The sequence below is a fragment of the Orcinus orca genome, chromosome 6 (genome assembly GCF_937001465.1).
Source record: "Orcinus orca chromosome 6, mOrcOrc1.1, whole genome shotgun sequence".
In the NCBI taxonomy this organism is placed as follows: Eukaryota; Metazoa; Chordata; class Mammalia; order Artiodactyla; family Delphinidae; genus Orcinus; species Orcinus orca.
This window is the reverse complement of record NC_064564.1, coordinates 29,546,337-29,669,323: the sequence shown is the minus strand read 5'-3', so window position 1 is coordinate 29,669,323 and position 122,987 is coordinate 29,546,337. Positions and strand designations below refer to the sequence as shown.

Genomic DNA, 122,987 nt, shown 5'->3' with positions numbered 1-122,987 from the left:
AGCTTCATCTAATTTCATGTCCATTTTCCCAATAAATCCACTGAAATTTAATAATTATGTTTTTTTATATATATATATATACTCTCTTCTTAATAATGAAAGGATTTATAGCTTTTCATGTTTTCTTTGAGTAAAGGTTTAGTATATTTTATATACTTTGTTATGTTTGGTTCTGTAAGTACTTAATTTCTAAATAGGCATTGTAATTTTGCTTTCTTTCAGAGTAATTAGAGCTATTTAAATGAGTTCTATATTATAATTTGCTACTTGTTATTGTGTTATTAAGCTTATTAATTTCTCAAGTTATTGCACTGAGGCCAGAAACTGTGGTTTTTTTCTATTTTTAATAACTGATTAAAGTTTAGTGCTTTGAGAACATAAATTTTGAACGTTTTTCAGATATTTGGGAGCTCTTTGCATGTCTATTTAGTCTAATTTTAAATTTCAGTATAAACCTATTAATTCAGACTTGTACTTATACTCTTCAAAATCGATATCATTTTTAAAGTTGTCTATGGACTTGCTTAAAATCATTTTGAGAGATGAGTCAAAGATTTCCACTTACATTATAAGACCAATATTAATCATCTTCTCATTATTCTAAAAGTGTTTGCTATTCATATTATTATATATTCTTTGTGGATCATGAATTTGTCCATTTTAATATTGATATTGCCCATCCTCCTTTTTTTTGGTTATTGTTGGCATTTATTTGTTTGCTTTTATCAAGTAAAGAAGGGTCTCTTCACTATTTGCCAGTCAAAATCTCTTCAGAACAGACAAGCTGTACTGGAAAGGAATAAAACCCAGGGTCATAGGCTTATTCCAAGTTTCAGAGAATAGTCATGTTCTCTCCAAGTATTCTTTTCTTTAATTGAAGTATATTTGATTTACAATATTGTGTTTCAGGTGTACAGCAAAGTGATTCGGTTATACATTTGTATGAATAAATTAATATATATTCTTTTTTCTCAGTTCTTTTCCATTATAGGTTATTATATGATACTGAATATATTTCCCTATGCTAGACAGTAAATCCTTGTTGTTTATCTATTTTATATATGGTCTCTCCAAGTATTCATTTAAGCACATGCCTGGCAGCCATGCCCAGTCAGTCTCTCCTTGACCCAGATAGGAGTTTTCCAGATTGACATCACCAACAGGTTTGACTTTATTTATGGCTACGCATACTCAGTGAAAAATGAAAATGCAGTGCTGCTTATTCAAAAATTCTTCAGAATTTCAAGATGGCAACAGTAGAGCATTAAACCAAGTGTGTAGTCCTTCTGTCTGGGTCTGAGTGGATGCACTAGGTGCATGCCCATAAATCTGGCTCTTCTTGTACCTTCTTTTTCAATGGTAATGTTTCCATCTCCTACTTCAGCCCCTTTGGGAGAAACATGGGGAAAAAAACGGGAATTAATTTTTTTCTTGCAATCACTGATTTTCAATTTTAACATAGAATGTAATAAAATCCATGGAGCTAAAGACACAGTTGAAGTTCAACAGTCATAATAAACCACTAAGGTATTATATACTTCTGATTTTATAGTGTATACAGGATTATTTTTTGTAACGCATCTCCAGATTAAGGAATTTAAATAATTTAATAGTCAAAATTATGTTTGGGATTTAAAGAATATATTTAAGAATGCATAAAATTTGCCTTTTATCCTTATCTGTAATTTTATTCTATTTTTACTCTCAATATTAACTTACAAGGTTTTTTCTTAGTTATATAATTTTTTACATTTTAGTAATGTGATATTCCTTATTGTTATTCATTTGAGTTTTATTCCAAAAACTCTGTTGTATTGATGACAATGATGGTGATTGATGATGGGGGAATAAAATGTACTTTATCCATGAATTATTTGTCTTAAGATTATCTATATGTAAACATCAATGACTCTAAGAGTTAGTTATGAAGTTCATAAATTAATCATTTACCGTTTACTCATTATGTTATTTTTGTTGATATAATTCTATTGATAAATGAATCTGTTGCAATTTCAAAGCTAGAAAAAATGTATTGCCACTTCTTCTCAATGTAAGTGTATTACTTCATTTTTAAATCCAAATGCATCATAATTCAAAGTTAATTGCAGAGACTTTTTGTTAAATTATCCCAACTTATCTTGCTCTTTGTATTTATAAGCTCTTTAGTATTGCATGTATTCAAGATATCAAAGTAGCCTTAAAAACTTATTACAAATGATAGCTTTTTTAATTAGATTAATCTGCTACTATGATACAAAGGGTGTTTTATTAAATATTCATTTTCTTCTATCAGCACTGATACTAGTAATTTAAGTTTGGCTATAGAGTAATCAATTAAAGTAAAGCATGCTGTGTGAACACTAAACCTAACACATTAATTTAGTCTATTTTGACTACTCCTGCTGTCTTGCAAATCATTCCTATGGTTACAACACATTTATCAAAGTTTCTAATAGAAAAACATTCCATGATGGCAAGACCTATACTAAATAAATATAAGATTTATGGATAATAAAAATATTTAGATTTAATTTCGTAAATTAAGTGACATTTTCCTAATATCACAGAACACATACAATAAAAATGAGCTAAATACACTAAAATTTTGTTTAAATTATTGTGGAAAAATGACTGTGTAAGGTTAATCATAGAAGGTGTACAAATGATTATACAAGAAGAGCATAAAATTTAATTAACTCTGTGATAAATTAAGGATAGTGAACAGGCAAGTGACATCTTAGAGCTGGCATATAAGTGAAATTGTGTCCAAGTGTCACCTTGGTTGGAGCTTTTTCATATTCCTAGTAAGCAAGTATCATTATTTCAACAGAATAAAAGGACAAGAAACTTTACAATGTTGTCTGAACTTTGGAATCACTATTGCAAATCCTTAAAATGATAGCATAAATGTGACTTTGATAAATGTACTTGTAGGGAATTTAACTTTACCCTAAAGAGGTCTGGCCTTTGCCTTTGCTCTCAGGGAGATATATCCTTTGGAAGGTCATGCCTGACAGGAGCATCTTTGTATAGGGGTCTGACCACACCAGATTAAGGTAGGGGTTGACCAGGATAGAAAGACCAACAATGTGATACAGAGTAGGGCTTTGGGTCATACAATATCACTTGAAATGGAGACTGAGATCAACCAGGGGGCAAGTGGAACCCCAGTAGCGACTGAATACTGAAGCTGAATACTGGGGTGAGCTTCCCTGGTTCATAGTGCTGAAACCTTAGGGTACTGTTGCACAAGGATACCAGGAAAGCAACACCTCCTGATTCCACAGAGAGTCAATCAAGTCCAGGAAGCACAGAGAGTCCAACAGGATACTATCAGAGAAACACGCCAAGACACATATTAATCAAACTATCAAAAATTAAATACAAAGAAAATATATTAAAAGCAGGAAGGGAAAAGCAACAAATAAATACAAGGGAATCCCCAAAAGGTTAACAGCTGATCTTTCAGCAGAAACTCTGCAAGCCAGATGGGAATGGTATGACATTTAAAGTGATGAAAGGGAAAAACATACAACGAAGATTACTCTACCCAGCAAGGATCTCATTCAGATTTGATAGAGAAATTAAAACCTTTACAGACAACCAAAAGCTAAGAGAATTCAGCAACAACAAACCAGCTTTACAAAAAATGCGAAAGGAACTTCTCTAGGCAAGAAACACAAGAGAAGGAAAATACCTACAATAACAAACCCCAAACAATTAAGAAACTGGTAATAGGAACATACATATCGATAACTACCTTAAATGTAAATGGTTTAGATGCTCCAACCAAAAGACTTAGACTGGCTGAATGTACACAAAAACAGGACCCATATATATGCTGTCTGCAAGAGACCCACTTCAGACTGAGGGACACATACAGACTGAAAGTGAGGGGATGGAAAAAGATATTCCATGCAAATGGAAATCAAAAGAAAGCTGGAGTAGCAATTCTCATATCAGACAAAATAGCCTTTAAAATAAAGACTATTACAAGAGAGAAAGAAGGACACTACAAATGAGCAAGGGATGAATCTAACAGGAAGATATAAAAATTGTAAATATTTATGCACCCAACATAGGAGCACCTCAATACATAAGGCAAATGCAAACAGCCATAAAAGGGAAAATCGACAGTAACACAATAGTAGTAGGGCACTTTAACACCCCACTTTTACAAATGGACAGATGATCCAAAAGAAAATAAATAATGAAGGAAACACAAGCCTTAAATGATACATTAAACAAGATGGACTTAACTGATATTTATAGGACATTCCATCCAGAAACCACAGAATACACTTTCTTCTCAAATGCTCATGGAACATTCTCCAGGATAGATTATATCTTGGGTCACAAATCAAGCATTTGTAAATTTAAGAAAATTGAAATCATATCAAGTATCTTTTCTAACCACAATGCTATGAGACTAGATATCAATTACAGGAAAAAAATCTATAAAAAATACAAACACATGGAGGCTAAACAATACACTACTAAATAACCAATAGATCACTGAAGAAATCAAAGAGGAAATCAAAAAATACCTAGAAACAAATGACAATGAACACACGATGACCCAAAACCTATGGGATGTAGCAAAAGCAGCTCTAAGAGGGAAGTATATAGCGATACAATCCTACCACGAGAAAGAATAAACATCTCAAATAAGAAACCTAACCTTACACCTAAAGAAATTAGAGAAAGAACAAAAAAACCCCCAAAGTTAGCAGAAGGAAAGAAATCATAAAGATCAAATCAGAAATAAATGAAAAAAAAAATGAAGGAAACAATAGCAAAGATCAATAAAACGAAAACCTTGTTCTTTGTGAAGATAAACAAAATTGATAAACAATAGCCAGACTCATGAAGAAAAAAAGGGAAAAGATTCAAAATATAGAATTAGAAATGAAAAAGGAGAAGTATCAACTGACACTGCAGAAATATAAAGGATCATGAGAGATTACTAGAAGCTACTCTATGCCAATAAAATGGACAACCTGGAAGAAATGGACAAATTCTTAGAAAAGCACAACCTTCCGAGACTGAACCAGGAAGAAATAGAAAATATAAACAGACCAATCACAAATACTGAAATTGAAATTGTGATTAAAAATCTTCCAACAAACAAAAGCCCAAGACCAGATGGCTTCAGAGGCGAATTCTATCAAACATTTAGAGAAGAATTAACACCCGTCTTTCTCAAACTCTTCCAAAATATAGCAGAAGGAGGAACACTCCTAAACTCACTCTATGAGGCCACCATCACCCTGATACCAAAACCAGACAAAGATTTCACAAAAAAAGAAAACTACAGGCCAATACCACTAAGAAATTTAGATGCAAAAATCCTCAACAAAATACTAGCAATCAGAATCCAACAGCATATTAAAAGGATCATAAAGCATGATCGAGTGGGGTGCAAGGATTCTTCAATATACGCAAATCAATCAATGTGATAAATCATATTAACAAAATGAAGGAGAAAAACTGTAGGATCATCTCAATAGATGCAGAAAAGCCTTTGACAAAATTCAACACCCGTTTATGAAAAAAACCCTGCAGAAAGTAGGCACAGAGGGAACTTACCTCAACATAATAAAGGCCATATATGAAAAACCCACAGCCAACATCGTTCTCAATGGTGAAAAACTGAAATCATTTCCACTAAGATCAGGAAAAAGACAAGGTTGCCCACTCTCACCACTATTATTCAACATAGTTTTGGAAGTTTTAACCAGAGCAATCTAAGAAGAAAAAGAACTAAAAGGAATCCAAATTGGAAAAGAAGGAGTAAAACTGTCACTGTTTGCAGATGACATTATACTATACACAGAGAATCCTAAAGATGCTACCAGAAAACTACTAGAGCTAATCAATGAATTTGGTAAAGTAGCAGGATACAAAATTAATGCTCAGAAATCTCTTGCATTCCTATACACTAATGATATAAAATCTGAAAGTGAAATGAAGGAAACACTCCCATTTACCACTGCAACAAAAAGAAAAAAATACCTAGGAAAAAACCTACCTAAGGAAACAAAAGAGTTGTATGCAGAAAACTATAAGACACTGATGAAAGAAATTAAAGATGATACAAACTGTTGGAGAGATAAACCATGTTCTTAGATTGGAAGAATCAACATTGCGAAAATGACTCTACTACCCAAAGCAATCTACAGATTCAATGCAATCCCTATCAAACTACCAATGGTATTTTTCACAGAACTAGAACAAAAAATTTCACAATTTATATGGAAACACAAAAGACCCCAAATAGCCAAAGCAACCTTGAGAAAGAAAAATGGAGCTGGAGGAATCAGGCTCCCTTCTTCAGACTACACTCAAAGTTACAGTAGTCAAGACAGTATGGTACTGGCACAAAAACAGAAATCAAGATCAATGGAACAGGATAGAAAGCCCAGAGGTGACCCACGCACATATGGTCACCTTATTTCTGATAAAGGAGGCAAGGATATACAATGGAGAAAAGACAGCCTCTTCAATAAGTAGTGCTGGGAATACTGGACAGCTACATGTAAAAGAATGAAATTAGAAAACTACCTTAAACCATACACAAAAATAAACTCAAAATGGATTAAAGACCTAAATGTAAGGCCAGACACTATAAAACCCTTAGAGGTAAACATAGGGAGAACAGTCTATGACATAAATCACAGCAAGATCCTTTTAGACCCACCTCCTAGAGAAATGGAAATAAAAAGAAAAATAAACAAATGGGACCTAATGAAACTTAAAATATTTTGCACAGCAAAAGAAACCATAAAGAAGATGAAAAGACAACCCTGAGAATGGGAGAAAATATGTGCAATTGAAGCAACTGACAAAGGAGTAATCTCCAAAATTTACAAGCAGCTCATGCAGCTCAATACCAATTAAACAAACAACCCAACCCCAAAATGGGCAGAAGACCTAAAGAGACATTTCTCCAAAGAAAATATACAGATGTCCAATAAACATATGAAAGGATGCTCAACATCACTAATCATTAGAGAAATGCAAATCAAAACTACAATGAGGTATCACTTCACACTGGTCAGAATGGCCATCATCAAAAAATCTACAAACAATAAATGCTGGAGAGGGTGTGGAGAAAAGGGAACCCTCTTGCACTGTTGGTGGGAATGTAAATTGATACAGCCACTATGGGGAACAATATGGAGCTTCCTTAAAAAAGTAAAAATGGAACTACCATACGACCCAGCAATCCCACTACTGGGCATATACCCTGAGAAAACCATAATTCAGAAAGAGTCATGTACCACAATGTTCACTGCATCTCTATTTACAATAGCCAGGACATGGAAGCAACCTAAGTGTCCATCGACAGATGAATGGATAAAGAAGATGTGGCACATATATACAATGGAATATTACTCAGCCATAAAAAGAAACAAAATTGAGTTATTTGTAGTGAGGTGGATGGACCTAGAGACTGTCATACAGAGTGAAGTAAGTCAGAAAGAGAAAAACAAATACCATATGCTAACACATTTATATGGAATCTAAAAAAAAATATGGTTCTGAAGAACTTAGGGGCAGGACAGGAATAAAGACGCAAACGTAGATAATGGACTTGAGGACATGGGGAGGGGGAAAGGGTAAGCTGGGACGAAGTGAGAGTGGCATGGACATATATACACCACCAAATATAAAATAGATAGCTAGTGGGGAAAGCAGCTGCATAGCACAGGGACATCAGCTCGGTGCTTTGTGTCCACCTAGAGGGCTGGGATAGGGAGGGTGGGAAGGAGACTCAAGGAGGAGGAGATATGGGGATAAATGTATATGTATAGCTGATTCACTTTGTTATAAAGGAGAAACTAACACACCTTTGTAAGCAATTATACTCCAATAAAGGTGTTAAAAAGAAAGAAAGAAACAAACAAAAGAAACATCCTCACAGATACACCCAGAGTAATGTTTGACCAAATATCTGGCCACCCTGTGGCCCAGTCAAGTTGAGGCATAAAATAAACCATCACACCTTCCATAAAACTCATTTCTTTGAAAAAACAATTAGCAGAACAGGAATATTTTTGAAACCCATATACACTGGCAGAAATATATAATAATAATTTATTCTAGTGACAAGACCAGTGATATTCTCAGGATGGAAGCTATTCAAAATAGTTAACTTGCTACCAGGTAGATAGTAAATCTCAAAAAATTATGTCATTTTGGAGCTTGGTTTTGGTCTCTTTTTCTTACAGGTTGGACATTTGGCAGTAGCAGTAGCTAGATTAGCCTTAGTTAGTGAGAATCCATGCTGTTGGCCTCTCTCTCTGCCATCATGACCACTCCATCCTCTAAACAGTGTCTCATGAAGGCCTTCATAGTACTAACTATTTGAAGAGATTAACATGCTATCCTGAAAGCAATGGATTCATGTGCTGCGCTCTGCAATGTTTAGATAGTCCGAGATTCCTTTGGACTACATTATAGCAGAGGAAAAGGAATTACAGCTCAACAGCAAAATTTGCAAGTGTTTATTACACATTTGAAGTGAGCAAAAACTCTCCCTGATCCTCTTTTCTTACTGAAATAGAAAAGAATGCATATGCCAAAACAATGTCCATATACCAGAACCTGAGGCTCTATCTGTTCTAACAAAGTTACCACATCCATCATGGCAACTTCAATCAGGGCAACTACTGGGTTGAGCTTGCAGCGGTCTACAGTCACCTTCCAGGATCCATCTGGTTTTTGCAAGATCATTGCTAGGTAACTTAACTGGGGATGTGATAAGGACCACCATCCTTGCTTCTGTTAGAAACTCATAGCTGATATAAATCTCCTAAACTCTATATAATACATATATGATACAATTTTTATTTATATATTTTTACTTACTTTCTCATGACAGGAACAGTTTCAGAGGCTTCCATGTGGCTTTCCCTATTTTGGTAGTTATCTACAACCAAGGACCCAATCTGGAAGTTGTACTAACTTCCAAGTATGTTAATACCAATTAAACATTCAGGGTCCAGGGAAATGACCATCAGGTGGTCTATGTAAGTGATTTATTACCTGTCTCCCATATGCCCCCATACATATAGGAAGGCCACAATAATGTTTCAAAGTATTCGTAGTTCAGTATCACAGAAACCCTATAACCTATACCAATAGTGCTAAAAATATGAGTAATCCCCATCTCCCAATTTATAGTCAAGTGAGTAAATGGCCATAATTTTCTTGAGGAAAAATGCAGCAAATCATTGCTTTGTATACATGCTATGGTATTGCAATTGTTCCACTTGGAACCACTGTTTAGTGGGCTCTGATTCTGAACAATGGTCCCCAGTCTGAAACCTATGCAAGGGATCATGACATATTTATTAGGGTGGCTATCCTCAGACGCCCAATCACCAAACCTTGATTTCTTCTGCTGGTTCAAGCTGAGTAGTGACTTTGTCAGACACCAATCTATTTTGCCCCTAGGGAGGTCATATTCTATTAACCATCCTTGTAAGTCCCTGTGTATCTGGTTCCCAGGACTATTACTTTGCTAGTGATCACTTTGCTAGTGATCACAACATATGTGGTTAAGTACCACCTGGTTACTGACAGTTAACTGCTGCCACCTAGACGCTACTATTTTAAAGTCCATTCATGGACATTGTTTTCAGCTAGATAAATTCTGTAACAGTATTTTCTATCTCCAGCCCTAAAATGAAAAGTAGAGACACTACTGAATTTTTTTTTTTTTTTTTCCTGTACACGGGCCTCTCACTGTTGTGGCCTCTCCCGTTGCGGAGCACAGGCTCTGGACGCACAGGCCCAGCGGCCATGGCTCACGGGCCCAGCTGCTCCGCGGCATGTGGGATCCTCCCGGACCGGGGCACGAACCCGCGTCCCCTGCGTCGGCAGGCGGACTCTCAACCACTGTGCCACCAGGGAAGCCCCTGAACTTTTTAATGATGCTGCTTCCTGTCTCACCAGGCCATTCATATGGCCTTGATAAATTTTGTGTCCTTGGGCCTTCCCAAGGAACATAACCATCATGCTTATCTTCTGACTGTACATATTACATCCATTCTAGCATGTCTACTTCTCTGAACTTTTTAATTTCTTTATCCATCATCTGACATTGCAGTTCATGCATTTCAGTTTTGCTCAGCTTGGCCACTGTGTGTACCATGCCATGTACTGGGAGCCACCTTATTAGTTTGTACAATCTCCTGAGGTTCTTTCCAGGACACTAAATCCTTTATCTCCAAAGAATACTCTCAGGTAAATAAATTCTTCCCTTTCCAATTCTATGTTCCAGTCCCTTTGATAAAGAATCTTCTAACACAGTGCCACTCATACATCCCAGATGGCTACTGATACATGTCAGATAGATTTGCAGCATCTTTAAATTACAGTACTTTGTTTATGAAGCCAAGTGCATCCTCAGTTGCTTGATATTGTGACTTAAAACCTAGGTATAAGCCAAGTGGCCAGGAGGGAAAGTGAGGGCAGATCTTGAGTGGTATATCTGCTGCCTCTCAGGATTATTGAGATGACTGCTCTTAGCAAAAAGGAATGGAACACTTCTGCAGGCTTAGAAGAGTCAGAGGAATCAAAAGAATCAAAATCTTCAGAAGCAATCATCCGCATGTCTAGATTCTGTGTGTTAAAGCTTCAGATTTTCCCAATGGGGGCAATGCCCTTGGTATAACAAATCTGCCAAGTTTAACCTCCTTTGAAGTTAGTCGCACAGACTAATAAATCTCAGGCCTCATGTTTGGCTTTCTCTGCACTCCTGCTGCAAAACGAGGGCTTCTTTGCCTCTACCAAGGAGTCCCTTTGGCTTTCACATCTCATTTTTAATTCATTCTTATTTTCTTTATCATTCTATTATCATTCTGTAGAGAAATTATAGCCCATAAGAGTGTGACAGAGAGGGGACTGGAATTATAGAAATTGAGGAAGGTATTAATGGTCTCCTTGCTCCTGGATGAATTCATGTCCATGTTCATAAGAGTGCACTCTCACTTGTGAATCCCATCATATCACTTCCTTTCCCAAATCTCTTCAGGATAAACCATATATATATATATATATATATATATATATATATATATATATATATATAAAACAAGACTGTATTATCTATTCCCCACCGAAATAGTAAACTCATTTCCTGTTGCTCCCTTTTGTGGTATTTTAAATTCTCAAAAAATATGTAAATATAGAGAAGATCAATAATTATCAACATATGTCCAATCGTGTTTTGGCTCTGCCCCAAACACGATTACTTTAAGGTTACTTTAGGATTACTTCAGAGTTACTTTAACCCCTGAATAGTATAGATGAAAATCCTAAACATAACATTTCATTGGGGAAAAAATAGCATAAGGACTAAAAAAATACAAAGTAAGACAAAAGCTTTTCCAGCTATCCACCCACAAATTTAACAATAAACCCTTAATATTAAAAAATCTAGTCAGTGTATATATCTGCATGATGTATCATAATTTATTTCCAAAGTTGTTTTATTGAAATCAGAATCCCAACAGGGCTCAGAATATTGATAGCTTGGTTGATTATTCTCTTGTCTTTAAATCTATAGGTTGTCCCTCTCTCTTTTTTCCATGACGTTTATTCTTCCTTGTGGGTGGTCATTTGCCTTGTAGAGTTAACAAAATTTTGCATTTTTCTGTGTGTATTCCTGTTTTATTTTTAACATATTTCTCCGACTTTCATGTTTTCCTTTTTTAACAAATTAGTGATTGGGAACTACAGTTTTGATTCAGATTTGATTGGTAAGAGTTCTTCATAGTTGATGTGCTACACTTCTTATTTCTTCACATTAGGGAGCACATAATATCTGGTTGTCTCAAGTTTTATGTTCTTAAAATTAATCACTAGGTTCATTCACTTAAAATCCCCCTCGATGTGTTATGATTCTTAAACACTAATACATTTAGATGTACTGTTTTCTCTATGGTTTTGAGTGCCCACAGCATACTTTACTTATATAGCATTATAAGAATTATTTTAAAGAAATAAAGCAATTAACAAGGATTAATGTGCAAGAATGCTTTCATAGAATGTTTGGGGACAGAAACACATTTAATATCAAGTAATAAAGGCACAGATAAATTATGTGGTACTTGCATAAGATGGAATGTTTTGTAGGTATTAACATGCTTTCAAAAAATATTTAATAACATGGAAAATGTTCTTAATGTAATGCTACATCAAAAAGTGCTGAAGACACAGATTGTTCCTTAAGAAAATACAAAAGCTTATCAAATGTAATTTCAAGAGCAAAGAAATAATATGTAATTTTAACTTCCTAGTGTTTCTGAGCGTCTGTAAATATACTAAATTTTAATTTAGGATAATGGATAATAAGAACCAATATTACTAAATATCAACAAACTGATTTGTAATTATATATGGCTGAATAAAGTTGTTTCTTTTGCCCTTTACTCAGTAATTTGGTGCCAACAACAAAAGTAAAAATTAATGAAAAATATTTTAAGTGCATCTTCAGTAAGAATAAAAAATATTTTTTTACCTCTCAAAAGAAGATTTTGTTAGCATAAGGAAATATGACCAAACTGAGGAAGAACCGTGAGATCATAGGATTAACAATACAGATCTCAATAACACAAAACAAAGTTCTAAAATTAGGTGACTATCCTTGTGTTTCCTGAATTAAAGTTTGGGAAAAGGAGCAGGTTTCTTCAGGAGAATTAATGAGTGCTAAGAAAACACATCGAAACCAAATTGTATGGATAAGGTTTTCTCGTATAGAATTGCTGGCATAGCAACCAAGTGAGGACAACTTGAAATCCCCATAAGAATGGCAAATAAATTATGAAGAATCCAGAATATGTGCTATGAAGGTATTTTGAAAAAGTTATAAATCTATAAACAGACATGAAAAAGTCTCTAAATCTTACCATCAAATAGAAAGCAAAATCCAAAACAATACAGAATATTAGTCCAATGTTTATATTTCCATCAATTTGAATAGTTTACATTTAACAAATTTCATGAATTAAACGTATAGACAAAACATTCATATTATTTTTATTTTAAATTTTGTTTTGTTGAACACTGGTTAGTTTGAGCATTTCATTGTATTTATCACATTTTTTACATTTCCTTTCCTGAATTTCTTCTTCCTGGCATTTATTCAATATAATATTTACCTTTATTTTTTAATGAAATCTCTTGCCCCTATATTGATTATTTTGCATTGCAGAAGTTATTTCTCTATTTTGAGATTTGTCTAAACTTTTTGAAGCTTTTGGTGTTTAACCAAATCATTATGTCTGCTTTTATTGTGTAGCTCAGAGTTTGTTATCTCCTGTATTATTTCAGTAATTTTATGCTCTATATATTTAAGTCCTTATTCCAACTGAATTTTATTTTGATTTGTATTTTAAAATCTATATAAGGAGACAAACCATCTGCTAACTAAAATGTACATATGTATTTTGCATTATCATATCATGATATTTGTGCCCTACAGAAATCTCTGGATAAAGCATACTACTGTAGTTGAAGGGACGTGCGGGGGGACAGCGTGTCCTTAAAGAGAATAACTTACCATCAAGAGAAGAGTAGGTCCTTCGAGAGAAAACAGAAACCTAACAGAAAATGTTAACTTGCTGGACAAGAGAAAACACATTTCAAGTTTCTCCTTAACCACTATTCTACAGAATGCCAAGCACTTGAGTGTATTCACTTTTGACAGTAGGGGATAGAGTGTATTAAATAATTTTGATACTCACTAGCTGACCCCATGAAGATGGGCTGCTGCTTCGGTTGCTTTGGAAAACCATAAATATCTATTTAAAACTCAGTTTGTGAACATCTGTGGTTAAGTTAATCAAATATTTTATCAACGTTTCTTCATGCATTCTCAGTTCCATGAGGTGAAAACGTGCTTCATTTTTCCCCCCTCAGTCCACCAATCACCAGAGGAAAGTTCTCCTTCGTTTGCAGCATTATGTTTTTATCAGATCAAATATTGGGCAATTATCAGCTTCATCTTGACTTGTGTCTTCAGAAATGTTGAAAGGAATCTGAAACTAGTAACTGATAAATAACTATGTCACTTTCTGGATTAAAAAAAAATCTTGTAATTTGTAAAAGTGACTGTTTCATGAAGTTACAATTTTCTGTAGATTGGATTTTATTTTCCACCTTCTTTCACTTAACTATTTTCTCATCACACCTAGTTTCTATTATTTTCTTCTGAATTCTGAGAAAAATTGAGTATGTATGTATGCCGAGTATGTATTTCATTGCATTGATTTTCTAAGGAATATAACTTGCTGCTTACTGCTATCACAATGATTTTAAATTTGATAATTCTGTTTTTAATCAGGAATAATAATTTCTTTATAATCTCTAGAATAATAAAGAGGCAATGATAGCTTTGAATCAGGTCGAAAATGGAGTGGTGGCTACACTCTGGGTTTCTGGGGTTCTAGGTATGTCCCAACCACATCTGGGGCTTCCCATGTCTAGAGGTGCCTCAAGGCCCCTATTTACTTTGTCATGTTCCCCAGGGTGGGAGTCAGCTTGCTGAATGCCTTCCTGTTTGCACCAGAGAAAACATAAGAACCCAAGTTTTTGTCTATCCCCATCTCTGCGTCAGGTCCAAGCCCTTTTCCTAGAGATATGGTAACCATTCTTTATTCCATAACCCTCATTTGAAGCCACTTCTGACCTGCAATGAAGATGAATAAAGAAAACCTGGACCATTGTTCTACATCATGGACCACAGCTCAGATTTGGACTATTCTTGCACATGGACCAGTAAAATGTATAGGACCTTAAGCCCATGTTCTTTATTTGCATCAAATGATGACCAGTAGACTGATTTTCCATCACTTTTCTTGTAGCAGGAGATGAATTAAATAAATAACTTAGGTAAAAAAAGAAAAGGAGAGGAAAAAAGGTAAAGTTAAGAGGAAGACCATGTATCACTCCCCCTTTTCTTGTTGCCCTAGATTCCATCCTTCCAAGCAAGGAATCATAACGTTTTTATATATATATACATATATATATATATACACACACACACACACACACACTAACACATATATATAACATATACATGCACATATATATACACACGTTATTTATGTTTTGTGCAAATAAACATTCTGCACACTATGTAAAAGACAAAAATTGATCAGTTACAATTAAAGTTCCCACTACTCAGCACTGCGCAAAGAGAAAATTGGAAAAATCAGTTCGAGATTAGTTCTCACTTTGATGCAATGGTCTCAGCAGAGGTGGATCTAGAGGAAGTGTAAGGTGGCAGGTCTTCTATGATGAATGGCTTATTAGAGGAGAGTATGAATTGGTAATAAAAAACATGGGATTTCAGTTCACAATACTGATATAATTTGTGAGGTGAAAATAGCTAAGAATTTTTCAAAAATAATGACAGACACCAAACCATAGATCAAGGACTCAGAGGAGTCCAAGTGGGATAAATAATAAAAAAACTTTCACCTGGCATGTTGTGTTCAAACTACAGAAAATCAAAGAAAAAATCTTGAAACACACACACAGAAAAACAACACCTTACCTACGAAGAAAGAAGTATAAGATTTATAGCAGACTTCTTGTCATCAACAATGCAAGCAAAAAGAGAGTGGAGAGAAATATTTAAAATGTTGAAATAAAGGAATCACCAAGCTAGAATTCTGTATTAAGGAAAATTGTTCCTCAAAAATGAAGGAGAAATAAAGACTTTCTCAAATGAACAAAAATGAGGAATTTTTCACCAGTAGATCTGCCTTTCAAAAAATGTTTAAAGAAGTTTAATTTTTTTAAAGTTTAGAGAAAGAAAATGATGCAGGTTAGAAACTGAGATCTATGTAAAGAAATGAAGGGCATTAGAGAAGGAACACATAAAGGTAAAATAAACCCTTTTATTTTTCTTTTTCTTACTTGATTTAATATAAGTGTTCAAACTAACAACAGCAACAATATATTGGATGAGTATAGCTTATTGATAAGTGAAATGAGTGACATCAATGTTAGAAGGGATGAATACGAAATATTTTAAGGTACCTACACACTCATAAAATAATATAGACTTATTTAGAAGTGAACTTGTAAATACATGTTGTAAATTCATGTTGCCATCCTTAGGGCAACCACTAAAATCATTTTTTAAAAAGAAGTATAACTGATTTGTTAAGAAATGAGAGAAAACAGAATCATATAAAATGCCTAATTAAACCAGATAAGGCAGAAAAGGGTAGAATATTAAAAAATAAGAAGTGCAATGAATAGAGAACAGTACAGAAAGGGGAGAGATTAATCCAACTATACACATAATCCCTTTAAATGTGAATGGATTAAATGCAACTATAAAAATTAAAAACAGAAAATGACAGAGGGGATAAAAAAAAACAACTGGCTATATGTTGTCTGCAAGAAACCCACTTTAAAAAGAAAGACATAGATTATAAGTAAAGTGATGAAGAAAACTATACCACACCAACACTAATGAAGGGAAAGCTGGAGTAGCTATATTAATGTCAGGCAAAGCAGACTTCAAACAAGGAAAATTATCAGGGATAGAGAGAGGCATTACATAACGATAAGGGGGTCAATTTTCTAAGAAGACTTAATCCTTAATGTGTATGTGCATAACAGCAAAGTACCAAAATAAGTGAGGCAAAAACAGACAGAATGGCAAGATGAAATAAACAGCTCTATTATTATAGTTGGAGATCTCAACAGACCTCTATCAGTAATTGACAGATTCTGCTTACAGAAAATCAGTGAGCATACAGTTGAACTGAACCACCATCATTATCAACTGTATCTAATTGACATTTATAAAGTACTTATCCAACAGCAGAAGATTACAGTCATCCCTTGGTATCTGAGGGGGATTGGTCCCAGGAGCCCCTGCATATACCAAAATCTGCTGATGCTCAAGTCCCTCATATAAAATGTAGTAGTAAAATGAATGGAAATTTCAATCCAAGTTGATTGAATCCACAGATGCGAAACCCAAGAATTTGAAGGGCTAATTAAAATCACAATAAATACATTAAACGTAAGATTTAATTTAGCTAAACAGACAATTATTATTATTTATTTATGACATACCCAATTTAACAGGACATAGAAAGTCTGAAGTATAAGTGACAGAAAGAATCTAAGGGGAGAATACTGATCAAAAAGAAATGGATTTAGTTATAATAATATCAGAAAAAGAAGTCAAAAATACTATCAGGGATTAAAAGATATTTACTATGATAAAATGTATGAATCATTAAGACCTAGTAACTCCAGCTTCTCAAGCTTCTATAAATATAGCAACTCAGTCTTCACAAGGGAAAATTGAAAATCCACAAACTGGGAAATGTTCTCACACTTCTTTCACATAATGCTATGTCAAAAAATATTTATAGATATAGACAGGTAGATGACAGATAGATGAATGAATGGATGTGTGTGTGTGTGTGTGTGTGCACATGCGCATGCATATGTGTATCTTATAAGAGTCTTGAATCAGCAACAGAATTATTGAATCTGACACTGACCTGGGGTAACATTCAGACACTTCAAAAACATCTAGATAAGTGGTCTGAAGTATCAATAACATCTATTAAACAGAAATGATACCCTCTCAAGTTGTTAGCATGAGAGATATGGAGGTCAGGTGATAAGCTGAGTTCTGACCCAAGCCCAACTCACAGTGTGCTCACTGGTTCATAATGAAATTTGTGGATATTTATCCCGTTCCTGATATATAAGTGGAAAAAACACAGTTATTGATAGAACACCCCTTGTCTTGCTTTTCAAATTTGTGTAGGAAAGCCAAATGAAACTGAACTGAACTTGTCTCCCATTCCAACAAGCTTGAAATCAACAGCAATACTGCATTTCTGGAATTATTGAAGAGATGTGTATTACTGTCAAAGATATGAAAAATGTAGTAGTTGTGACTCCTAGATATCCCCATTTAATTTGCTTACATGGCTTTAGCACAACAGTGATGGATCATGGCACATAAACATGGACTCCTGTATATTTAACAGGTGGTAGCCTGATTTTGAATTGAAACTGCTATGTCTACATATGATACCCTGACTAAAAAAGCTTATCATAGACATTACCATTGGAGATTTAGGTGTGCATCTATTGGTTTGGAAAATAATAAATAAGTAAATTTTCAATCTCCATTAAGTGTGTGTGTGTGTCTGTGTGTGTGTGTTTATATGGTAAGGACGAAGGACGATAGTTCCACCTTCACGGTTTTATATAAGTATTATATCAACTCTCTTGCTTTCTACATAATACTGTATATAGGGCATTTATGATCTCAATAATCCATAGAAGATACCAGTAATTTGCTATATTGATTACATCAGAGTGCTCATTTAACCCCTTTGGGCCCCCACGGGAGTGGAGGAAGACTGGACAGAGAGGGAGAAAGGGCCATTGAAGGTACAGTATTTACTATGGGATTTAACTCCTCAAAGGCCTCCCAGTAGCTTCAGATCTGCTCAAGAATCCTTCATGTCCTGCTGGTTTGCAGCGAGTGGCTCACAGCTTCAAGGCCTCCTCTGCCAGATGGAGAACTATTTCAAACATCCTGCCTCTATTTTGTACTGTAGCAATGCAGACAGGAGACCTGACCCCATTTTCAGGTTCTAAAGAGAAATTCTAAGTACCTGAAAGACTGAGGAACATGGTGGCTTTTATTTAAGATGTGGAGATAGAGAGCACATACCTGGACTTGGGCCTGCAGCAGCACCAAATTGCACCAAGAGTTCCCTTTATTTTCTCTCGCATCTCTGTTTCTCCTTTTCTCTCTGCTGGATTAGCCACGGGGACTCCAAGTTCTTCATTGTGTGGTCCTGGTACCAAGATTCTCCTGGGAATTATAAAGCTATTCACCTTCTACATCGAGCACTTCTTATTTTTTCCCCAGCAACATAAGTCATCCTTAAGAGGGGTCAGGGTGCTAGGTCTTAAATATATTTTAGTCATCCCTTTGTACATTAAATTCTCTTTCTTGGAGACTGCTCCTGACATGGTGTTCACCGTGCTCTCAGCTGGCCTCCTGAAGTTCTGTCCTGCCTTCCCCACCAGGTACAGTTCAGGAGCTGCCTACCTCAGGGTGATAGGTTATCTTCTAGTTGCTTTATTCCTTTCCGTTTTACATTTAGAGAGTATAACTGCAATACATAAACTTCTCTGTGACCACAGCTTTATTTGCAACCCACAGGTTTTGTTATGGCATATTTTCATTATCATTCAATTAATAAAATTCTAATTCCCATTGCGACTTTATCTTTGACCTACATAATGATCAGAAGTATGTTTTTAATATCTAACTATTTGGTAAAATATTCGTTATATAGGTTTAAATTTCTTGCTTATGCAGAGCCTTGTTTTATAACCAGAATATAGTCAATTTTATAAATGTGCCATGTGCATCTAAAAATTTATGCATAATATATATATATTCCATCATTGTTGGTGCAGTGTTTTATGTAAATTTAGGCCAAAGTTTTTAATGATGGTATTCAGATCTTCTATAATCTGCTGATTTGTTGTTGTGGTCCTATGTTACTGATCTAGGTAATTTAGATTTTTCTATTTCTACTTAGATTTTTGGAATTTCCCTTCATATATTGCATTGAAGTTTAGACTTATAATATATTCCTTGTAAAGTAACAGTGGGTTTTATTATCCTGCCTTAACGCCAGTGATACTTTTTGCTTTCAAATCTATGTTAACGTTAAAAAATCTTCTTCAATTTTACTTATTGTTGTTATGACATAATTTTTGAATCCTTTCATTTTCAATCTGACTCTTGTCTCTTGTAGGTGGCATAGAATTAGGTTTTTGGTTTGTTTCAATAATCCTTGTCCTTTAATTTCAGTATTTACAGTTAATGTATTTTCTTATAGACCGTTTACTCCTTGTTTACTATTAGTCCCACCTTGTTATGTTCCTTTTGCTCTTCTTTCTTCCTTTGAGATTTCTTCAAATTCCATTTTCCCTTGTATTAGCTTGTTATTTTTACATAAGTAGCAGTTACACATGTACCATGACTTATTAGCTCTTTTACTTCTTCTCAAGCAATGCTGAGATCTTAAATTTCTTTTACTACTTTTTCCTCTTCCTTTTGTTTAAATGCATTCTAATGTTTGATATATTATATTATTACTCTTTTTTGCTGTTAGATTTTATTTAGGTTTATCCACTTATTTATCCTTTCTGTTATACATAATTCTTTATAAAGTCCTTATTTTCATCTGTGATAATCTTCCTTCTGCCTGCAGGTCTCCCTTTAGAATTTAATTCAGTCAGTTCTGATGAGAACATATTTTCTAAATTTTGTTTGTCTGCAAATTTCCTTATTTCATCTTTCCTTCCAAACAACATTTTCTCTGCCTCTAGAATTCCCAATGCGCAGTTCTTTTTTTTAGCACTTAAAAATGTTATTCCATTATTTTCTAGTATCCAGTCAGTTTCGCTGAGAAGTAAGCTGTAATCTTAATCCTATTGTTCCTTTGAAAGTAATCTCTCTCTTTTTCCTCGGGCTACTTTTAAGATGTCATGTTTTTCTTTGCTGTTCATGAATTGTACTGTGGTGATCTTAGGTGTGGTTTTCTTTGTATTTGTTCTTGTTGCTTTTTTTTTAGTGCTTGTTGAATTTAAGGCTCCATATATTCTTTTTAGTTTTAGAGAACTCTCAGCTGTTAATATTGTTTTCATACCAATCTCTCTCTCCTTTTTTCTTTGGACTCCAGTTTACACATATGATAAAAATGTTTATTGTGGCCCATATGTCTCAAATGAGCTTTTGTGTACTTTTTATTCTTTTCGTTTCCCATGCTTTAGTCTTAATATTGTTACTACTCTATCTTCCAGTTCACTTACCTCTCTTTACCTGTGTCCAATCCACTACCGAGTTTTAAATTTCGTATAATTTTTAATTCTATCAGTTCAACTTCAATCAGTTTATAGTTTCTAGTTGTCAAGTTAAATTCTTCACCTTGTCATCTATTTTCTTGAACTTGATAATATTTACCAAAATATGTATGAACTTGAACGTTTAGGTCATCTATGATTCTGATTCTTTTTTGTTTTTTATTCTAATTCTCCTTTTCTTGGTAGTCTTGGTGGTTCTTCAGTGAATACCAGACTTGGGATATGACAAGTTGTAGAGAATTTGAATGACATTACAGTTGTCCTTTGAACAACCTGGGTTTGAACTGCACAGATCCACTTATGCATGGATTTTTTTTCAATAAGTAATACAGTACTACACGATCTGTGGTTGGTTGAATCCTCAGATTCAGAACCACAGATAAGAAGGGCCGACCATAAAGTTATATGGGGATTTTTGACTGCACAGGGAGTCAGCGTCTCTAACCCCTACATTGTTCCAGGGTCAACTATTTTCTTGAGGAGAGAATTTCCTATTCTTAGGTAGGGAGCAGAGGGGAAGATCACCTCAGTCACTGGACCAACTTCATACTCATTTTCCTTCTTTATAAGGTTCAATGTAGATGTTGCATCAACCTTCCTAACACATAGACACACAGACACACACACACAGACACACACAGACACACACATGTAGAGACTTCCAATGTCCTAATTCATATCATTAGTTTTCCACTGGGCCACAAATCTTTCATAGGTTCTGAACCCCAATTTTGTCTCTTCAGCATTATGAGCCAACTAAGTCTTTGCTTTGACTTCAGTTAGCTTTTGTTTGACTTCTTAGCATCTTGTCTTGTCTACCTATTATACATGGAAAATACTGCAAGGGAACACTGTTGCTGAATCCAGCTCCGTTCTCTGAATCTTTACTCTCTCTGTGATTTTGGTCCTTAAAATTCTAGCTGCCTTGTTATTTCTCAATTCCAACTCTGGTTTCCTTAGTCCTATGACATTGTCCTAAGATCTACTGGCTTTTCTACCTCTTAGGAGCCACATTTGGTTTCTCAGACTTTTGCTCTTCATCAGTAGTTTCTAAATGACTGGGCTAGAAACGCATGTGCAGAATATTGTTCTCACTTCAGTGAGTTTCTTTCTCTATTTTACTTTTCTAGGTCACGGCTACCTCAGTAGCTTTCTAACACTCACAGTCAAATGTTTCTTATGATTTATCTGGCCTTTCTAGTCCTGGGGTAAACATTTTCATACCTTCCAATCCAATTTAAGTAATGTATTGTTTTTACAGTGCATTAGTGGAAATTAAATGGTAAATTCAGTCAGTCATTTCATACATCAAAAAGGAAAATCAGTCAACACAACTGTCTGACTGAAATGAATGAAGAAAACAATTCAAGGTAAACAACTGTCCCAGTAGACTTGTATAAATACAGTAGTGGTGTCATGTGCAGAATTAACCTTTCCTCACCCTTAACTGCAGAACACTCTGCCAGCCAATTCAGTCACTCAAATGATACTGAATTATAAGATTCCAGTTTCATTTACTCTCAGTTACTGGTGACTGCCCTTCCTTCTCCTTCATCTGTCCATCAGTGGAGAATGTCAGAGCAGGAGAATAGTAATATTGGCATATTGTAACGCACTGTCTTGAATTCTACAGCTTCAAAATTCTTAGGCTAACTCAATGATCTTAAAGAGCCTGGTGCAGAAAGGATATGTGAATTAAATCCCAGACCACTGGCTGACCCTTCCAGCACTAACATCCCTTATTCCTGGTTCTAATATATCACAGAATACTCAAGAGGGAAGTTTTGAGTGGTCAGCAGAAATATGGCTCCAAAGCAGGCACATGGAAAAGAAATGTTGTCATCTGTGAACCACTTGAAAGTTGACTTGTCTTTTACTCATAAACCAGATTCAGTGTGAATTCTGTTCTGCTAACTGTTAGAGAGTCTGTTGGAGGAGTGTGGGCAATTCTTCTGAATTTTTTACTATCTTTTTGGTTTTTTAACATCTTTATTGGAGTATAATTGCTTTACGGTGCTGTGTTAGTTTCTGCTTACAACAAAGTGAATCAGCTATACATACACATATATCCCCATATCTCTTCCCTCTTGCGTCTCCCTCCCTCCCACCCTCCCTACCCCACCCCTCTAGGTGGTCACAGAGCACGGAGCTGATCTCCCTGTGCTATGTGGCTGCTTCCCACTAGTATCTATTTTACATTTGGTAGTGTATATATGTCCAAGCCACTCTGTCACTTCATCCCAGCTTACCCTTCCCCCTCCCCGTGTCCTCAAGTCCATTCTCTATGTCTGCGTCTTTATTCCTGTCCTGCCCCTAGGTACTTCAGAACAATGTTTTTTTTTTTAGATTCCATATATCTGTGTTAGCGTACGGTATTTGTTTTTCTCTTTCTGACTTACTTCACTCTGTATGACAGTCTCTAGGCCCATCCACCTCACTGCAAATAACTCAATTTCATTTCTTTTTATGGCTGAGTAATATTCCATTGTATATATGTGCCACATCTTCTTCATCATTCATCTGTCGATGGACACTTAGGTTGCTTCCATGTCCTGGCGATTGTAAATAGTGCTGCAGTGAACATGGTGGTACATGTCTCTTTTCGAATTATGGTTTTTTTAGGGTATATGCCCAGTAGTGGGATTGCTGGGTCGTATGGTAGTTTTATTTTTAGTTTTTTAGGGAACCTCCATACTGTACTCCATAGTGGCTGTATCAATGTACATTCCCACCAACAGTGCAAAAGGGTTCCCTTTTCTCCACACCCTCTCCAGCATTTATTGTTTGTAGATTTTTTAATGATGGCCATTCTGACTGGTCACACAAAAAACTTTGGCATGGTGTTCATCATCTAGCTAATCCTAACATGCAGACATTTATGAGAGTAAAGTCAGGTCTTTGCCAGAGTGGGTTGCGTATTTGGGCAACTGGGTCAAATCAAGAAGGGCAAATGTAGGCTGCCAGAGTAAATAAGGAGAGGAAAAACAAAAAGAGCGAGACATATCATTCATCAGTGATTTCCCCCCCAATATTCTTAGCCTCCACCTATCTCCATCTTACTGGTAACACAGGAAATAGACTGAAGAATCAGGTAAAAGGTCTCTACAGAAACTGAGGTAATATAGAAAATAAAAAAATAAAACATAAAATTGTAAATTTTCTTCCTAGGGATAATTGAGATGATACTTCAATAATAACATAAGATCAGGTGAAGTCTAAAGAAAGTTTAGAAAACCCGGATAAAGTAAGAAAACATCTCTTCGCCAGCATCCGAATGTTAGAGAGACACCGAGACATGTGGGCCAAGTTCTGGAGAGAAGGGAAACACAGACGCAAGCTTGACATTTGGTGCAGCTTTTCTCCTTGGGGCATTTGCTGATTCAACTCATACAGCCTAGGAGCTGAAAAGCCAAGGAGTTCAAAAGACTCTAACCACAGAAGCCAAACGGCAAGAGCTCAAGCTAAAGGCAACAACTAATGGAATGACAAGCTACACGTATCCTTAGTCTCACAGGGCTGGGGGAACCATTACATTTAAAGCCTAACAAATACAAGGGTAGTTGGGAATAGGGAGAATCTAAACGTTCACATGGTAATCCCAAAGGGCAACACCCGTAGAGGAAGGACAAGACAGAAATAGAGCAACCTTCACACAGAGTGAAAAACGGCTTTGAATGAGCTCAAACTGAGAATGGACTAAGATTTCCAGTCCCTATAGTAACTGTCTGCCATGGGCAAAAGGAAATCTTTTCAAGAGAACGATAACAACATCCTGAATGTGGAGGTATCTTTATAGTTTCCTAAAATAAGTTAAGCCCAATTTTAATATAAAAATAATTGGACATACCAGGAAAAAGACTAAATGACCAAAAGATCAAAAAAACAAAAAAAAGAAAGAAAGAAAGAAGGAAAAAAGAAAATATAAATAGACACAGGAGGACAAGAGTTAGTAGGCCTTGGTTAAGAAACAAAACAACTATGATTAAACAAAGAAAATAGACACACGGCAAATAAGCATATGAAAAGATGCTACACATTCCATGTCATCAGGGAATTTTAAATTAGAACAATAATGAGATACCACTACACACCTATTCAAATGTCTAAAATCCAAATACTGAAATACCAAAGTTGTTGACGATGCAGAACAACTGGAATTCTCATTTGTTGCTAGGAGGATACTTGGCAGTTTCTTACAAAACTAAACATACTTTTACCATACAGTGATCTAGTAATCATGCTATTTGGTATTTACCCATAGGAACTGAAAAGTTACATCCACATAAAAACCTGCACGTGGATGTTTATAAGAGCTTCTTTCATAATTGCCAAAACTTGAAATCAACCAAGATGTTTTTCAACAGGTGAATGGATAAACGAACTATGGTATATCGGTACAAAGGAATAGCGGTCAGCAATAAAGAGAAAAGGCTATGTAGCCATGAAAAGACATGGAAGAAGCTTAAATGCATATTGCTAAGTGAAAAAAAGCCAATCTGCAAAGGCTACATGCATATTATATGATTGCAGCTATATGAAATTTAGGAAAAGGCAAAAGCGTGGAGACAGTCAAAAGATCAGTGGTTGCCAGAGGTTGTGGGGAGGGAGAAAAGGATGGGTGAAGCCCGGAATTTTAAAGGCAGAGAAACTCCTGTGTATGGTTCTGTAATGGTGGATACAGGCTATTGCACATTTGTCAAAAATCATATAATGTACAAAACAAAGAGTGAAGTCTAAAGTAAACCATGGACATTAGTTAGTAATAATGTGTCAATATTGGTTCATTAACTATAACAAATGTATTACGCTAATGTAAGATATTAGTAATAGGGGAAACTGGGTAGAGAGGTAAGGAGGTATAAGAACTCTGTCCTTTCTGCTTAATTTTTCTGTAAACCAGAAACGGCTCCGAAATAGTCTGTTAATTTAAAAAACAAATCTAGACCTGCATACAAAACTTGCACGTAAATCCAACCACAGCAGCATTATTCATAAGAGCCCCAAAGTGGAAATACCCCAAATGGCCATTTACTGTGAATGGATAGATGAAACATAGTAATATCTACACCATGGACTATTATTCAGCCATAAAAAGAAATCAAGTACTGATGCATGCTACAACATTGATGAACCTTGAAAACATGCTAAGTAATTGTATGATTCCATTTGTATGCAATGTCCAGTCTAGACAAATCCGTAGAGACAAAGTATATTAGTGGCTGCCTAGGGTTTGGAGAAATGGGGGAGTGAGTGACCTATAATAGATTCTTTTTCTTTTGGGGGGTGGATGAAAGTTCTAAAATTGATTGTGGTGGTAGATGCATAACACATTAAATTGTACACTTTAAATAATATGGAAAGTAAATTATATCTCAATGAAACTATTATTTAAAATTATGATTAATGTATTAAAAAAAGGACAACATGTACAATTTAAGCAAAAATTGTCTGTGAAATGCAACCAAAAGAAACTTCTAGAATTAAAAATGCTGAAATTAAGCACTCAGAAGATCGGTTGAACAGTACTTTAGTCAAACAAAAGAAAGGATTACAAATGGCAATTAAAAAATAACTACACTAAAATGTGGAGGGAAAATGACGGAAAACAGAGAAATAAGTACTTAAGACATATAGAGTATATATAAAACACTGTGTCTAGCCAGCCCCAAGTCACACAGCCTAGGGAGGAGACACACAGCCTACCTGAATCACAAGGACTGCTCCAAAGGAAAAATGAGGTTCTGATGCCAGAAGTGGATGGAATGAATTGCAAAGAAAAAGAACAATGGTAAAGTATAATCTAGATATACATCGGTAAATACATAGGTTCCCTGGGGTTGTGATCTGGTACAAACAAACAAACAAAAAAAGATAAGACTCATAGTAGAGGCTGCTAGATTCTGCTGAGGAAAATGTCCAGGGAGGGAAGTGTTGATTTATTTCATTATTTTTTTAGAGTCCACATATAAGTGACATCATGCACTATTTGTCTTTGTCTTATTTCACTTAGCATAGTGTCCTCCAGTTTTATCCATGTTGACTTAAATGATAGGATTTTCTTCTTTTTTAAGGTTGAATAATATTCCATTGTGTATATATATACCATATTTCCTTTATCCATTAATCTACTATGGACACTTATGTTGTTTCCATACCTTGGCTCTTGTGAATAATGCTACAATGAACATGGGAGTACAGATATCTCTTCTAATAATGACGATGTTTCCTTTGGATATATACTCAGAAGTGGGAGTGAGGAAGAACTTATGACACAAATCGACCATGTGTAAAAGATGTTGTAGGAATGAAAAAGTCTGAACATCTAGGAAGAGTGTGGAGTATTTGGAAAGGTCATTGTTCAAGGTCATACATAGTTTAAAATTATGACATTTCAGTGAGCCTGTGTGCATGAAGGCTTGCTTATATTCTGGGATTTGAATATAGTGCAAAGAAGTGTTGCTAAATTTTCGATCAACATCAAAAACGGTGGAAATGTTTTTTCTTTTATTATGAAACTGCAGGAAAGGCAAGCCTAGAATTCTAGGCCCACTAGAATCTTCCCTGATGATAGTGCTAATTTAGGAGAAGAAGAAGGATCCAAGGCCATAGAACAATTCTGAAAGCAAAATAAGACTGCTGAGTCTTCACCCAGTGTATGAGATTAAGTTTTAATGGCATATGATGAAGTGGCCATGACACAGCCGGCAGAGCTCGTTGAGTTGTTGAAAATGGCTCTTGAAGCTACAGGAAATGAACAGTAGACATAGAAAAAGAACAAGGTAAATCCCAAAGAGTGGAAGGACAAAATTAATCAAGAGAAAAGTCAAAAATAGAGAAGAAAAGCAGTAAACTTGACAAATAAAACCAAAAGCTTGTTCTTTAGAAAGACCAATAAAATAAGCAATATTTGGCAAATATGATAGTGATGGGACTAGCTATAAAGCAGAGAGTTTTTTTTTTAATTACAAAAGAATACCATGGTAGCTTTATACCAACACATTTGAAACTCTGGACAAAATGGCTGATTATTGATTAGTTATGTGCAGCCATTATTTACTCCTGTTTTGAGTAGAGAATACAAGTAGCTTTATGAAAATAGAAAATATAATCAAAGATATACACCTTAGAAAGACATCAGTTATTTTCCAATGTATTAAAAAATTAGAAGAGTCCTAATACAAAAATCAGATATGGAAAATTTACCCAAAAGTAACTAGAAGCACATTCCTTTTAAGATCTTAAGTTCTACCTCACATTAGCAAATAGATTCCAGCAACGTATTTTTAAAAAGTCATTATGATCAAGAGGGATTTATCACCATAAAGCAGATTTTTTCCCTAATTGGGATTCGGGCAGATGAGCTATGGGACTTTTCCAATCTCCAAAAATAATGACAAGAATAGTGACAGAAAAATAGGAGGCTGCAAGCAAAAACATTCAGGGAATGAGGAGAAATGAATGAGATTTAATAGATGATTATGACAGCCAGGATAGTACAGTTTGTTGGCACATACTTCATACAAGCTGAGGCTTTGGTTTTTTTGTTGTTGTTTTGTTTTTGGTTTTTTTAATTAGGAGAAATGTCTTAGAAGCAGCACTGTGGGGGGGAAGAGAATGACAATCTAGTCTCTAAGCTCTACAACAGAGAGTTGTCCTTCTCTGAGGAGACAGTAAGGAAAGCTGTGTCATCAGGGGAAGTCAGTTTTTTTTTTTTTTTTTTTTGCGGTACGCGGGCCTCTCACTGTTGTGGCCTCTCCCGTTGCGGAGCACAGGCTCCGGACGCGCAGGCTCAGCGGCCATGGCTCACGGGCCCAGCCGCTCCGCGGCATGTGGGATCTTCCCGGACCAGGGCACGAACCCGTGTCCCCTGCATCGGCAGGTGGACTCTCAATCACTGCGCCACCAGGGAAGGCCGGAAATCAGTTTTTTATTCAAGTCAGAAGATAAAGGAAACATTAAAGGAAAATACTGAAGATTGGGAATTTTGGTAATGACAGACTATATATTCTAAAGGATACACAGAAACTAGTTGGGGAGTGAGGGATTGGAAAGAGACGGGAGATTAGATCAGATCAAGAGATGTAAGAGGTTACGGGGATAAAAATTAGTATTTAAATATCTTGAATGCTTGGACTTTTGGTAGTTACAGAGTAAAATGGGAATAAAAGCATGATGAGATTAATCCTGCTGGTCTTCTGGGGGAAGGTAAGTGGTGAAAACAGAGATATGGAGACACGCTGACTGCACTGGTGGGGAGTACTGGTTATACACCATACTGGTGGGCTTTCAAAATGCTAAATGGAGGTGGGGTTCTGGCTAGGGAAGGGGAAGTCTATATCGACTTGGATAACAGAATTTGGGGGGGGGTGGCGATTTATTAAATCCAAGAGAGTAAAATATATCAAAAACAGTGGAGGTCGGGAATCAGACAATGTGAAGAAGTTGGGGAGAGAGGAGGAATTGATTGGGGGTGGGCTGTCCCTGAGTCATTACCTGGTAGTGAGCACTCCTTAAAAGACAGAGCTGGGGAGTAGAGGTTTACCTAATGCAGCGCTGGAATTAATTAGTTGAGGTAAAATATGTTTAGGAACATAGGAGTCTATCACTCACAAGTGTGGAAAAAAATTTCATCTCCCAGTAGAGACACTGCATTTTACACTTGCCATAAGGAAGATGAGTGTTGATGGGGGTCTGTATGATCATGGGCTGATGATCCATAACACATATAGTCATAAAGATAAATGGGTTCTAAGTGGATCTGGTGATAGATTCTATTCACACTTCTGGTACTTCTTATTAAAATGACTACAAACTCATTTCAGGGATATATGTTCTTTGCAATTAAAGATGAAAACCAGGCCCCTTAATGAGCCCGTATAGGGTAATACATTGTCTAGTATTAGCATCATGCTATTGCCACTTTTCAGGAAGCACTGTTCGCTAGAGTCTTTTCGTAATTTTACAGATAATCATGAAGTGTAATGTAATCACGGGAAAGCATTTACAGGAAAACTTCATTTATTTGGCATGATTGGGAAATAATGTTCCTACCTTATTATTTTAGATAACTCAAACATCCCCCTGGAGAATCCAAAATTTAAAGAAAAAAATCTGTTTTCAATGAACTTCTTTTACAATTTTGTTGTTTCTTTAAATACGGTAAAAGAACATAATTTAATCCTTTCTTGACTACTTAGACTAAGCAGGCTAGAGTCATATCTGAAAGCTAGGTAGCCAAGGCCAAGATATTTAACTTCTCTCAACTTTCCTTTTCTCTTCTATAAAGTCAATACCAATTTTATAGGGTCATTATGAGAATTTAATGAGATAATGCAAAGAGAGCTTAGCTCCATTTCTGTCACACAGAACACAATCAAGGGTACCTATGATTATCAGTAGCCTCATCAGATCAGCACCTTAATTAGTAACATCAAAATCTGCCTCCACTCCAATCAAATGATGGCATCAGATCATATGACCCTCGACAAAATGACCCTAGACTACTGAGGTTTTGAATTACAGTTCCGTGTTTTTCAGTATCTTCACTCTTTGCTGCAGTGTGTGTGCCTATACACAACTGCATTAATTTTTCTCTTCAACCACTGGATTTTCTGTTTCTAATATATTCTGGTATAACAAACTTGATACCTGAATTTACTAGGACTGTGTAGACTAAGTATAAAATTAATTTTGAATGACAGCCAGAGGGCCTCTGTCATAAGCAAAGTCATGGATATTAGTGTATGAAATTGGTGACATCCACGTTGGTTATTGAGAAACATTTCTTGAATTCATCTCAACTTTTCAAATATTTGTCAGGCATCTGTTATATAAAGTCTAGATCACTGTCGTAGACTCTTATTTCATGATCAAATGCATTAGAGCACTTAGTATGTTCAAGATGTGCTGCTGTACTAGGTATTAGGAATGCACAAGTGATGAGCTAGGCCCTACTTGTAATTAGGGAGGCTGACCAGAATCTTCGCCATTGTAATATCTTAAGATTGGTATGGAGGATCAGGCTTAAGTTATTTTACCTAGACCTGAGTTTTCTAGGGGCAATGATATTTAACTTGGTTAAGTAAGAGTCAGACAAATAAGTGAAGAGAAAGGCAGGGACATTGGAAGTGTAAAAGTCCAGAGGTAATAAAGAACTTGGAAAAGTTGATGACCTGAATAAAGCTCACTGTAGGCGGAACCGGAGGATAATACTGAGTTGTAACGCTGAGTACGTACATTAAGCAGGGACACGGATATGCAGACTGTGTAAACCATGGTAAAGATTTTGGGCTTTTCTCCAAGGATTATGAAGGGCTGTTTAAAGGTTTAATCTGTGAAGTGATATACTCAGGCTTATGCTGAGTATATCATGTTTCAAAGGTCATTTTATGTTAACCACAGATAATGGATGGAGAGTACAAGTCAAGGGATGGGGGACGGTGAGCATGCTGCCCAGTGGTCCGGGGGGGGAGACTGCAGTGACCCACACTAGAGCGTGGGCAGTACAAATGGTAGGGATTTTCACGAGGGAAAAACGGTAGGACTTGAAGACCAATAGAATAAAGGGAATGAAAGAGAGGTAGGTGTCAAGGCTGACTTTGTGTTGCCCAACTTCACAGATGGTGGTACAATTTACTGAACAAAGGAATACTGACAAGGGACCACACTTGAAAAAGAAGGTCGAGAACTGAGACTCAAAACTTGGCAAATTTGAGGTACCTTTGAAGTATATACTTATCCCCTGGGAAGGGACCAAAAGGTGCCCATTACTGTGTGTACTCCAACCTCTTCTGCTGTTCCATCAGTCAAAAGTCCTGATAGTATGTCCCAGCAAGGCCACTTCTAAATTTTTACCAAGAGGAAATGAAAGTATATCATCCACACAAAGACTTGTAGACAAATATTCCTAACAGATTTAGTTATAAAAGACAAGACTGGAAACAACCCAAATGCCCATCAGGGAGTGCAAAGTTAAATTGTGGTATATTCTTGTAGTGGAACACTATTCAGCCATAAATAAGTAAGTGAATAAATGGAGTAAGCTATTGATATGTTCAACGACATGAATGAATCTCAAAATCATTATGCTGAGTAAAATAACCCAGACCAAGAAAAAAAGCATAATGCCATTTTTATAAAATTCTAGAAAATGTAAACTAATATATAGCGAGTAAAGCACAGAGAGAAGAATGCTGCACAAGAAAACACTGGGAATTATAACATATTTGGTATTTTGATTGGGATGATGGGTTTGTGGGTCTACGCATATATTAAAACTCACAGTATTTAGTATACTTTAAATATGAACAATGTATTGTGTGTAAATTGTACCTCAATAAAGTTATTAAAAAGTCAACCCCCTGATCACCTGCTTCCAACCAGGTGAGCTCTCATTCCCTGTTCTATGTCCCATCATAACAACCTGTTTGATAATTAGCAGCATACCTGTTTGCTCCTTCTCTCCCTGTGGATTTCCAGCTGGGCGCCAAAAGAGACTAAGCCCCTTTTGTTCCATGTGTCTCTTACAAACCTAACACAGTGAATGAGAGGATGAAGCATTGGTAGTGTCACTCATGCTGGTAAATATCTGAGAATGAACACCTTTTCCTATCAAATCAGGTCCTACGAGGACAGGGCAATAGGGGATGGATCAATGGTCGATACTAGGAAAGGTGTCTGCTTACGGTGCTCTCATATGCAAGTGAGGGACAGGAGGGTAAACAGGAGAGGGAGTGAGATAGTTAGGAAACAGTGCTTTAACTTGAGACACATGTAGAAACCAGTAAAGAAAAAACTACGTGGAGGTGGAACGCAATATAAAAACTATCCCATTTAATTTATGCTACCTATGAGACACCAAAGAACAATGCTTACATTTTAGGAATGGTGTTGGAAGTGCAAATCGAGAGGGAGATCTTGTGCATATGTTAGATGCAGCCGTCAGGGAACACCCATTCTGGAATGAAGCGATGTCACGTCACTTTGGGGTTTCACTGTCATTCAGCTTCACTCTGAGCTCACTGCCCTCAGGAAGCTAGCAGGTTAGACGCTTTAACTGAGAAGGGAAAGCTTTGAGTCCTGGGAGATATTCCTGTAGCTGAGAGTTTAATTTTAACTAAATGGAAACGGCTCATGAAATAAAAGCAAGATTGAGCCTTTAAGGAACATTTTAGGATTGTACATGGCGGCAGTCCCAAGATGAAAAACCAGGGTCCAAAGGTAATCTTAAAAAGATGCCTGTAGGGTCACTTAAAGCATCTGAAATGACCTACCATGGAAAATAAAATCCTAATGGGCAAATCCTTGTGCTTTATCTATACATACAAATGGAAAGTTAGATAGTTATCTAGCTGTTTTTAGATATTCAGCTTTATGCAAACGATGTTATTCTTAACGGCATTTTTGTAAGGCCCTCATTGCATACCATTTTAATTAAATTTTTATTTATTTAGCCACTGTGTTCACTGCCACGGAGCTGTAAATTATAATTTAAGATATAATTATTTCCTGATTTCAAGGATTAGCCTCTCCCTGCGCTACGTAAATAATACTTAAATAATATGATAGAAATTCTGTGATTCAACACTCAACTCAAAGATAAGAACAGTGTTTCAAGGGGGTTGGAAGAAGAGAGATCTATGTAAGCAATATGGAACAAGTAACTTTGCAAAGAAGAGATGGGCTTTGAGGCTACTCTTGAAGGATTCTTGAACTGGGGAAGTGATATAAGATAGAGAAGGGCATCCACATAGGAGAACAGGAGGAGTACAAGAGAGATACCACAGAAAGCTCTCAGGTTTCCCTCCTTGTTAAAGAAAAAAAAATCTTATGGTGTCTGAGTTTGTTCAAAGTCTAAGAAAAATACTAGCATAGGCAGGGCTTCTCTATAATGGTGTAATGATCGAACCTGAAATAGAAACCACCTCAGGACAGAGGGAGGGTAAAAAGGAGTCAATTTCTCATTGTCTCCCATCAACACCCACTGTACTACACATAGTTCATAGATTAAAATCTTTTTTGACTGTGGACCTCAGATTGGACTGCCTGGGAATACGGTGTTCCACAGCACAGGCTAGTTTTATCTGTTTCTGGATTTATTTTAATGCTTATTTTAAACTTCTGTAGTGAGAGATACTCTAGCAGGGTACTAAATATCAAAATAGAATTCGTCTTTACTAATGGCTTTAAAGTTAATGTGGGTTAGGGATTATAAAATTATAGATATTAGTATTTCCCTACTGTGTGATGAAAGCAACCCATGCTATACCATGCATTTAAGAAATGTCACCACACAAATCCCAAGATGGTCTTCCTCCACAATTCCAATGGCCAAATCCTTCAGGAACAGAATGCCATCCTCTTCTTAAATAATAATGTTAGATATAGTACTATTTTTAGAGTTGCTTGAGGGTTTGTTTTCTTGTTTTTTTTTTTTTTTGCGGTACGCGGGCCTCTCACTGTCGTGGCCTCTCCCATTGCGGAGCACAGGCTCCGGACGCACAGGCTCAGCGGCCATGGCTCACGGGCCCAGCCGCTCCACGGCATGTGGGATCTTCCCGGACCGGGGCACGAACCCGTGTCCCCTGCATCGGCAGGCAGACTCTCAACCACTGCGCCACCAGGGAAACCCTGGTTTTTTTTTTTTTTGATGTTAACTATAACAGGCCAAGTAGGAGGCATAACCAATATGAGAGGCAGATCAACTTGCCTAGGGCCACAGATACCGCAAATAAAAGAAAATAATTTTAACACGTATTTAATATTTTACAGGTTCTAGGCAATATTCTATGAACTTTCACATACGTTAAAATCACCATAACGACTGTGTGAAGAGAATATTATTAGCCCAATTTTATGGATGAGGAGACCGAGGCTCAGTAAGATTAAAAGCAACAGAACACAGATATAAACTCAGGTCATCTGACCCCAATCCCAATATTCTGTGTAATCATCATGATTAAAGTAACATGTATTAGGTACTTGCTCTATGCCATCTTCTCTGCTAAGTGTTTTATATAAATCATCTCATTCCCAGCATAATGTCCCTAGAAAGGAATATCACTGGCTAACATTCACAGATTCAGAAACAGGTTGATCAAGGTCACACAGCTGATAAGTAACCCAGCTAGAACTTGAAATCTGAGTTTAGAACTAACACTCTTTATTAATATATTTTGCTGCCTCTTAAAGGATAGTGCAATCCTAAAAGTGAATTCAGTTACAGGTATTAGGACCTTATTCAGGCAATATCTATGTGATAAAGTGAGGGAGAAAATCCATTCTCTTGGGGAATCAGACAGCAAGCACACATTGAAATCTCATTAGAAATTAGTTACAGGAAATAATACGTTTAAATGTTTCAGTATATCATCCTCCTCCACAAAAAGGACACTTCCATTTTCGCTTAATATCCTATCCTTAATTAGCAATGACAAGAGCCTCAATTATGGATTGCTTTCTATATGTGCCTAAAGCCATGCTTAGCAATTTATATAAAATATCTCATTTAATCCTCACAACCAGACTATTAAGTCTATGATTTCTTCCTGTGAATCAAGGGAACAGTATACAAAGCTCAAAGAACTCGAACAGGGACTAACCTACCTAGTTAAGGGAAGCAGAGCAATTCTGGCCCACAAACACCTTGGAAGCTAATCATCTCTGCCTTTCACATGGAAGCCACAGTTGTGAGATTACTCAGCAGTCACCTGGTGAGATGTAATGCATTTTATCTGATACGACTGTGGGAAATGTGCTATAAAAATAAACCCAGTGTGCCTTGCTTGTTGTGCCAAAGAAACCTCCCTGGACAGTGTGAGTGGATAAAATATTGAAGAAATATTGCTGCCCATGATTAGAGTTAGAGGGATGGAAAAAAATGAAGCATATATTTGAGAAGGGGATAAACAGCCACAGACTTCCTTACTTTTGTCCAGAGAATGTGAGCAATTCAGCAAAGAGCTCCTAGCCTTCGTCTGTGTAAAACTATTGCTAGACGTTAACTTGCCAGGGCTGCAGGACCCAGCACCTCCTGCATGTATACCCTGTCAATGGAATGTGAGCAAAGGTAATGAATGCCACTTCTGGGATGGAGTGAGTAAGAGCAGAGCCTCTACACCCTTTTCTCCTCTGTCTTCCAACTACATTCCAAAGGCTTTGAGGCCCTAGGAAATAGAGTCAGGACACAGAAGAAGCCTGGGCTCCTAATTCACTTCATGGAGAAAAGATCTCAGCAAATAAAAAATATCATGTTGAATTATGTCCTTAAAAGCACAAACTCTATTAGATAGATTTCCATCTTGGGCAGGTGAATACTCAAATACATAATAAGACTAAATAAAATATTTTTCTCCTGATATTCTGTTCATAAGACTATAATGATACTTGTCCAACTGTACAATAATTATGTGTTAACCTCTATGACTCCCCTCAAGACTGGGAGACCCTCCAAGGTAATGATAATGACTTTTTCACCTTTCCAGCTCAGCACCTAGATCAATACCAGGGATAGTATCCACAGTAACAAATATTTTGTGAATATATGAATGATGTGTAAATAGATGAATACAAGTATGAATAAATGAGTGAAGAGACTGGAGTATACAGAGAATAAAACAATTATTTTCATAACAAGACCACACAAATTACTTTCCATTTGACTTTAGAATGCATTTTGGAACTTATATTTAAATGTGGGTGTGTCCAAATCAATTCAAAATCATTCAAATAATAGAATTAAGTCAAACCATGAGAGGTTAAAAAAAAAGAAAAGAAAAAAGCTCGTCTCTTTTGTTCTTCATCCTCAATTTCTCTCCCTAAACCTTTCTGGCTTAGGCAAAGCACCAACCTAACTTGAATTGTCCTTTTTCATTCAAAGTGTGTTACCTTCCTGCTGAGTGTCTTAAGTAAAAGATAAAGAATAAATATGTTCTCAGCTCCTGTGAGGCTGCAGGTTTAGTCTAGGTAAAGAAAGGGTAAAATAGAGAAGTTTGCCATTTTTTATATGACTTTCAAAGTTCTTCAAGGCTGTTTTAAGTCACATACCTGAATCAGAGGGTACCAAGCAGTCTGCTTAGGTATACAGTTCTGAATCTAATGTTTGTAAGTGGGACATGAGATAATGATCCCCTCAACCCTTGGGGCTGCCTGGTACAGCCTGGGTTACCCAGAACCCTGCAACTATTCACATTCAGCCACAAAGCCTCTCTAGGGTCTCCCAGGAAGGTTACCCGAGAGAGAGAGAGTCAGACAAAAGGTCAAAAGTGGTCTCGGATGGCAGACACAGTGAGAAACGCCACACCCATGGGTCCATCAAAGTTCTCTCGCCATTCAGCCAGCGGGCATCAACTTGTGCAACAGCCAGCGGCGAGTATGCCAATGCTCATGGTGAACAAGAGATTGCTAGGACTGCTACAAGAACTAATGATCCAGAGCAAAGATACAGCAGGTCAGGGGCGGGAGTCCCAGGAGACCTTGTCAGCGTGGGTTTAGGTGGTTACCTGCCCATCTCTGTCTTCATGTAAAGATGATATGACCGCCTAGTGGATGTGAAGGCTCTACCACAGTCTGTGCCTTCTACCATCATTATTGGGACATACCTTACAAAAGCAACCACCAACTTGGAACGAAATCAGTCTCATACACATCATCAGATGATACTGCAATGAGTTTTTGTGTGCCAAAGAAAGAAGAAACTAGATTCTTTGAAAAACACTGGCTTGAAAATTTTTGATCGTAAAAATGATTAAAATTTTCTTGTCTAATGTGACGATCAAAAATAGATGTTATTAAAACATTGATTAGAATTACAGTCACAACTTCAAGAATAAGACCTGGTAAACAAAACAAAACAAACAAAAAAACCAAAAAACACTTATGTTTGTGGAAGCAACTACAAGTTTCTCAGTAAAAATCCTGAAAAGCATTACTTGAAAATTATGTAAATTAAGTATTTGATATCTTTCCCAATACTTTATACTTTATTATGGCTTGTTATTTTAAATTTTATTTATATTAGTTGTTTTACTTTATCATTGTTTAATATAAAGGCTATACAATTTTTACCAAGCTCCATTTAGATCCCCTCTAGTTTATTCTAGTATAGCATACAAGTATCATTTAATAAGTGTGCCATGAAGTGAAAACAGTAAGCAGTAGTACCTACCTATATAAGCAGCATATTAATATTCACAACTAGACAATGTGTTCTAGAGTCGAAGGGGGCAGAACCCAGAAGATACCCTTAGCCTACTGATTAGGTAAATATTCAATTTAAGATGATATATTCCCTAGACCACACAAAAAATAGATACCAGTGTAATAATAAGATTTGAGGTCTGTAATTTTATCTAGCAATGTAGCCCTTAAGGCAGCAATCGCTGGTGTTTCATGAATTAATTGCCTACCATGGAGCTTTTCAACATAGAATACAAATTAATCCCACACACCTTACTGTTATAAAATTTACTTACATTTTTCATGACACATGCAGAATCTAAAGATTTATAAATATGGAGTAGATAATGCTTTCCATTTAAATTTGGCATCAAGCTATCGCTCTGAGCCCAAAATAACAATGCAGACAACGCTGGTTTAAAAAAAATCCCAGATTTACTTAATTTTGGCTGTTTGTTCCTTTGCCTAAGTGTTTGGTTTTTTCTGTTTTTTTAATCTTACTCTCTAAAGCCAAGCCAAAGTTCTTTCTTCGAAGAATCAGATTTTTTGACTGATGGTGAAGCAGATGGATCACAAAATTAGGAGGTAGGACAACTGGATATTTCTGATTACAACTCTTTTACAGATTTGTTTGCTTGAGTATGGTTTTTTGCTTCTTATTTGAGCTAGAGTTTCCTCATCACTAGAATGAGTTTTCATTAAATATTTCTGAGTGTTCTTTTGAGCATCATGTGAATTTGTGATCCTGTCTAACTTGCTGCAGAAAAAATTTAAATGTATATAATCTTAGAAGTATTTATACTAGTTATAAATTCAAACAAAGTAGGGATTTTAAATGCTGAATTATCCTGATTTTATGCCATGCTGCCACTAATAAACAAACAGCAAGTTCCCTGATAGTGATTCTCTATTATGGGATATTGATATATTTGGGGATTTGGAGGTTGGATTGACCTCCCCCTGTTTACAAGACACAACCTTCTGATTTGCCACCTGCTACGTCTCCTATTCATCTTTTTGTAAGACTTTTTAAACATTAAGCAAAACCCTCATGGTACAGAATTTCCCACAAGTGGCCCACATTTGAACAGTAGGATTCAACTGAGACTTGAAGATGGGCCACACGCAGCACACCCTGCTGACATGTTCCTCTACCCACGTCCCTCCTTTTCTCACTGCCTGGTAATTGAAGTATATTTTTGTCAGTGGTGTCAAAGCCTGTCTCCTAGGCTGTCTGATTATTTTTAAATCCCCGACAAGTCCACCACAGTGACCCAGCTCCTTGCACTTTATAGGTGCTCAAGATCTATTGGCCAAGCCAACCCGTCTCTCTCAGTTTCTCTAGACTTGCAGGTCCTTAACTGCAGACCCTAGGGTGACTGGGAGACACAGCAGCTGGCCTGGAAGAAACTGTGCATAAAGCACAGATTTTTCCTTATGCAGCTTTGTGCATTAATTCTGGATAAGCACATGATAGAATGTCACATGTGTGAATTTTATTTTTCAGGTGTAGTGATGGTGGGAAAGAGGCTGGTAATAGCTATTGTAGACCACACTGCATTACAAAAAATCTGATAAATCCAAGCAATTCAATTCAAAATGGTCAATTAAGGGGAAAAATGCAGTCATTTAACTTGATAATTCTACATGATACATTAAGTCTCTCACAGACTCCACCACAATGAAAGTGAAAAGAGTTGAACGAAGGTAGAGGAAGATTTTCTTTAAGGTCCACTACTTGATTTCTTTTAGCTCCTAAATATGTGGGAAGCAGTAAAGCATGGTGCTCAGGCCATTGTACTCACCTGATCTTGGAGTTGGGCAGTGTAATTTGTGCACTGGCTGAACAGATGGATAACTGATCATAGGCAAATTCTTAACTTTTCTCTTCCTCAGTGTCTTCATCTGTAAAATGGGGATATTATTGGTACTTACTTCTTAAGAGCTTTGTGAGGATTAACTACACTAATCCATGGACAAGAGACACGTTGTCTACATAACAGGTGCCCAATAAGTTACAGTGATTGTGTTGTGTTGTTGATAATGCCCATGACAACAATGATGGCATGTGTCTATTTTTATCATTATAGTGTGATTACACGTCATATATGTTGTATCTCCTTGTTCTGAGATTAACATAGCCACTTTTAGAAACCACCAAAAGGCTCAACAGTATTGGTGAGAAACATCTGTGAGCAACAAACATTCAGACACAAACATTCAATTAAGACGACCGCTTCCAGAAGCAGTCTCTGAAGCATGTCTGATCTAGAAGGGATGCCCCCATGCACTTCCTGCTGGGAGAGAATCTTCTATTGTTGCCAGTCAGGATCATTCCCTGTTGGTTTAAATTAACCCGAAAGATCCTCAGCAGTTTAGGTATGTTTAGCTCAACATCGCAGATTGTTTATACCTGTGATGCAGGCACGTCAAAAAAACAACCACTGAGCCACTGGCTTAGGGTTTCCAGCTGAAGCTACAGCGGTTCTTTTCTGTAAGCACAGGAAATCAGCCAAGCTCAGTTTGCTTAAGACATTCAGGTAAACCGTTTGCTTTGTCAGAGCACTCTCTCCCAGGAACCACCAAGATATTCTGAATCATTTACTTCTTTCCCATCTGCCATTCTTTTCATGAGGTGGATTCCCCAATCGTAAACACAAAGAAAGTGTTTAATCAGAAGCAGCCAGAAGTGATTGGTGATAACTGGGATTTAATGGCTCAATCTCAAATCTAGTTTCAGTTGTGTTTCACCAGAGATTTTTTCAGATTCTTGCTATGAGAGTTTGGCAGAAGACAATAAAAATCATGATTTCCTCATTTTTTTCTGATGTTTTGCTATGGCACTAAATAATATGTTCAGTATTCCCCTGGATATATATAAAGCACTTTACGTGGTGTGTTCATCATTTGCCTCTGACTAAAATGTCCAAATGACTGAGAATTAATGAAAATCATTACGGATAGGAGCAAAGGATGTGTACCAAGATGTTCACTAAAGCATTGTCTACAATTGTGAAAATGAAAACATATATTATAAACTGTATAACAATAGGCATGAAGTATTTACTACTACATGGACTACTATGAAACCATTAAAATAATGATGTAGAAACAAAAAAATGTGAAAAATGGGTTTTAAAATAAAACAATAACACACTAATATTAGATTATTTAGTTATTATTCTGGGTCCAACCAGAAGAAAAACAAACAGTAATTTGAGCACGGAAAGTGTAATGAAAAAACTATTAATTATGAAAGAGGATTAGAGTAAGGAAGGAATGGCCAGCGACAAGTAAAGAGAACGCCAAAACACACAGTTAGCAGAAATAAGGAGAGCTGCTAACCCTCCAGTTGAAAAGAAGACCTCCTCCTCCCTGCCCACAGGACCGAGGTCCAGACCCGGTTGAAAAGAGCATGACTGTGGCTCACTGGATGGTAAAGAAGCTGCTGTGATGTCTCATGGTGGAACTTTCTGGAAATATGCCCTCTGTAAGTTGCTGGAAATCCACATTCTAGGGTTCCAGTAAAACTATGCACGGGGAGATTTCTCACCTGAGGTGCTACTCCAAAACTGCTTGATAGAAGATGCTGACGGAAGCTGTCGTCCACTGCTCTCTCTACGCACTGCTGAAGCCGACTACCGGAGAAACTGTGAGCCCCGGGAGCAGGGCTGACGACGCCCTCGGAGCTGCAGGAGTGAGTGGGTGCTGAAGACGCCACCAAGAGCCTTCCCAGCAAGCACCGGGGCATCACGAAGCAACACCTTCCTCAGGTGCCATCAATTAGGAAAGCCTAACATCACACGAGCTGGCCAAGGAAAAACTATTTAAAGGACCCATAGCACTTTTCACAGAGCAAGTAACAAAAGAGTGAATTTCGAGCTGAGAGGCGGTAACCAATGTTACCTTAAGAAAAATTAAATTAAAACGGAGTTGTTTTTTTTTTTTTTTTTTGCGGTACACGGGCCTCTCACTGTTGTGGCCTCTCCCGTTGCAGAGCACAGGCTCCGGACGCGCAGGCTCAGCGGCCATGGCTCGCGGGCCCAGCCGCTCCGCGGCGTGTGGGATCTTCCCGGACCGGGGCACGAATCCGCGTCCCCTGCATCGGCAGGCAGACTCTCAACCACTGCGCCACCAGGGAAGCCCTAAAAAGGAGCTTTTATCACATAATCAGTGAAATGCAAATTCAAGCAATAAGATGCCATTTTTGACTAAAAAACAAACTGACACAAAGAGTATAATATTAAAACGTTAACAATGGCTCTCTTTGGGTGGGAAATTACCAGTGAATTTCTCATTTTTCTTGGAGCATTGCCATATTCCTACAATATCAATGTACATAGATTTCCAATGCACAAAAATAAAATACAATTATCAACTCAGCTACCCAATAAACTTAATATTCACTCAATAACTTTTACTCTGTATTTAATTGCAGCATAAAATGTAAGAACAAATGCAATATGGATGCTGCATATTAAAGGGACTCGATCAGTCTTACTCATTTTGTGGAATCAAGGAAAGGACCATTCAAGCGTTTCCATGAGTTTCTCTTCCATTCTACCTAAAACTCCCTCTTGCTGGAGGAATTCTGTCGATCAAATTCTAGTTACCCAAATCAACACATTTAATATATCTTACAGGGGTATTAGTGCTTTGTGTGTGTGGGGGGGAGGGGTGGTGGGTACAGGTGAAATAAGTTTAGGAAATGATCAATGTACCAAAGGGGAACAGGTTTACATATTATTGTTTCTATCTGTGCATACCACACAGGTTTGTACAGAACTGCAATAGTGTTTGGATCTAGCTAGAGCCTGGATATGATTCTGCTTTACCAACCCAACAAGGAACTTCTGTGCACATGACTGAATCAAGGTGAATGAACATGTTTGGGGGAAGTTTTAAAGGCCTACACAAAGCACTACAGCTCTGTCAAGTGATGTAATATAATTATAAAAGTTCTTTAAAAAAAATTTACTGTTGCCTTTCAGTCTACCTTCCTGTATTTTACTACACTCTACCTTATTTTAAATGTGATTTAAGGAAATGTTTTGCTCCATACTTTCTTAGTCTATCCCTCCCTTTCTTCCTCTCTGCCTTATAAAAGAATAAATATATAATCGAGCCAAAAAAAACCCCCTCCAGCTTATTTGTACAAAAAAGCTTCAACTAGCAACCTAAGTGTCCACCGACGGATAAATGGATAAAGATGTGGCACATATATGCAATGGAATATTACTCAGCCATAAAAAGAAATGAAATTACGTTATTTGTAGTGAGGTGGATGGACCTAGAGTCTGTCATACAGAGTGAAGTAAGTCAAAAAGAGAAAAACAAATACTGTATGCTAACACATTTATATGGAATCTAAAAAAAAAAAAAAAAGGCTCTGAAGAACCTAGGGGCAGGACAGGAATAAAGACGCAGATGTAGAGAATGGACTTGAGGACACGGGGAGGGGGAAGGGTAAGCTGGGACACAGTGAGAGAGTGGCATGGACATATATACACTACCAAATGTAAAATAGCTAGCTAGTGGGAAGCAGCTGCATAGCACAGGAAGATCAGCTCGGCGCTTTGTGACCACTTAGAGGGGTGGGATAGGGAGGGTGGGAGGGAGGAAGACGCAAGAGGGAGGAGATATGGGGATATATGTATGTGTATAGCTGATTCACTTTGTTATAAAGCAGAAACTAACACACCATTGTAAAGCAATTATATTCCAATAAAGATGTTAAAAAAAAAATAAAAATAAGCTTTAAAAAAAGCTTCAACTACAAACGGACATGTTACCGCCTGCTACCATCAATATAATACCTAACCATTTATCATTGACGCTGTAAGAAAGTTAGTGGTGTACCTAAAACCATCTTTTATTTTAAATATCCCTTGTTGTGCTAGTAATGATTTTCCTTTATTATCCCCAAGTCATATATTTAAACCTAAAGAGACAAACCCAATTTCACTTCTCTAAATTATTCTACTGTAACCACACGTACCCTAACTGTAGGAGATGCTTGAGCCATTTTCTACTTAAAATTCTGAAAGACTCGTGCTCACATAATCCCCACTGACACTTTTGCAAATGACCAAAAATTTCATCAAGGCCACTGGATCAGAACAATTAGTGGGTACATCAAGTAAAAAGCAATATAAAGGGTTAACACTAAGAATACCTTGAGGGAAAAGCCTAATTGTGTGCCTCTGTAGGTAAGACATCCATGTTTCTTTTAAAATGCTTTTAGGGCAATACTACAGATGCATGTTAATATACCCTGCTTGATTTAAAAAAAAACTTTAATGGTGGAACATATCAAATTCAAATCGCACAAGTTGCAGCGCTTGATTTTTCTTAAAAGGTCCATTTTTACTCCTTACTCTTCAATCTTGACATCACTTTTAGAATGCGTCCCCAACACCTGCCCCCTGATCCAGGCAGGCAGTGATATTTCCTTACGTCTATGTTTCTTTTATCACATTGCATCATAATCATTTACTTAATCAACTTTCTGCTTCACTACAGTATGAGTTCTGTGAAGCCAGGATCCAGGTTTTATTAAGTTTGAATCTCCAAAGTTTAGTGGATTTGCTGTTTCAACAAATATTTATTAAATGTCTACTCTTTCCCAGATGTGTGTGCCGGGTATAAATAAGGTGGCTTGTCAAAAAGAGAGATGCGGTTCTTGGGCTCATGGAATTTAGAGTTCAGTGAGGGAAACAGTAAATTAACAAGAAAACATTCTAACAAATAATTACAAATTCATACAAGTTCTATAGTATAAAAGAGAAAGACGTTGCGACACATATTAACCTGGGGGAATTTCTCGGGATAAACAGGACAAGGCCACCCTTGGAGGCCACTTGGAAGCCACTTGGAAGTATGTGAGGCTCAACATAAGGGAATAGAGTGGGTGAAGTTTCTGAGTCCAGGAGAACTCAGCAGGAATAAATGGAGGAGTGAAGAAATAAATGATTTGGAAATGAACACTGTGGCAACATGATGGAAAGTTGAAACATTACCTGTGTCTCTAAGAAGCTTATAAACAGCAAGGAAATTGAGCCCGAGAATCCCCATCCTTTCCGTCCTGCAAGTCACTCGACCTATTTCTATTCTTTTTTCTTTTAACCAAGGCAGACATTGCTAATCAATCACGGCATTCTTCCCCGCTAAGGCTGGACAGAGCTTAAATTTGTTTCTTAATTCAGTGCTTCTGCCAACCATTACCACTCATTCAAAATGGGCGCTCAAGATGATACCCTTTTGCCCTTCCTGATGTAAGCGGTTAATACCATTTTTACCTAATTAATAAACATTTGATATTGGCTTGAGGGGGACAAGAGGTAGCAAACTGAGCTAATATATATAAAGCAGTGAAGGTTGTAAATGGATAAGCAGCCTGGCTCATTACAGGTGCTGAATTGATAGGAGTGATTATAATGATGCTGGGAAAATATGGGGCATCCAGTAATTGATGGGAGCTAGCATTTGAGGCTACTCCTGAGGGTGAGAGAAATTACCAAGTGGGAAGCACTGAGTCATTGAAGTCACTCTTTCATAACGTCATAGTTTTTAGCTAACATAACGTCATATGTTAGCTTGGGACAGCCAAGCTAATATTTTCTCAAAAATACAGAGAAAAGAATATCTTTACACTCAAGCAAAAAAAAAAAAAAAAAAAGATCATCATCAGAAAGGATATATGCAGTTGGAAACTAGCATCTTGACCTAGTCCTAGTACATTCAGAAATGAAACCTCATCAGCTTTACTGACTTCACCACTTAGCCCGTGTACCAGAACTTCAGCAAGCCAGAGTTAGCCAGTCTAAAACATTCAGTTTTCCCCCACCTGCACTGAGTGAACCATGCATCTTAGGTATAAAATGATAGCATTTATAATTTAGTAAGAGCTAAACCCAGAAGTACTCTAACATATTATTAAGGTTGAAAATTTCTTAGAAACCAAAGAAATACAGAGGTTTAGTTCTTATGATGATATTAATTGGAAATACGTTGCATCTACTACATGTTGAGAATCTCCTTGGATATGAATTGATGCACTGAGACCTAGCCATAGGATATAGCTACCCAATCCACTGCCTACTTGTAAGTTCTTCTGAATAAGATTTTATTATATATTGTTTCACTTTAGAACTGCCTATGTTGGGCAGAGTAGTTTTCCTGAGTTATAGTAATAGTTACCACTTTGAGTGTCTGTTTTATGTCAATGCCGTGCTAGGCCTTTTATATATATTATTTATAATGCATACAATAACCCAGTAAAGACTGACCTGATTCCTACCTCACAGACAAGGCAACTGCAGTTCAGAGAATTTAAGGAACTTGTTTAATTTACGTAACTAAATCAATGATAGGGATGGGATCTGGATGCAGTTCTGTCTCACTCCAGAGCTCATGTCATTTTCACTACCCTTTGTTTGCACGTTAGCTCTATCTCATTCCACAGCCGCACACAGATTAGGGAAAATTAGAGGACCACCCCAGACACCACATTTGTAAGGGCCTGCCTTTAGGAAGGGGGAAAGCGGGCTAGCTTGTCGGGGAGAGAGTTGTTCCCATCTGATGCTAGGGCTTGTATAGCCTCCATCAGCCCCGGAATCTCTCTGACAGCACCTGAGCAATGTATGTGATCAGCACTTTCCACCTTCCTTATGGTTACATATGCTGATTAATTTTTCCTGGTATAGATGCTCATTTTTAACAAGTCACTCGTTGTAGACAGGGCCAGGTGTAGGGCCCATTTCCTGCTCCACCCACTTTATTGAAGCCAAATACTCCATCTATATCCTTCCCGAGTTGTATCTCCCAGTTATAGACAATAGGCACTGTGAGTCTTAAGCATGAATAGATTGACATAAAAGCATTCTCTCTTCACTAAAAGGAAAAAAAAAAAAGTACACTTACTGGGTGATAATATGGCAGGAAGTCTGCTATATATCTTTATAAACAGGGCACCGAGGTATAATTATTCCACTTTAGCTCACAGATGCTTTCACTCGTTTCCTGATTTTCGTTTTGTTTTGTGCGGCTCACGACAGACCAATCCATTTTTGCAGAGGTCAGGCCCTGCAGCTCAGGGCCGACTCTCATAGATACTCTGAATCAAGTACAGAGATGAGCAGCTGGGAAGATGGGGGAGGCGGTCAGGGAGGCAGGGAGACCTGAACAGATGAGTAACGGGGACCAGGAAGGAGGACAGAGGCTCCATACATGATTAAACATGAATATGGGCCCTCTTGCCAAACAGATGCATCATCTTTATGCAACTGGAATGACCCCTTTTCCCACACCTCCCTACGCTACACAGAATGCTTTGACTGATTTTTATTGACAGCTCAGCATGTGCTATAACAGCAGTAGCACACCGAGTAGAACAGGTTGACAGTGTGGCAGATACCGCCATCCCTTTCCAATGTTTGTAGGCTTTCTGAGCAGGCCGTGGGCGTCCTGTGCACCTCACTCCTCTTCTAGCAGAGGCCAAGCGATGCAGACATTAACTATGCACCTAAATGAGACTCCTAATGAGATAGAGCAGGACCCTATGATCCTTTCCCCTAACCATGTCCTCTGCCTGCTTTTTGTCTGTGGAAAAACTTTAGCCCAAAATTAAGTTTAATCAGAGAAGTGAGAAAATGCAGAAGCAAAAAATAAAAGCAGTCAAACAGGACAAAATAATAATTTATCAGTAAGCAAAGTTAAGGACCTTTAGTTCCTCCTCAATGGCTATAGATAATATTCTGAGCCATATCCTGTGAGCTGTGTGAAACCCCACTAGGTGAAGAAGTTAAGTACATGATGACCAGACCGTAGGCATGACATAAGCTGCCACAATTCACAATTCTGAGAACTGGCCTCAAAGAAATGAGAACGAACCGACCCTGGAACTGAAGACTAACTGTACTTAAAACAATCAAGATGACACTGGTCAGACCACCGATGACCAATTTCAAGATGACGGTCAGAGCTGACTGTGCTGTTTCTGCGTGTAGCCCCCCTCCCTCCGTCTATAAAAGCTCTTGCCCCCTCATTGGGTGGGTGCGGGGAGCTGGCCTTCCGACAGGCGTCCTCCCTCCCACACCCCCTGGTCGCCGGCACCCAAAACAAAGTAAACTTTCCTTTCCACCAACCTTGCCTCTTTACTTGCTTTTGAGCGGCGAGCAGCTAGACCCCACCTCCGGTTACACTAACAGGAAAGGCAAAGAGAAAAAATCATTTAAAAACATGATGTAGAGAACACAGATGTAGAGAACAAATGTATGGACACCAAGGGGGGAAAGTGGCGAGGGGAGGGTGGTGGTGGGATGAACTGGGAGATTGGGATTGACATATATACACTAATATGTATAAAATGGATAACTAATGAGAACCTGCTGCATAAAATAATAAATAAAATTAAGTTTAAAAAAAAACATAAGTGGCATTTTATGCACCAGTTCAAATAAGGGGGAACCTAATCATTGTGAATGATAAACCAGTTTGTGAAAAACCCACTGCTTATTAGAACAGCACGCTCCATGTAAAAAGAAATTTTCTAATGGTAAATATAGCAGAAGGCTACAATTACAACCTTTCAATGATTGCAATCCACAGAAAAGCCATTTAGTGATAAATTGGAGAGCAAGAGGAGATTATCACCTGTTTAAGCTTCCACTGGTTCTATCAAGTTGTTTGCCTGGCAGTATCTAGGCTATGATGGAAAAGCTGAGAAAAACTCATTTTTCCCCTATCTAAATATTATTAATTGCAAGCATTCATTTTGAAAGATTTGTGGCTCTTTGGGAGAAAAGGATCTGCTTGACAACTTCTAATTATACTTAATAATAAATAATACTTATCATTTACATAATTATTTTCATATTTAAATCCTTTCACAGATTTTCTTTCCTCATATGGAATATCAGTGCAACTTGACTGCATATACTGTTATGATATTTCTGTGAAACCAGCCCCAAGTAGTAAGCTTTCATAAGAAAATTGGGGCCTTAATCTTATCTATATTAACAAGTGTTAACAAATCATTAGAATTTCCTTTTTCAGCACCTGAAGAGGTGGGCAGTATTGAACAACTATCTGAGGAACACTGAACTGACTTTTTGGCAAAACACCCAGTTAACGCCAAAACTGTGCAAAAATATTTAGAAGAGGCAGAGACATGAGGCAACAAGATCAATGAGAGACGTATTAAATGAAAAGAAATGCCTGTCTCTCTCTCTATCTGCCTACCTATCTATCAACAGGGTGAAAACAAAAGAGCAAAACAAATGAAATCAATAAACTTAATATAGTTGTGAATGTAAAGGTCTGAATATAGATTTTTTAAAAATTGTCTGCACGAGTTGGATATTTGACCTAGTGAGTACATGTGTAGAAATTTATTCTAAGGATTTCACAGAAATCTAGGTACCATGGCATTAACTGGAATACTATTTGTAAAAAAGAAAAACTTGGAAATAATTTGTTTCCAACAATAGGGTATTGTTTAAATAAGTGATATCATATGTTGAAATATTAAATAATTTTTAAATTTTCTAAATGAGGAATATTAGATCATGTGGGAAATTGTCATGATAACATTAGGTGAAAAGGTACTAGAAATAAAAATTATATAAACAGTATATCTTATCCTTATTAAATAATGTATGTATAAAATATATGTAAATATATATGTTTATATAAATATATATGCATATATAAGTGGGAAAGTGCAAAAATGGAAAAGATAATATTTATCTCAGAGTTCTGCAAGTGTATTTATATTTTTCCTTTACATTTTTCTGTATTTTATAATTTTTCTACCATAAAATATTAATTTAATTACTATGTATTTTTGAACAACTCTATTTTTTAAAATTGTTTTTACATATAGAGTGGTCACGTGTTTGCTTAACAGAGTGCAAGTGAAAAATAAAGGCTGTTTTTGTGGTTCTCGTGATGTTTAAAAGACTAAAACAAGTTCTGAGACCTCGAAGTCTACTTTGGCCACACAATTCCACATCTAGTCTGGGAGCTCATCATAAGACTATCAAGCAACTGGGTGAAAAAGATATTTGCTGCAACACTATTTATAATAGGAGAAACAAGGAACCAACATTAAGGTCTACCGAAAGGGGATTTATGAAATGAATGGTGGTATACAACCACTGCCTAGAGCTACAGCTATTAAAATGATCATGTTCCGGGAACACAAATTCACCCAGGAGGGGCTGTTCTGGCACGCTGTTTGCATCAAACAGGAAACGCTGACGATGAAGCTCTCGTTGGAGAACACCTCCCAGGGCATCAGATGTACCTGCGCTTCAACCTCCCCCACATCCAGGTAAGGCTGCACACCAAGTATCACCAGACTGTCCACTTTTCAGGAGAAGCTGCAACATGCCTAGGCTTTTCAGATGTTGTGCAGGCCCGGGGGTGGGACTGGGGGGTGGGAAATAAAATGTCTACGGGCTGAATTTAACTAGTCAGCCAAGAGTTTGCAAACTTTGATGCAGAATTAAATTTATAACTATGTAATAATGTCCAATGCTTACATTAAATTTTAAAACGGGTTTAAAACATTATGTTTTTATTTACGTTAAACTATGTGTATATATTAGTATGTTTGCGTGATGTTCACACAAATGAACATACACACAATATAGGGAGATAAAAAGCAGAGATGAATGGATCTGAAAGTACTTTTCTTTGGGTAATGGGTTATTTTGAATGACTTCAGGGGGTTTTTTCCATACTACTCTATATCTATATTCTATTATATAAAATATTGTATATTTATACTATTCTGTATTTTTATTTTTGAAACAAACACATGCAGATTTTATGATATAAGAATTAGACAATTATACTTAATAGAAATATAGATTTCCTTTTTTGCATATGTTGTCTCATTCTGTCTCAAAAGGACCATGTCAGAAGCACTAGATCCAGTTCTGAGCATTGCCTTTTTGGGAGTATTTTAGAAAACAAAAGCAAGTACAAACATCAATAAACAAGATGGGCAAGGGCCTAGACATACTTTCACAGGATTTTTAGGAAAAAACATTAGATGTTTTCCTGAAGAAAAGTAGACTTCAGTTGTGTGATAATGGACTACAAAGATGTGAAGTGCAAACATGGGTATTTGAAACTCAAATATTTTTCTCTGTAGTGCCATCAGGTCAAGCTAAGACCAATGGGTGACATGCTTCAGGAAGGCAACTATAAGGAAGTACTTTGTAGAAATTATAGCTGTTCGTATGCTGGATGACTTAACTCACCAAGTAGAGCATTCAAGATACGAGGAGTGCTCAAACAGAGGCCAGATTACTAGTACTTTTATAGCATGAATTCTTACGTTGGATGAGGTGATAAAACAGATGACGTCAACTTCTAAAATCGAGATCGTACTTCCCTTTGAGTCCTAACACTATGATAATATAATCTCAGTTATGGTATAAAGCAGGTAACTGATTTGAGAAGGGTACTGAGTTTGAGGACATATTGACTGATTCATTCCACAGATACTTTACTAAGGGACTATGCTAAGGGCCTGGGATCCCATGAAACAAAATGCCAGCAGAAGTGAATCTCTTTAATGAAGCAAAGTATGTGGAAGACAAATCATTAAATGCTTACTTACAGTAAAGCATGCAATGTATCCTGAAATAGGATATATAAATGACTATATGTCCAGGGCTTGCCCCAAGAGCAAGTCTTCTCTAAATGGATTATTTTCTTTTCTCTTTCTTTACCTTGTCTTCCCCACTTATACCTCTACTCTCTGCTTCAGTGAAAGATATTTCTCCTTTCCACTTCTAGCTGAAAAAAAACCAAGTCTCAGGTGTCAATTTACTATGTAACTGTGGGTCCCTCTCTGTATTACAAAACAAGACTCAGGGGACAGTGAGTCCTGATATCATGACCTCCAAAAGGGTCACAAGGGATCTCTGAAAATTTCAATCGTTTTAGAGTCTTTTCTACATCTTTTCCAATGATTCAGGTATGGAGGTTTCTATATCTTGGGCCTAGAATTCCTTCTACTGAGTGGCGAGTCGATGTGGTTTTAGTGCTTATATCCTATAAGTTCTTTTAATTAGTGTCTTATAGCCTCTCAAAGTGTTTATATATATATGACTGGCCACCATTTAAAATGAAAAAAATAATTTACATTGCTACTTATCCTCATTGAGTTGCCCAGTTAAGAAGCAGAACTGCACTGTCAGGGCATCCACTTTTGTAATACCTTAGCCATAGTATTTTAACATATGTAGTAGTTCTCAATATTTACAGTGTATTGGAAGCACCATATTAGTCAGGGTACTCCAGAGAAACAGAACCAATAGGAGATATATAATAAATATTATGTAATGGCTTTAACATATGTAATTGATATTAAACATATTAAATATATTGTATATTAAATATAAGCTGGAAACTAGGAAATCCAGGGGTGTAGTTTTCAGAACTGACGTAAGCCACAGTCAGAGGGCAGGGGATCAGATCAAACACTCAGGCAGAGAGAGCAAATTCTCCTTTCCTCTGACTTTTTATTCTTTTGGGGCCCTCAAGAGATTGGATGAGGCCCACCTACACTGGAGAGGGAAATCTGCTTTACTCCATCTACCAATTCAAATGCTAATCTCATCTGGGAACACCCTCACAGACCCACCCAGAAATAATGTTTAGCAAAATATCTGTGTATCTCAGGATATAGTTGAGAGTTGACACTTAAAATTAACCATTACATTCTGCAAACCTTATAATATACCAATGCCTCAGTCCAACCCCCAGAAATTCATATTTAATTGGTATAAATTACAGGCTGGGCTTTAAGATTATCAAAAGCTCCCCAGGAGATTTCAATGGATCACCAAAAGTTAAGAACCATTAACATCACAGAACATTTCTTTCTTGATGAGAAATCAAAATGCTTCTCACTTTTAGCGTTGATGCCCTGGGAGAGATATTATCTACCTCTGTAAGGTGCCTTCAGAGTATCCCACTGTACCCCATGTAGTCAGTATTTTCAAACAGGCCACTGCAAACATGTGCCTCCAAGTCTGGTCAAAGTCAATCCAAATATTTTTCCCCAATATGGCAGTAGATGGGTAGAATTTCTTTTATGATCACCACGTTGTATGGTAGGCATAATTATTCCCATGTAGAGGGTGAACTGAGATTCAGAGAAAAATAGGGGTGCATATTGCCACAAAGCTAGCAAATGTAAAAAATTAGGAAAAGGTCGAGTTTTCTGATCCGAGTTAAATAAGTAGTAGGTATCATTATTTTATTTATTCCACAGATACTACTGTCAGGGGTGAGTAGAAAAAAAGCAAATGAATAAAAATGTAGTCAGCCTATGAACGGGAAGATTAGCTAGCATCCTTCACACAAAAGACCTGATATGTATTCGGCCACTAGAGAGGTTTAGTCAGCTGTATTTACAGTGCCATAAATGGAAAGAAGCATCATGACAAAAGGAAATGTACTATGTACATTTACACATGTACTATGAATCCAGGAAAAAACACATCAAATTAAATAAATAATTCACGGGCAGAGCAAAGATTACAGAGTTGGCTCTGATAACAAAGTATCTAAAATAAGTGGTGATGTGTTTCTCCAACCACACAGGCTGCCAGTCCAGGTGCAAAGGAAAATAAATAAAACTATTATAGATCTAGTAAGAGTTAAACAGACAATAAAAACCAACAATGGAGATGAATTTTAAGTTGGTGATTCTTTGAACAATCTTCAAAAGATTTCATTTGCTCTGTTAACGCAATGTCAAGTCCCTTTTAGAAATAAAAGAACATTTTTCTGCTTGCTAGAGTTTAGACATAAATCCTCAAACTGTATTAAATCACGATGCTTCTAGAATCATAGCGCTAAAGATCATCAAGGATTATTAAAGAACTATAGTCACTCCCTCATTTTACAGGTGAGAAAACCAAGGTGGTAAATGATTGTGTGATGGGCTTAAAGTCCACATGATTCCCATCAGTGGCCAAAACAAGATTAGAATGCAGGTCTCCCATTTCCTCTTCACTTAATTATTCATCATTCTTTAGTCATTTTGAGCACAACTAGTGCACTGCTGTTTGAAACCTGACCTTTCCAATGGCAGTCAAAATGCCATACCTTAATAGTGCTTCCATTGTCTTTGACCAGAATATTAAATAACTGGCAATCATGTTCTGAGCTTCTTTCCAGATGAATTATATGTCAAGCTCTATTTCAATATTGATTTGTAATATACTTTAAAGCATGTTGATCTTCCTCTGGTCTCTTCTTACAGTTCTGAGCTACATGAATGCTAGAGTTCCTAAAATTTGTCATTTTCTGAACGGCCATCTCTATTATGTCCACCAACCCAACAATAGTCACTGCTTGTTGCTAGACAGAAAAAAAAAAGTTAATAAATTTACAAGTGAAATCCTGTGTTCGTTTTTTTTAATGAAAAACAGAAACCTATTTGATTTAGAATCTAAACCCTAGAAGCATACACAGGGCTTAAAGAAATGTATGATTCTTCTATGGAATATTGGAGAATTCTTGTTTAATCAATGGAAGCACATCATTAGTTTACTCAGGTCCCTAAAAAGGTGGAGGACCTCACTTAAAAGAAACAAGTGACTATCTTAATTAATGTAAATAGAAATGCATTTCCAGCTTATTTATGGTTGTTCATTTCTATACCATACAGTGGTCTGTTTCTCAGGACATCAGTATAAAAGGCAAATTGATAGGTGAGAAGGATAAGTGGTATAATAAAAAAGTTAAAAGCATGGGCTACATGACATGGACAAGTTACTCAGCCTTTCTAATCTTCCATATGCACATCTATAAAACAGGGAATAAAACATATTACAAAGAGATATGCTTCTCCTCCCACCATGCTTCGGCCTTCACATGTTTGGGAGGCATAGGAGATCCAGTGCCTTTCCCCTCCATCCTATTCTTGGAAGAGGAATTGTTAATGTTATTGGTCAGTAACCAGAACATCTATGGAGCAATGGGTAGAATCATTACATTTGAAAGTGACAAACGTGTCACATGGTTCTGTCCCAGTAGCTCAGCTTATGATTCACAGAATAAGGCATGATAGCTTAAGCTTGTCCCATGACCTAGTCATCTGTGATTTGGGGGCAAGAGAAAGAGAGAAGGAAAGCCTCAATTAGAATTCCAAAATGAAGTAACAGCGGCTAGCTCACTAGTAATAAATAATACTTTGGTCTTTTCTGATTATCATTTCTTGTGTATGGATCCCTTGGCAGGAAACTTAGCCACCCACTTCAGAGGTCTGTTATGAAGTCCGATATGGTATAAAAAGTGCACAGTGCAGTGCCTCATATGCAATAAGCTGTCAAAGAATATTATCTAGATGACCTTGGATTTGCACTTAAATGTTTGTTATTAAGTCAGTTTGCATGGGACTAGTATCCAGAGCCTCAGGATAAAGTAGATTCATGTGAGTTAATAAATGAAAAGCTCTCTGAAATTCTAGATGGCAGGTCATGCTAACTCAGGTAAGTGGAAGCTGGTGGCTGGGTGTTCCCTCAGGACACGTGTTTTGATGGAATGAGGACTCAGGGTGTAAAAACCAGCTTGGCAGTGGGTGGTAAACCATTGCCCAGCACATGCTGCCTCCTGTTAAGCAGAAGGCTCTCATGCAAATTGCTTTCTGAATCATTAGCTGTCGGCAACCCTCATCTCTCCTCCTGCAGCTGTTCTTTCTGATTTTGCCTGCAAACTTTTCATATTGGGCAGGCTCCCAAGCCAAACAAGTTGCCCCTCTGCAGGCTTTGCTCCTGGGGGCGAGAAGTGAACCTCACAGATAAGTCAAAGTAAGGATGCACCATGGACTAATACACACTGAAGGAACAGACTCCTGCAAGCTAAGGTGATGAATGCCTTTGAAAGTCATTTTCATGCGGCTTCCTATGAGAATGTCAGCCAGGCTCCAGAAGTTATATGCTGCAATTTAAAAATTATCTGCCTCTGTAGACTTCTAAAGCTTCTATCAGCTAAGAAGTATCTTTTTTAAAAAAGAAAATATTTTTATACAATTTTAAAGACTACTTTCCATTTATTACAAAATATTGGCTATATTCCCCCTGTTGTATAATACATCCTGGAGCCTACTTTACACCAAATAGTTTGTACTTCCCACTTCCCAATTCCAACTCTTAAATTGCCTTTCCCCCCTCCCCCACTGGCAATTACTAGTTTGTTCTCTATATCTGTGAGTCTGCTTCTTTTATGTTATATTCACTAGTTTGTTTTATTTCTTAGATTCCACATATAAGCGATATCATACAGCATTTATCTTTCTCTGTCTGACTTGTTTCTCTTAGAATAATGCCCTCCAAGTCCATCCATGTTGCTGCAAATGACAAAATTAATTGCATTCTTTTTTATGGCTGAGTAGTATTTATATATATATGTATGCAAATATATAAATTTAGATTATATATATATTATATATATACATATATATAATATATATATATAAAATCTTCTTTATCCATTGATCTGTTGATGGACACTCAGGTTGCCTGTTTCCACGTCTTGGCAATCGTAAATAACGCCTCTATGATGCTGCGAACATTGGGGTGCATGTATCTTTTTGAATTATAGTTTTGTCTGGATATATGCCCAGGAGTGGGATTGCTGGATCATATGGTAATTCTATTTTTAGCTTTTGAGGGAACTCCGTACTGTTTTCCACAGTGGCTGTACCAATTTACTACATTCCCACCAGAGGAATGTGTGGGAAATCTCTGTACCTTGTGCTCAATTTTACTGTGAACCTAAAACTTAATTAATTAATTCCCAGCAGCATTAGCAAATAAGACCATGCATTTTTTAAAAATCTTTTTTTAAGGCATAGTAAATATTTGCTGAATAAAATGAGAAACTCTATCTCGATTGGGTGGATTAAATCAGCAGAAACTAAGCTTCACCTGTGATTTTAGCAGCTGAACTGGTTGAGAAATTCAAAGCAGAACAGGCACAAGTCCTCTCTGAACAAGGTAAGGTACAAGAAAAGGAAGGATGGATGTTGTAGGCAAATCATAACACTCTATCATGGCTAAATATAATATCAGGAATTAAATAACTTGAAATCATATAAAAATTTCCTTTACTCGTATGCCCCTTCCCACATAAAGTGGAAGGTGAGCACAAATGTAAATCAAGCAGGCAGAGGCTCCCACTATCTTATATATGAAATCAAAATTTTAAAGTGTTTTCTTCAGAATCCCTTTTGCCTGGGTGCAGAAGAAAAACTAGCTGATCCGTGCACCCAAAGGTAAAATGAAAAATAGTAAAAGAAAGTTTTTCTACATTTTTTAATTTAAAATCTGAAATACATTTCTTTAACACTCTTCTTATTTATACCCATGTACCTTAAAAACCAAAATTAAAATTAAATTGTATTAGAGCAGAGGAGCAAAAATTTCCAGCCAATCCAAAGGTTAAGTGGTGCCTGATACACTGTTTGAATAAAGTTACGAATCCATATCCAGACTCAGCTAGAAAATTAAAGCGTGCCGTGATCACTCGGTACGAAGAGGGGTCATGGCAATCGATTTTATTTATACACACTTTCATACATAATAATTTATCAAATTTGTCCTATGCCACTTTCGATGCTTATTTAATCCTCATTTAATCTCTACCAAATGAATACTGTGAAACATGTTTAATCATTATTCCCATTTCCAAGATGTGGAAACTGAGGCAGGAAGTATGGTACATCAAAATTCAGAAATTTTGTCACTCCAAATATCTCCAGGTCTAGCTCTTTAACCTGTATAATAGCCTTTTTCTCTTTTCCTTGCCGTGTGAACCTTTCATCTTCGCCCACTGTCAAATTCAAGTGTTAACTCTAACCTCTCTTGACCTCCGCTATCCACTGAAGGATGCCTTCTGGCTTCCTAGAAAAGCTTCACCATTCTTAGCAGAGTACTTGAGATCTAGCAGGTGCTTTGTTAAGTGAATGAGTTAATAAACATATAAGAGAGCATTCCAATTGCCATTTAAGGGATGGAGAAACAGGCTCTGAAAGATTAAGTAACTTCCTTCATGTAAGGGGTCAAGCTGGAATTCAGATTCTGAAGCCCAAGTGATCATCCTCAGAATAATCTAAGTTATCTTCATTGGGATAGAATATGCTCAGTCTATATCCCTCACTAGACTCTAAGGAACAAGAAGGCAGTACTAGGTACCTAATGCACTTCATTTTGGGTAAATTTTTCATTTATGCAAAAATACGTGTGTAAAGATAGACTAAAGCCTTAAGCTTTCCCTGCTGGATTCCCTGCTCAACTGTGAGTACTCCTGTGATGAAAACTCGCCTAACGCACTGAATGACCTTGACCAAGCAGCTTTCCTTTACAGCCTCCATTTTCTTTTCTGTAAAATACTGTTGACAGGACATGTTGCACCTGCCTCATAGAAATGCGTTTATAAAGCACTTTGGAAAGCATGAAGCTTTCTTTCTTTTTTTTTTTTTTTTTCGGTACGTGGGCCTCTCACTGTTGTGGCCTCTCCTGTTGCGGAGCACAGGCTCCGGATGCGCAGGCTCAGCAGCCATGGCTCACGGGCCCAGCTGCTCCACGGCATGTGGGATCTTCCCGGACCGGGGCACGACCCTGTGTCCCCTGCATCGGCAGGCGGACTCTCAACCACTGCACCACCAGGGAAGCCCAAGCATGAAGCTTTCTTCAAAAGCAAGCAAGTATTTTAAATGTCATTATTATAGGACTCCTTAAAAGGAGCCTTTTTATGGTGAAAAGAAACCTTAGCTTATCAATTGTGCAACTCAACCACAGAAAATTTAAGGCAGAACATGCATGACACAATAATAATTCCAAATAAATCCTTCTAATAGTTAAGTAAAGAGAAGTCAAAATTCTTCTCTGGACTATTTTGATTTCATACAAAGGGCATCCCTTCAGAAGTTATGGAAGTTCAGATACAGAGCCTCAAACTCTAGATTGCAATGCGACATTTGTTTCTGAACTTCTGCTGCCAGTCTTGCTAACAGTTCACTTGCAATGTAATATATTACTGCATTTCATTTCTAGGCAAGAACATTATTTACTCACAGGAGAAATACTTTCCTGAGGAAAGACTGTCTTTGGAAACTTTCAAGGACATTTGAGAAATGCTTCAGCCCAAGCCACAAAATTATGAGCATGCTTTTGTGCCTCTCTGTTCCCAGGGCACCATTTAAAAAAATCTTTCATTTAAGTTTATTGCAAGCATCCATCTTCCCTTTCCAGAAAAAATAGCAGTTAACACAACTTCATTGATTTCCAGTTTTCCTAGGTGTCATTTCATAATGCATATATTGTAAACAGTTCACATCATCATTTTCATCACTTTCAACATTTTCCATGTTGTCTCCCTATCTGAATTGTGACTTTTTGTATGGAAAGTTTTATTTATCACTTGCATCTTACTTTGAATAAATCTGAAATCAACATTCAGTATTATTTAATTATTTTTATTTTCTTCAGTATGTTTCTAACTTAGCAAACTATGGGTAAAAATGCCATGTAACAACAATATGTAATATTTACATAGAGCCCATGTAGTGAACATAGTCCTAAACTCTTACCAAATCCTCACCAGACCCTATAAAGTAGGTACTATTAACCTTGTTATTTGATAGATGAGAAAACTGATGCATAAACTGGTTAAGTAACCTGTCTGAGGTCAGATAGCTAGTGATTACTTTCCCCATCACCGCCACTGTTTAGTTAATGCGTCCTTCCCATCTCAGTTCAAATGGCACTGACACAAAAAAGCCTTTCTTTGACCTCCTGAAAATACTGGGTCTCGTTGCTTTTACAGCATCATATGTTTATTACTCATTTCACATATTTGTGTGATTAATTATATTTGAACGTATTTTTCCTAAGGGTAACTCTAGTCCAGCTGTGCTTTCCAAATTATGAAATCCGGGACTACGTGGGCTATGTCTGTTTTGCTTATTACTGTAGTTTCAGTATTTGGTGCATGGTAAGTATTCAGGAAATGTGCTGGATGGATGAATACAGGACTTTGTAAGAACAAATAAATAAATGACTGGATCAATAAATTTGGTTGATCATAACATAAACAACAGTGCCATGTTAAAATTTTTCTCTGGGTCTGTACACAAACTCTTCTCAGACAGGGTTCCTGTTTGCTGTCTACACCACCAGTTGGAAGAGAAAAAAGCCAATCAAGGTCTGACTGTCATTATGTGTACAGGCTGAAGCTGATGCATTAGGTTGAGAGACAGGGTGATTTAGGAATAATTTTACTTCTGGCTGAACTATATATAGAACCAAGTCTTACGTAATAAAAAAAAATCTACTTTTAATATGTTTGTGTGAAGAATGAAATAGGAGCATCAAGCCCAGTAATTGTGATATTTAATTATATCGTCCCATTTCCACATTCATTTCCATGAATTTGGATGCCTTTAGGTCAAGCTAACCCAAGCATTTACACCACCATGATAAATAGTGAAATATCAATGGATACACAGAAAGAAACTTTCCCAAATTTAGCAGAGAACACATTAGCATGGACTTGTAAATTTAACATTCAAGTTCATTGGCGTGCAGAGAACCAAGTGACTTTTGTTAAAGTAGGAAACTTTATGACTATGTGAGGAGATGAACATTGAGAAAGTGCTCCCTATTTTAAAACCAGGACATTAGAAATATTTTAATGAATTTATTTTTTGCATATCTGCCATCTAGGTGACAGTAAATCTCAATATTTATACATCAGATTTTTAAAACATTGTGCATATATACTGTATACTGCTACAGAATATAAGTTGCCCCAAAATCTCCAAGATACAATATGGGATCAAACAAACAGAATGACAAGAAAAACCAACTGTAATATTTTGACACCTCTTAATTATTAAATAATTATGTTTAGAGAAATAGAAGTTTAAAAATTGTGCTCTGAAGAGTATTTAAAATATGAATGAACCTTCAAGATGGCAGAGGAGTAAGACGTGGAGATCACCTTCCTCTCCACAAACACATCAGAAATACATCTACATGTGGAACAACTACAGAACACCTACTGAACACTGGCAGAAGACCTCAGACTTCCCAAAAGGCAAGAAACTCCCCACATACTTGGGTAGGGCAAAAGAAAAAAGAAAAAACAGAGACAAAAGAATAGGGATGGGACCTGCACCTTTGGGAGGGAGCTGTGAAGGAGGAAACGTTTCCACACACTATGAGGCCCCTTCACTGGTAGAGACAGGGAGCAGTGGGTGGGGGGAAGCTTTGGAGACACGGAGGAGAGCACAGCAACAGGGGTGCGAAAGGCAAAGCGGAGAGCATCCCGCACAGATCGGTGCTGACCAGCACTCACCAGCCTCAGAGGCTTCTCTGCTCACCTGCCAGGGCAGGTGGGGGCTGGGAGCTGAGGCTCGGGCTTCAGAGGTGAGATCCCAGGTAGAGGACTGGGGTTGGCTGCGTGAACAGAGCCTGAAGGGGGCTAGTGTGCCACAGCTAGCTGGGAGGGAGTCCAGGAAAATGTCTGGATCTGCCTAAGAGGCAAGACACCACTGTTTCAGGGTGCACAAGGAGAGGGGATTAATAAAGCACTGCCGAAACGAGCTCCAGAGATGGGCGCGAGCCGCGGCTATCAGCGCAGACCCCAGAAACAGGCATAAGATGCTAAGGCTGCTGCTGCAGCCACCAAGAATCCTGTGTGAAAGCACAAGCCACTGTCCACACTTCCCCTCCCGGGAGCCTTTGCAGCCCGCCATTGCCAGGGTCCCGAATTCCAGGGACAACTTCCTCGGGAGAACGCACGGCGCGCCTCATTCTGGTGCAACATCACGCCGGCCTCTGCTGCAGCAGGCTCGCCCCGCACTCCATACCCCACCCTCCCCCCGGCCTGAGCGAGCCAGAGCCCCCGAAGCAGCTGCTCCTTTAACCCTGTACTGTCTGGGTGAAGAAAAGACGCCCTCAGGTGACCTACACGCAGAGGCGGGGCCAAATCCAAAGCTGAGCCCCAGGAGCTGTGCGAACAAAGAAGAAAAAGGGACATCTATCCCAGCAGTGGAATACCTGAATAGACAATGAATCATCCCCAAATCGAGGCGGTGGACTTTCTGTGATTTTGTCTGTATACCTTTGCTTATACCATTTGTCCTATGGTTCTGTCTGTACGTCTTTTTTTTGCTTTTTAGTATAGTTTATAGGGCTTGTTATCATTGGTGGATTTCTTTTTTGGTTTGGTTGCTCTCTTCTTTCTTTCTTTTTTTAAATTACTTTTTAATTTTTAATATTTTTTTATTTTTTATTTTAATAACTTTATTTTATTTATTTTTTACTTTCTTTCTTTCTTTTTTTCTCCCTTTTGTTCTGAGCCATGTGGCTGACAGGGTCTTGGTGCTCTGAAGGGTGTCAGGCCTGTGCCTCTGAGGTAGGAGAGCCAAGTTCAGGACATTGGTCCACGAGAGACCCCCCCCCGCCCCGGCACCACGTAATATCAAAAGGCGAAAGCTCTCCCAGAGAGCTCCATCTAAACGCTAACACCCAGCTCCACTCAACGACCAGCAAGCTACAGTGCTGGAAACCCTATGCCAAACAACTAGCAAGAGAGGAACATAACCCCACCCATTAGCACACAGGCTGCCTAAAATCATAATAAGGTCACAGACACCCCAAAACACACCACAGGATGCGGTCCTGCCCACCTGAAAGACAAGATGCAGCCTCATCCACCAGAACACAGGCACCACTCCCATCCACCAGGAAGCCTACACAACCCACTGAACCTACCTTAGCCATTGGGGGCAGACACCAAAAACAGCAGGAACTACGAACCTGCAGCCTGCAAAAAGGAGACCCCAAACACAGTAAGTTAAGCAAAATGAGAATACAGAGAAATACACAGCGGATGAAGGAGCAAGGTAAAAACCCACCAGACCAAACAAATGAGGAGGAAATAGGCAGTCCACCTGAAAAAGAACTCAGAGTAATCATAGTAAACATGAGCCAAAAGCTTGGAAATAGAATGGAGAAAATACAATAAACGTTTAACAAGGACCTAGAAGAACTAAGGAGCAAACAAACAATGATGAAGAACACGATAAATGAAATTAAAAATTCTCTGTAAGGAATCAATAGCAGAATAACTGAGGCAGAAGAACAGAAAAGTGACCTGGAAGATAAAATAGTAGAAATAACTACTGCAGAGCAGAATAAAGAAAAAAGAATAAAAAGAATTGAGGACAGTCTCAGAGACCTCTGGGACAACATTAAATACACCAACATTCGAATTATAGGGGTCGCAGAAGAAGAAGAGAAGAAGAAAGGGACTGAGAAAATATTTGAGGAGAATACAGTTGGAAACTTCCCTTATATGGGAAAGGAAATAGGCAATCAAGTCCAGGAAGCGCAGACAGTGCCATACAGGAAATATCCAAGGAGAAACATGCCAAGACACATATTAATCAAACTATCAAAAATTAAATACAAAGAAAAAATATTAAAAGCAGCAAGGGAAAACAACAAATAACATACAAGGGAATCCCCATAAGGTTAACAACTGACCTTTCAGCAGAAACTCTGCAAGCCAGAAGGGAGTGGCAAGACATATTCAAAGTGATGAAAGGGAAAAACCTACAACCAAGATAATTCTACCCAGCAAGGATCTCATTCAGATTTGACGGAGAAATTAAAACCTTTACAGACAAGCCAAGGCTAAGAGAATTCAGCACCACAAAACCAGCTTTACTACAAATGCTAAAGGAAATTCTCTAGATAGGAAACACAAGAGAAGGAAAAAACCTCCAATAACAAACCCAAAAGAATTAAGAAAATGGGAATAGGAACATACATATCAATAACTACCTTAATGTAAATGAATTAAATGCTCCAACCAAAGGACATAGACTGGCTGAATGGACACAAAAACAAGACCCCTGTATATGCTGTCTACAAAGGAACCACTTCAGACACATACTAGGGACACATACAGACTGAAAGTGAGGGGATGGAAAAAGATAGTCCAGGCAAATGGATATCAAAAGAAAGCTGGAATAGCAATTCTCATATCAGACAAAATAGCCTTTAAAATAAAGACTATTACAAGAGACAAAGAAGGACACTACATAATGATCAAGGGATCGATCCAAGAAGAAGATATAACAATTGTAAATATTTACACACCTAAAATAGGAGCACCTCAATACATAAGGCAAATGCTAACAGCCATAGAAGGGGAAATCAACAGTAACACAATCATAGGAGGGGACTTTAACACCCCACTTTCAACAAAGGACAGATCATCCAAAATGAAAATAAATAAGCAAACACAAGCTTTAAATGACACATTAAACAAGATGGACTTAATTGATATTTATAGAACATTCCATCCATAAAGAACAGAATACACTTTCTTCTCAAGTGCTCATGGAACATTCTCCAGGATAGATCATATATTGACTTGTCACAAGTCAAGCCCTGGTAAATGTAAGAAAATTAAAATCGTATCAAGTACCTATTCTGACCATAATGCTACAAGACTAGATATCAATTACAGGAAAAAAACTGTAAAAAATACAAAAACATGGAGGCTAAACAATATGTTACTAAATTACCAAGAGATCACTGAAGAAATCAAAAAATACCTAGAAACGAATGACAATGAAAACACGATGACGCAAAACCTACGGGATGCTGCAAAAGCAGTTGTAAGAGGGCAGTTTATAGCAATACAAGCCTACCTCAAGAAGGAGGAAACAACTCAAATAAACAATCTAACCTTACACTTAAAGCAAATAGGGAAAGAAGAACAAAAAAACCCCCAAAGTTAGCAGAAGGAAAGAAATCATAAAAATCAGATCAGAAATAAATGAAAAACAAATGAAGGAAACGAGAGCAAAAATCAATAAAACTAAAAGCTGGTTCTATGAGAAGATAAACAAAACTGATAAACCATTAGCCAGACTCATTAAGAAAAAAAGGAAGAAGACTCAAATCAATAGAATTAGAAATGAAAAAGGAGAAGTAACAGCAGACACTGCAGAAATACAATGGATCATGAGAGATCACTACAAGCAACTCTATGCCAATAAAATGGACAACCTGGAAGAAACACACAAATTCTTAGAAATGCACAACCTGCTGAGACTGAACCAGGAAGAAACAGAAAATATAAAGACACCAATCAGAAGCACTGAAATAGAGACTGTGATTAAAAATCTTCCAACAAACAAAAGCCCAGGACCAGATGGTTTCACAGGCGAGTTCTAGCAAACATTTAGAGAAGAGCTAACACCTATCCTTCTCAAACTCTTCCAAAATATAGCAGAGGGAGAAACATTCCCAAACTCATTCTACGAGGCCACCATCATCCTGATACCAAAACCAGACAAAGATGTCACAAAGAAAGAAAACTACAGACCAATATCACTGATGAACATAGATGCAAAAATCCTCAACAAAATACTAGCAAACAGAATCCAACAGCACATTAAAAGGATCCTACACCATGATCAAGTGGGGTTTATCCCAGGAATGAAAGCATTCTTCAATATATGCAAATCAATCAATGTGATAAACCATATTAACAAACAGAAGGAGAAAAACCATATGATCATCTCAATAGATGGAGGAAAAGCTTTCCACAAAATTCAACACCCATTTACGATAAAAACCCTCCAGAAAGTAGGCATAGAGGGAACTTGCCTCAACATAATAAAGGCCATGTATGACAAACCCACAGCCAACACCGTTTTCAATGGTGAAAAACTGAAACCATTTCCTCTAAGATGAGGAACAAGACAAGGTTGTTCACTCTCACCACTATTATTCAACATAGTTTTGGAAGTTCTAGCCACAGAAATCAGAGAAGAAAAAGAAATAAAAGGAATCCGAATTGGAAAGGAAGAAGTAAAGCTGTCACTGTTTGCAGATGACATCATACTATACATAGAGAATCCTAAAGATGCTACCAGAACACTACTAGAACTAATAAATGAATTTGGTTATATAGCAGGATACAAAATAAATGAACAGAAATCTCTTGCATTCCTATACACTAATAATGAAAAATCTGAAACACTCCCATTTACCACTGCAACAAAAAGAATAAAATACCTAGGAATAAACCTACCTAAGGAGACAAAAGACCTTTATGCAGAAAACGGTAAGACACTGAGGAAAGAAATTAAACATGATACAAACAGATGGAGAGATATACCATGTTCTTGGATTGGAAGAATCAACATTGTGAAAATGACAGTACTACCCACAGCAATCTACAGATTCAATGCAATACCTATCCAACTACCAACGGCATTTTTCACAGAATTAGAACAAAAAATTTCACAATTTGTACGGAAACACAAAAGACCCTGAATACCAAAAGCAATCCTGAGAAAGAAAAACAGAGCTAGAGGAATTATGCTCCCAGGCTCAGACTATATTACAAAGGTACAGTAACCAAGACAGTACGGTACTGGCACAAAGACAGAAATATACATCAATGGAACAGGATAGAAAGCCCAGAGAGAAACCCACACACATATGGTCACCTTATTTTTCATAAAGGAGGCAAGAATATACAATGGAGAAAAGACAGCCTCTTCAATAATGGTGCTGGGAAAACTGGACAGCTACATTTAAAAGAATGAAATTAGAACACTCCCTAACACCATACACAAAAATAAACTCAAAATGGATTAAAGACCTAAATGTAAGACCAGACGCTATAAAACTCTTAGAGGAAAACATAGGCAGAATACTCTATGACATAAATCACGGCAAGATCCTTTTTGACCCACCTCCTAGAGAAATGGAAATAAAAACAAAACTAAACAAATGGGACCTAATGAAACTTCAAAGCTTTTGAACAGCAAAGGAAACCATAAACAAGATGAAAAGACAATCCTGAGAATGGGAGAAAATATTTGCAAATGAAGAAACTGACAATGGATTAATCTCAAAATATACAAGCAGCTCATGCAGCTCAACATCAAAAAAACAAACAAGCCAATCCCAAAATGGGCAGAAGCCCTAAACAGACATTTCTCCAAAGAAAATATACAGATTGACAACAAACCCACGAAAGGATGTTCAACATCACTAATCATTAGAGAAATGCAAATCAAAAGTGCAATGAGGTATCACCTCACACCGGTTAGAATGGCCATCATCAAAAAAATCTACAAACAATAAATGCTGGAGAGGGTGTGGAGAAAAGGGAACACTCTTGTACTGTTGGTGGGAATGTAAATTGATACAGTCACTATGGAGAACCGTATGTCGGGTCCTTAAAAAACTAAAAATAGAACTACCATACGACCCAGTAATCCCACTGCTGGGCATATACCCTGAGAAAATCATCATTCAGAAAGAGACATGTACCAGAATGTTCTTTGAAGCTCTATTTACAATAGCCAGGACATGGAAGCATCCTAAGTGTCCAGCGACAGATGAATGGATAATGAAGATGTGGCACATATATACAATGGAATATTACTCAGCTGTAAAGAGAAACGAAATTGAGTTATTCACAGTGAGGTGGATTGACCTAGAGTCTGTCATACAAAGTGAAGTAAGTCAGAAAGAGAAAAACAAATCCCATATGCTAACACATATATATGGAATCTAAAAAAGAAAGAAAGAAAGAAAGAAAGAAAAGAAAAAATGGTTCTGAAGAACCTAGGGGCAGGACAGGAATAAATACGCAGACATAGAGAATGGACTTGAGGACATAGGAAGGGGGAAGGGTAAGCTGGGACAAAGAGAGAGTGGCATGGACATATACACACTACCAAATGTAAAATAGACAGCTAGTGGGAAGTAGCCACATAGCACAGAGAGATCAGCTCAGTGCTTTGTGACCACCTAGAGGGGTGGGATAGGGAGGGTGGGAGGGAGATGCAAGAGGGAGGAGATGTGGGGATATATGTATATGTATAGCTGATTCACTTTGTTATAAAGCAGAAACTAACACACCACTGTAAAGCAATTATACTCCAATAAAGATATTTAAAAATAATAATAATAAATAAATAAAATGTGAATGACTGTTTTACATGTGATTCATCACAAAATCATAAAAGTGCAATTCTCCATTGTATATGTTTAAAAATATATTCATGATGCTGACTAAGGTCCTCATATGACTGTGGCTTTGGTCTTGAAACATGTAGAAATTTTTTCTTGAATTTCTATCAAACACAACTACCCAGCTGCCATTAACAAGTGATGTGCAAAGTCAGAGAGGGTCAACGCTTGTAGGATTTGGGAAAATTTTCTCCGTTCTGTGAAGTGTCGAAGTCATTTATTGAACACCCACTAAGTGTAAAACAGGGCAGGACACTAAAATACTGAAAAAATGGACAACATATACTTTAAGTCTTCAAAGAGGTGATACTGACAGTAAAATATGTGAGAAAATAACCAACAAAATGAAGAGTGCTATACTATCATTTTAGATAACAAATATGTGAGTTAAAATACATTTCTATGTGATCAACTATAAGCTGTTATTATTAAGGATTGACAACTATATTTGTATTGAGGAGAACTGTATTGAAGCAGCCTATGAACTTATTAATGGTTTACTGATTGATTGACTTATAGATCTTGGAAAGCAAAAATTTTCTTAAGGTCAAGTTGTAAAGGTAGGACAGTAAAGACCATGTAGGATTTAAGATTGTGAAGAAGTTGAAAGACTTCCTAGGCAGATGAAATAGGGATATATTGGAATATAAGGAAAAGAACTTGCACTCCAGATAAGTGAATGCAGTTGGGTGAATGGATATTTGCTGTATGAAAGAAGTGGGGAGAACTACTGGAAGTGGATTTTGGTGGATTAGAGTATGAGTATCTTGAATGCCAAGCTAGGGGATTGAGATTCCATCTGGCAGGCTGTTTTTGAAGGATGGCATGCCCAGGAAGCCAGGGCTGAGTAGTTCATTGCTAGTCCTAGTCAGGGACTCAATCATTCAGCCTGGTTGTCTAATTTTTCTACTGCAGGAAATTCATATGAAGAAAGGTTGGGTGGAAGACTGTGACGGGCTGAAGACCACTTATCCTTACCCTTACTACTAAAATCACTAAAATGCTAAACCTTTAATGCAACAGCCTTCTGGCTTGACTAGGAACACTACTTCACAAATAAAGGATGAAACCAAAAGGTTTATCAAACTCAGACCTAGAAGTGGGGAGAATGGTGGGAAGGCTGCAAATAGTCAATCATTTAATACTGAATGGAGAATTAAGGACTCTAGAACTAACCTTTGGAGAAAAGGAAGAACAGAAAAGATAAGATTTGGAACACTCATTATTATTCCTGTTTTCATATAACAGGGTTTCTTGTCATCCAACTATTCGTTATCTACATCCTAATTTTAAGGTGTCTATAGATTCCAGCCCTTCTAAGTCAGCAAACTGCTCATCCTGTTTCAGAAAATTACTCACTGATGGATTCATAACATAAACATAATACCTACCGTATAATAGAAATAAAATTCAAATCAACTTTAAAGTGAAATTCTGAATTTTAAAGATATAATATCATGAAGCCATTGTAAATAATACCAGAGATCTGCTGGGTTAAACATACAAAGCCACTGATAAATGAGGATGTGTAGTTAACAATTTAAAAAAGAGATACAATAGAAGTAAAAGAAAAAACAATTGAGTATCAAATAATTAAGAGAAGGCCTTGGAAAACTGTTGAATTTTTACCAGAATTAGCCTGTTTGAGCTGCTAACATTGAACATGCAGTGAAGGACAGTTTACTGTCCCATAAACCAGTTTTGCTGAAATAATCACTCGAAACAGAATGTAATTCTTTTTTTTAATTGTAGCACTTGTGCTTAATTAAAATTTAACCTAAATTTTACTGGCTATAAGAGAAAATATACTGGATTCGTTTATATAGTAACATATTTTGACATAAATTTCAAATGAAAATTATTTTCAAATGTATTTTCAATTACTCTTCAGTCACTATTTACAGATGATTTTAAGTATATGGATTTTTTTTTTTTATGTACAAATCATCCTTGAAAAATAAGGATTCTTTTACTTGAGTAGGACTTATCTTAATCCAGAGATCAGATCTAGGTCCAATAGACAAAATTTTAAGCTTAAAATTTTCTAATAGTAAAAGGCACTTAAAAAGTTAAAACCTCCTAACAGACCAGCATTCTGACTATAGAATCAGCTGATTTATGGGTAGTGAGCATTTTGTTATCAAAATACTCATCCACAGCTGAGTGAGCCTATAGCATGGATACATGGTAGATTTCTGTACCAGAAATTGGATGAGCTTGTGTGTGGATCTCCTTCCAAATGCTAAGATTTCAAGGGCTTAACTGAGACCAGAACAGCATTCTCCAAAGTTGCTACAAACAAAGAGTCCTTTAAAATGTTCCACTGACAAAGGGTTGTAGAGCCAAATAAAGTTTAAAAACACTTCAGACAAAACTCTACTTAACAGTGAAATTCACAGAGCACATTATAGCTCATTCCACATCTCAAAAGTCCTCCAGTCACGAAACATGTTTAAATTTACTGAACCCAGGATTTCTCAAGTTTATTTCACTACAAAATCCTTTTTCTCACTTTTTTTTCTTTTTTGTTGACTTCACATTCACTAATGTCCCATGGGAGCATAGGTGCTATTCAAAATATTTAACAAACTTCAAGTGAAGGCACTAAACAATCAGAAGGCTGTCTGACTAATTAGACTGACCATAAAACTAGTGTTCTTTGGATCACTATTTAGAGGAAAAATCTGGTTTAAAACTGAGATCTTAATTGATAATCTAATGCCATCAATCTGCAAAGTTGCCTTAATTAGTAGGGGTTTTTTTTTCTTTTTTTTGGTTACAGTTGCTGGACTTAAAATGTAGCTGATATAACGTAAATCATTTCAAAAAGGTCAAATGTATGATGTCACATGTTCTCTAGCAACAAATCCATTTCACTAAGTCTAAAATAATCTCTTTCAAGAGACGCAATATTTTTTTAACCCTGGAAGGTTCGGTTCTAACCTTAAAATAACTTAAAGACACTTTTCAAAACTAAACTAAAAATTGAAAAAAATAAATAATAAGTAGAAAAAGGCAAGAGCTAAAGTAAGAGACATTTTCACTGGCCATTAAAAAAATTCTCTTCTTAAATCTGATTTTTAAAAATTAATAAAAAAGACTGGCAATTAACTTATTTTCCCTGGTGACTACTGCCTGTTTGGGGTAATACAAACATTTACCTAGATAACTGTGATTTAGAAGTAATAAGAATTATATTTTTGGTCTCTGTCCCAGTTTCTGCCACAGTTTCTAAAACCCTTGGGATTTCCTAAGTGATGAGATGATAATGGTGTCTTTTGTTACGTTAACAAGGTGATCTTTGGAAAGCACCTAAGGATGGAAGCGGGCAGCCTGTGGAACCAACCTTGTGATTAGAGGTTGGAACTTTCAGTCCCACCCCCTTGACCTCAGGGCAGGGAAGAGCCACTCAAGATTGAGCTCAGGGCTTCCCCGGTGGCGTAGTGGTTGGGAGTCCGCCTGCCAATGCAGGGGACACGGGTTCGTGCCCCGGTCCGGGAGGATCTCACATGCCGCGGAGCGGCTGGGCCCGTGAGCCGTGGTCGCTGGGCCTGCGCGTCCGGAGCCTGTGCTCCGCGACGGGAGAGGCCACAGCAGTGAGAGGCTCACGTACCGCAAAAAAAAAAAAAAAAAAAAAAAAAAAAAAAAAATTGAGCTCAATCGCCCACGGTCAATGAGTCATTCAGTCACGGCTGTGTACTGAAGCCTCCATAAACCCCCAACGACAGGGTTCAGGGAGCTTCCCAGTTGGTGAGCACATGGAGATTTGGGGAGAGTGGCCTTCCATGCTTTCTCCCCATACCTCGTCCTATATATGTTTTCCATCTGGCTGTTGCTGAGTTCTACCATTTTATAATACACCGGTTAATCTAGTTAATAGAATATTTCTGTGAGTTCTATGAGTCACTTGAGCAAATTAATTAAAGCTAAGAAGGGGGTCGTTGGAACCTCTGATCTGTGGTACAAGGGTCAGAAGCACAGGTGACAACGTATACTTGGTGACTGGCACCTGAAGTGTGTGTGTGCATTCCTGCTGGACTGAGCCCTTAACATGTGAGATCTGATGCTATCTACAGGTAGATAGTGCCAGAATTGAGTTGAATTATAGGACACCCAGCCATTTGAGCACTGCTATTGGAAATGCAGCACTGCTATTGGAAATGGGGTGCTCAGGACCACTTAATGCTTTCCAGGCTCTGGCTTCTGTGAATTCATGACAACAGTAACCTCTGAAACATACACGTGTACCTTTGCCACAAAAAACTTCTGATAGACACAAAAGAAATGAATAAAAGTTGCTAAGAAAGGGGGTAAGGGACCTAACGTTGGTTGGATGAGGGGGAAAAATATTCCAGAAGGAATTACTACTACTATTTATCTTTTGATAGTATGTGATTTTTAAATATGTGATCTCATTAGATTTTCCAAATACAAATAAACAAGATAATTATCATTTTTTTAAAAAAAGGCTGAAGAAAATGTAGTTTTATATACTTCAGAAAAAAGAAAATTGAGGGAGGATTTGATTATCGTGTTCAGTAGGCCAAGAAATGTGAATAAAGAAAGAATTACTATAAAGGGGCCGGAAAAATGATTTAGGAGACAAGACTTTAGGAGACACTTTCTGATAAGCAGAGCAGTAACTCTTGCCATTGCCTTTGTTTTTGGCCACGAACGGTTAAAGGCTCCTGTGAGAGGGCTACAAGGGGACTAGTGTCCACATCAAGTGGATAGCTTAGATCCCGATACCAACTACTGGAAATTATCCAGGGCCCAGGAAAGAAGTACTGGTAAGCTGCAGTTGCCAGCACGGTGCTTGGTAGATGTAAATATTTGTGGGTCTGCTAAATTAACGGTAAGACTATAATTCATAACATCTTGCACACAAACTAGATTGGTAAGTTTTCAGTGGATGACTTTATTACCATTCAGAACTCAGTTAGATGGAACAGTACTCCTCAATGATTGAGAAATCAATCTTCCTCAATCTTCATGTATCACCATCTGCAAACATTGCTCTCTGTTACAGATTACCTGCCTTCAGCTATGGATGAGACAGTGAGATGCATTTCATTCTCCTCTTCCTGGACACACAGAACAATGACCTTTTCTAACCTCCCTTGGAGCCAGGCAGAAGTCAAGTTTTTGCATTCTTGTTGAAAGGGTATGGGCCTACCACTTTCAGGCCTGGCCAGGAGATACTATGCATGATTGCCCATGTTCCCTTCTGCTGTCATTTAGGTAGTCATGCATTTAAGACAACACCTCAAGGTGGAGGGGGCATGGGTTCCTGATTCACTACTTGAAAGCAATCTGCTAAGAATGAACCACCTAATTCACACTGGTCTCTGACAAGAGAAATAAACATTTATTAAGTTAAGACACTTGGCTTTCAGGAGTGTTTGTTAGACTACCTAGCATCAATTACCTTGAGTAAATTCATTGCTAAACTGGTACACTGGTAATAACCACGGACTAGTGATGAGTCTTCTTAATTCCAATCCTCTCCATTTCTCATTGCTGATTTACTCTATACTCACCAGAAATTATTTTTCATAGGACTTCTTGATGACCATGTCAGTCTAGAATTACCCATAGTACCTCTATGTCTATCTCTTCCTCCAATTCAACTTCCCAGTAGGGGACCTGGCATTACCCCTCTGTGTAGATACAACCATGGAGGATCAGGTCCTAATGAGATCGTATCTAGAAGGGCCCTGTTCTGCAAGGTTTATGGTTTATTTTGCTATACCTTGGTTTCATATGTTGGTTTAAAATAAAAAGTGACATGATTTTTGAAGGTTGAAGCTGAGTGGCTGAACCAAATTTCTATAATCAAGTTAACATATATTTTCCCCCTGAGTCTGTACTAGGTCATTTCTTAAAAATTATTTTTTCTATCCTATGAATCTATATGTTTACATAAGCATTAGCTATTATTCCCAACATCTATGTTATGGATGGAAAATAGGATTCTTCTCGTGTCCCAACTCAAATCAAACAGTGAAGCACTGTTTACATTATACAAGGTTTACATTGCACAGGACTGTTTATATTCTACAAGCATCCTGAGGTCATGTCTAGACCCAATGGGAAAAAATGTCATAATAGATTAGTAAGGACTGTAATGAAGATGGAAGGGGAAAGTGGTGGCATATGTGCTAGGCATTTATTTCCCCAACTGAGGTCATTTCCTTGTCATGTACAGTAAAAAATCACGATGTTACTGTAGTTGCTCATGTGCTGCAATCCACTGCCCACCCATCCACCCATCTAACATTTCTGAGGACTTAATCTGTGCCAAGGACTCTACTCTCTGCCTGAAAGGCAAGTGAAAAATACAACCCAGGTCTTTCCTGAAGGAGCACATAAAGGAAGACTGATCTCTGAATAGTAAGTGACACAAGATAATGGCTGAATGGGTGGTTTCTTTTATCGTGCACTTGCAGGATAGAAAGCTGAGAGAAAAATAGCTCCAAAGAGTTGGACAGTGATATTATCATTGATTTTCGAGTGACCACCAATTAAAGGGCATGTTTAGCAGCTAGAAATGAGGACCTCATTAGATGACTACAAGAGCCAGACACTGTCAAAACGTTCCCCTAAACTCTCAGTTCCATTTTCATTTCATGAAGAGACAGCTTGGGAAGTCGGAGGTCACGCTCTTGTATGTCCACAACAGGGATGATTTAAGGCACCGGTAAGCTCCTGCTGAGCTGCCGCCTAAGGTCATATGACTGTGAATCATGGCGAGCTATAATGACTTGGGCAACATTCTTTCCTGCAAATATGTACAAGATGGATGATGAATAGTATTGAAGTATAATATATGGTGCCGATCATGAATTTAAATTCCCTCAGAAATGGAGGAGAAACAATTAGCAAAGGGCATTCTTGACTTCGTTGAGCAGCAATGTCTCTCTGACTCCTGAGACACTCACTTTCAGCAGTCAGGCCACAAGATGTGTCTTCAATTTCTGCAAAATCTAGTTCTAGCTAGATTTTGGGAACTAATGGGAACATGATCTTAATGGATGTCTCATGTTTCTCATGCAGTGTGGCTGTGGAAGTTTATGGGATGGAGTCAATAAAAAAGACAGGTCCTTTTTTACAGCATTCTTTATATCTGTTCAATCTTGTCACTACCATAGTGTCCTACTAAAAGGACGTTTCAGGGATTGTGTGAGGCCTGGTACAGTGTGTTTTTATAGTGAGAGTGGGTCAGCAGATGGAGAATCACATGAGAGAAAACAAGAGGATGAGGTGCTATTCCTGGCTCCGGCTTCACCTCAGAGAATGACCTTGGCAGAAGCACTGAACCTCACTTTGAATCTTTGAACCTCAGTTTTCTCATCTGTGAAATGAGGAAAGAACATCTGCCCCTTTGCTCCCTCTCAGGATTGTTGGAGGATTAAACAGATCAGGGCTATAACCTGAACTACGGTGAACCCATGAGGAAAAAAATTAGACATCACTTAACTATATAATATTCTTTTTAATCATTACTAATTTCCAAAGGTGAAGAAAACCTTGTTAAAAAAAATATGTAAGCTGATTGTTTTTCTGGAAACAAAATAAAGGCTCAACTAGCAACCCTGCATTAAAAAAGAGAACCTGAAATTCACATTCCAAATCTACTTCGAGACAGAAAGACCCCCAAATTCCTTCCAGTTTCCTAAGATTTTTCCACTATAATTTTTTTTAGTTATTGTCTTCTTCATAAAATGTTAGTTATATTTTGGGGTTTTGCTATTGCATAGTTTAGCATATATAAGGAAATCGTCTTTCCAATTCACAAATAAAAAAGGGAGTACAGGAGAGAAGAAGGAAGAGAGGGAAGGAGGAAGGAATAAACAGAGAACAAACCCACGTGGCTAAAAGAAACTGACCTGAGAAGACAAAACAATTCATAATTTAAAATACTATATAATACAAATGAAGTTAAAGATGTGTTTGCCCAGAAGAGGACTGACCTGAAGTAAACTGATATGATTTTCTGGATAACACCCTGTATTTCCCTGCTTTAGTGAAACAGCCAGTCATAGAAGAGCTCTATCTACAGGGAAATTATGAAAGAAATAATCTTCATTTCTCCATGATTCTTTAAAACCAAATTGGACTTTATTCCTTCTTATTTCTCTCGCAAACTCCACTCCTCGACATAGAAAATAGCATTCTGGAATGACTTAGAATTAGAGATCAGTCAATATTCCATGATTTTAAGGTTCTTCATTAGGAACAATGTGAATTCGGGCCCAATAATCCTAATCCTAGCTTTTTCTTTAGTTCTATAGTTCTATTAGGCCATGTTGTTAGAGCACTGTTTACACTTACTGCCAATAGTCTCTGGATTGGAGGTCAAACTGTTACTTACCTTCTTCAGCATACCCTTCAATGATTAAATGCCCCCAAGGACTTTTAAGAATCATTTTCATCTTGTAAATATTTTTTAATTGACATCTTAACTTTATAGTTGCTTCCCCTGTGAGGGAAAGAGACTAGGGTGATGGAGGGTTTTTGCTTCTTACTTTGTATGTTTTCAAGGACTTATTACTTTTTAAATTAAAATCAAGGAACCAGCACAAGAATGCTAGTAAGGTATAAGTGAGATGTAATGCTTGGTGTGCATAAGGGTTCAAGAGTCCACTGTGAGAGTGCAGCCTTTTGAACAACCTCAGCGATAAGTGGGAACCACTTGTCCAAGACTATTTTATTTAAGATGCAATACTCATTTCTATCCCCTTCAATACATTTTAAGTACTCCAAGCTAGAATAATGGGGCTAGAGGTGCAAGAAGAATATTATACCAAACAGGGGCAATATAAAAAAACATTACAATCAAATTTTCCTTATTAAAAATATAAGTCAAAAACCTAAATACAATATTATTCCACAGAGTTTTAAGGTATATGAAAAACATTGTGATAGGATGTTTCAAAAATTATGGTACAATCCCCTTCTGACACCCTCATTCCTGAGTCACCACTTCAGCAGGACTGGGCTTTGGCATACTCAACCCACATGATGAGACAATAGCAGAAGAGCTTGATGGCTCAGTTGCCGAGGACTAGCCCACTAGGTTCTGAAGACAAGTAGACCAGGTGCTCCCACTGTCCATGCCAACCACCAAACCTGTGAGCGAGGCTGTCTCACACCAGCTCTCACTCAGCTGATCCATCAGTTGACTAAAACTGCATGAAGGAGCCCAGATAAAACCAAAAGTAAAACACTACCCAGATGAATCCAGTCCCAAATTGCCAAGTAATTGCTATTTTAAGCCACTAAGTTTTTTGTTGTTGTTGTTTTGTTTTTTATATCTTTATTGGAGTATAATTTCTTTACAATGGTGTGTTAGTTTCTGCTTTATAACAAAGTGAATCAGTTATACATATACATATGTTCCCACATCTCTTCCCTCTTGTGTCTCCCTCCCTCCCACCCTCCCTATCCCACCCCTCTAGGTGGTCACAAAGCACCAAGCTGATCTCCCTAAGCCACTAAGTTTTGAGGTGGTTTGTAATACAGCAAAAGCTAATCTATACTATAATACGATTTGGTCAAGTGGGTTTATCCTTGAGAATGCAAGGTTGGTTCAGTATCAGCCAGTCAAATCATGTGATTCACTGTATTAGTTAAATAAAAGGAGAAAATCATATCATCATTCTTTTTAGATAGAAGAGATAAAAAGCATCCCATGAGGTTCAAAATCTATTGGGTAGGGTAAATTTTATAAAACTAGATCCAAATAATAACTATCTTTCCTTGATAAAGGCTATATACCAAAAATACATGGCACATGTATACACTAACAAAAATTATTATACTACCAATTTTTTAAAAAATTAGCATTTCCTTTAAGGAGAGAATTGAGATAAAGATTTCTAACATTACTGGTCTATTGGAACGGACCTTTTTGGAGCTGTGTCTTGAGAGAAATAGAAAGAGAGAGAAGGTTTAGAAGAATATAGATAAAAATGTCATATTTATAGATTGTTTTGATTATGTATTTCATTGGAAACACAGGAAAATCAATAAGCTATTAAATCTAAGAAAAGAGCTCAACATAGGGGCTGGAAAAAAATTAATACACCAAAATCAATTGTGTTCCTCCATAGCATCAATATCTAGATACAATACAAGATGAATTTACCATAGTAACAAAACCTATAGAGAGTATGGGGTTTCACCTAATAAATTATGCAGACAATCTTCATAATGAAAACTTTATTAGAGGACACACGAGTAAAAGAAATTTATATCACAGGTATGGATGAGATGACTTACTATAATAATATAAATGTCCTTATATTAATCTATAAAATTTAATGCAACTGTAATAAAAGGCCAAGCTCTTTTTTTTTTTTTTTTTTTTTTGAGGGACAGCATAAAAAAGTGATTTTAAAATGTATCTGGGGGACTTCCCTGGTGGCGCAGTGGTTGAGAATCCGCCTGCCAATGGAGGGAACACGGGTTCAATCCCTGGTCCAGGAAGATCCCACATGCCACGGAGCAACTAAGCTGGTGCGCCACAACTGCTGAGCCTGCACTCTAGAGCCCACGAGCCACAACTACTGAAGCCCACGAGCCTGGAGCCTGTGCTCCACAACAAAGGAAGCCACTGCAATGAGAAGCCTGTGCACCACAACAAAGAGTAGCCTCCTGCCCCACCCCTCGCCGCAACTAGACAAAGCTCAAAGCTCACACGCAGCAATGAAGACCCAATGCAGCCAAAAAAAAAAAAAAAAAAGGAAAAAAGAAAAAGAGCACATTGCTCTATCTCCTACAAAAAAATTAAAATAAAATAAAGTAAAACAAAATGTACCTGGAAGAATAAAGTTCTCCATACAGCTAAGGTAGTTTTGAAAAATAAGCTCAAAATGGAGAACGTGCCCTATACATTAAGATATATTGGGAAGTCATGATAGGTAAGAACTGTGTGATGCCCTTGGAAGAAACAGCAAACAAGAAAACAAATCAAACAGGTGGCCTAGAAATAGAGCTGTATACAGATAGAAAGTTGGCACATGAAAGAGATGGAATCATAGTCCAATGGAGGAAGTTGAATTACAGCTTTTGGGGAAACAGTCTCATTTTCAAAAGAGATATGAGACTGGATCTTAACCTAGTGATATCACTTATGTTGTACCCAGTCCTATATAGCTCACCTAATCTTCACAAAAAAATCCACAAGGCATAAACTATTATCCTCATTTTACGGGTGGAGAAACTGAGGTATGAGAGATAAAATGACTAGCCTAAGAAGTACATGGTGGAGCTGGAACTTAAACCCCACAGAAATCATTCTATTAACCATTATGTTATATAATTCCACCTAATGTACAAAACTAAAATACAATAGTTTTAATATTTAAATGTGAAAAATAAAATCTAGAGAGAATAAAAGAAATTGCAAGGTAATATATTTGTGATTTCAGGGTAAGAGATGAAATAGATCTTTGAAAAATAAAGAAGCATACATTGTATGAAGCAAAAGTGATGAATTTAACTATATTAAAATTATAAATTTATTAATATAAAAAATCTGATTTAAAAAAATGGGCAGAAGAGCTGAATAGACATTTTTCCAAAGAAAACATACAGATGGCCAACAGGCACATGAAAAGATGCTCAACATCACTAGCCATCAGGGAAATGCAAATCAAAACAACAATGAGAGATCACCTCACACATGTCAGAATGGCTATCATAAAAAAGAACAAAACTAACAAGCCTTGGCGAGGATGTGGAGAAAAGGGAACCCTGGTACACTGTTGGTGGGAATGTTAACTGATGTAGCCACTAGAGGGGTGGGATAGGGAGGGTGCAAGGGAGACACAAGAGGAAGAAGCTATGGGGACATATGTATATAGTATAGCTGACTCACTTTGTTATAAAGCAGAAACTAACACACCATTGTAAAGCAACTATACTCCAATAAAGATGTTAATAAAAACAAAAACAGGGGCTTCCATGGTGGCGCAGTGGTTGAGAGTCCGCCTGCCGATGCAGGGGACACGGGTTCGTGCCCCGCTCCGGGAGAATCCCACATACCGTGGAGCGGCTGGGCCCGTGAGCCATGGCCGCTGGGCCTGCGCGCCCGGAGCGTGTGCTCCGCAGCGGGAGGGGCCACAACAGTGAGAGGCCCGCGTACCACAAAAAAAAAAAACACAAAAAAACAGAACAACCATATAATGCAGTAATTCCACTCCTGGGTACATATCTGAAGAATACAGAAACACTGATTTGAAAAGATGCATGCACCCACATCCAGTGTTTATAACAGCATTGTTTACAATAGCCAAGATATGGAAGCAACCTAAGTGTCCATCAACAGATGAATGAACAAAGAATACGTGCCATATATACACAATGGAACACTGCTCAGCCATAAAAAATGATTAAATTGTGCCATTTGCAACAACATAGATGGACCTGGAGGGTATTATGCTTAGTGAAATACGTCAGACAAAGACAAATACTGTAATGATATCACTTATAAGTAGAATCTAAAAAATAAGACAAATGAATGGATACAACAAAACAGAAACAGATTCACAGATATAGAAAACAATCTAGTGGTTACCAGTGGGGAGAGGGAAGCAAGAGGGGCAAGATACAGACTGGGAATTAGGAAGTGCAGACAACTACGTATAAAATAAACGAGATACAAGGATATATTGTAGGGCATGGGGAATATAGCCAATATTTTATAATAACTTTCAATGGAGCATAATCTATAAAAATATTGAATCACCATGTTGTACACCTGAAATTAACATAATATTGTAAATCAATTATACTTTAATAAAAAATTAGAATTTTATGTACAATAAAGGATACCAAAGTCAGACTGAAAAACAGTTGATGGGTAGAAGACATATACATTATCTAAAACCCAATAAAGGACTCAACATCTGAATACAAAAACTTCTACATCTCTAAAGACACAGAATACTCAATAGAAAAATGAGCGTAGGTCATGATAGGCAATTCATAGAATGGAAAACATGAATAGCAAGAAAGTATATGAAGACCTAACTTTTCTAGAATCAGAGCAATGCAGAATTAAAACACCTTACTTCCTATGAATCCACACATGCCAAATTTCCAGAAGTTAAAATGCAAATTATGCTGTGGAGCAACTACGCCTGCGCACCACAACTACTGAGCCCGCGTGCCTAGAGCCTGTGCTCCGCAACAAGAGAAGCCACTGCAATGAGAAGCCTGCGCACCGCAACGAAGAGTAGACCCCTCTCGCTGCAACTAGAGAGAGCCTGAGTGTAGCAACGAAGACCCAATGCAGCCAAAAATAAATAAATTAATTAATTTTTAAAAATGCAGATTAACAGCGTGTGGTGACAAAGGATATGGCAAGAGAGAAATTCCAAGTATTGCTGGTGAGGGGAAAATGGTACAGCTATTCTGGGGAGGAATCTGTGAAATAAGGCATATATATGACTTCTACCTCAGCCATTCCATGGCTGCACTGTTACTCTGCACTGTTACTCAAGGGGACATGTGGAAAGAGTGTATTAATGCTTTATGGTGGACATAAAGTGTTGAAAATAGCCTAAGTATGTATCACCAGGGTAATGGATAAGCAAAACATGGTATTAACATATGGTGGAATATTAGACAGTGGCCTGAAGCAATAATTTCTATGGAGCAACACAAATTTTAAAACAATAATTTTGTGTAGAAAAAATAAAAGAATAGGATGTGATTTTTAGTCGATACTACTTTTGCAAAAATTAGAAAATACAAAACAATTCGGTATTTCAAATATACACATGTTTAAAATAACTATGAAAGGTGAGTTGGGAAATTACATATTAAATGGCCCAAATGGTGCTATATAGGGGAAAATAAAGGAAATAAATCTGGCAGAGGAACGTCGGGGCCAAAACCAATCTTAAAAGTATTAGAAAATAGAGTGACCATACACACTGATGACAGAGTAACATGAACTGAGGCATATGGTCCCTTTTGAGTAAATGCCTTAAATACAAACTAAAAAAATAATGTCATAAGATTTACAAGCACTATAAAAATATTTAGCATTATTGCAGTAGATAGTAGAAATATATAACCTTTCAACTTAAATAAAAACAAGACTGATGAAATATCATCTTTGTTCCCATGTCATCCATGCTAAGGAAGAAATAATAAATCAGCTTTTAAGATAGAATTTTTTACAATGAGATAAAAACAAACAAACAAAAAGAAACCCTAACTGTTTATCCCATGAAGGGAGAAAAAAACAATTTGAAAAGTCAGAGTAGAACTCTCTGAGGATAATATTTAACATCAATTTTTTTAAAACAGAATTTTAAGAAGCTGGTTTTGAATTGTTTCTAGAGTTTCTAATTAGCATGCTGAGGAAATACTGGGTCCATCTTAATCCAGAAGCAAGTAAAAAGTTCTGACTCTTAAAATTCTAGGCTCTAGAGTAGGTGCGTGCTGGTGTGCTGGTGTGTATGTGTGTGTGTGTGCACATTTGCTGTGTGTTTTCAATAAACTCAAGAGTACATAAGGGTGTATGTTATTACATTGTAACAATTCTTGAGCAAGTCTAACTGAAGGTCAGTAGCAAACAAGTAGATGCCGCTTGGGTGGCGCCCCAAACTCTCAGGTAATGCGCAGATCTGGCTTGGCAATCATGCTCTGCTTTTAGATATAATGCATTTTTATGTTCTTGTTAGCATTGAAAGACTAACTTGAATATTTTGCAACTGATGAAATGGACAACAGAGCAGTAACCTAGAGTTTACAAGTATTTGGGGCAGTAAAACTTTAGTTCTAGATTTAACTTGGATTTTAGTCCTAATTTAACTAATTTAACTTGGACTTTCTACAACGCATTTTTTTCCTATAAACTGGAGGTATATACCACCATAATCCTAAAAAACCTGTGACTTTGGGCTTCAGGGGTCTAAGCCTTCTCTCTAAGTGACTGAAAGGTACAACTGGATATTAGACCTGTCTAAAAATTGTCCTTTTCTGTCCTCATATACAAGGGTTCAGCTTGATTTTTGGATAGCTGTCATTAAAAAAAAAAAAAAATGTGCAAAGAGCTAATGCCTTTTGCTACAAGACAAACCAATTTCTCCTGGACATGCAGTAATAGGAGGCAATGCCATGTGTTGGAAGCATGCACATATTTTATGATAGATATTAATCTGGAGGTTAACAGCTAGGTGCTCTGGTTGAAGTAGTTTATTTCAAACATACATATAATGTTAACCCACTTTGTAACAAAGCCTTCAACATTTCATATGCAAATTCGTTTTTCTTTCTAGTTTAAGCCCAAGGAAATCCCTATAAGTCTTGTCTCCAAAGAGAAAATATAAAGAATTCATAAGATTAAAGAGTTCTTATCAATTGTATAAAAAACTAGAAATGTACTAACTAGACAAAAATGTAGACGTCTAAGAGAACGTCCAAAAAATAGAAAAGTAGAGGACTGCACTGAGATTGCAATCCTGAGAAAAATACATTATTTCTAAATGGAAAAGTAAAAGGAGATAGTATAAGTTAAAGCCAGAAGAAAAATTTTAAACCTACAAAAATACGAGTCAATACAAAGTTAAAAACCCATTAATTTTACTATATACCCAAAAGATTCACAAAACAGCTCATGAATATCACAAATTAAAATAAAACAAAAGCCAGAAATATTGTTTTCCCCAAACTGTACTACCACCTGCTTATTGCTTCAGTGGTAAGAAGAAAAATTATCTTCAAATAGTTAAATTGTATACCTACTTATATTTTAACTCTTAGGTGGATCTTGTTATATAATATATATGATCTCTAAAGAAAACTTGTTGATTGTTTATTTTGGCATCTGTTAGGAAATTCCTATTTAATTAGATAAATCTCCTTAGATAACTCAAATAAAAATAGATGCAAATATAGTATGTTTCATATCATTCATTTTAGACCTCTAAGAGTTGGAAAAGCTCAACCTGGAGAAGAAACTAGTTTTATTGAGGGAAGAAACGACTTTCCAGTTTAGAAGAGGAGGGATTATCCCATTTCTGTAGAGGAAGCAATCAGGAAGATACAAAAAGAATGGTCCTTGCCTAGTGCTAAGGCCAGAACTACTGTGAATATTGTACCAGATCTTGTAAAAACAGCCACTGTGCTGGCACTCACAGGCCCGGGTCATGGTGTGTTCAACGATAAAGCTTTGTTCCAAAGGATGGAACTCCTTTGGGCCAAAAAGCTTTCACCTGCATTATTCCATTAACCTCACTGTTTTGTTATGGGAAATGTGTTTATTTTTTGAAATGACATTGAAATATATCCTTAAAAGAACACTTTAGGTCTCAACAAGATTCTCTTCTCTTTCAGCCAACATAATGTACCTTTTAGAAATCAACAGTCTACTTCTTTCTTTAAATCATCACATTTCAAAGCTGTAGCAGCTAATAAATGTTAATATAATTTTTCTAAAACTGCAATCTCCCTAAATTTCTATGCTGTCTTCTTTATCCTGTCTTTTGAAGGTAAAGGTATCTTTCCAGTTTTCTTAGCATTATCAGGATTATGGATTTTGTTCATTGTTAAAGTTCGTTATTTATGGACATAAGTTAATGTAAATGCAAAAATATCTTGTATTATTCACAAGCTGGCTGACTTAAATCACTCGCTCTTAAAACAACTTTACTGCTCTCCAATCTGTTCAAATGCACGGAAATATAAATTCAGGATGATGTGGCTTTTCTGCAATGCTTTCTTTTCAGGCTGCAGTCTACATGACAGCGTTATATTTTATCCTTGCTGCTGTTGTTGTTCAATCTATAAAATCTCTCTTGAAGACCCCCAAAACAGCTTGTAATTTACTTTTACTTTTGGTGATTCACTGTTTTCAAATTGCCATCTCTGACCATATCCCCCTTCCAGGGGAATTTATGCAGACTCTTTTTTTTTTTTTTCTTCTACATACTGATTTACGCTAACCTGAGCAATTTACCACTTCTACATCTATGTAGTAGCTCAAATAAAATGAGTTCCTGTGTTAATCCCACGGTAAACCTCGGTAATTCTCACATCACAGGAGTTGTAAACGTCTGTTAACAGAAAAAGAATGTTTTTCCCAAAATAGCTACATAACTCTTAAGACTACTCAAATTCCTAAATAATCCTTTTTACAAGACTCCCGCCAACCTTATTTTGATACATAAAACATGTGAAGCCTATTTTAAAAGGTATTTAACAGTGACTTCATCAAAACAGCTTCCTAGTTGTTCTCATAATGTCTTTTTTCTAAAGTTTTCAAACTGTTTTTAAGCCAACTTGAATAGTGATGAATGTGAGCCGCTATCAAAACGCTTAAGAAGCATTCTGCCAGACAAGATGGGCAAAAATGTTCTAGATCTGCTCAATCTGACATTAGAGGTCATGCAACTTGAAAAAATGAAATAACTATTTCCAACACTCATTGAGCCCTTCATTTTAAAAATAACTTCAGGGCTATTTCCACACTCTACATTTAATAATACAATTTTTTAAAAAGGATGTTAGGCTCGGTGAAATCAGAAACTGATCTGCCACTTAAAGCTGGTGAGTCTATTCTTAATGGGCCTCTGGTAGATTTGGGATACTGACGATAGCAGTTTCATTTAAGAACTTCACTAAAAAGAATGACATCCGAAAAGGACTGCTGGGGAAGACAGGGAAGAGAAGACCGGAGTCTCCTGAGAAGAAAAAGAGAAACGATTTAAATAAAGTCGCTAAGGAGGAAGGAGGTGGTGAGACGCGTAGACAGAAGAGCGAGAAAGAAGATTGAACGAAGAAGTGAAATGGAGCGCAGAGGAAGGCAGAAGCTAATGAGGAAACAAATGGGAAAAGGTAGTGTTTTCAAACAGGCATGCACCAGGAAGGGACGAGTTACGGCCTGGAGTAGCCCTAGTGCTTTCAGGTGAAAGAGATGCTCGCAGAGAACAGGGACAAGCAGTTTACTTCCAGGCTTTGGAGCAAACTAAAATTCCCTGCCCCGAGCCTCTCCCAGCCTCGGCCGAGCGCGGAGGCGGCGGCTGGGGAAGGGGCCTAGCCAGGAGCCAGGCCCGGCGTCCCGCTCCTCTGGGCTCCGCGGCCGAGGGAAAGAGGCGAGGATTAAGCGGGGAGAGGTCCCGGCCGCAGCTCGGCGGCACCCCGAACACGGTCCGGGGCCTCGGCGGTGCCCGCGAGCCGTACCCCCTGCGGCGGGGCGCCCAGCGGCCTTACCTGGGGCGAGGGAGGGAGGCGAGGTCTAGGGCGTCCGCTCGCGCCCGCCGCAGAACCCCTCTGCTGCACTCAGCCCAGGCTTCCAAAGGAGGCGCGACCCTGGCTCAGCCGCCGCTTTCCCCTCGGGGTCTTGGCCACCGCCTCCGCCGCCTCCGGGCCTGTTTACACCGTTGGGCCCGGCACGCCGCCGCCGCTGCCGCCTTCTCTCCACCCCAGCGCCGTTGCCGATTCGGCCGCCGCCACCTCCTCCGCCGCAGCCTCTGCTCTCTGGAGCATCTTCCAGCCACCGAACCCTGAGAAACAGAGACTCCAGCCGCGCCGGCAGGAAACTCCCCCGCAACTGCTAGGGGGACGAAGCGGTCAGAACACCGGCGGCTTTTCCGCCATTGAGCAGCAGCCGCTCCGCTCCTTCTGCCTATGCAGACTCTTAACCCATAATTGCTTTACTCTTTACCTCCATTTCTGGGTTCTTAAATTAACTGTTACATCAGTGTTCTTCATTACTCAAATTATTTTTTCTTAGGAACTTTTCCTGGCAGTAAGTTCATGCTATTTTTGACAAGCAAACATTTGACTTCTGAAAGAATTCTTACAGAAATGGGTTTATATCCCAAATGCACCACCAAAAATCTCTGTGACCTTGCATAAACGTCCCTTACCATTTCAGGTGCTATCTTTGCTTGACTCCAAAGTGAACTGATTTAAAACTATGAGCATCTAGCTGTTATGTACTTTTGTCTCAGTTTGGTCAATGAAACTCTCAAAAATCCATCAGATTTTCATTATTTTTATCATTAGCCTGTTTGTGTAAAATAAGTTACCATTTATGGAGCCAGTGTTCTCCTTTATTCCGGCATCCAATCATTGTAAATATTTCTCATGGACACATTCTTAGAAGGCCTATGAATAACCTGGCCTCTTACTGATTCTCCCTTTTGGAGTCTTACTAGCCAGACTTCCCCAATAACTTTCAGAGAGAGTTTTCCCCCTTTCCGGGTCTTCTTTTTGACTTCTATACGCCATAGAACTTTGAAAAGTCATCACACCAATACTAATATTACCACATACCCTCCAAAAAGCTCCAAGCTGTTTATGCCTATTCATTAAGTTAATACTTTATCAAAACTTGTCCAATTGAGTAGTTTTAGCACAGATATTTTACACATTTTAGCACAGACATGCTCTGTTTAAGGCTGACAGATCCATTAGGAATTAACTTTCTGGTACATTTTCCCTCTGACATTTTCCTCACAACTGCGTTTCCTCATAACTGAGCCATCAGTTATCTCTTGCCTATAGAAAGGCAGATAAGAGAAAAGAAAGCTAAGCGAGAAAAGATATGTAAATAGACTAGCACAATATTGGACATATAATAAGTATTCAATAAATGATAGCAAGTATTCTTACCCTTATCCTCACATTAGTTTATATGTATTAAAAACTGATTACTGGACTCAACTCTTACTTCCATTTCTCATTAGATCCTCACAGAAACCTTGGAGGAAGCGAGGTTTTATCCCCATTTTACAGGTTGGGAGACTGCAGCCTAGAGGGCTTAAGTACCTTAACTGAAGTCATATAGTCAAGAAATAAGCCTATATTTGTCACAATCACTTGCCCATGCTTTGACGTGACACCGCCACCCATCATTTACCCAGCTTCACCAAGGTACTACTAAATTTTTTACTCTTATTCTCCTCTCTTTGCTTCATACTACCATTGCCACCAACCCAGTCAAATTCACTTTTAATTTTCCAATGTTAGTGAAGGGAGTAGAAGGTGGAAATTGAGGTTAAAGGAGGAAACTTTAATGTTATTCAAGGATGACTTCATCTTAACTTCCAGCCTTCGTCTACCCATTCTCTGCTCCAGTCACACGCAGAGTATTTGCTATCTCTTCCGTAAGTCTTGACTTTTCTTGTCTTTATGCCACTTTTCTTTTCTCCATTTGCAATGAATCTCCCTTTCCCTTGGTTCTTCACCATTTCTTACTCCATACTCTCCATTAAAATTCAAATCTACCTTTAAAGCCCAACTCATATACCAGTTCTGTCCTGCAGTCTCCTGGATCTGCCAAGTCAGAACTAACCACTTGCTCCTCCGTGCTCCTGCAATGGCAATGATGTTAGAAGGGCGAGTGATTTTACAGCTCGCTCACCACCTGCGGGAAATACGTCCTATTTGCCCTTCCACATCCTTTCTCCACCCAACTCTATATGGATGGCTTGCACGGCCTGTCTTAGTAAGTGTCCTTGCTCTGGCTTCCGTTTGGCTCACCAATGAAGAGTACCAATAGAAGATTGTAGGGAACGAAGGAGGGGAGTGAAGTTAGGGTATTAATTCTTGCCAAATTGTTGGGAGTTGGCTGCATCCCCCAACTAACATACAGTGCTTCTCTGTGGGGCGTCACAGCATCTTTGGGGAGGACTCTCTCTCCAGCAAGCCTTCCTTTCTCTTTCATCTCCTATAAAGTAGCCACACTTTTACTGAACCCAGGGCACTACACTATCTCTTGATTCTCTACATTGGGCTCAATTTATCCTTATTGATGTACCCCTGATTTCCTGCTGAGGCCCTGTCTGATGAACTTCATAATATGCTCTTCTAAGCTGTTAATTTTACAAACCACATTATTACACTTATTAGAAGAATGTCTTCAGGATGTGTCAGTAAGCTCTGATTGGTGATAACGGTAAACAGCTAGAATTTATGGAACATAAAGCATGCTTTGGTTACTCTCTTGAGTACACCGTGTGCATTATTCTAATTAATTTAAATCACTATTAGCTAAGCAAGGCACACAGATGCTAAGAGGTTCCCAGAAGTAACTTGCTCATGGTCACTCCAGTGTCTCAGTAGTGTTTAGGACTCAGATCTGTCCAAAGCCTAAACCTTAAGTTCTAGGTCTAAGCAGTGGGTCTCAAACTTGAGTATGCATCAGCGTCACCAAGAGAGCTTGCTGAAACAGGTAGTGGGCCCCACCCCCAGAGTGTCCGAGTCTGTAGGTCTGGAGCAGGGCCCAAGACTTTCACTTCTAAAAATTCCTACGTGCAGCTGATGTGCTGGTCTGGGTACCAGACTTTGAGAACCACTGGTCCAGGCATTTTAGGTCCAGAATTTCAGGTGTTAGAATAATTTTCTGGTGATAAATGTCGAAAAAAAAAGCACTGCATTTTCCTGTTTGTAAGGAGGTAATAAGTTCAATCTTAAAGAGTCAATAATGGGGCTAAGTGTTTAAGAAAGAAGAGTTATTCTCCAGGAAGATGGGAGGAGATGGACATTCTAAGGACAGGAATGCCCTTTCAGGAAACTTGCAAAGGGAACAGAAAAATAACATAGTAAGATTCTGCTATCCAGTGTTCACAGAACATGAGTGGGATACTCTTGACTGTAAAATGGGAAGCCAACTTTTGCTCACCATATACATACCTTATTCAGTACAAATGTTTATTAAGAATCTCCAAAAGCTAGACACTAGGCATCAGGGCTACACTGATAGAGCAGATAAAGTGCCTGGCCTCAGGGAGCTTGTGCTTCAGATGATGTACATCAGCTAGACAGACTGAATGATGGATACTATATTGGGTTCACACTTCGTCTCAAGAAAAAAATATATCCATAGACGTGATCCAGGAGTCAAATGGCAAAAGAGCTAGCCTCAAAGTGAGTGTTAATTTCATTAAATGGTAGGTAAAAATTATTTTATATGCCGAGATAGGCTCTGCTTAAAAGACACACTATTCCTCCAAACGTATTATACAAGCCAGCTTATGAACCTGTGACTTTTTCTAGGAGAAATGTTGCCTTCTTTCCCAAGAAGGGAGCGGTAGGGGTCGGGGTGGAAATAGTTTCATCATCAGAGGCACAGTCTCACTGCTACTGCTCAGCTCCAATTCGCAACCTTCTGAATGGTTTCCAGACTAAGTCATTTAGCAAAGTGATGAAGAAAAAATGGCCCATTAATCTTATGATGCGTGTTATAACTTAACTCTGGGTTTAGCATAGGAAAAATATTATTTGCATTGATTAGAAATATGCTTTACCGCTGCATATATTATTCACTCTGAACATTCTAAAATTATTAGCTGGGTTGACATGATGAATTGCACAGGAGTACTTCTAGATGACATCTCAATGTCATCTGTTACTCACATCATATAGGTCTAGGAATCTATGTATTTTACTCAATATGAGACCTTATTCCAAACACCAAAATATGCCTGTTTTTATTCGATGGTTATCATCATGAAACTACCAGCTAAACATCATTTAGAAAATTCAAAGCAAGTAAATTACTGTATTAACTCTCCAACTATGATTATGACTTTCCTCCACTTATAGCTGAACCTAATATAATGATCTGGTCAGTCTGACTAGGAGGATTTATTCATTAATTTACTCAAATGTTCTGAGGTATATTTTGAAGGACTTAAATTATGGTCTGCTTTGTAGGATCCAACAGTAAGGGTGCAGGTTTATCTCTTACAAGCTCTGTGACCTTGCCCAAGTGACTTAGCATCTCTGAGCCTCACTTTCCTAATCTGTAAAATGGAAACAATAATAGAACCCAAGTTGTAAAGCTGAAGGAAAAAAAAGTAATATGGTAATGTATTTTGGCACAAAAGAGCAGTTACGCTGATGGTCATTATTTGTGAATACTGTTGCTAAGATTATTGAAAACCTGTTGCGTGTTAGGTGCTGTTCAAGGACTAGAATTTTAAGACTGTTCTTCACCTTTATCCCAGTTTTACCTGCAAAGTTCTGCCATGCACTGGAAAAACATACTGGTATTTCTAGGGAAGGGGACCACTCAGGTGACATTTTTCTTTCACTAGGTATATAAAGTATACAAAGGTTATAGTGTATCTTTCAAGTCCTTTGGACGTCTAGTTACCTTTCACTAGAATGATTCTAGTAGATCCTGATAGATAACCTGAGACAAGGTCAGGTCAGTGATGTTGGTACCTTTTCTGGCTTAAGAGCATAGGGCAGAAACACAAGAAGAGAGGTCTTCCTTTTCCACTCCTGTTACTAAGAACCCTCTCGAATAATGACAATCTGAAACAGATCACTACATTGTTGCATGTTGTAGAATCAAAGCAGCGTACAAAGCAAAGAGCACTGGCCTCCATTATACTTGCATTTCACTCGAGATTCACTTTTCTAGACCGTGGAGAAAGCAGATGTTCCAACACTTTCCAGGTACTGGAATATTACAATCTGGCAATCTCCACCACTGCATGTTTGATCACACTATTCCCTGCAAATGGAATGCTGTTCCATCAAGGTCAGATTGACCAGTGCAAATACGTGATTTTATCGTACGGTCAGAACCAAATTAACTTACTGAAATTCTGCCCAGCTCAGGGTCTACCTTCTCTGTGAAACCTCCTGTGAGATCCCAAGTTACAAACAACTCTATCTTCTTCAGAAGACATTGTATACTATATAAATAGTAATTTACATATATATATATGTATATGTGTGTGTATTTCTTTGTTACATTAAGTTATAACTGCTGTGGTTTCTCTTCTTAACTAAACTGGACCCCCTTATCATCACAGTGGCCATGTACATCATTGTATCCTCCAAAAAATCCAGATAATAATATCATGGATTCAGTATATAGTTGTTTAATAGAAAACAATTAACTAACCACTGCAGAATACTAGTGTCTCTCAAGGTGTGTTCAGTGGATCATAAATCCTATGAGACAGTCCATGAAGGAAAAGATTTCAAATAAATTTGGGATCTGTTGTCCACTACATCTCCTTATCAGAGACTCATAATTCACAAGACTCGTAAAAAGCTCTGTAGCAAAGAAACTGTTGACTTAGTTTGACCCAGTATTTCTCTTACAAGAGTATCAGTTCTGGAGGTCAAGGACATTTTCCACCTCTAATACAACATCTCTACTGCCTAGTAGAGTGCCTGGCACTTAGTAGACACCTAATAAATATTTGAATAAGTTTCCACATACATTCCCCTTTTAAGCTATAGAAGAAAAACACAGTATATAGTAGATTTTGATTTACTTGGGGAGAATAATAATATGAATAGATAAATTTACACAAATCATTTTAAAGTATATCTATTTGATAATACTTTTTTCCACAAATCTACACAATTGCACATTTAGTGGTGATAGTACACGAACTACATTTGCTTCTGAAAACTTGCTAAGAAGGATGGCTACTAAAAACTACAACTTGAACCCAGAACAATTGATTTAGTTCATTGGTCCCCACTCCTTAGCACTTTTAATATAGAAGAAAATAGACGCATGTATTTCTTTTCTGCCATAATATGACATCACATAAGGAATGCTATGTTATTCGCTAGAAATAAGATTTGCTCTTGTTATTTTAGAACATGTGATCACATAAGAATAATTCTAGATTTTTTCCCCTCCTGTGACTCTCACAGCATCCCCATCTAAAACAGACTGTGGAGATTTAGATCAAATGTCTTATCAATTGTCCTGGACTGCTTACTATGTGCTTTCACTATAGATTTTAATGTCAGTAGAGAAAGGAGAAGGAAAAGTCAGAGGGAAATGAAACAGGTGTATGCAACACCCCTCTCTACTACCGACATTTCTCAGAATTCTGGGGGAAGTTGCATCTATAAGTGGAAAGTTTTTCACCATGGAACTCACGGTGGTTGAACTTCTCATGAAGAATTTTTTTTTCACTACTGAAGAAAAATATGTTTGATTTTACCATAACTGAAAAGTTCTCCTGTTTCTACTTCTGAGGTTTGCCCTCAAGACTACTGTTTACCTAATGGAAGGGACTCCTATGCATGGAGGAAAAAGTGCACCATTTGAAGGAAAAGCTAAAGGAGTGGTATTCAGGTAGCTCCTCATTCCACCAATGAAAACATACACATAGATTTTCCACTTTACACCTCATTTCCCACCTTATTTTCATGATTTTGAAATGAATATGTAGGGTCTGATGAGTTTGCCAATAGTCTATAATTATTAGTGTTATTAAAATAGAATACAAATGATAAGCCATATGTAAAAATGCTGTGAATAAACTGCTATACCCCAAATAATACAAATGAGTGGATGGCAGTAAATGCTAAGAGGGATTAACAACATAAAGGATATTAAAAAAATGATGACCGTATTTCATATTTATGTGTCTTTTTCTCTCTCACTCTTTTTTTTTTTTTTTTTTTGCGGTCCGCGGGCCTCTCACTGTTGTGGCCTCTCCCATTGCGGAGCACAGGCTCCGGACGCGCAAGCTCAGTGGCCATGGCTCACAGGCCCAGCCGCTCCGCGGCATGGGGGATCTTCCCGGCCCGGGGCACGAACCCGCGGCCCCTGCATCGGCAGGCAGAACACTCAACCACTGCGCCACCAGGGAAGCCCTTCTCTCTCACTCTTACTCAACTCCTAAATAACTAAGAGAATATGCTCACAAACGGTAAGCATGTTTTGGATGTTCGATGTGTGTTTGTGGGAAAGAACAAAAAAACCTGCCTCAATTAGGTCAAATATCATACAAGAGATGAATGAGATTAGAGATGGGATTGGGATTTGTGTTAGTGACTCAATAGCTAACCAGTCACAGATGTGACAGTGCAGTGCAATATGCAAATATACTTTAAACAACTTCTCTTAAGTTGTCTACTGTCTGTAAAGACGATCACACTCAACTGCTCTGCACTGAACCCCAGAGCTTCTGAGTTAGAATCTGTTAGAAACAGGTACACGTTTCATTGCTTTGGCAACATTTACGTGGCTCTGCATCAGGCAATACAACTGCTAAGATCACACTCTGGGAATTCAGGAAAGGCTAGTGTCCAGTTCTGGTCGTTCTACCACCCAACTGTGACCTAGGGTAAATTCCTGATGAAAAAAAAAAGAAAAAGAAAAACCCTGAAGATGCTGAAACAGTATTTCCTACTTCACAGGGTCGTCATGGGGATAAAAGGTCATTAGGATAAAGTGCCTCTCACCCAGGAAACACTGATAAATGCTACTGATGCTACCATCATCATCATCATGACTGATCAAGAACATATTGCCACATGGAAATTCAACATTCCCTGGGCCATTCACAACTTTCCTTTAAAGGACTCATATTCTATGTGGGGTCTTAACACCTTCAAATAACAGAAAATACAAGTCGTTACGCCTTTTTTTCTGTAGCTAATTTTGGCATCTTTCACCTCTGTCCACTTAAGTGTTGGTTTAGCATATTCTTGTCACACAAAGAAGCTACTTCCCAAAGAGAGGAACAATGTGTCAAGTGACAAAGACATTGAGTGAAGTCTTTCACATCCTAGATTGTCCACGGTACAGCTCAGCTGGTCTCTGGGTTGGAAGGCCTGGGTCTACTTTGCTCGTCTGTTACAGGGGAAGGGACATGGTCCTTAGCATGTGGTCTGTGAAACAGAGGCAGCTGCGGGTAGAATTATAACACAAGCAGAACTGGCTTCAATTCTTCCTTCTTAGGTCTTTTTCTTCTTGTTCAGCTGTTCAAGGAACTTGCCTGCCCTCTGTCCCTGCCAGGACGATGTTACATCTGCCTGGATAAGTAGGTCACCATTGTATATCAGGAAAGGTCTTATTTGTAATCATCAGGAACCAGATACGGCTAATTTGAGCAGAAAAGGAAACTTTTGGAAGTTTATGGTTAGGTCTCAGTAACTAGAAGCAGACTAAACAACCGAAAGCCAAGGCTATGCTATTGCAATTATAGGATCAGGCCAAAGTGATGTTATAAGTCCTAGCTGGCCTTGCTACCAAGCAGGAACAGGAAACAGGAGGTTGACCCAGCACTGCTGGCCTTGCTTCTTTACATCATTTATTTGTAATTCAAAATCCAAGAGAGGGGTGCAGTTGGCCAACCTGAGGTCGCCCGACTGTTTTCCATCTGTAAGGGAGACTGAGCATGTGAGTGAACAGTGTATCTGACATGTTCAGCTTGTATAACGAGAGGAAGGCTCTGTTTCTCACCAAGACCCACAAAGTGGAAAATTCCCCAAAGAGAAAGGAATTTCAGATCAGATGCTTGGAAAGTTAAAAACAACAACAACAAACAAATGCAGATGTGGAATTAAAGACATGGAGTCATTAAGAACCTATATGTGGAGTGATTCAGACCTGAGTTCACATCTGGAGCAAGCTACTCAATCTTGCTGAGCTTCAATTTTCTTTAAAGGAAACAACGTGGAAGATGATATCCACATGTAACCTGTGGTACACATGAAGGAGGGTAGTACAGTATATGATGCCTGGCACATCCTATGCATTTTCTAAAACTACTAGTAGTACTATTATTATTGTTACTTATTATACAATTTATTGTAGAAATTAACAGGGAGAGTATTAATAAATGTTAATACAGTGCTAAGTGTCACATTATTTGTTGATTCAACAAACATTCCACATATCAGAAAATAACCTGTTAGTATATATACATATATATATATATTTTTTTTTTACAGAAGAAAAGAAACCCTGAGGCTTAGAAAGTGTAAACAATGTACCAAAAGTCATTCATTTAAGAGGTAATGGAATATTATTCAGCCTTAAAAAAAATGAAGGAGATCCTTTCATTTGTGACAATATAGAGGAAACAGGAGTGCATTATGCTGATGAAATAAGCCAGACAGGATAAATACGAATGATATCATTTATATATGGAATCTAAAAAGAAAAAAAGCCACACTCATAGAAACAGAGTAGAAAACTGGTTGCCAGGGGCTGGGGTGTGGGTGGGGAAAAGGGGGGAAGACTGGTAAAAGGGTACAAACTTTCAGCTGCAGGATGTATAAGGTCTGAGGATCTACTGTATAACATAGTTACTACAGTCAATAATACTGTATTGTATAACTAACATTTTCTGAGAGAATAGAACTTAAGTGTTCTCACCAAAAAAAGAAAAAAAGGAAAAAGGTGTCATGAGCTGTTAGATGTATTAATTAACGTGATGGGAAGGATCCTTTTACAACAGATATGTATATCAAATCATCATGATATACTCTTTGACTATCTTACAATTTTGTCAATTATACCTCAATAAAACAGAAAAAAAAAGAGGTAATAAAGATGAGGCTCCAATCCAGGATTATCCAGCTCAAAAAACTACACTCCTAACCATTACAATGTAGTATCCATCCATATGTTGTAACTGTAAAATGCTTAACACAAAGGAAACGTTAAATAAATGGTATTTATTCTAACTCTAATGCTTACTAGATATTAGTTATGTGGTATGCTTTACATCTAACTACAAGGGTATAAGGTGCAAATTCTTGCTACAGAACATAAAAGCCCCTGTGGTACCCTGCAGGATAAACACAGTACCTGTAAATCTCTCATCTCTCAACCCAGAGTCTCCTCAAGTTGGAGGTCTTTACCCCCTTTATAATGTGGGAATAATGCCTTTCCCACATTTGCACTGGGCATGAAAATCCATACTTCCAGGTGTATACTGAACCTCCACTTAGCTCCTCGTCACCTTGGAATCACCAGACCAAAGATCATTTATTCCATTAATATAAATGATGTAGGGATAGAAGTACAGAATATACAGAGAGTGTTGGAGGAATCCAAACAACAAGTCCTCCACTCTCAAAACAAATTTTAGAGTTCCAAAAGTAAAGAGCAATGTTTGGAAATAAAACTAAAAATGAAACTAACATCTACAATTAGCCAAGTATTTATTATGGGCCGGGCTACTTACTAGGCACTTGATAAACATTACAGCTCATCTTCCTGCAGTCCTTCAAAGCATATAATATTGTTTCTATTTCATAGAGAAGAAAATTGTATCTAAGCAGGTTAGTGATTAGCCCAAGACCACAGGGCTAGGCTGTAAGAAAAGAAGGCCAAGTTTCAGTGGTCAAAATGGTGATGGATGTTATAACTAGAAGATTACGGCTAATCAAATAAAAATATTCAAAACGGTCCTAATGTATTATTAGGATTTCTTTAGAATAACTTGGGTGCCTTAGTGAATACAGTAGTGGTAGGCACTACAGTCTCTTTAATTTGCTAATCATACAAATCTACTTTAACATTCTTGGTGACAAGGAGCTAACTACTGACAAGACAGCTTCTTCAGTTTTGGGGCTACTCCAGGGTGAAATGCCGGAACGTCTTACTGCCTGCAATGTTACCTAGTTCTACCAGGGGGAATAAAGCAGAACAAGTAGCCACTGTTCTTGACAAATGGATACAGTTTCAGTTTTTCAAAATATGCGTGTCAGATTCATTCACTGTATCAGATAGATCTGTCAAATGGCTTTGCCCCTTTACTAATGGATGGCACACTGCAGACACACGTTGGGTCAAAGGACTCAATGTCACCTCATTGATACTGTCATCAATATAATTTGTATTGGCATTTTGTCTCACCCTGACTTTAAGGACTATGTGAGGAGATCCAAGTCTCCAGACCATGGACTGATCACCTCTGCCTGACACAGTATTCTCTGCTCATTTCCAGAGGGGACCAAGGATGAGCTCTTGTACTTCTGAGTCTATTCACCCTACCTGGCAACACATACTACCTGGGCTGATTGGATCAAGCAGGAGCCCCAGAGTTTAAATTTCCAGCTGCATTGGAGGAAACAGAGGCTATGCCCCAATCCCATAACCCCTCACTTCTTACTGCTAGCCTATCCTAGGCTGTTCTTGCTGATAGGAGTACTTCATGCTAAAAATTAATTTTGCTTACCTGATGGCAGTCACACAACCTCAAGTGCCATTTTTATAAATAAGGCAACCACCAATGGAGTGTGATTTAGGGTTTTTTCTTCTGTAGACCCTGCCCACCCTATAAAATCTCCCATTACTGCATCATGGAGACTATAATCCCTTTCCGAGGGAAGAGATTCTTTCCAACCATAAGATGAAATAAGAACTTATATTTCTGTACTGCCCAAAAGGAAATAAATTGATTACAAAATGCAGGAGAATGACTGATTTTCCACATTTGTTGTGTTCATTAAAGGGTTTTTGAATAGACTTGACAGTATTAAAGAAGTTCAACACACACAAAATAAAAATTAATAAATGAAGAGAAAAAAATTGCATTTACAACAAACAAAATAAACACATTGATATATAAAAGGTTGTTATACATCGATGAAAAATGGATGTCATAAAGTCACAAACTAAAAAGTATTAACAGCCAATAAAGATATGAAAATATGTTCAACCTTGCTATTATTAATCAAAGAAATACAAATAAAATAATTCAGGTGCCATATTTTACTGACTAGAATGACAAAGTTTTAAAAAACTTGATAATACTGGTATTGTTATTGATAATACTGGTACTGATGAGTGTGTGTAAGAAACCACACTGGATGTTAAATTCTTGGTAGAAATAAAAAGCACGGTAACCTTTCTGGAAGACAATATGTCAGTATGTACCAGAACTGACAACCAGCCATTCAAGTTCTAGAAGTCCATTCTAAGGAAATAAACAAATGCTCAAAGACATATGAACAAGGATGCTTGTCTCATTGTTTAGCAAAGCAAAACAGGAATAATCTAAATGTTGAACAGTAGGGACTGGTTAAATAAATAACAGAATGCTGTTCAACCATTAAAAATGATGCTGCAGATATTTATTAGGTGATGAGTAATCATACTTATATTACTAAATAAAAATGTTATAGAACTGTTTTGTAGTTTGATATAATAATTAAAGGTATTTTATACTTGCATTGTATTTATATGCACCCCATCACAAAAAAGTTTCAAAAGATACCCTCAAAAATGTTACAGAGATGATTTATCAGAAATGGGATTTTGAGTTATTTTTCCTTTTTTCTTTAAATCCTTTCAATTTTGGAGTTTCTGCAGTGAGCCTGTATTATTTTTACAATTAAAAATATTTAAATTTACAACAAAAGGATCTAAATTCCTCCAGTTTTCCATTTATTTTCCACCCTGGCTCAGGGTATTTGTGTAAAAAAAAAAAAAAAAATCAGCTTATTTTCTCTTTTGTATCAATCTAAATTTACTTTTCATAAGTTAACTATTTTCGTCTGGCAAAAGTTTCACACAGGAAAATTGTTAAGGTCTGAGTATTCTATTACCTTTAAAAGCACTGGAAACTTTGAAATTATTTCTTTCAGAATTTTCATATAATACTGAAAGGCGGGGGGGAGGTAGCAAAATGAAGGGAAATAGATAGTAGCAGTCAACTTCAATTAAGAAAAAGCAACAAGAGGCAGTTTGTACTCTTTTGGTACGGCAGAAGCCCCATGTGTCAACTCATGCTAAAAAATGTATATATACACACACATATATATGTTTGTGTGTATTATATGTATATGTGACACACACACATAATTAATCCACAGTCTTAGGCTAATCACTCATTGTGGCAGAAACAACGAGCTGTTGACTACACTTTAATTAGCTCCTCCAGCCTGTAGAGGCATCACTAGGACCAAGATAGGAACAACATTCTCCATCTCCGCTTGCATCTGGGTATGGTTCTATCCCAAAGAATGTGACCAGAGGTGATCTGAAGAGTTTATGTCTGAAGGATAACGAGTTGATAATTGTAGCTTGCAGCTTCCTCTCTCCTTTCCTTTTTAGGACAAACGTAGAGCCACTTGATGAAGGTGGTGGGTCCCTGAATAACTGAGCAGAAAACTGACCCTCAGACCACCAAAGTCCATACTACACTCCTGAGTGAGTGAGAAATGAACTGTCCATGTGTTGCTCCACTGAGGTTTAAGGTTTATTATTTAGTGTTTAACTAACGCAGTTTTTCTTTAAACCTCAGTTGCCTTCTCTGTAAAATAAAGTCTTTGAAAAGGATCCACTGTAAGTTTTTTCCATTGCTTATGTTTTTATCTTAGTTTTTAATTCTCAGAAACATTGCGCGCATTTTACCTTTTAAGTTAGTAAGTCTACTTTTTTTCCCACAAAGACGGGTTCTTCAAGTTATGGAGAAGTCATAGCATACTGTTGCCTCAGTTTAAGATACGCATTCACATATGAGATGAGAAGGGTGAGGACCCAGAGAAACGCCTTTCACCGAGGGGAGTGAGAGCATACTGAAGAATGTTTAGTAATAAAGAATTCAGATGGGAGAAACGGATGGGTTACATCTGACAGATTTGCTCAAAGGAATTCTGGAAAGGCAAATATGTGAAAATGTATAGCAAAGACATGAAATGCCTTTTGGTCCCTAAATGGATTTCATTTCAAAGACGTGCATATTGCAAATACATGTACCATAACACTTCTCTGTCCACTTCTAGAATTTTCTAAAGCCTGATAGAACATCTGCAGAGAGAGGATGTCATTCCAAGATAATCGACTGCAAGTGACTAAATTAAGATAAAAATGTCCTTAACCTTGAACAGTTTTTAAAGAGATTTTAGAAGAAAGGAGCCCTCCAGAGGGTTGTATAACTATATAATTGTACCCTTTCTAAAAGGCTATTTACAGATACATAATGTTTCCCCTCCATTCTTTAAAGTAAAATATAGGATAAAAAAAATAGTTTGAAAAAAAAAAATAGTTTGGGGATATTTGTTTGGGACAGCAGGCACTGCTAATCAGTACCACTCTCTCCTTATTCCTTACTATCAGAGCCCTGGTTTAGGAGACCCCATTATCCTTAAGGCTAAGGTGGCCAGTTTAAAATCCGAGCTGATGAGATCTAAGTGCAAGTCTGCTGACCATCTGTGGTAAAAAATTTGCTCTCTGAGTTAGACACTGCCTTTTTTTTCTTACTTAATTTCTTTTTTTTTTCCTTTTCTTTCTTCCTGCCCAAATTGTTGGAACACTATTGGAGATTCTGGGGTCACTTTGAAGCTATGTGGACATGCTAGAGATGTGGAAGCTGGAAGAGCGAAGCAACCCAGTCCCCTGGTGATGCCCTTCAGCAGCTGGACTAACGCTAGAGGGACTATCTCCAAACTTCCTGCTACCCGTGGAAAGTAAGGTAAATCACTCATTCACTTTCTGTTACCTACTAACTGATCCAGAACTCTAACCTCAGGGTTCTAGAACCCTTCTCAGTATCCCATAGTCATACTCATGTTCCGGACTCCTGATCATCAGACTTGCTTATAGCAGATGTATGGGGAGGGCGGGCTCTTCTGGAAGCCCTCATACTTCCTCCCCTACCCCCACCACACACAAATAATGATCTTTATGTCCACTCATCCTTCTATCTACACTCAGAGGCCAGGGCCCCCAGGAAGGCTTCACTGACAACCCTTTACTCCTCTCTACATGCAGAAAGGGTAGAGGTGTGGGCTCTGGAATCAGACTTCCTAGACTTGAATTCTTAATCTGTTACTTACCAGTTTAGGACGTGGGCAAAGTAGTTACCTTCTCTGGACACCCCTGTAAAAGAGGAACACTAAGTAGCACCTATGTACCTCACTGAAAGGATTAAATGAGCAAATGCAGGTAAAGTTCTTATAATTTTTTCTTGGGTCAATCAATTCTAGCTGCTATTGTTACCTTTGACTAATTTAGGGCAGAGTCCCTTTGCCCTCCTTTCGTTCTCTGGGCCCGTCTCATTCACAACACACACAACCGCATACTGCAGAGTTTTGAAAGGTGGTTCTCAAAATGTGGTCCCTGGGCCAGCAATATCAGCCACACCTGGGAACTGGTTAGAACTCTGGCACTGGAGCCCAGCAATCTGTGTTTTAACAATATTCTCAGGCAAATCTGATGCACACTAAAGGTTGACGACAACTGAGAACATCTGTCTCAGACTCTCCTGGAGGCATTCACCAAAAATAGAGTTACAGGACCTTACACCTGACCAGCTGGAGAAGGGGTCTAGTAATTGCCCTGGTTATCATGCTTGTCATGATTTTTCAGCACATAAATGTTTGAGAATCACTGCCATTTTGAATGTGTGTTTCACTTGTCTGTTTTTCCAGTGGACTTTACTTCCTTGCAAGGAAGGTTTGTGAAGATTTGTTGCTGTTGTTTGCATTATTAGTTTTATTATGCTAATTCTAGAATCTCTGGTGCATAGTGCAATCTCAGGCAGGAAGTGGTGGCTCATTAAAACAGGTATCCCAAAAGTCTTAGTAGAACTTCAAGATTAATTCCTTCAGGAAGAGGTAAGATTGTCATTAGATGCAGATGATACGATACTATATATAGAAAACCCTAAAGACTCTACATGAAAACTACTACAACTGATAAACGAATTCAGCAAGGTAGCAGAATACAAGATTAACATACAGAAATCGGTTGCATTTCTTTATACCAACAATGAAATATCGGAAAGGGAATGTAAAAACACAATGCCTTTTAAAATCACAACCCCAAAAATAAAATACTTAGGAATAAACCTCACCAAGAAGGCAAAAGACTTATACGCTGAGAACTGTAAGACATTAATAAAGGAAAGTGAAGATGATTCAAAGAAATGGAAAGACATCTCATGTTCTTGGGTTGGAGGAATTAATATTGTTAAAATGCTCATACTACCCAAAGCAATCTACAGATTTAATGTGATCCCTATCAAATTATCCATGACATTTTTCACGCAATTAGAACAAATAATCCTAAAATTCATACAGAACCATAAAAGACCCAGAATTGCCAAAGCAATCCTGAAGAAAAAGAACAACGTTGGAGGCATAGCCACCCCAGACTCAGACAGTACTCCAAAGTCACAGTAATCAAAACAGCATGGTATTGGCACAAAAACAGACATATGGATCAATGGAACAGAATACAGAGCCCAGAAATGAACCCACACACCTCAGTTAATCTTTGACAATTAATCTTTGACAAAGGAGGCAAGAATATATAATGGGAAAGAGACAGGCTCTTCCGCAAGTGGTGTTGGTAAAGTTGGACAGCCTTATATAAACCAGTGAAGTTAGAACACATCCTTTCACCATACACGAAAATAAACTCAAAATGTCTTAAAGACTTAAACATAAGACATGACACCATAAAACTTCTAGAAGAGAACACAGGCAAAATATTCTCTGACATAAATCATACCAATGTTTTCTTAGGTCAGTCTCCCAAAACAATAGAAATAAAAATGAAAATAAACAAAGGGGACCGAATCAAACTTACAAGCTTTTGCACAGCAAAGGAAACCATAAACAAAATGAAAAGACAACCTACAGAATGGGAGAAAATATTTGCAACTGATGCGACCAGCAAGGGCTTCATTTCCAAAATATACAAACAGCTCATACAACTTGATGACAATAAAAGCAAACAACCCAATGAAAAAAATAGGCAGAAGACTTAAAGAGACATTTCTCCAAAGAAGAAATACAGATGGCCAATAGGCACATGAAAAGATGCTCAACACTGCCAATTATTAAAGAAATGCAAATCAAAACTACCATGAGGTACCACCTCACACCAGTCAGAATGGCCATCATTAAAAAGTCTACAAATAACATATGCTGGAGAGGGTGTGGAGAAAAGGGAACCCTCCTACAACACTGTTGGTGGGAATGTAAGTTGGTGCAGCCACTGTGGAAAACAGTATGGAGGTTCCTCAGAAAACTAAAAATAGACCTACCATATGATCCAGCAATCCCACTCCTGGGCGTATATCCAGACCAAACTATAATTCAAAAAGACACATTCACCCTGATCTTCACAGCAGCAATATTCACAATAGCCAAGACATGGAAACAACCTAAATGTCCATCAACAGATGAATGGATAAAGACGATGTGGTACATATATACAATGAAATACTACTCAGCCATAAAAAAAGAATGAAATAATGCCATTTGCAGCAGCAACATGGATGCAACTAGAGATTATCATACTAAGCAAAGTAAGTCAGAAAGAGAAAGACAAATACCATGATACCACTTATATGTGGAATCTAAAATATGACACAAATGAACCTATCTATGAAACAGAAACAGAATCAGAGACATAGAGAATAGACTGGTGGCTGCCAAGGGGGAAGCAGGTGGGAGAGGGATGAACTGGGAGTTTGGGATTAGCAGATGCAAACTGGTGTATATAGACTGGCTAAACAACAAGGTCCTACTATATAGCACAGGGAACTATATTCAATATCCTGTGATAAACCATAATGGAAAAGAATATGAAAAAGAATGTATATACATATGTATAACAGAGTCACTTTGCTGTACAGCAGTAATTAACACAACGCTGTAAACCAAGTATACTTCAATAAAAAATAAGTTAATTAAATTTTTAAAAAGATTAATTCCTTCAGAAGAACAAGTACTACACATTCACAAAAAAAGCACCCTTTTAAAGTTTAAATTTTTGAATTTCTTTGCCACTTCCTTAGTTTTGATCATCTTGGACAATATATTTTTAATATTGACTTTTAAAAAGAATTGTGTTTCAGTGTTTGCTATCCTTAGAGAGACAGAAACAGATAAGTACAACTAAATACTTATTTTTCAAAAGTCTCAAAAGTATAAGGGAAATGAAAGTAATTATATCTTCAAATGATTTTGGGGTATGTTTCTAATTCCATACTTCTGATGCGATTAAAGATTAAAACTGTATTAAGACATTTGAGACATGCCGCATTGGTATTAAATGAATTTAATTTTGTGTAAAGTGGTAGAAATATTTTCTTCAGCAAACATACCTGCAGATATAAAATCACAACCATAAATCTACAGAAAAGCAAGCTATTGAATGAAATCTGATTGGTTATTTCCCTGCAGTATGGATCTGCTAATAATTTAATTTGCTAACAGAAGCCAAAATTTAAATATACATATATATATATATGTGTGTGTATATATATAATCTCTTCAATTTTAAATCATTCATACATATGAACAAGTATACATACACATATATAACAATTGTTCATATATATATATATACATATATATATATGTATATATATATATATAAACAATTTAAATTAAAGACAGTACATCTGGTGGCCTATTTTTTCCCCCCCCCGATTTCTAAAGAACACCATATTCTATTCTAGGCAGTGGAATGTCAATCCACCTTAAGGGCTGTTCAATGAGCATATCTGAGAAACCACTGGTTTAGCCAATGATGTACTTATTGAGGGAGGCCCTAGTGCCACTGTCAAGAGCTTATCCACAGGAGAGATAAGAAGGTACTTGTTTGGTTTGTGAAAAGAAGGAGTAGTGAGGAATGGCAGGTAGCTGCAGGCTGATGACACGTGATGTCCATGTATATGTAGAACCAACACACCCATAATTGCACCCATTTTCCATACCCAAATCCAAAGCCTTTATATCATTAATCCCAGGCAAAAATGGTAAGATTCATGTGTGTTACTATCCCACGGCTTCAAGATGCCTATAAACTCATATGAGTATGTCTTAGTTTTATCAGTGGAGGACAAACCAGGCTTCTATCACCAAGCCCCATTCCATAACAGGCAAACCAGTCCAAGACTTCTCTGAGTGCTGCAGGAGAGTCTATGGAAGGGGCGCTCACTCCACTGTGATGCCTAAAATGCCTTTGCACAGAGCAAAATTCAATACATGCTGAGTGCATGAATGAGTGAACTGGTGTCATAAAACAGGCTTATTTCAGGGAAATTCCATTCAACAGGCTGGCATTCCTTCCTACCCATCGTAACTGTTAAGCTTGCCATCAGACAAAAATTTAATTATAAAACGTTAGAGCTGAGGAAATTTTAGAAACTATCTACTCTCCAGAGGTATACAACTTTAATTTAGTGGTAAAAATCACTAGGAGTGACTTAGGAGTCTATCAGACCTGAGTCCAAATTCCACATCTACCATATTTTGGTGAGCAAATAACTACTTCTGAGGCTCTGTTCCATGTATGCATTATGGGATATCATAATAATACATACATTAATTGTATGACTATCAGGGGATGAAATGACACAATCCATTTGCCATGGTCGGCTAAGTAATTTGCACCAAGTAAGCACTCAAGACATTAGCCAATATTAATAGTGGAGAGATGAAAACAAAACTCTGGGACTGATGCCTACCCTAGTGGCCCCAGTGGTCATAATGACTTTCTTCCATTCAGCCTGCTCTCTTCTCACTAAGACTAAGGAAGAGAAGATGAACGAATTAGGAATAACAATTTGAAAATGGTGTTATACTCCCTGAATGAACGGAATTATAATAAAATGATTCATGAGTTCTGCAGAAATATGATGAGACTTTAGATCTTTATGTTAGTTCTCTACAAAACCAATTTATGGCCCTAAGATGTACCTTCCCACCCAGCCCCATCCTTACCAGGATCAAATATCATTGTAAATGGAAAAGTCAACAACACATAATCAATAAGCTAACTTACAAGCCAGTGAAGTCTTGGAGGTTTGATAGAGAAAATTCAGATTTATCATTATATGTAAAAATAAGATGATATGAAGAACTCAATCTAAAAAATATTACCTGGAGATCTATAATCTCTACAATAGTGCTATAAAAAGTAAAGAGCTAGAAATCTATTTAGACGGTTTTCCTTATAAGAAAGCACTTTCTGTATAACTTTTAATGTACTATTGATGAGAACAATTCAACAAAATTCAAATAAATATCTGCAGATGTCCTACAAGAAGAAACGAACAGAGTTAGATGTGACAGGGGATAACTGGACTTCAGGATGAGTAAGACCCTATACTTGACCTCAATAAATTAACGTGAAATACAGTGGATGAGTCACGTACAGAATGTCAGAATTCTAAAAGGCCAAGCTAAGTACCAAAAGGAACATGTGGGGACTCTTAAGAAGGAAATAAAATATTGGTTAGTTGATTATGAAAAGGCAGAAGGGAGTAGGTTCCCTTTGGCTGCTCTTTGAAGAGATCACTTCCTTTCCCCCCTAGTCCTGAGGCTAGGGTGGCATGGGCAATAGAGGAACGTGGGGACTGAGAATCATTTCTACTCTCACCAGAGTGGCTGGAAGCAGATTTTCTTACCAGGATGTAGTAGTATGCTAATATTTAAGGGTTCTTGAGGTCAGAGAGAAGGGTTTGAATACTCCGGCTCCATCTCTTGCTGTGGGTCAAGTTTCTTACCTTTCCAACACCTCGGCGTCTTTATCTGAAAATTGGGGATGATGATAATGTCTCCCACCTGAGTGTGAGAACTATATGATATAGTGCATACGCAGGGCTAAATTTGGTGCCTGGCAAACAGAAAGTGCTCAGTACGGCAGGCCAGTGTAGTGACAATAAAGGCAAAGATGACGGGGGTAGTGCCGGTGTTGCTTCTGCCCCCAGAACAGGCTCTGACTGGGAGAGAGTTAAAGCACCTTTGGGTTCATGGGCGTTTATATATAAGCAACGGTTGATCAATGTGAGCTGGTTGTCCAAATGATTATGTGCAATCTAAGAAAAAAATGGGCCTCGGATCTGCTCAGCTACTTAATAATATTAGCAGCGGTAGTAGTCAAAGAAGCTAAATTTTATTAAGTGTTTATATGCCAAACAACGTGCTGAACGTTTTAAAAGGATTTACTCACTTATTACAACGAGGCGATACGCTAGGTCCTGATAATGTTATTCGTCTCTTTCAGATGTTGACTGAGCCTCAGACGGGTTACAAAAGCACCTAAGATCCCGTTGTCAGTACATGACGGAAATGAGTTCAAATCCAGCCTGTCTGACTTGTTCTTAATCACTGAGGTATGAAATTAAGCATGTTGCCCTTTGCCTGATTCTCCTTCTGAGGCCTGAATACTTCACTTAGCTCTCTGAGTGCAGAAGAGAGAAAATTCTCTCTCCTTGACCCAACTTGGCATCAATATCCAACTCCCCTTCTCAAAATGGGTTGCTTCAACGAGCAGCAATGAATGCCGGGTCGTGGACCAGTCACCTTGATGACTAAGAGTCAGACACTAGGGAAAGAAAATGCTCTGTGACAAACCTACCCTTGTACAGAAACAAGAGGGACAGGGCAGAAGATAATGGAATAAGGCATAGGAAAAATAGCACCTGGCATCGTGATAGTAATAATAATAATAGTAGTAGTAATAGTAATAATAATAGACTTTACTATGCTCTAGGCATTGTATTAAGTGCTTGGTGTAAGTGACTTCATTTTAACATTGAAAACAAGTCTATGGGGATGAAATATTATTAACATCATTTTATAGGCAGGAGTATTGAGGTTCAGGTAATCAGGTAAATTGCCCAAGCTCATATGGTTAGCAAGTGGAAAGCAGAGATTTGAACCAGCACCTACACTCCTAACCATTATGCTATAACCATTATGCTGAAGACATAAGAATTCCAATGGTCTTTCCCCATAACCCACTCCTGCACTCCAGACTTAAACAGTCCAAGATCAAGAGAGAGCAAGCTTGGAGTTGCCACTCTTCAGTGAGTGTCAATCATTTCAAAACAGTGTATTTGCTAACAAGATGCAGTTCCTGTGATAATCTTCTCAACCAGGTATCAAGAAACAGGAAGCAAAGATTCAAGTAACAGTATGTTCCTACTTACGAGGAAGGTGGGACAGCATAGTTGACACTGGGCTTAACTGTTCTGGAAAACATGGTCCCAGTAGGCATACACGCTGGTACATTTTCCCCACCTACCAAATACAAAAGAAGTATTTCATTTCCATGTTGCTCTTCAAAGTTCCACCTCATTCGTTCCTGTCATTCATCCTCTGGCCTCTTCCTGTCTCCATTTCTGTACAGAAAGGTGCTGAGTCTCTGCTCTCGGATACGAAAAGGGTGTGTTAGGAGAGGGAGCCGTGGTACCTCAATGTCTTTTTTTTTTTTCATCTTAATTCTATTATGCCAACTCCACTGAACTTAATTAGAGTGAATACAGAATTACACAATTACCCTCTGTTCTATTCTTCAGATGTTATATTTTGATAAAATTTACGACACGCTGCTCTCCCCTTGAATGCCAGATGAACACTAGAAATGGATGTGTGTTGACATAAAATCTGTTATAATTACAATTAAAGTATAGCTTACATAATGATAGTGTTAACATAAAATTATAGATGTGTAGAGACAACGTGGTCATGCATTTTTTAGTATAAGTACATGCTTAGACCAATATCTGTTAGCGGAATGAAGATGGAAGAGAATTTTGGTTAAGCCACAAAGGCTGTTCAAGGACTTGCAGATAGCTAAGGGGAACTCAAAGACCAGTAAGATAATATTTCTCCTGCCATGTCTGCAAGTGCAAAGTGAAGGGAAGATGTGAAAGTAAGTACCCCTATGGAAATTACAAGACAAGTACATTTTTTTCCTTGAATACCTGGGCAAATGCTTAAATTCTAATGTGTATCAGTGATGCAAATTTTCAACTGAGTTTGATAAATCATAAAATAATAATTATACATATATGTATATAAAACTGCATGGAACTAGACAGTTCAGAATTACTTCTAATTAAAGAGGTACCCTATGACAACGAACTTAAACCTTACAAAATATGGTTCCAAGTACCCTATCAGAGTGAAAAGTAGGAGACTGAAAGGTTTATTGTAAATGTTTGTAGTCATGGTGTCTTAACTAAAACTACTGTGTCACAAATACTATTAAAATAATTGTGACATTTTATTCACTTTTACTGCAAACAACAAAACAAACTATAGGTATTTTTTCATTTCAGGTAATTATTTTAGCTAACAGTTATTAAATGTTTTGAGAAGACAGAGTGCTAATTGCATTACTTCATTTTATCTTTAAAATAGCGCTTCCATGTAATTATTCTTAATATCTCCATTGTATTAAAGTGTATCTCTAGTTTAGACCTTTCTTCAGAACTGCAGACTTGTGTATCCAACTGTGTACTCAGCATCTCTACTTGGACGTCACGAAAACATCTCAAATCTTATACCTCCAAAACTGGTCTTTAATCCCCCAAACATGCTCTACCCCAAACTTTTTCCATCTTAGGTGACAGTAACCACACCTTTCCAGTTCCCCAGGCCCTAAGTCTCGAATTCACCCTTGACCCCCTCTTCCTTTCCATTCTTGCATTCAAGCTACCACGAAATGCTGTCACAACCTTCCCAATGTGCCACTTCTGAGAATTACCAGCCGCTAGCAGCCTGGTGCAGGCCACCAACATAGACCTCGAGGATCCTGTAGTCGCCTCCCGAGATTCTCCCTGACTCCACTCTCTCCCCACATCCTCAAGGCCACAGATGGAGTTATGCTTTTCAAACAAGAGACAGTTCATGCCACACCTCGGCTAAAATCCTGCCCCTGGCTGCCTACATTTAGAGTAAAAGACACAATGCATGTGATGGCCTCCCAGGGCTTACCCAATCCATCCCATCACATATCCGACCTCCAGCCCTCCTGCTGTCTCTTCCTCCCCACTGACTAAGTCAGCCACGGTGGCCTCCTTGATATTCCTCCAAGCTGCCCGGCATATTTCTGCCTTAGAGTTTTGGGACTGGTTATTCTTGCTCCCAGGGAGTGGTCTCCCCATCAGACATTCTGACAACTCCCTCACTTCAAGTCTTTGCTCAAATGTCAACTTATAAAATCCACCCTGACTACCCTATTTAAAATCAGAACCTACCTGTACACTCCTCCAGCACTCCCAACCCAAGCCTCTTCAGTGAACTTCACATCCTTTTCCTTAACCCGTAGCGCCCATCAACTTGTGACAAAGCATAGAATTTATTTATAACATCCGTTTCCACTCGAGAGTGTAAGGAGGGAGAAAGCATGCAAGAAGGAGCACGCAGGCAAAGGCTCTTGTCTAACTTATTCATTGATAGTCCAAGCATAGAGAACAGGAAGATGCTTGATAAATAGTCCTGAAAAAGATACAGATGAGGAAACTAGTAGTAAAGCTCAGAAAGTTTAAGTAACTTCCTCAAGGTTCTAGAGCTAGAAGAGGGTCACAGTAGAATTCACATTTGGGGATGTCTAACTTCAAATCTCTTAGCCTCTCTGCTATCTTTTTTTTTTTTTTTTTTCCTCTCTCTCTTCTTTGCGGTACGCGGGCCTCTCACTGTTGCAGCCTCTCCCGTTGCGGAGCACAGGCTCCGGACGCACAGGCTCAGCAGCCATGGCTCACAGGCCCAGCCGCTCCGCAGCATGTGGGATCTTCCCGGATCGGGTCACGAACTCTCAACCACTGCACCACCAGGGAAGCCCCTCTCTGCTATCTTAAGTCCATGCAATTCAGGATTTGTTTTAATCAGTGCCATGGAAATTCTCACTCCACTGAATAGGATCACTAAAGTGTTCTCTGTCTAGATTTATATATATATTTTCCATTTACACAAAGGAAACAGAAGAGGGGAATTCATCATGGGTTATTGCGGTAGTTTTACAGCAATTTTAGCAATAATGACATTTAAGTAATAGTGATATTTAATGATAGCATAATAATAATAAAATAATAGCTCTTAAATGTATTGAAGACAAATCGCATGCTAAACTCGGTGCTAAAATATTTCCATGTATATTTTGTGCAAAATCCTTATGAATATTCTATCAGATGAGCTTTATGTGTAACTCCACCAGGCATACTTCTCTTATTCCGCTTTCAAAGATAAGGAAATTGATGAGAAGTGTGGTAACTGTTTGATCAAGATGAGACTGGTAATAAGTTGTGAGTATGAATTTAAATTCAGGTCTAACTCCAGAATTTGATTCTCAATCCATACATGAAAATGCTGATAATTCCTTTGATAAGGGTATGTTCTCTCCTGGAAAACATCCCCCATTATGTCTGCCTGTGCTCACACCTTCAGAACACAGTCAAGTTTGAAACATGATAAAAATGTTTAAATAGTGTGCTTTAATAAATGGAAATATCTTCATCTAAACAATAACACAAAAAGGCAGGCTGAGCCCTTTGAAGTGGCTTCGTTGCTATCTTCCATCCAGAACAAGAGAAGGAATCGACAGCTGCAGAGTAAAGAAAGCATGAAACCCAGAGATGGAGGATTCTGTAAATGACCAATTACAAGACTATTAAGCCACACTTTCATAGCAAGAGGCAAAATATTCCATTAAACTGAAAATTCTTCTACCCCTCACTCCAAGGCCCACACAAACATTAATGTTGCATGTATTAGGATCTATTTCCTGTGCTCTATCAACTTGACTTTCAGCAACTGTATTAATACAGTCCTTTCGCTTTGCACATATATCTGAATGATGGATTCCATTACTGGAGTTTTGTAGAAAGAGTGGAGTGAATGAAGTAAAGTTTGGGAAGAGCCATCATAATCCATAATGATGGGCACTGAATCAGGACAAGAAGAAACCTCTCTTCTCATTTATTTGAATGAAAATTCTACTATATATTTATTGCCTCTGTACAGGGCCATCTGTTGAATAGTGGAAAACAAGCATCTTTCATTTGGAGGTAGGATTTGTGTGCTCAAGTTTCTATGGGCCTGCAGAATTAATCTTGTTTTAGAAATGAAATAAAATGTAATTTCTTACTGTAAGCAGATGTGGTTAAGCAACTGGCAACTTTGATGTCTTTAAATCACTGCAGTTTCAGGGTAGGCAAATCTATAATTATTTCAAGCACTTCTTTATTGGTGCAACAATTGAGCAGTGTACATAGTGGTCAACAACCTGGGCATTGTCAGACGACTCTAAGTTTGAATCTAGACTTTGCCACTCACCAGCTATGTGACTTTCAGCTATGAGAAGCACTTTCTTCAGCTTTACAGTGTGGATTATTATATGCCCTTTGCAGAACTACTGTAAGAACTAAATGTATATGGGCACAGGGGCTCATAGTAAGGGCTCAAATTAGTACTGTGGTCACTACTAGTAGTATTGAAAAGAAATTAGAACTTCTATTCTCATAAAGTGGGATATGTGTCCCTTTTCACTGTAATTTCATATCATTTTACTTTTGACCTTATAATTTTAATAGCTTGATCCAAGAAACATTTAGCAGTAAATATAATTGAAAGAAGATTACCTGTCAAACATGAAATACTGTAGCATCAAGTGTGCTGGCACAATACTCTTCTCAGATAATTAACCTGTAAAAATATGTTATTGTCTTCTTTTTAATTAAGCACATTGAACATATATATTTACTGTGCCAATTGGCGAAAGGTCCATTAATTAATCAGTCTAACTATATGTTGCATAAACGTCTTCTAAACATAATCGTATATGTATTTTATTTGTTGGGAAAATGTGTTTGAGATTGTTCTTTTCTGCCTATTTAAAGTAAAAGAGGGTGAGAAGTAGAGTTAGGCTTAATGTACTTTGTACTCGATTATGCCATGAAAATGCTTCTGTGCCCTGGAGACAACAACAAAAGATTTGCTTTAATGACAAGAATCAAGTATGTTCTAAAGCTTCCAGGTAGGAGGCGTACAGGTTGCAGTTTATATCAGAAGTCTTTGCTCTCTCTCTCAACTGCGTCTAGATGGGAAAGATGTGGTCACAAATGCTTCAAGGTGATATAGTAAATGTTGGAAAAGAGGGGGGTAGGAGGCAGAGTTTTGAATATCTCAAACCTGAGCTAGAAGGATTTTATTTAAAGAAAATAGCGGATATTATTTTTCACTTAAGGAATGCCAGTCAGCAAACCTGACATTAATGTAGGAAATTAGCTCTTTTAGCTATGATGCTTTCAAATGCACATTACTGAAAACAAATTCAAAATAGTCAAAGGAAATTTAAAAACAAAAACCCAACAACAACAACAACCTCAACAAACAAGTACTAGAAATTCAGGGATGCAGCCATATTCAGATACAGTTGGATCTGGAAGTTCCAGAGTATCAGCAGGGTTCCAGCTCTCTCTCCATCGCTCAGCCCTGCTTACCTCTGCAAGACTTTATTTTACAGAAAGTCTCTTCTTGTGCTGGATGCTAACTGGGAGTCCCAGAGTCGTATCTCCCCAGCTTAGAAATTCCAGAGAGAAAAGACAATTCTTCCATTTTTCTCTGAGAGAAAAGTCCTGGGGAGGAGTCTGATAGACTTAGCCGAGGTCAGATGCCTACGCATGAGCCAATCACCTGCTTTACTGGAGTTCAGTCCCTGGGAGACTCATCCCCGGGGCCCGTGAGGAGGCAGGATGGCATTATCTGGCAGTTCTCCAAGAAAAGCCTGCTGTTTTTGTAAGATGAAAGGGGAGAGGACATGGATAATGAAACCTGTATCTGCTTCTGTAAAATCCACAGAATCTTACTCCCTGCCCTGTGTCGATGACCATGCAGTAAGCTGACCCAGGAGGTCTTTTTTCCCACAACAGTCTTTATATATATGACTAAGGAACACACTGGTAAAAGAATATGGGAGAAAGTCTGAGTATGACAAGTCAGCTAGACTGATATTAACTTAAAAAGCTGTGTGAAAATATCCTTAAAGAGTTGCCCCCAACTCACTCAAAGTCCAAAGTTGGAGCTGGAAATACAATGTCATGGAGTTTGGATAAGAACAGGTTTTCTCCAAGCTGAACTATGACACAGAGAGTAGAGACTTCTAGAAACTATACTTTTTCAAAGAAAAAACATCACATGAGAAAAATGAGGCCTAGAAAAATTAAATGACTTAAGGTAACATAGCTAATTAATGGCAGGACTGAGACTAGAGTATACTTTGTGTAATTGGCTATGGTCTTTTTTGTTTGTTTTTGTTATCACTTCAAAACGAGACAAACTTAAAGAAAGGAAACACAACCAAGGCTCAGTGGTTGGAAAAGGGATGGATGTGAACGCCCACTTGTTTCTTACGTATAAAGTTACCCCTCGCAGTGTTTTGGAGGAGATAAACGCTGGCTCTTCCCAACGTTGGTTACATACACAAAGATTCCAAAGACAAGACAAGTGCTTTGCAAACAAAGTAACTAGAACCAGCTCAGGCTTCCCCGCGCCGGGTCCTACGTTCCACGGTCAGAACCACCAACTGTATCCCCCCGGGTAACAAAGTGATTCAGAAAAGCTAGCGTCTTCAGAGAAGGGAGAAAACTTAGCCGGGAAGAGAGTCAGGAGAAAATTGCTCAGCTTCTTGCTGGGGTCTGAAACGATCCCAACAGAGTCCGTAAACCCCTCAGGTTTCCCCAATCAAGCACCCTCGCCTCCAACCTGGGCCACCCCAGATCTGACTATCAGAGGAAAGAAATCTGCGGACGCACGGAGAGCTGACCACCCCACGAGAAGGACCTACGCGCGGCCGCACCCACTCACCTGCCGCTCCCCGGGAGACTGGAGACCAGCCCGGGGTCCAAGTCCTGGGCTTGGCAGACTCGTCCCTCTCCGGGCCCAGCTCCAGCTCACCTCGGCGCCGCCCGCCTGGACGCCGCCATCTTGACCAGAAAGGGGGCCTCGCGCCGGAGGCCCCTGAGCGGGCGCCCTGAGCGGAGCCGGAGCGCCGGGGAGCCCCAGGTCGGCGCCCTACGTCCCCCGCGCGCTCGCGCCCCGTCCACGAGCGACGAGAGTCCCTCACGCAGCGCCCTACCCAGGCTTCCGCGGAACCGACGCCCCACGCAGCCCGCACCACGGCTCAGGCGGCGCCGAGGGCGGCCCGGGCGGAAGAGCGGGCGCGGGGCACGCTCTCGGTAACCTGGCAACGCGGAGCAACCCGGCGTCTCCGGCGAACCCCAGCCCTCCACCACGCGGAAGCACGGACCCCCGCACCCGCCGCCCATCCCGCGTCGCCCCTCGGTCGTTCCGCCCGCCGCTGCCCGCTGGCTATGGTCTTTTAAATCCATGATTCAACGTCTATATGTGACGAATCTGTTAAACCCTAAATGTTTATGATATTCAAGTAATCCATTATCTGAATTATTCTTGAAGATAAAACATCCAAAGACTTCTTAATTGTATGGGTATACATACATAAAATACACGTGGAGGTAACTTCAAATATAGTATGTGCCTGTCTCTAATTCCTTCCCTCTCCGCTCTTTTAAAAAAATGCCCCTTTACAAATTGCCCACTCACCATCTGTTAGGTAAATCTGCTGAAACACAGTAAATGTGGAGACAAATTGTTATAGAGACTATTCCAAATGGCACCGACACCTGTATTTATGAAATTTTTAAAAGGGTAAGTTAGAGTTGATTTAAAAAAAAAAAAAATCCCACTATAGTAACACCACATCATCCTAGGTGCCCAGTTCTATCCAATTACATAAGATGGAGAAAGAGAGAGAGAGAGAGAGAGAAACAGAGAGAGGAGAAAGAGAAAGAAAAAAGGAAGAAAACCAAGTACTTATGTATAAAGTGTTGCTCCCAAAGTTTGAGATTATACTCAAGCATCAATGAACAGAAGGAAAACACTTACAAATTTACAAATGTATTTCATTTATGGTATGAGGGACACAGGTTTAGATTTGCAACACGCTCCCACAGGGGTCAAATTGACCACTTTTTTCTATCTAGTTGCTCTTGAGAGAACAAAACAATTGAAACAGATGCCATTCAATTCCAAGTCTATAGCTTAGACCATGTCACTGCACATGAAATATTGTTCATTCAGAGTCAGCACATAGCAAGAGTAATTTATACTCTCAGAGTGTTTGCTCTCAAGTCAATCGCAGAGAAGCCTTGACTAAAAACGTTCCCATTAATTTCCATTGTAATATATCTTACTTATAGCCCATGAAACAGTGGTCAGGGGAGATTTATTCTTTGGACACCATATTATATAATCTCTCCACTTTAAGCCATCCCCTACTCGGCGATTATTTTTTAAATATGTTACTCGTAGTCAATATTAATTTACATTTAACCTTTCTTAGCATTAGGAGAGTATTATTTTGTACAGGCTCAGAAACAAATCTCCCGAAATTCCTCCCTGATGCTCCCTTCAGGCTGAAAATGCATTGCAGGGTGGCTGCAGTGACTTAATTCTAGTTGGCAGAGCCCTGGCCACACACTAATTTCATTAGCCTCAAACTCCTGGAATTGAAAGATCCACTGAATATGATTCTTGTCCTCTGACATGTCACTTACTAACCAGTTCAGTGTGCATACAGAGGAGAGAAAGGACTTGCTCAGCTCTGGCCCACCGGCAGGCAGATGAGAATTCCCAGTCAGAGACACTGTTTACATCTGAGTGGTCATTCTTGCCCAGGTCCTCATTTTCAGGAAGGAAGTTCAATCCAGGCTTTGCTGGCAGCTGCAGCATTTGTTACATCCATTACTATCTCCTTGTTCCTTCTTGCCCCCCAGTGCTTAGCATCCCCCATTTCAGTCACTAAGTCTTCCTTCCCCCAGCCTAGAAGCTTACCTCACCATAAATTTTTATCTCAAATGATAGGTTTGGCACATTCCCCACAGCAACCCACAGGGACTGGGGAAAAGAAAACTCAGATCTCTGGAGAGCTAAGAATTCAACCATTTAGAGGAGTTTCTTTTATACAGGACAGTCTTCATTGAGCTGAACCCTGCAATCCCAGAGAAGATTCACCTACCCGTTCTTTTCTTCTTTCCCTAAAGTGACTGTGTCTTTGAACAATGGGTCTGTGTTCCACTATTCTCTCTATTCATTTTGCAGGTTTACAGAGGCTGGGAAACTGGGGACTGGACTTACATGACAGGAGCTTCTAAGATCACACGCAAAAATAAGGCTATGGGAAGAGACTGTTGGAATCTATCTCTGTATATTTGAACATGGGCAGTGGTTAACCAGGATGCTCACACCAAGCTTATATCCAGCTTGCAGCACAAGCTACAAGTTGGTGCATCCCTCCTACTACCAGCCTCTTCTCAATAAATGCAGGTGAAAACTGGGGGCTCTTTCCCCTCAGCTGTTCAATCCAACATGAATAGCTGCAATTTGCAAATTAGAGGAAAATGACAGTGTTTTCTCTGAATGGTTTTGGTCCCAACCCACACTGCTAATGTTGGCATTCAGTTCCTTTCCTTCCCAGCCCAGGGAACGGGGGAACTAAGCATAAGGCAAGCGCTCTCTTTTCTTGCAAGTGCCTCAGATCCACACACCAGAGAAGGAATCAGCTCCCCCTGGAATCTTTTTCAGCAAACACAATCCTTCAGCCTAGTCGGCAAGCTGTCTCTTGACTTTAAGATTTCACTCTTTTTTCGACAGGCAGGCCCATCTGCAGTACTGCCCAAGCTCCAAGTGAAGGCACCAAAATAATTTTTAAAATGTCAAACAGCAAATGTGCCTCCAACCCCCAGAGCTCCAGTAAAACTACTGTGAGTTGCCCCTGTGGTTCTCAGGTGACCTCTGGCCTCATCCTCCCTGCAGCGCTGCCTCCTCAGGTTCTCTAGTTTAAGCTCAGAGGTAACGGAAGTGCTTCTGGGTTTTGCTTACAACAACCCAGGCTCTTCCTGAAAGCATTACCTCAAAGTGAAGGCTGCCCAGAAGCACTTTTGGCCTTGCAAACATCTAGAGATCTCCATGGTGGCATACTCAAGAGGTGTTAGAGATGCTCAGAGGCTCAGAGGGGCCATACCAGGCTGCAGCTTTAGACAGGCACCCCTCCTTCTGGCACAAACACAAACTTCATACTCCTGGGTGCTGATGTAGTGACAGCTTGAATCACAAGGAGTCCCCTCCAGAAACCCAACATGTTTCAGGAAAGGCACTTGAGAGGGAGCCAACTTTTTAGCTACGGGGAGCATAAGGGTCAGCCAGAACATCTGGAGAAGGGACAAACTGAGCTTGGGTCCTACCAGGCAGGGAGAGAGCTGTGCATTAGGAAAGGATCACTTCAAGACAGAGATGAACAAAAACCTTGGATATAGGGGTAGAGAAGGAAAAGAGAGGCAGAAATTGAAAGGGAGAACATAAAAACAGAGAGACAAAAAAATAAAAAACAGCAGGGAGAAAGAGACACAAGGAGAGAGACACACAGGAAGAAAGACAGAGAAACAAGAGAACCCATAGTCACGCAGACCCTGAAACTCAATTTCTTCATCCAGAAGCCATCCATCTATACCCAGGGCGGCACAGGAGCCGTGGGGCCGAGGCTGCGGGAGCAGGCGGTGAGAGAGCACTGCAGCACCGCCCACGGCTCACGTGGCCCGATCCGCCGTCCTCGCATCTTCCGCCGTTGCCCGCCTGCACCCGGAGCTAGAGGACCGCCCGGCCTTGCTCAGCGCACCCTACTGCCTCCCTCCAGGCGCCTTCTTGTCTGGCTCTGAGAATCGTCCTCAAAACCCAGGACTGGGGTTGGGGGCTGCGTTAGGGAGGTCGTGGGAAAGGATGGGCACAGGGTGGGTGCAGAGAAAGCGATTGTGTTTCGCAGTTAGCATGAGCTCTCCTCCGGGCTCTGAGCTGGCAGGAGTAGAAAGCTGATCGCCCGGCTCCTGCCAGTGGCCAGATCGCAAAGGCAGTTTAGACGGTGCAAACAACTGCCCAGAGCAAATCACCTGGGGGCACGTCTGCGGGTGGCTTCTCCCCGCTTGAGGACAGTCCCCACGCCTTTCGCCCCATGCCCTCGCAGAGACAGGTTACAGGCCGGGAAATCCAACCCGAGCGAAATGGGCAATTCACGTCCAAATGTAGGTGAAGACCTAGCCTTCGGTTTAAGAACTGCCTCCCTAAGCTCTTCTCGAAATTTTCCAAGGCAGCTGCAGCTTGTCGGGCGGCTTGGGGCAGGGAAGTTGGGGAGTTGAGAAATGCCTAGTTTCTAGGCGTCTTCTCATCTTTCATATTCCTTGCGCCTAGGTGGCTCTCACAGGAGCCCGGCACTTTTACAAGCCTGTTTTGGAACCATATTTCACTCGAATGCAAACCCATTTAAATCATCGCCTTGTTTTTCGGAGACTGTTTCTTCTAAATGGGGCCATAAATCCAGAATGTCAAGCCGGATGGAGTGGAGCGCGGACAGGGGAGAGATGGAAGGGAAATGAATCAAGCAGGGAAAGTACCTCCTCGGGTGAGGTGGGAGGGATTCGGCAGGATCTCCAGGGTGGAAATGAGCGAAGGCTGACCAGACCCCGCACCCCTGGAGTCCAAGCCAGCCTTCAGGATAATGAGCGCGGGGAGCTACGGCGCGCTCTGCCCCGGAGGGAGCGCCCCCCCACCTGGAAAAGCCTCAGGATGTTGGCTACCATGATGGAGACCGAACTCCCCGAAGCCCCAATCACTCCAACTACTTTCTCGGGCTTGACGAAAACCGGAGGCTCGCCGTTGGTGCAGCGCACTTCGGAGGTGTCCTTCTGGATGAGCACCTGGACGAAAGTGAGCGACTGTTCGAGCGCGTAAGTGTCCCTGGAACAAGTGTCCAGGATCCGCGCTCCCAGCGTCACGTTGGGCAGCAGGTTGGGATCGCTGTTGATCTGGTCCAGGGCGTAGAGCATCGCTTCCAGCCTGTGGATCCCGTTCTCCCTCTTGATGTCGCCGCAGGGCACTCCGCTGGGGCCCTTCGCGTGCACCGGGAACAGCCCCCCGAGGGTGACGTCCCCCTCGATCCGAATGGAGTGCGGGGCGTACATCTCCTGGCCGCGCGCCGCCGCTGCCAGCGCGCACAGAAGCACCTCCAGCACGCAGCAGGGAAACTTCATCAAAGTCAGGCCGCGGAGCAGCTTCCCCAGCTGGACCATGCTGCTCCCGCGGCTGCGGCGGTGGCGGCGGCACTGGAGGGGACGGTGGCGGGCCCGCCGGAGTCCTGGCCCCTTGGGGTGAGCTCCTCCGATGAAGCCCAGGGTCTCCTGCGGGCGAGGAGGGTAGGGGCGCCCGGGGAAGGGCAGCCGGCGAGGGTGGGGGGTCCCGCGGCGCCTGCCAGCTTGGGGCGCCGTGCGCTCTTGGGTTCCCCGGCCAGCGCGCCGCGCTCGAGCTCGCGCTCGGTGGCTTGCAGCTCGAGCTCTCCAACAGCCCAGCACTGGGGAGAGAGCGAGGACGGCTGTCGCTTTAAATGCGCGTTCGGCTCCCTCTCCTCCTCCGCCCACTCCCTCCCACCCTCGCTCTCTCTCAGTCTCTCCCCACCCTTCCCAGCGCCCACCCTCCCCGCGGTTTTGCAACATCACGCAGGGAGGGGCTGCGTGCTGAGGTAAGGGGGGAGGGAATGGGTGGGCGGCTGTGGGGGGGGAGTACCTCCGATTGGGAGTTTCGAGGTCCCCAGGGAATCTGGGGATTGCAGGTCGCAGGCGAAAGCTGAGCTCCTGCTTCGGTCTCACTGTAGAAGCCGCTCGCTCGCCCGCCTGCACCCACACGCACATTCTAGGCGCAGGGTGGCATCAGCCCGGGACAGGGCGGTTCTAGCTGGGGCTGACTGCTTCCAACCCTGAGGTCCGGAGCCGGGGCTGTCAGCGCCGGGAGAATGCGAGGTAGTCGAAGGTGATGCTGCCAAGCATGAAGGGTAGTAGGGAGACCCCAGTCTCTACTGCTCATTCGTCTGTGCCAGTTTTTCCTAAGAAAAACACACATACACACAGGAGCCTGATTTATGACCTAAAGAACCTTTACGCAGAGACTTTCCCGGGGCCAGGCACTGGGCTAGCCTGTAGGGAAAGACGCCAACAAGAAATGCTGGGAATGGAAATGCATCTTTGGTCTTCAGGGGTTACTGTGGCCGGAGCCGGATGAAGTAACCCTGGTCTCCAGTAAATCTGTGGCGGATTCGCTCCTTTTCTTCCTTTCCTCGCAAGAGACGGAACAACTGAGAACTCTGCAGAGCGCACTTTCTTCTCTGGCGCTGACAGGTGTAAGGCTCCCTCCTACCCATTTCCAGAGATGCCTTTGGGCTGATGTCAGGTTTCCTCGGGCAGGAAATAGCAAGAAAGAGGTGACAGTAGGAGGAGCAGACAGAAATCTCCCCATCGATCCAGTGATCCAGTGATCCATTCTTTTTTTTTTTTTTTTTTTTCTGGCTGAAGATTTGGGGGGTTTGGGGAGTGGAATCAGGATGCCAGAGCAGGTTGTAGTGCAGTTAGGAAGCTGTTTTTCAAAGGTGTCCCCTCCTGCAGGTCCAGCCCAAACTTGGCCCATTAAAGCAACAAGTGGCCCTAGTTCCTACACAAGGAAGGGCAATGTATCTGCCCTTGGTGCCCACGTGTACTGCTTATGGTGGTCTCTACTCTTGCTGAGCCTTTCTGTTGGAGTGCAGCGAAACTGTCTTATACAGAATTGAGGGCGCAGAGAAAACCAAAACAAGACTATACTTTCTGTTGTAATGTTAGTGTACTAAAGAAAAATGTCCTTGCACATAAACAAAACAACACACACACACCCCCCCCTAAAAAGTCAGAAGTTGGGAAGTTGGTTGTCTCTTCCACCAACCACCTGTATGACCTTGGCACTTCTGTTCCTGTGCCTGAGTTTTACTTTGCCCATGTTGATGTTGATGAAATTGAATTGAATGTTTTGCAGGTTAACTTTTTTTTTTTTTTGCGGTATACGGGCCTCTCACTGTTGTGGCCTCTCCCGTTGCGGAGCACAGGCTCCGGACGCGCAGGTTCAGCGGCCATGGCTCACGGGCCCAGCCGCTCCGCGGCATGTGGGATCCCCCCGGACCGGGGCGCGAACCCGTGTCCCCCGCATCAGCAGGCGGACCCCCAACCACTGCGCCACCAGGGAAGCCCTGCAGGTTAACTTTTAACTTTCAAATCCTCTGTTGAAATAGGCCATGCACCTTTGGCCATGGTGTTCTTTTTAGACCAATATCCTTTGTTGCTTTATGTGTAGGGCACCCGTTTTTTGATACCCAAA

General features: G+C 38.6%; 2 protein-coding genes across 2 annotated transcripts; both read right to left on the bottom strand.

The window, feature by feature from the left end:
- Window positions 1-34,389: 34,389 nt before the first annotated feature.
- LOC125964797 (uncharacterized) lies at window positions 34,390-116,077 on the bottom strand. The gene is made up of 6 exons (XM_049711375.1): window positions 115,864-116,077; window positions 115,554-115,820; window positions 101,778-101,820; window positions 41,684-41,819; window positions 39,936-40,035; window positions 34,390-37,787 (listed from the first exon to the last, which is right to left on the bottom strand). The coding sequence occupies exons 1-6, from the start codon at window positions 116,075-116,077 to the stop codon at window positions 37,555-37,557; spliced, it is 993 nt and encodes a 330-aa protein (XP_049567332.1). The 3' UTR covers window positions 34,390-37,554.
- Window positions 116,078-116,096: 19 nt separating this feature from the next.
- LOC125964846 (metabotropic glutamate receptor 7-like) lies at window positions 116,097-121,195 on the bottom strand. The gene has a single exon (XM_049711536.1). It carries the CDS (start codon window positions 120,881-120,883, stop codon window positions 120,305-120,307), a length of 579 nt encoding a protein of 192 aa, XP_049567493.1. The 5' UTR covers window positions 120,884-121,195; the 3' UTR covers window positions 116,097-120,304.
- Between the last annotated feature and the right edge of the window lie 1,792 nt (window positions 121,196-122,987).

Excerpts from the sequence above, each read along its gene's own strand:
- LOC125964797 (XM_049711375.1), bottom strand. The coding sequence starts at position 116,077 with ATGGATTTAAAAGACCATAGCCAGCGGGCAGCGGCGGGCGGAACGACC. Across the intron at positions 115,821-115,863 it reads TCGGCGCCGCCTGAGCCGTG|GGCGCTGCGTGAGGGACTCT; the intron begins GTGCGGGCTGCG and ends AAGCCTGGGTAG. Across the intron at positions 37,788-39,935 it reads CTGCCCAACTCCAAGATCAG|GTCTTATTCTTGAAGTTGTG; the intron begins GTGAGTACAATG and ends TTTGTTTACCAG.
- LOC125964846 (XM_049711536.1), bottom strand. The coding sequence starts at position 120,883 with ATGGTCCAGCTGGGGAAGCTGCTCCGCGGCCTGACTTTGATGAAGTTT.